General features: G+C 36.7%; 3 protein-coding genes across 5 annotated transcripts in view; 2 read left to right on the top strand and 1 right to left on the bottom strand.

Moving 5' to 3' along the window:
* The window catches only part of COL14A1 (collagen type XIV alpha 1 chain), a 229,571-nt gene extending 208,644 nt beyond the window's left edge, over window positions 1–20,927 (top strand). Inside the window, exons 46-48 of the mRNA XM_082601195.1 lie at window positions 16,523–16,600; window positions 18,286–18,441; window positions 20,066–20,927. Coding sequence (XP_082457321.1) covers window positions 16,523–16,600; window positions 18,286–18,441; window positions 20,066–20,145 — 314 coding nt within the window. The 3' untranslated portion in view covers window positions 20,146–20,927. The remainder of the gene's footprint in view (window positions 1–16,522; window positions 16,601–18,285; window positions 18,442–20,065) is intronic.
* Window positions 20,928–34,620: 13,693 nt separating this feature from the next.
* Window positions 34,621–73,546, bottom strand: MRPL13 (mitochondrial ribosomal protein L13). 2 transcript variants are annotated; one of them, XM_082601737.1, is made up of 7 exons: window positions 73,379–73,539; window positions 69,963–70,086; window positions 63,266–63,359; window positions 60,221–60,281; window positions 54,219–54,305; window positions 47,404–47,525; window positions 34,621–34,909 (listed from the first exon to the last, which is right to left on the bottom strand). In XM_082601737.1, exons 1-7 carry the CDS (start codon window positions 73,460–73,462, stop codon window positions 34,888–34,890), a joined length of 594 nt encoding a protein of 197 aa, XP_082457863.1. In that variant the 5' UTR covers window positions 73,463–73,539; the 3' UTR covers window positions 34,621–34,887. The 2 variants fall into 2 exon arrangements, with proteins under 2 accessions (XP_082457863.1, XP_082457864.1); XM_082601738.1 differs by lacking the exon at window positions 54,219–54,305 and having other exon boundaries at window positions 73,379–73,546.
* Window positions 73,547–73,728: 182 nt separating this feature from the next.
* Window positions 73,729–143,932, top strand: MTBP (MDM2 binding protein). 2 transcript variants are annotated; one of them, XM_082601734.1, is made up of 22 exons: window positions 73,729–73,895; window positions 74,902–74,982; window positions 78,130–78,203; window positions 78,299–78,450; window positions 80,096–80,154; window positions 81,732–81,876; window positions 82,915–83,032; window positions 84,898–85,032; window positions 87,081–87,175; window positions 88,002–88,074; window positions 92,406–92,523; window positions 107,707–107,880; window positions 109,071–109,178; window positions 117,814–117,969; window positions 122,385–122,523; window positions 126,275–126,430; window positions 129,193–129,288; window positions 135,727–135,993; window positions 137,902–138,151; window positions 138,869–138,982; window positions 142,044–142,109; window positions 143,219–143,932. In XM_082601734.1, the coding sequence occupies exons 1-22, from the start codon at window positions 73,778–73,780 to the stop codon at window positions 143,255–143,257; spliced, it is 2,733 nt and encodes a 910-aa protein (XP_082457860.1). In that variant the 5' UTR covers window positions 73,729–73,777; the 3' UTR covers window positions 143,258–143,932. The 2 variants fall into 2 exon arrangements, with proteins under 2 accessions (XP_082457860.1, XP_082457861.1); XM_082601735.1 differs by having other exon boundaries at window positions 122,406–122,523; window positions 143,219–143,931.
* The last annotated feature ends 247 nt before the right edge of the window (window positions 143,933–144,179 follow it).

Here is a 144,179-nt window from a genome sequence, read left to right as displayed (position 1 = left end):
ACTGTTAATTTATGTCAAAGAAAGGCGATTCCTCCATGGACTAGGCTACATTTTTGCTGCCTTTCCCCCATTAAACTCTGCACTATCTTCAGGTAAATGACACTAAAGCCTGGCTTCCAAAATTTAGAAAAATGGGTGGGATCAGCTCTGAGGTTCCTCTGTTGTTCCTCTGTTGTTCCCTGAACTGTGACAATTGAGTCCTAACTATTCTGACCTTAACTCACTCTCCAATTAGCCTTGTGTGATTCTAACTAGATCCTCTTGACAACTCAATTTCTAATTGGGATCTCTGCATGTCATTCCCAGATGACTAATCTGTTTATTTCCTTATTCCATTTATTTAAATGTTCATTATCCACCCTGATATCTTGAACCATTTATGAACCCAGACAACAGTAGCTTAGTTGGTCTAGAGTCCACAAAATTCCGTTTACTTATTTATCGGAAAAGAACTGGGAAATTTTCCTGATTTCAGTCTTCATGCAACTCCTTCAGTTTCTATGATTCTCCAAAATATACTGGATCAGAGGAACCATCCAACTAAAGATTTTCATGTTTAGATTGTATATCCATAACAGCTGGAATTCATAGCTGGTTTATTTTCTATAATAAATCAACAAATATTTATGAAATTCAAGGTTTATGTAAGGCTCTTGGCTGGGCAGTGTGTGAGATAATACTATGATTTATGGCTTTTGCTTGTTATGTTAGGCGCCAAATGCATCTGGCAATATTGTGCTCGGTCCCATATATACAATCTCATTTGGATGAAATAGAAGACATGGTTTGGATAAGGAAAGAATATGATATATTACTGAATGTACAAGTAGGGAGACGGCAACTGCTAAGCAAGTTATGTGAAAGTACATGCTGTCAGAATTTAGAGGAAGACAGCACTGTGGCCTTTGATAAGAAATGGTGCTATCATTTATTAAGAAATTACTTAATAAACCAGCAGTTGCTTAGTACATTATTAATGCTCATAAAACTTTTATGAGATCTGGATTAGCCCCATTTTTAGGTGAAGAAACTGAGGCTCAGCCGGATGGTCAATTGTCACAAAGACCACACAGCTGAACAGCAGGGGACCAGAATTCAAATCCAGATGGGTATGATTCCAGAATATCTGTGCTTGCTCACCTCTGCCCTGTTGTCACCTTTAAATTCATTGCTTGGCGGGGGTTCCACAGAGGAGGCCAGCACTGTGCAGGGTTTGGTGAACCCTGTTTCATTATGGCTCCTAATATCCACAGTTCATAGCATGTGAACTGCTAGACTAACCAGAGTGTTTTAGTGGGTTATAGTTGTACTATTTGCAAGCTTCTTAATGCACTCTGTTCTGCTGTGTTTGGATAGCCTTGGGGCATCCGTGACCTGGCAGATGACCAGCTCTGAGAAGTCAGGTGACCTGTTTTGGGTACCTGTGGACATGATAAAGACACTTTTTAAAAAATTTATTATTTTTGGCTGCATTGGGTCTTCGTTGCTGCGTGTGGGCTTTCTCTAGTTGCGGCGAGCAGGGGCTACTCTTCGTTGCGGTGCACAGGCTTCTCATTGCAGTGGCTTCTCTTGTTGCAGAACACGGGCTCTAGGTGCACAGACTTCAGTAGTTGTGGCACGTGGGCTCAGTAGTTATGGCTCATGGGCTTAGTTGCTCCACGGCATGTGGGATCTTCCCAGACCAGAGCTCAAACCTGTGTCCCCTGCATTGGCAGGTGGATTCTTAACCACTGGGACACGAGGGAAGTCCCTGATAAGAACATTTTTTATGGTTATATATTTTGGCACTTGACAATTCTTCTAGATTTTAGCATAGGCCCAGTAGGGCAGTAACCTATAGGGAAATTTGTCATGGATCTGGCAATTTGAGATGCATGTATAGAAGTTATACTTCTATTATAGTATCTCAGCCTGGGGGCAAATAGGGAGAAACCTGGAACAAAGTAATTTAATTTTGTTTCACTTCTGATATTTTAGAAGAGAAACCATTTTCACCTTACTATGTGTGATGCTGCTTTAGCTGGAAACAGCATGATGGGATGGAAAGAATGCAGTTTGGGGCATCAATCACATATGGGTTAGGATCCTAACTTTGCCACATACTAGCTATGTAATCTTGGCTGCTTAATCTTTCTGAATTTTCATTCATTCATTTAACCAGCACTTACTGAGCATCTACTACATGTCAAGCTTGGTGCTGGGTGTTAACAGCATAGTGGTAAACAGGGGATACAGCTCTTGCCTTTTATGTACTTAGCATAGAGACAGATATTAAACAAAAAAAATGCATGAATAGCTTAATTTCAGTTTTTATGTGTTATGAAAAAATGTAGATTGCTCTATGAACATGGAAGAGGGGACTCTGACTTACTCTGTTGAGTCAGTGCTGTTTTAAATGAGACCTGAAAGTTTAGGAGTTTGCCATATCAGTAAGAAAGAAAGTCAGAAGAGAGCATTCTAGGCAAAGACAGCAATAGCATGTGCAAAGGTCCTGAGGTGGGAAGGGACTTGAAACCTATAAAGCCATGATTCTCAGCCCTAGCAAACATATTGTCTCCTATTTATAACAAATAATTTGCAACATTTCTGTTACTGTTCTAAACTGAAACTTATAGATAATAAATATTACCTGCCTTCACACATAATTTAAAAAAAATAGTGTCCTACTGTGTAATATAAAGAAGTAAAAGGAGAGTAATTTATGGTCAAATACTTTATTCCAATATACAGATTTCCAGTACAACTACAATGGAAACATAATGAAGAACTCAAAATATACTTGTATTTAAGAATTATTAAAATGCAACAGCTCCAAATTCAGGATGATATAGTTGAGCTTTATCAGTTACTTATGTCTCTACATTTGTCTCTATTGTGTTCACAGTGAAGATCTATTAAGATAGCAAGTACATCATTGGCACTATGCAAATAAATGTAAATTACCTTCTCCTACTATTTCAGGCACATGTTTTTTGGTTAACACATCTCTTGATTTTTCATTATGTCTTTTTTCCTACTAGACGAGGTCATGTCTTTCCCTATGCCAGCACCTGAAAAAAGTTTACTGGAAATGACTGGAAGTTATCATTGCAAAGACTTTCCCTTTGCTGGACTTCATTGGTTTCTATAAATTTCATGAGCACTTTATGTCTACTCTGTGGGATCAGATCTTTTGGATGTAAGAGCTCTAGTCGCTCCAATGTTATTACTGAGTATTAAAAAATATTAATATTGGAATGTCATTTTAATCAAGAGAAAATATCACGTTTGTCTAAAAGCTTGATGCTAGGGCAGTTTCTAACCTCTGCTGGCTCTCAGGATTAATTTATTATTGTTCTTTGAGGATAAGATCCCTGAGTGACTTTTGAAGTTGGAAGATGTCTCTCCTTGAGCTTTCCCTGCTACCGAAGACCAAATTTCTAATGACTGAATGTAAAGAAAGACAATATTTAAAGATCAGTTTTTATCAGTCGGGTTCTGTGGTTAACTTGAAAAAGATGGTCTTTGTTTCAGAAAATGAGAAAAGGAGGATGGGAGAAGGATAAGATGAACCACAACTGAACTCCCCTAAGCAAACACAGATAGAAAAGGAATCGGCCATCTTCTGGTTGCCGTTAAGTCAGTGACACCACCTTTCAGAGACAGAGAAGTGGCTGTCAGGGCAGCAGATGACACACTAAAGCTAACACTGAGTCCCTTATGCTCGTGCCACAGTTTACTGTGAATCCACAGGGCTGAGAAGTCTAGAGAAAAAGCTAGGTCCCCACTGGATTCAAAGCTGGGAGAGAGAAGTAGGGTTCTTATGTTCAACTCCTGTGGCTGAAAAGAGCTGTTGGCATAGACGATACATTTGGCAGAAAACTTTGGTCACAAATTCAGAAATGAAGCATAGTAGTTGTGAGCCAGGAATGCCTCAATGGTAAGCATCTGTGAAACTTCTTAATGTCCCTTGTATCCTGGTTTATTCCTGGAAAAATTCTCTTTATGGGACAGATCAACTTGATGAAAGATAGAGGGCCAGTAGAGCTCTCATAATAAGTTACTGGTGGATGCTTAAATATTTACAAGTCTTCCCTTGTATTATGGTTGATACTCAGCTGCATGAGACATCGTCTTTTCATTGCTGATAAAAATTATGGTTGATACTCAGCTGCATGAGACATCGTCTTTTCATTGCTGATAAAAATTATGGTTGATACTCAGCTGCATGAGACATCATCTTTTCATTGCTGATAAAAATCTGCTGAAATACATGTTTGTCTTCTTCCTCTCTTACTTTCCTATCCCCTCCCTCTCATAACCTGAGAGATGAATTCCAGAGAAATAAAGAGTTTTCTCTTTTTACACCCATTAATTATTTGGTAAAGTCCAATTTGAATGGCCTTTGGAACAAGACCTTTCTCTGAAGGTTTGATGGATTGTGTTTTCCTAATGTATAGTGACCTTAAGGCATTGACAATGAATGCTCTTTCTCTCTTTATCTCTTTGTACCATCTTTTATTTTGTAGATTTTTTTTCCTGTTACAGAGTGACCCTTTGCACTTACCATGGCTGCAGAAAGAAGCCCTATGTATTGATCTATTACTATGAACAAATTACTCTAAAACTTAGAAGCTTAAAACACTAAACATATATAATCATGGATTATATGGGTCTGGGATTCAGGAGTAGTTTAGCTGGGTGCTTCTGGCTCAGGGTCTCTCATGAGGTTGCAGTTAAGATGTCAGTCAGGGCTACAGTTATCTGGAGGCTCAAATGGGGCTGGCAGATCTACTTCCAGGATGGCTGGCTCACTCACTATCAAGAATGATTAGCAGGGTCTCAGGCCCTCCCTGACTACTCTGCTTATATTTGCATGAGAAGGATGAGTCTCTCCATAGGGATGCTTGGATGTTCTCGCAGCATGGCAGCTGCTTTCCTCAGAGCCAGTAATCCCTGCAAGGGAGCAGGGATGAGTCCACAGTACCTTTTGTAACTAGTCCCAGAAGTCACAGCTTTGCTTTCATTATATTCTCTTTACTAAGAAGGAGTCACTAAGCCCTGCCCATACTCAAGTAGAGGGGGACTAAGCTGTACATTTGAAGGGAGGAGCATAGAATTTGTGAATATGTATTTAATCACATTGTTCTAAATTAAACCAAGGTTTTCTGCCCTTGCCATGTAACCAGGGTGATGCTTTCATCTGTTAGAACGATTTCCACGCAGTCTGACTTCTAGCACACTTGTGAAGGGTTGGCTCATGCTGTGTCTGCCTGTTTTTGCCATTTAAATGGGTGTCTTTCTCTCCCGCCTCCTTTAAATTATTCAAGTGCCAGAGGTAGCTTTTTAGAGGGAAATATAAGATGTAGATTTAAGCACCTTGAAAGAGTAGCACCTATTGGAAAAGGCTTTTTGTAGACTAACACTTTTCGTGTCCCTATTTCTGGAATTCATTGTAATCAGGATAAAATCATTTGCCAGTCAAACACAAATAATTATTTTAAAAAGTCATTGACAAATTAAAATTGTCATTAAATTGTGTCTCCACTCTTCGTACTACTGTAATATGACTATTACAGTAACAAAAAACTGTAACTGTTGTTTTGTTTTCTTTTTGCCATGAAAACTGATATAGTTGTTTCTGTAGCTTAAAATTTTTTTGAAATCCTTAACTGGAATGTCTGTGTAGTAGGTTGTAGCAGATTCTTTACATTGGATTTCAGTCCTTGTCTTAGTAATGGGTAATATGATGGAAATACTGCCCAATGTTAATGCCATCTCAGGAAGATATCTTTGTGTAGTCCCGGGTTATGTTTTCCAGTCAGCTTCACTTCAAGTCTGTATCCTTTGCTCTAGCCAAACTGAACTCCTCAGGGCTCTCAGTACGAGTCAGCTTTTGCTGCATAACAAACCACAAAAATCTCAGTAACATGCAACAATAGATATTATTTCTCACTACATGTCTGTGGGAGGCAAGGGCAGCTCTGCTCTGCTGGGGCCCTGGCTGGGGGGAGCAGTGGCTCCCTAGAGTATGTTCTCCTTATGGCATTGGCAGAAATAAACAGGGCAACCCACCCACCAGTCATATTTCAAACCTCTATTCACATCATTGCCCACTGATATCCCATTGGTTGAAGCAAGTCACACGGCCAAGTCAAAATCCAAGGGATAGGGAAATGCATGAGCCTGTTGCAAGAGAACAGATGCATAATTCTATTGCAGAATAGTGAAGAATTCAGACCACTATTTTGGTTTACCACATCTTCATACATGCCTTTTCCTTTCCATACTCAGTGCTGATTCCTGTTGTGCCCTGTTCTTATAGCCTTTCATGGATTTTCACATGCTATTCTGACTCCCCAGAACTCTCTTTTTTCCTCTGGCTCATTCAGACTCAAATTTTGAAACTCATCTCAAGAGTCAGCTCTGCCAGACCACTCATCCCTCACTGTGGTTCATTTGTTTGGCCAGTGTGTTTGTTGTTGCTACACTACATTATTCCAACTGGATGAACAGGTGGAAGATCTGAGTAACATCTCTCTCGTTTGTACTCCCTGGTCCCCAAACACATGCCTCCACCATAGCAGTTTCCCATTATATTGTAATTGTTGGTGTGCTTCTCCGTCTTCCCGCTGGACTGTGAGTTCCTTGAATGGGACTGTGCCTTTCATCTCTGCATCCTCCACAAAGGAGCCTGAACACATATTTGACAAATGAATGGATGGCTGATCCCTACCTCATTACTGTGTAAAACATGTCATTTAGCACCAAGGTAGAATATACTTTCTTGAATTGTCCTTTATTGGTTTCACCTCTGTTAATCCTGTTTCACCAATGAGACCACATGCTCCCCACAAACCAAATTTAATGTCTGTTTTCCTTTTATTCCTCATAATACCTGTTATCTGATAGTTATTTCATGACTCATAAGTGATTTATGGTGTTAATTACCACTTGGCTAGCTTTTTGGCTGCCATTTCTCATTCAACCCTAGAGCCATGATAAAAGCAGAAGCCCATGTGGTTTAGTTCATCAATCTAAAGACATCCTGTTAATAGCCAAGGACTGCCAAGTTGACAACGTCAGCATTTTCTTCAAACCATCATCATATAATTTTAGCCAGAAAAGCAGGGTGAAATTTTTAAATAGTAGTTTTGGTTATACTGGGTATATTTTATATGCATTTCCTAAATGCATAGAAAAAGCATTGGATTTTTCAGTGCCCAAATTTAAGTGTGTCTAATTTAGATGTCTGTGGTAAAAAGGTCAAAGGATCTTCTGCCTATATTGCCTCTGTGTGTGTGTGTGCGCGCGCGCGCATGTGCACACACAAATAATCTGGAAATAGAGAAAGAGACTCCCTTTACTTTATTTTTTATCATTTTTCTTCCAGTTTTATTGAGATATAATTAACATACACTGTATAAGCTTAAGGCATATAGCATAATGATTTGGCTTACGTACGCCATGAAATGGTTACCATAGTAAGTTTAGTGAACATCCATTATCTCGTATATATACAAAATTAAAGAAATTGGAAAAAAATGTTTTTTTCTTGTGAAAATATTTTTCTCTTAGGATTTACTCTCTTGACAATTTGCATATATAATGCACAGCAGTATTAATTATTTTTATCATGGCATACTTTCCATCCCTAGTACTTATTTATCTTATAAGTGGAAGTATGTACGTTTTGACGTCCTTCATCCAATTCTCTTTTCCACACTCCCTATCTTTTATTTATTTATTTATTTATTTTTTTGCTGTACGCGGGCCTCTCACTGTTGTGGCCTCTCCCGTTGCGGAGCACAGGCTCCGGACACACAGGCTCAGCGGCCATGGCTCACGGGCCCAGCCGCTCCGCGGCATATGGGATCCTCCCAGACCGGGGCACGAACCCGTATCCCCTGCATCGGCAGGCGGACTCTCAACCACTGCGCCACCAGGGAGGCCCCCCCTATCTTTTAAATGTAGAAATGTACTTTGTCATTTTCTAAATTTCTGGCCTTGAACATAAACAAGTGAAATGGAAGTATACCATGTACTAGTTTATAGGATAAAACTAAAGCTGTTTATATTAGCCATGATAAACCATTTTCAGTGAATTTTTTGACATGGCTTTTAAAGCAATAAATACATTATAATAAATAAGTATACCAAATGCATTTTTGTAGGTGGGTGAAAACATACTTAGAGAAGATATATTCATTAACCCTTTCCATTTTCATTGGTTCTAGATTTAACTTTGACATTAAATTATTATGTGAATATAGCAATGTAATTTGGCTTTTCTGGACTTTTTACTAGCTTGGAAAAACATGATGAGGATCCTAGATATAGGATGTATTTATCTTAATAGTGATTCTTCATGCTTATTATGAAGGGCTGTTGGCCGTAACACATTTTGTTTTAAACTCCATAGTCCCTGGCCTTGTCCTGATGCCCTGACAAAACTCCCTGCTTTTCCGAGAGTGGAGAGCATCACATCACTTTTCAGCTCTGTAAAGAATAAAGACCAGACCAAGCTCTAATTTAAATATCTATTTAAATACCATCAAATGGCTGAATATTCATGCTGAACCTACAACACTCATTTTTTAAGCTATAGCAACTGGCTCATTTTCCTGCTAACTTTGTATCATTTATCATTTTCCCAACAGTCAATGCTGGAAATGATATGGCATTTGAGGAAGAGCAATCAAAACTTTGGAGCTGAAAGTGATAGATTGGCATTTGGTCTGACATTCTTATTATGTACCTATGAGGTCATAATATCAATGGCAAAACCAGATGGACAAAACACCAGGATTCCTGGTGCCCTATTTAATCCCTGTTCTCTTTTGCTCCACCCCTGCAGCTGTGAACTGTCAACCTGCAAACAACGAGATAGGGTTAGTGTGTGAGGATGAGTTGGGTACCTCATCATCTTCTCTCCTCTCTCCTCCCTTCTCCCTCCTTCACTGCCTCCTCCCTCTGTGATTCCCCCTGCCCTCCACTGCCCAAATGTAAGTGGGTCTAATTTAGAGGTCTGTGGTCAAAAGACCTGAGGACTTCCTGCCTATATTGTCATGTCTCTGAGTGATAGAAAACATTGAGGTGCAAACTATCCTGTTGTCTTGCTCTTGATCTGGTTAGTGGGTTCCTTTGGCTACTGGGTAGCACTACTTAATGATTCAGTGCGTTTTCCTCAGCTTTTCAAGTGCGACTGGCACAGTGTTTGTTGGTGGGGTTGAGCTCTGTGGGATTCTGGTCCACCTCAGCCAGTTGTATTGCTTTGTAGCATCCAGCAGAGGCAGACCCAGGTTTTGTGGGTCCCGAAGCTTAAACAGTTTGAGTTCCTCTTTAAGAAAAATAGTATGACTTACTACAAAAAAAAAAAAAAAAAAAAGGAAAAAAAGGGTAGGTAGAAAGTATTGAAGGAGTTCTATGCACGTAAGGGCCCATATTCAATTTCAGTCCGATACACAAAATTTGTCCTGATGTGACCTAGACCACTCCCCAGCCAGCAGCTGCCAAAGCTATTCCAACCATTTCTAGCTCCCCAGGCACTCCCTGTTCTCTCTCATCAGCAAGCCTTTGCATGTGCGTTTCCATCCATCCCTTCTTTCCTTGGCTAATGCCTGCTCTTCAAGACTTAAGTCCAATGGTCAGCTCTATTGGAAAACATTCTGAGATTCCCCACAGATGCCTCAATTTGATGCCCTCATATTTTGTTGTTGCAATTCTCATACCGCATTATAGCTACTCCTTTGTTTTCTCTACTGCATGGTAACCTGTGACAGGCAGGAAAGAAGATTTTGACTCTGAATTCTCAGTATCTGCTATTAGGACTGGACTGGGAGTTTGCTTTCGGTTTGCTCCTCTCCCTCCTTTAGCTGTGCATCACTGTGTTTCCAGCCTTCTTTGCCCTCTGCTCCTGAGCAGGTTCAGCCAATGGGGGGCACTGCAGAGGATTAGAGGGTAAGAGGAGGAGAGAAGTCAGACTATTTCTCCTCCTAGCCCCACCCCTGCCTCCTCTGCCACTCCAGCTGTGGCTACAGCCCCTGTGTGGCTCCTGCTTCCACTGGAGCCTCTCTCACTCTCATTCTAGATCCTACCAGAAGGCTCCAGGCACACCATTTCCTCTCTTTGTCCCTGCACACCTAGGGGTGATAGTTGCTTCCTGCTGTTGCTAATGTTATGGGTTGCCTCATCATTTCTATTTGGTTTCTCAGTACTTCTGTCACCCATGTAACCAAATCCCTGTATTAAATTCCCTCTGCCTGAAAGATCTAGAGTGGTTTACCTTTCCCTGGCTGAGCCCTGAATTATAGAGGCATACTAGATGGCTAGTTGTTTTATGAAAAAGGCAATAGGGAGAGGGACCCTTAGCAATGGTTTGCAAAGATTCTTTTACATTTAAAACCAATATGTATTTTCCAGTCTTGGCCACCATAGCACAAAATGTGGAGCTCCACATGCTGGTACTAATCCTATGGGCCAAGCATGTAAAAATAGCAGAGCCTGGAAAAGGACATAAAATACTTGCTGGATTGAGTCCAATTAATCTGCCACCTTGTAGCTAGGTACTTGATCCAGTACCTTGTACCTAGCAGGCATTCAAGCATATACTGAATGAAAAACAGACTATACTTGGAATTTATCACCAGCCATTTCCGAGGCAACAGACAATATAATAACATAGCTGAAGCCTTGTCTCACATTTTCTGTGGCTTCTTGGTAGAATTACAATGAAAACATGACCCAGGTCTTGCATATCTGCCTGGGCATAAATTCTGAGAGTTGCTCAGAATGTCTGGAATAAAGAGGGAATGTCTCTGCTCCATGGAGTAGCATGAGACTCCAGCCTGAGTGCTTGGTGTGGTCATGGGACCATAGAAATGGGTAAAATCTTCCCACTCAGAGGCCAACAGGCCAAGGAAAATAGGAACCTGATAACCAAAGGCCAGAGCCTGGGCAAGTCATCAGTGTGAGCAGGATAAATCCTATTAAAATCAACCCCAAGTATTGCTCAGAGCAGAGGGCAAGTGTGTAAACCAAGGGAAGTAAGTTGAGGAAATATGATAACCACAAGACTGATTTCTGAGTGTGGGACCAGAGAAAATGTGCAGATTGATTGGACAGGCAGTTCAGGAAGCCATGACTACAGCAAACAAGACAAACTCAGCCTCTAGGTCCAGCTTGGGATGGAGAGGCTGGGAGTGTTTTGGTTAAGTGTATAGGCCTCAGAATCAACCTGCCTATGTTGAAATCTTGGCTCTGTTACTTACTAGCTAAGGACAAATGACTTAACCTTTCTGAATCACAGGCCTCTTTTAAGGTTAAGAGTAGTGCCTGCCATCTTGGTTCTTGTGAAGACTAAGTGAGTTTATACATGTAAAGCATCTAGCATTCAAAACCTGGTGAGGCCATTTATAGGAATAGCTGACACACCAACTGGTCACATTCTTGGTTTGTCAAAATCTGCAATCAGACCTTGTATTTCATTCATTCATCATATTTCTTGAGTGACTAATATGTGCCTGGTACTAGGAATATAATGATGAACTAGAACAAACATGTCTCTGCCTTAGTAGATCTGTAAAAGAAAATAGTGGAGGGTCAGTGTTAGATTAGTAGTAAGGGAGAATCAGGTAGCCCTGTTGTGGTTTCTAATGAGACTTTTAAAAAAGAAAGAATATGACAAATATACCACTCTACTGAGGGATGTTGATAATGGCGGAGGCCATGCAAGTGTAGGGGGTGGGGATATTCGGGAACTCTCTCTACTTTCTATTCAGTATTGTTGTGATCATAAGACTGCTCTAAAAAAGTAAAGTCTATTTTAAAAGTTTCAAAAAAGAAAGAAAGAAGAGAGTAAGATCTTAAAATTTTAATGAGAGTAAGATCTAAGAGAGTAGATCATAAAAATTCTCGTTAAAAAAGAAAAAAGAATGAACAAATTAATAGAAAAGATTTTATTCTATTCTAAATATTTTTGGTAACTTCACAGAAAACTAAGGATATTTTAATCTTAGCTAAATCATATTTTTAGTAAGTTAGATCTTCATTTATATCAGCTATGCTCAATTTTTAAAAAAATTTTATTTATTTATTTTTGGCTGCGTTGGGTCTTTGTTGCTGCATGCAGGCTTTCTCTAGTTGCAGTGAGCGGGGGCTACTCTTCATTGTGGTGCACGGGCTTCTCATTGCAGTGGCTTCTCTTGTTGTGAACACAGGTTCTGGGCACACGGGCTTCAGTAGTTGTAGCGTGTGGGCTCAGTAGTTGTGGCTCGCAGGCTTTAGAGCGCAGGCTCAGTAGTTGTGGAGCACAGGCTTAGTTGCTCCACAGCATGTGGGATCTTCCTGGACCAGAGCTCAAACCCGTGTCCCCTGCATTGGCAGGTGTACTCTCAACCACTTCACCACCAGGGAAGTCCCTATGCTCATTTTTTTTAAAATGACAGAAACTTAAATTTAATTGGAGTCCATGATACTCATCTCTAAATGATGTTAGTACTTAATATTGCCACATAAGGAACTTGTCAGAAAAAAACAGTTTTCACAAAAGCCAGGCATGTGAAAGTAAAAGCAGAGTTCCAGCCTAAGAAATTTCTTTTTTGATCCTTCAAAGGTCATGCTTGCCTTTTAACAGTCAGCTGCATTTTGGTGTAGACAGTCAGTCATTCAGTTAGCCTTCCAGTATTTACTGGACACCTACTATGTGTGAGATTGTGCTTGGATCTGACACTTGAGTAATAAATAAGGCATGGTCCCTGCAGTCATCAGGCTCATGGTGCCAGGCGAAATGAACATGAGAACAAGCAATGCAATGGGATAAGAGCCAAAGGAGGCACAGGTAATATGGAAGCAAATCACTCATTCATTCATTCATTTGTTCATTCAGTAAATATTTGTGGGTTAGGTACTATGTGGAAGGCACCATAGAAATGTGGGGGATGTAGCCATGATGGAGATAGATAATCCTTGAATTTGTTGTGCTTCTGCCTGTTGTGGTTGTAAAGAAGCTTTGAGTTGAGTCTTTAAGAATGAGGAGTATTTATAGAGACACCCAAGGTGGAAAGGGTATTTCAGGAGGGAATATCCTGTGAACTCAGGAGTTCGTCTTGTGGAAAGGATGATGGTACTTAGCTCTGGTGACCCCATCTCAGCACCAAATGGCCCCACCTTGGACCCTCACAAAAGAGATGTATGAGGGAGCCCTTATTATGGGCGATGACTGCATTTTGTCTGTAATGAATGACTATGCCCAGACTTTATTGTCATTTCATGGACAGTCACAGGCTGACATTTTAGAACATTTGATTTCCTTCCTTTTAATTACAGCCTACAAGGCTTATCAAAAGTATATCCAGTTCTATTCTTAGAGATCTGAGGTCTCTAAGCTTAGCCTTCAATTTCAGTCCTCATCTTAGGTACTTAAATAGTGGTTGTTTTTTTTTTTTTACTCAATTTATGTATGTATGTATGTATATATGTATTTATTTTTGGCTGCTTTGGGTCTTCGTTTTCACGCGGGCTTTCTCTAGTTGGGGCGAGCGGGGGCTACTCTTTGTTGCGGTGCGCAGGCTTCTCACTGTGGTGGCTTCTCTTGTTGCAGAGCACGGGCTCTAGGCTCGCAGGCTTCAGTAGTTGTGGCACACGGGCTCAGTAGTTGTGGCTCACAGGCTCTGGAGCACAGGCTCAGTAGTTGTGGCACACGGGCTTAGTTGCTCTGTGGCATATGGGATCTTCCCAGACCAGGGCTCGAACCCATGTCCCCTGCATTGGCAGGCGGATTCTCAACCACTGGGCCACCAGGGAAGTCCCTTAAATGGTGTTTTTTAACATGTTTTCTTCATTCCAAAAGATTTATCAGTTGTCATAGACCTGAGTATTCCTTCAGTCTGAGAAACATAAGTGAAGACATAGACAAATATTGATATATTGGCCTACATGTAGTTGGAACATTTCATAACTTCAAGGATAAGGAAATCTAAAATTCTCTGTTAATATATAACTACATCCTTAAAGGCTTTCTTTTTTTTCTTTTAAGGCATCTTGAGGGGCTGGAATATTCTTTTGAGGACCTTCCTCTCTTACTTTGACTTGTATTGCAGATAATAACAAATGCCACTTGCTTTTCTCTACATAAGTAGAAAATTAAAACAACCAGATGTTCTATTCCCCAGTCTTCCCCACCTTTTGCTTTCTTTGTGAATAAGCAAAGGATAGGTCAGGAAACTCTTATCAGGGGCTTATTCCCAAGGATACTGTCCTGGATGTCATCTTCAGCCTATGTCTTCCACTTGTGGAGAATCCCCGAGAAGCCATGTCCTTACCATTGATCCTTAGGTACTGTAAGGTCACGGGAGACCTCTGAGTCAACTGTGCATTTAATCATGCAGACTGCTGTTAGTCATCAGTGTATTTTCTTGTGTTCTAATTCTTTAAAAATCAGTGGTTCCCTGTGGGGAAAGCAACTGCAACTCCCACAGAAGAAGAGGCTATTTCTGCTAAATTTCCAGATGCACGTTAGGGCACAATTGTTCGCAAGTGAGGGAGCATGTACCTCCTATTAAAAACAGTACTCACAGGACTTCTCTGGTGGCACAGTAGTTAAGAATCTGCCTGCCAATGCAGGGGACACAGGTTTGAGCCCTGGTTCGGGAAGATCCCACATGCTGCGGAGCAACTAAGCCCATGCGCCACAACTACTGAGCCCACGTGCCACAACTACTGAAGCCCGCACGCCTAGAGCCCGTGCTCCGCAACGAGAAGCCACTACAATGAGAATCCCACGCACCACAATGAAGCGTAGCCTCCGCTCGCTGCAACTAGAGAAAGCCCACACGCAGCAATGAAGACCCAACACAGCCAAAAATAAAACAAATAAATAAAAAGCAAAAAAAGAAAAGTACCCACTCCAATTATTACCCGGTTAGCTAAACTAGTAGCTATTTGGGTAACACCCAGTAGACGTACTCATGGTGATTTTCTGTCTGAACAACTTGATTTAGCAATTGAGCATTAGATGTTGGCTTGTCTGAGTAAGTTATGTGATTTTTAAACTCAGATATGATTGTAGTTTTACTTTTGAGAAATAACTCTCTTCCTGTCAGTTCCTAGGAGAAGAGTGAGTCTCAGAACAGGAGGTCAGAGGCTCGGTGGTCAGTACTCTGCCCTCTTCCTGCAGTACTGGTCTTTTGTGAGCTCAGAAAACACCACCAAGGCCACATGCAATAGGCATGGATGTTAGGAAAGCATTGAGGTGGATGGAGCAGCCCTGAGGACCGCTAACAAGGAAGAAGGGCTTTTTGAAAGGTGATGGGTATACCTTGATCCAAGAGGTGGTCAACAAGGAACACAGCAGACATCAAAACTTCAAACGAAAGGACAATCAGTATGTGCAGTGTAGAAAAAAACTGCTATTCCCAGAGCAAATACTACATCAATACCTTTCTTTCTGGAACTTACAAACCAAGATGTTAAAAGTGATTATTTTCTAGGACTGGAGTCCTTGCTTTTTGTATCTTCTAATTTGCCTACAGTGAATATGTATTGCACTTAGAATGGAAAAAAAAAGTTATTTGTAAGTTTAAACACTTTAGATCACTTGCATGCCTGCTGCCTATCAAATTATTTTCCTTTATTTATGTTCCCTCCTAGGCTTTGCCAGTTCACACATAATTTCTTTGTAATTGCGAAGAGATGTAGTTCTGCATTCTATTATTTCAAAGTATTGTTGTACATGGAAAACAGATACTAGAGACTTTCTGTGATGCAAGCCAGGGTAACCCAGACCCAAGTCTGATTCTTCTCTCTGTCTGATGAATCGGGCCTCAATATAGCATGCTGTCACCTGTTCAGCAGTCTTGTGATACAACCCATTTGGAAGATGAGGTGTCAGAGCATGAATTTCTCTGTTTTTCTGCCTGTAAAAATGTATAGTTTGTTAACAACACCATAAATTATTTGGAATAAGAAGTTTGTTCAGTGGAAAAGAAACATGAATAGGTTTAGATTTTTATGGGGCTGAATCAGCCAAATCAAACACAGGCTGTCCTGAAGCTTCCAAGTTTTTAATGGAAACTCACGCTCTTTAGAAATTTGCTGCCTAATTATAATTCATGCCTTTTGCAGATACATTACAGGGTGGACCAAAAGGAAAATGTTAGATATGTCCACTTGTGATTTCTATTGTGTTACTCGTGGAGTGCCAACTGCATACGTCCAATGGCCTGGTGCGTGCAAAGTCACAGGCCAGATCCCTGCAGGCTGAGCCACTTCAGTGGGAGGGAGGCCGATAAACTTGCAGTATTACAAATACAGAGGACAAGCTCAGATACAGAGCCAGCCTTCTGTATGTGGTTGTGCAGAAGTCACCAGTGTCAGGATTTAATTTAAAAGTCCCATGATAACCATAACCCTAAATCAACCCTCATGATTGTCTTCATCAGCGATGTCCTTTCGAAACCCAGAAAAACAGAACCACCCAGATTTCCTTTTAAGGAGAACTTTTCTTTTCTTTTCTTTCTTTCTTTTTTCTTCTTTTTTTGAATAGGTTTAACTGGTGTGAAGGGAGATAAAGGAAATCCAGGCATTGGAACCCAAGGTCCAAGAGGCCCCCCTGGGCCAGCAGGTAACTCTTCCTACCTAATAGGAAACTGCAAGATGGAAATCCTAAATCTTTATATTCACTTGACATTGCAGGTGAGGCAAATGGCCATATTACATCCTTGTGTCCAACTGGAATGGCTATATTTCTCGTTCCTTTCATTGGAAGGCCAGTTTGTTGGTAACGAACCTCCCAATACACAAGCCCCCAAGGATACAGCATATTCTGGGATCTTATTGGTTGCATGAGTTAGGCTGGGCTAGGCTATGCTGTCGTAACAAATCAATCCCCAATGCTTAGTGGATTGATACTTATGCAAAGTTTGATGTGGGTAGGGTAACTTTCCCCCCATTTTGGAACAAAAGGTCTTGAGGAGAAAGATAAAGGAGGCATATCAACTTCTTGAATGCAGGATGAAAGATGTCATTTCCAGTCATATTTCACTGGCTGAAACTAGCCATAAAGGCCCAGCCGACCTGTAAGGGAGTCTCAAAATCTAGGGGAATGCATGGATATTTGATGAACACTCATAGTTTCTGCCACCATGGTCACCTTACTGAATGAGTTTTGTGTATTTTACTATGTGCTTTTAGAATGGCTTCCAGATGATCATACTCTGTTATTAAAGTTATAAGTTTACAATTCTACTGTATATTTACAATCCCCGTCTTAGCCATATTGAATCAAATGACTTACCGATTTTTCTTTCCAACCTAATGATGATTTTGGAAAATACCTTTTGTAGGAGAGATTCCTAATGCAATGGATTCACTTTGAGTATAAATACTCCTGTTATTAGAGATTGTATGAGGAACTGATCTAGCTCGTGCCTTACACAGAATGAGTGGTTGGTGAATGTTAATTGAACGAAACTGAATGCATCTGAGAGTCACAACGCTTTTCAAATGTAAGGTGGTACATGTTCCTAATTTTCATTTTGGTTCTAGTCGAAGAGTTTCATTTCTAGTTGAAAAAGGCCTTCTAAACACTGTTGGAATCCAGGCCTAAAGCAAAACAAAACAAACACATAAACCAGAAAAATTCCAGACTGACGTACTTCTTAAATTCACAAAAATTTTAATCCCCCTCTCACTTTCACTCAGTGTAAATTCTCAATTGATTCAAGCTAGCCTAAAGAAATTTTGGACTCGTATATTGGGTCCAATTTCAGAATTCTCATTTTTCTCCTCCAGTATAATTTCTTTCAAATTTAGACTAATTTATTCCAATTATCTGGGGCCATAAACCAGGATAAGTTATAAGGTTGAGATCAAGTTTGTTCATGTGTGTGTGCACATGTATGTGTGTGTGTGTGTGTGTGTGTGTGTGCATGGCCATACATTGAATTCATAAGGAACCTGCATTGGGAAACAGAAGCTCCAAAAATAAAACAAGATTGACAGTGGTATGCTCCTTTCCTTTTCATAACCAGGAGGTGATAAAAAAAAAAAAAGACTACATCTTGCTTTCTGGTTTCCTGAGCTGATTGAAAGCATTGACCTCCAGGAGAACATGTGATTGAAGTATGATCCTCTGTCCGGGAAATCCAGTTCAGGAATAGAACTCAATGAGTAGAGAGAGGCAGATCACCCTAGTTGTTAAGATGTGTAATATGCCTTCTTGTAAGAGTTAGTTTACTTCTTGGTAGTCTGAAAACTCACCCTGTGATGATAAAAGACCAACTCTTTTCATTGGTGGGTACTTCGTAGGACCTTCCGGGGAAAGTCGACCAGGAAGCCCTGGACCCCCTGGCTCTCCTGGACCAAGGGGTCCACCAGGTCACTTGGGGGTGCCTGGACCACAAGGTCCTTCTGGCCAGCCTGGATACTGCGACCCCTCTTCATGTTCTGCTTACAGCGTAGGAGGTAAGTGTCAGCCCTTGTGGGCTTTGAGCAATGTCTTACTATGCTTAGTATCATAATGGTGAGGGTGCTATAAAAGCAGACCTATTATGGGCAGGAAGCAGAGCTTGAATTGCTCACTACCTTTTAAATTATCCAGAGGCATCTTCTGTAAAGTACAAATTAATATAGAGGTTACCCCTGAAGAGGACATTTAAAATAATACCACATCTAAGTCTTCCTTGCTTCCAAACGGCGATCCACACAGATTTGGCCTCTGACCTCATATCTGATCATTGAGGGACATGTTTGAACATTCTTTGGGGCCTCTCATTCTGTGTTATTTCTATGGTGTGGCCATGAAGTCCTCTAATGTTTTTCTCTTGTTTTGGGGAAACCTCAAACTTAGAACTTTCCCCGTAATTAGGAGAGCCCTGGAGATACTGTTGGGTGACATCCTGCCCACCGCATGCATTTGAGGTCACCAAGGATTATTTTAAGAAACAAAAGTGGCCATGCTGTCCTTGCCTCTTACTAACTACTAGACTGAGATTCTGAAAAGATTATGCTTCCTGAAAACATCTGTGGTCTGCATGCTGGAGGGTTGTGTAATGGGACATTTTCTAACATAGTCACACTTGGAAGCATCAAGAGAGAGGTTCAAAGACTGCTTTGGGGCAATGAGCTTATTAGCCAATGAATTTAAAGTTTCTGCTTTAGAAGAAATTTAACTTTATTTGCCAGAGGGACTGGTCAAAGTTTTGCTGATGTGTTTTTCTCTGTTCATCTCTTCCCTCCCCGTTCTCTCAAATATCCCTGTCCCTTATTAAGAGCTGATCCCTTACAATGATTACCAGCACTGATGTGGAACTCCTCCACTGATTACATTGGCCTGGGCAATTGGCTGCAGATACAGAACTGTCCTGTTGACCACCACCCATCTCCTGCCCCTAACAATGGGCACTCTGTTTCCCTGCCTCACCTGCTTCCCCACCCGCCCACTGTCACATTTCTTGCCCTCCCTGCTCCAAACACATGCAATGATAAGACTGGAACTTAACCAAATCACATGTGTCAGTTGTTATAGAAACTGCTCCATATCAGCCTGAGCATAGGTATAAGATTGTCTACCAAGAATTATCCCAAGCTTCCCTAGGTGAAGGCCCAGGAATAGTTACTTAAATGTGTCTTCTCCTCTTTCCTGTACCCACACAAATTGCTGGGCATCTTTCTCCCTGACCACGCTACTATCCATTCTTCCTCTGATCACCACCCCTCCCTACTGCACCCTGGTGTTGGACTTCTAACACAAGATTGGTTTTTAAAATTTATTTTTCTTTCATCATTCTGCTGATATTTCAGGGTTTCTTTTGTAAATAAAACATGTAATATTTAAGCAGTTGGCTGTGATTCTAGTTTCCTAACAATTTCTGCAGTATATCTGTACCTTCCCTTCTTTCACTAACCATCTGAAACCTCCTGGGAAAGGTGCAAGCAGTGTGGTGGGTAAAGGTAGCTACTACTTTCTACCCAAGCAGGATATCTCTGTACTTTAGAGACCATGTCTCTATGGACCCATATAAGGGGAGGATATCAATTTATGGTTCCTGGGTTCTATCAAGTCCCCACCCCCGCTCTTCCTCTCTAGTTCCCCATCCTGATCAGCCAGAATTCACCCCTGTCCAAGATGAGCTGGAAGCCATGGAGCTGTGGGGCTCTGGGATCTGATAGTCTCAGGAGAACTTGGAGGACCAACCGCAAAAGCTCCTAAGGCAACTTAATCAAGAAGAATGTCATTATGTGGTTTGTATGCTACCTTTGGGGGGGCTCATTTCACCAGCCTACATCTCCTCCTTGGATATTGTTAATAATATTGTTTTATTAACAAAAAGTATGTTTTAAAAAATTCCCCTTAATCCATGACACCATAGGATTGATTTCTCTTTGTTGTTTTAATGGCATGCTCAAAGAAAAATTGGCCAAGAAGTTTGAACTCTGGAATCTTTTCTGTGTTAGATGACCTCAAGTCCTAAAATGCAACAAGACAGATATGACTGTCTTTGAGGAAAATGGGGTCCCAGCAGAGCAGAAATTCAAAGGGACTCGAAGATTATGCTGTCTATCCTTATCCCCTCTAGGAATGACCTTGCTGAAAAGAAAGAAGGGACATGATTGGAGAAACTACCTCTTGCTAAATTGATCTGTCCAACTCTGAGATCACTTGGTAACTAGCTCCACTGGTATCCAAGAATATGTGTTAGAATATAACCTTTCTGAATTTGGTGATTGTAAAAATAGATTTAATTTTTTTCAGTGGCTTTTGACACGTAAAATAATGACTTTCCACTGATTGTGATGGGAAAAGATCCAATTTTGATGAACAATTTATCCAACAGTATGTTCCAGAGCTTGCCCTCCTTAACCACATGGATTACCTTTGTACATGCAGATATATTTTTGCAAACCTATTTCCATTCTTTTTTTTAAGCAAATAAAAATTTTAAACAATGTATGTGGATTGTTTTTATTTTATTCCATTTCTATATGTCACCTTAAACTTTTGTAGTCTTGGCTTAGGTTTAACCAGAAAAATGACAGCTGCCTACCTTTAGACACTCATTCAAACATTCATTCATTCATTCATTCTGAGTGTGGTAGGACACTTAACAGAAAAAGGCAGTTGACTTGAGTCTAACAGACTGACAGAATTCTATTATTCATTTATAACCTACCAGACAGCAATGACTGTGAAAATGTAAGACTGATGCTAAATAAATGTTTGCCTAAAGAACTTATCTTTTGGTTTTAAGAAAAGCCTGAAAAACTCTAGAAGACAAAGAAGAAATGAGGTTGAATCTAATAGATTCTAACTTCTAAACTATAATTTTTCTTTTGCTCATAAAGGAAAACACTAGGTGTTTGAAAAAGATTTGGGTTCTATTAATTGTTTGTGGAAAATAGAAATGAAAGAGAACCATAAACTGAACGTATATTCCTTTTCCTCTGTAGCATCTCCCTAATAACAGGTAAATGTGAGAAGTAGAGATGGGGTCATTTATCACCAGAAGCTGGATTCTTCCTGGATCAGGAAAGTCTCTTGAGCTTCTTTGGGTCCCCTCACCACACAGATTGGTTTAAGACCTTCCCATCCAAAGTATTCAAACAAAAGGGTCTATGTGTGCCTTTGGGGATCCAGGTAAACATAAATATATTTTTTGCTGCCTTTGCAAGAAATGAAAGAAGACAGTGAGCGGATAACAACAGTGGTTCCCTTTTAGTTATGGCACATGCTTCCACATGTAGAAAGCAGGACTAATGAGGAGGAAAGCTTGCACAAGATTGAATGACCCAGAATCACCTGAGAGAACTCTTTAAATGACTGGGGTGTGTCACTAGTCATAGCATTCCCTTGTATCTCAGATTTCTTGGTCTTCAACAAGTGAGTAGAGAGGATATTCTGTATGCGTTAGTGTTTGGCCCTTGGAAATGCAAAGACTAGTTATGTCACTCAGAAGACCTTCAAAGTTTGATATAAATGGTGAAGTATAAACCACTAGAGGTTCTAGTCCATTCATATTCTTTTTTTAAAAATACATTTATTTATTTATTTATTTTTGGCTGTGTTGGGTCTTCATTGCTGCGCACTGGCTTTCTTTAGTTGCGGTGAGCGGGGGGCTAGCTTTGTTATGGTGCACGGGCTTCTCATTGTGGTGGCTTCTCTTGTTGCAGAGCACAGGCTTTACGCGTATGGGATTCAGTTGTTGTGGCACACGGGCTCAGTAGTTGTGGCTCATGGGCTCTAGAGTGCAGGGTCAGTAGTTGTGGCGCATGGGCTTAGTTGCTCTGTGGCATGTGGGATCTTCCCGGATCAGGGCTCAAACCCGTGTCCTCTGCATTGGCAGGCAGATTCTTAACCACTGCACCACCAGTGAAGTCCCCATATCATTCTTGAGTTGTGCAAATATACTTGGCTTTGATTTTACTTGGTGATCTAAATTTGTTTATTTAAGCTGTGGGAACATTTCATTAGTTTGGAATTTGTCATCACTTGGACCCAGTTCATGAGATTTTTATTGAGTGAAATGTTCATAATAAAAGGCGTAATTCAAATTCAAGATTTTTATGTTTACAGTACATTGCCTTGTAAAAAAAAGCTTATTTTGAAGTACATTTTTATTGACTTACCTATTTTGGCAGGAAGATACTTATATTTTAATTTATAGTTTATATCATTTCTGAAAGTAATAAAGTATCATTTCATAAAAGGACATTACTCCTCAGAATTTTCATCACTTTGGTTAGAAACTCTTGATTTCTAGAATTACAGACTCGGGGCAGAGTGGTTGAAAAATTTAGTTTAGGAGAAAACTGAGCATAAGTCGGAGTTTTGGAGAGTAACAAGGGCTAGAGATATAAATTTAGGAGTCAGGTGCATGTAGGTAGTATTTAAAGGCTATGGAAATGGATGAGATCACCTGGAACATTTCCTTACCTTCTACTATCCCTTTTTCATTTTTGTTTCCACAAGCTCTCCAACCTGGTTTTTCTTATTTTATTTTGAAATGTATCTCTCAGCTAAATATTCTCCAGACTACAGACATAGTGAACTAGTTGCAAAAACCCTTGATGCGTGCTCTCTTTTATTTCTCTATCTTTGGCATGCTTTTTCTTCCACTTGGGAAACCTTCATCTTTGTCCCACCCCAGTTTAAAGGACCTATTTATTTTTGTTTGTTTGTTTGTTTTCACTTTTATTATGAAAAATGTTAAATATATTGAAAAGTAGAGAGACTAGCAAATAAACATATACCATCACCTTTAAAAATAATTTTTACCATTTGGGCATGTTTGTTTCATAAATTTAAAGTATTTTGATACAAGTTATGGACATCATGACATGTCACCCTTAAACGCTTCAACATGCATCCCTGAAAAACTAGGATATTTTCCTCAAATCCACAATTTCATTATCACACCTTATGAAAGTAACAGTTATTCCATAATAACATTTAATTTCCAACTTCCCTCAGTTGTCCCAAAGAAGTAAAGGACCTACTTTTATTCATATTCACCATTTGAAACTAAGCCAGGTTCCTCTTCCTGTGTGAAGCCTTCTCTGAACCCAACCATCACCACCTGGACAACCTCCATAACCATGACACCATAGTTCCCTTTTCTAGTGAGTTCTTTAACCTCTTAGCTCCCATTTTACTTGTGTGCATACTTTAAGCGGTCTCAGACTGTCCACAGTGTGCTTAGCACTTAACAGCTGCTCAATTAATGTTTGTAGCGTCATCTCACCCTAGCACAGTTTGATTTATAATCCTAGTCAAATCATATACTCAGTCTACAGTGGGAAAAGTTTCCTCTAGCTATAAGCTAGAACATTTTGGAGACAGCAATAATGCCTAGGAATGAATGATCAGCTTCTTAGAAGCTTGCAAATTCAGATCTATTAAGTATTTCAGAATGTTAGGAAGAGATATTTAAATTTGTCTTCCTATACATGTATTCATTCATGTGTTCATGAATTCATCCATCTCTTTGTGCATGCATCCATCCATCTATCAAACTTTTAATTAGTATCTGCCATGGGTTCAGCCACGTATTAGGGTGTAGGGAAAGAAAAGGTGAATATGATGGTGTAGGAGCTTCCTAACTTCTTGCTCTAAGTTGAAGCAGGTAAGGTAATTTGGACAAGATTGTAGAAGATCTATCCCATGATAAAATGTTCAGATTTCTGCCTGAAAGCAATAGGAAGTCAGTAGGCGTCTTTAAGTAGGTAAGTGACCTGATTGGGCTTATTATTTGCAGACACAATTTTTTTTTTTCACCGTATGCGGGCCTCTCACCGCTGTGGCCTCTCCTGCTGTGGAGCACAGGCTCCGGATGCGCAAGCTCAGCAGCCATGGCTCACGGGCCCAGCCGCTCCACGGCACATGGGATCCTCCCAGACCGGGGCACGAACCCACGTCCCCTGCATCGGCAGGCGGACTCTCAACCACTGCACCACCAGGGAAGCCCCCTACAGACACAATTTTTATATAGTGTAAATTTAAGATAGACTGGTGTGGGGAAAGATCAAGAAAAGAAAAAGACATTTAATGAAGACCTCCCACGTATTAGCCTCTATTCTGGATTCCTTATATTAAGTTGATTTCCACAAGTTAGGTAAGTATTCCCTTTTTACAAACTATCAAACACGTAAGGTAAGTAACATGACACACATCCACAGAAGAGGCAAAGAGGGATTCTAACTCTAATTGGTTTGTTCTCGTAGCTCATGACCCCTTCCCTGTATGTACCATGCTGCCTGGTGCAGTAGTTCAGATGACGAGGGCCTGGACCACAGTGGTGCAGTGAGGAATAAGAGGAGGAGAGAGATTTGAGAGCTGATGAGGAGGTATGTACTATGGGCAGAACTCGACTGATGGGATAAGGTTGGGAAATGACAGGTAGAAGGTAAGAATGGCTTCAAGATTGCAAGTTTGGGAGCTTGAGTGAGTGGGAATTTCACTGAGTTAGAAACTTGAGGAGGAAGAGAATGATTTTAGAATGGCATGCTGGTTTTGAGCTTTTTCTACTTTTTTTCAGAGTAAGTACAATATTAACGGCAGATAACAACTCAAGAAGGTTGAGACGGTGAAGAATGATTTTGGATGACTAATTTAGTCTGTGACAACCATCAGGACTTATCCCTTTGGGCCTGTCCCCCAAGAGAAGGGCTGTTCAAATGCAGAATGGAGGTTTCCAAGGTATGAACCAAAATATTTGGTTTAAAAAAATCATAACTTTTTGTTCTGATTGGCTGTGGCATTGGAAACACTGATGTAAACGGTCCATTTGTGCTAGACAAGCTCAGAGTTTAGAGAATTCCTTTGCCACAAAGTCCTGGTTATTCTCTACTCTCTAGAATAACTCTATCCTTAACAAAAACTAACTACCTGAATATACTTGCAACAGTTTTACATTATTTATCAGACTGAATAATTTGACTAGAAATTTGGCTGACACGAGATGCTTAAATCTATTGATAAATGAAAAAAGCAAGTTGCAGAACAATATGTACAATATTTATCTATTATTCTGTTCATCTATCTGTATTGAAAAACTGGGATGAATAAACTCCAGACACTTAACCAGGCTTACTTCCTGGTTATGGGGTTGTGCAAAGTGTTCATTTCACTTAACTGTTCATGTTTAACATTTCTGTATTTGCAAAATATTTTGCAACAAGCGTGTGCTCTCAGAAACTTTACAGGAAAATCACAGGAGATTTCAGAGTAAAATTCTACTTTACAAAAATAATCTATTACCTTTTTAATAGTCTCATCCTAATGAGTGATGTGAATGAATGAAGAAATATGAGTCAATGATGTTTAGGAAAATGGAGGCAGAGATACATTTTTTTTTTTTTTTTTTTTTTTTTTTTTTTTTGCGGTACACGGGCCTCTCACTGTTGTGGCCTCTCCCGTTGCGGAGCACAGGCTCCGGACGCGCAGGCTCAGCGGCCATGGCTCACGGGCCCAGCCCCTCCGCGGCACGTGGGATCTTCCCAGACCGGGGCACGAACCTGCGTCCCCTGCATTGGCAGGCGGACTCTCATCCACTGCGCCACCAGGGAAGCCCAGGGATACTTTAAAAAGCAGAATAAAAGGGGCAGTAGGAGGGCTGGGATGATTTGCTTGTTTTGGTAGCATATCTAAATGAACAAATGTTAGTAATGATTTACTTTTTTCTCTGCATCTTGCTAAGTAATAAAAAACATACACTGGCATAGATAACCATATTTCATTGTTTGTTTGTTTTTAGAATGTTTAATTGCATTTTATCTTATTGATTAAAAACATTACCATGACCAATGTAGTGAAATTCAATTTTTCTAACCTAACTTAAAAGAAGTTTTATAATGGAATCCAAAGAAGTAAAAATATCTTTTCTTCAGCTCTAAAATGAATTTTGTATGGTAACAAAACAAAACTGAGTCAGATAGAAAAGATATGTATAATTACTGAAGACATTCATCTCCATTTTTCCCTGTCCTGTCATCTGGCCCACATTCAGTGACTCCTGATAAAACCGTATCCCTGTTATGCCCTAAAACTCATGTCACAAAATCGTTAACCAGCTGAGCTTTCACTCTGAGAAATCATTGTTATTTGAATTGCTAAGTTATTGAATAGATGTATTGAAGAGGATTTGGTTATTAGAAAATTCATGTGCTTTCACTTTACCTGTCCTTTCTCGTGTATATGGTTATATTATGCTTCTGAGCTGACAAATTTGCAGGTTGAAAGGATCGAACTTCACAGATAGAGTTCTTTTTACAAACATTCCAGTTATCAGATTTGGACACCACAAGTAGAAGCCTTGCTAACTAAATCTCCATTGTCACTGGCCACCTGCTCTTGTTCTTGGAGTGTTGCCAACAAGTTCTATCTCTGATTCCACTCTCAAGTGTGAGCATGTTTTATCAAATCAGGAGTGAGCCACAACTTGAAGGACCACAGGCCACAGAAAAGCTAGGAAAAATGGATACAATTCAAAAGCTGATTGGACAGGCAGCAATAACAGTCTGTCTAGAGCATTGGGAAAGTTTACTTTTCTGCTCCTGAAATATCTACAGTCCACATCTGGAGTGCTTTCTGAAGGAACTGGGTCTACACCTGCATGGCTAAAGATAGCTTTGAAGAATGGAGAGTAATTAAAAAGACCATGAACCCGGTCACGCATCTACCCAGCAGCTTGACAGTGAGCGAATAGCCTGATGGTTTATGCTGTCATATTTCTAGACAGCTGAACAATGACAGTTGTGGTCACCAGAAAGATTATGGCTTGGACACCACTTCTGAACCCTAACATTTACTTGTTTTTTCGTTTTTTTGAATTTTGCACCTATCAAAGCAGGCACTGACTGCAGCAATATCAGGTGTGTTTGGAATCCATCACTTGCTTTGTCACTCATTAGGGACCTATATTAGCTTGGAGTTGTTGACCATACATTCTTCCTTTAACTGATTAAAGACTGGCCTTCTCATCTCCCTAAATCTGGTATCACTAAAGAGACACTCTGTACGGTCAGGCAACTCAAGGTGACTGTTCTCTTGCTCTCTGTACGTCCCCTGATCGACCGGTGCCTGCTTCACCGACACCCCACTCACATGACTGACCTTCCTATATGCTTGCAACAGGCCCCAGCTAGTGATTGTTCTCATCCAAGGAGTGGTGAGGGGCGTGCTCATCTGCAAATTTCCCTGGTAACCGATGAGCCAACCTGAGGTCAATTCCCCCTGTAACTGGCAATCTCCGAATTCCCCCTGGGAGCGAAGACTGCACCCTGTCCTGCCCGTGGTCTGCTGCACGTGGTGGGGTGTTGCTCCAGGACCTTGTTTCAGAGAGGTAGGCTCCCCCATCCATTAAACCACTGATGTCTCTGTCGCTGACTCTGGGCTCTTCTGTCTTGAAGCTGGGTGAGTAGAGGCCTGCAGGCCTGCAGGGTGCAGCCCAACACCAGTGCCAGATAATTCATATTGGCTGCTGTGTTAGAGACAGGCTAGCTTCAGCTAAAATTATATTCTCTTCTTCTTGAGCACAAATTATTTTCTCATTTCCAGACTCCCTCAGTATGGCCACGTGACATGTTCTCAACCTATGAAATATGTTTGTGGCTTCCGAGGCAAGGGAGTTAAAGAAGTATGTGTGTGTTGTCTACCTGTTTCTTTCCCATTTGCCACCTGAATGCAGGGGACTCCAAGGTCTTCTAGGAGGCTGGAGTTATAAGATGGAGGGTGTTTGGGTTCCAGAATTGACTCTGTGGGAGGCCATGCTAACTCCTTGCTTGTTCCTGGAATATGCCAGGTAATGTCCTATCACATCTTGGCATTCCCACTTCCTGGAATGCTCTTCCTCCAGATATAACCTCGTGGATCACTCCCTCTCCATGGAAGCTGTCCAGGCGTCCCACAGGTTTAACTCAATTCTGACACTATCTAGCATCAGATGCCACAGGTTAAGGGCTCAGTCCCACAAGAAGGCCCTCATTTCAGATGCCAGTCACAGGGCCAAGTTATCACCTGGGCTTCTGACCGACTGCTGTAAATCAGAAGTTTGCACGATCCCCTCCTTGGGTTCGATTACTTTGCAAGAACGGCTCACAGAACTCAGTAAACTTCAGTTTACTTACTTGATTATTGCTTTATTACAAAGAATATGAAAGGATACGAATCAACAGCCAGATGAAGAGATACAGAGGGCGAGGCCTGAGCAAAAGAGCCTCTGTCCCCATGGAGTTGGGGGCTCAGCACGTTGACATGTGGGTGTGTTTTTTTTCCCCAGCCTGGAAGCTCTCAGAAGCCTGACCTTTGGGTTTTTATGGAGGCTTCATTACATAGGCATGACTGACTAAATCATTGACTGTCTTTGATTATTTCAAACTCCAGCTCCTCTCCCCACCCTGTCATCCTTAGATGTGGTCCAAAAGCACCTCATTAACATAACAAACGGCACCTTTATGGCTCTCATCACTTAGGAAATGTCGAGGTTTCTAAGAGCTCTGTGCCAGAAACAGGGAGGACGACCAAATATCTATCTATCTATATATATATATCAGGTATATATATATATATATACACACACACATCAAGTATATACATCAAGTATATATATATCAAGTATATATATCAAATATATGTATATATAGCAAGTATATGTATATATATATCAAGTATATGTATATATATCAAATATATATACATATCAAGTATATATATTAAGTATATGTATATATCAAGTATATATATCAAATATATAGAAAGTATATATATATCATATATATATTTTTTTATTATAAATCACAACGGGACACCATGATAGCAGGAAACTTTTATTCACGTATGCATCTCAAACACCTAGAACAATTTCTGGAGCATAAATATTGGTTGAAAGACTGTGCAACGGAGCAGCTGATTCCTTGTTAGTATAGACTAGAGAGCTGGTTAATTAATCACTGCTTCCACGGTTTAGACTTCCAGGTTAGATTTTCCGAAGGACACACTTATGCATATTTCTCCATGATTTATTGGCTCTGCATATCCACCGTGCCAGTAACAGTGCATAATAATAAAGTAACTGATAATATTTTTCTAACAACTTATAAAAATATTTTATTTGGACTTTGTGAATTTGCCAAAAAGTAAAAGAAGGATAGGCTTTATGCTCAGAATTTCCTCTAAATATTAAAAACCCTAATATGTATAAAATAGATAACTAATAGGAACCTGCCGTATAAAAAATAAATAAAATTCAAAAAAAGTAAAATAAAAACCCTTTTTAGTTTCACGATTGGTAAAGAAGATGCCAGATGGCATCATCATTTGATTTATTTATTTATTTATTTATTTTTGGCATCATCATTTTAAAGTGTTGATTCTCAATGGTTTAATACAGGTTGACAAGTTGGAGCTCCATAACCCCAACAGATAAAGCACAGGTGTGCCATGAGCAACAGATGCTCTTCTGGCAGCCACTGTTTGCAAGACTTTAATAGGTATTAACTTTGGAATTGAAAAGTGAAGGCAGTGAAAGCAAAGTCAACACTTGAAATAAAGACTTTGTTGAAAATCAAAGAGCTTCTCATGGACCAAATGGCACTGGCAAAAATGTGTGTCTCCTTCAGTGGTCCTGTTTATGCCATCTTCATGTAGAAAAGGTATCCTAAACCTTCCTGGCAGCCAGCCTAATAAAAGTTGGCCTCAGGTGGAGTGATTGGCTGTTTTATTGGTAGCTGATCTCAGGTTAACATTCATCTAAGGTGAAGCCCTGAGCAGTAGTGATGCTGCAAAACTACTCAAACCTCTTATTTTAAGCTTTTGGGGAGAGACAGAGGGGTAGGGGGAGGGAGAGAGGCTCTTTCTCTGCAAGAACCTATATTTAAGTTGATATGGAGTCTTAATGTCTGTCTTGGAAAGATCATACCTTCTTAAATAGGGTTCTGTCCAATTCAAACTTAGCATTGTAGAAATAGGCAGCAAAATCCCTCCTGGGGCTTTTAGGCTTTGCAGACTCAGAACTTGCTACCGGTCTATGGGAGAATTTTCAGCCAGGAGACACCTGGACATTTAATGTTGTTCTTGGCCGACTGTGGTACTAAACCCCTTTTCCAGGAGAAGGTAGGAAAACAAATCATGCAGCATAGAAAAAAGATGGGGCACTGGCAGAGTGACGGTGCCTGGGTCTGGCAACGAGGGAATTAGCAAGAAAGGAGAGGAAGGGACTCTAGTAAGAATCTGATAACTGCAATTTACATGCATTTTTTAAAAAAACTTCCTTCATTTAGGTTAAACCTGACAAGTAAAAGAAAATTCTGCTCTTCAGTCACTTTTAAAGATGGCAGCATTGCTTCATCGCTACGACCCTAGCCTCTGGGCCAGCTTGTGGCCCAGTTTATCTAAACAAAGACATTACTTATCAACCTCAGTGCCCAGAGTTCTTAGTATTTGCTTTGTAAATTTAGAGTAGGAAGTAGGATGAGAAAAGAAAATATTGCATTCTGGGTAAAGGATGGCTTTAAAGACCTGCTTTAGAACTTAGCTCTATCTTGGCCCACCTGCTAGGTCCTAATGGAACCCCGGGGATTCCCCAGGCCTGGAGATGAGGGCAGGCTGTGGCAATGACGTCACTAGTAGGTGGGCCCTACTCCAACCCAGGCATGATAAAGGGATGGCACCAGGCTCTTGTACAGTATATCCTAGGTGGTGACTTCTGCTGGGGTTGAGCGTGACCTCGTAGGACCGTGGATGAAGAGTCTGCCTGATGGAAGAATGAGCTAAACCAGGATTTACAGTGAGTACACTTGTCTGTCCTATAATGTGGCATATGCATTCCTAAAAAATAATCCCTGCGTGATGGATTATGGGTTTATGGGAAAAATGGAGTTGAGGCAGAAAAGCTCAAACCTTATACCGTCTTGTAAGTGATACAAGAAAACTATCACAGTTTTAAATATCACAAGTTCCTAATAAGGAAACATATTAAATATAGTATGATATTTTGACAAGACATGGAGTTTGCTCGGCAGAGGTGTTGATAGCAAAGAGTTGTGGTTTTCGAACCATGGAGAATAGCTGGGAGGAAGATTATATTTTTTCAAATCGAACAGGAAACCAGAGGTAGATGGCTGTGGCTTATTGTTGCTTTTCGTTCCTGTGAATGGGCTTAAGACAAAAAGGGGACCTGGAAAATGGCAATTCAGAAACTTGAGAGGGGGCTAAAGCGTCAGAGAAAGGCCAACCCTTCTCTACCCCAAACTCTGCGTATGGTGAGTTGGATCCAGGAAGCCCCAGGTGGCACCCTCCCCAGCTGAGCCTGTTTGGTTCCTCTTATTCCTCATTGGCCTGAATATGTCTTTTTTATCTCTCCTTCAGGAGAGAAAATATTGGGTTGCTGTTTTAAAGAAACAATAGTTCTTTTATTGTTTTGTTAATTGACCCCTCTCAAAAGGAAGCTATTTGTGGGAACCCAAATGGGATCAGGTGACACAAAATGCTCTCCTGCTGCAGGAGGTTTGCAGTTATCCTTACCGACTGCAAATGAGTGCTTTTCAGTTTTCAGTGCCCCAGAAAGCAGGTGATTATTGGGAGGTTAAGATTAAGCTCTTTTTTTTTTAAAGTGTTGTTTCTGTGTTCATTAATGTGATTACTTTATGCCCCACGCCCCCCCGCCGGCTACTGCAAAATCACATTTTCTATGTTTCAAAACTCCACAATAAAAAAAAAAAAAAAAAAAAAAAAAACTCCACAATACTTAAGGCTTTTCCTTTGCTATTAGAATCAGGACACTTATGTTTTACTGAGGAGACACAGCAGGCAATGCGTGTGGGTAAAATGGAGAGACAAGGTGTTGTGTATTATTCTTTCACAGGTCATTATGCTCAACTGGATGGTGTTTTTCACATTTACCTGGTGTTAATAGCATAACACATAGCACCTGGTGAAAAACTGAATATGGACAAATAATTTTGGTTTTAGTGACTTGATTCCTTATCTGCACTAATTTGCACATTACAGGCACACATCACAACAGTATATACATATATATATATACACACACACACACACACATATCAGCTTTCTTTTCCTTCCCATGTGATGTTGGAATAACTAGGGTTTCCTTCTTTTTCTGTAAATATTCGTATTTTTTAAAGTTCTCTTCTGTTTCTTCTGTTCATTCTACTTTAATTGGAGCTACAATTCTAGTGGTTCAGCTTGTCTTCCCTGACTCAAGTTCCTGGGTCCCATACAGCGAGTTTTAATTTTTATTTGGCTACCTGTGTTGTGTTCTCCTAGGAAACGCACCGGTCTGGCTGTTAAACTCTCAAGCAATGGCAAATGGGCAGGATTGGGAAGTCTGATAGCTTCTGCTTCTCAAGGCCACTTGGTGCAAAAGCCTCTTTGCTCTGGTTCTCTCCGAATGCAAAATGGAGTTAACTCCCAGCAGCAGGAGGGTCAGTTCAGTCCAACAATAGAGCCCGTTTAGGTCTTCGTGGGTCTGTAGCTCAGGCAACCCCTCCCCCTACAAAAGGACTCTCACACAGCAAGTGAGAATGAGGTTTATGGTGATCAGTCTCAATATTTTTCCTGAATATTCAATATAGTGTATGTATTGGGGAAATAGTTCCCAGGACTCCCTGCAGATACCAAAATCCAAGGATGCTCAAGTCCCATCCATACAACGGTGTGATACAATAGGCCCCCTGAATCCGTGGGTTCTGCATCCATGGATGTGGAGGGCTGACGGTATGATGACTGGGCTCAATATTATTATAAAGCATGTCGCTATGATCTCACTTTTTCAAATCCTGCAGCTGTGTTAGAAACAAGGGCTTCCTTCAGTGAGCCCTTCTCAGTCAAGAAATATGTGCCAGGCATTGTTCTAGGTGCTTGGGATATACCAGACAAAAATTCCTCCCTACTAAAGCTGCTGCACTGGGAGCTGGGGGCTTATTTCACACTGGCTCACACCCACCACATCAAAAGGGATGGAGCTTCTTTTTGGTCCAATAGTTTAAACTGTAACTGCCACTTCCTTGAATGGTAGCTGTTGACCTGTACCAGGTAATGCTTGCTTTAGTACAGAATTTGTGATACATAAATACTCACTTTTTCTCATCTAGTGGCGGCTAAGTCCATGGACTTCTGAGGCAGACTGCCTGGATCCAAACCTGATTTTGCCACTTAGCAGTTCTGTCTGTGACCTTGGCCAAGTTACTTATTGCTGCCTCAGCGTGCCCACTTTTAAATGGGGAGGTAACATTATGTACATTATAGGGTGATACAGGGATTAAATGAATTTTAATTTATATAAAGCAGTTGTGTTTGGCATATTAGCAGGTGCTTACTATCAATACTTTATATTTAATGTTTATACTGTTTTCCCCTAAATGTACTAATATCACAGCTCATACGTAGTTTTATCAGCGCCTCTGACACCAAGGTGCACTTACTTACAAATCTATCTACAGCTCCTTTCTGCCCTGCAATAGACACTCTGCTCTTTGGTGGGGCATGGAGGTGTTGGGGGAAGACATGTGTGATTTCTGTTTCCCCAACACCTGGCATATAGCAGGCACTTAGTACATGTTTGCTGCATGAACGGGAGAAGGGGTCAGAGACACTCCTTGATTGGCTAGGGCAAGAGAAGAAAACGACCATAAAAATGCCCAAATGCAGTGTCTCAGCATTTTAATTCCCAGGGAGGAGATTTTGCTGGACCCATTGATCCCAGTGGCCCAACCTCAGTGCCCAGCACAGAGGTGAACAGGAGCCAACAGGAGAGATATGGACACACAGTGCGGGGGTCTGCAAACAGCGTCACAGGTGGGGCAGTGAGATTTCTAGGGAGCAGATAGGCATTACTTTGTTATTTTGGTGTCATGGAAACCAAGAGGCTCTATGGGACATAGGAAAAAGTGAAGCAGTTTGAAAATACCTCAGGACAAACCTTACCCTACTGAGCTGGAGGGATGAACTCAGATGATGCGAGGTTAGATAAAACAGTCACTGAAAAGAAAAGTGAAGGTGGGCCTTGTTTTCCCGGGTGTCAAAAACAGGGAGCTGGAACGTGAGGAAATCTGCATGAATGGGCACTTGGCAATTTTAACTGCAGTGCTACCTAGGGTTTGATTTTTTTCATTAAGTGAGAAATTGAATAGTTAACCAATTAAGCAGTTTTATTCTTATCATTATAACATTCAAATCAGATTACATAATAAAACAATTCTATAAAATAATGTATTTTATTGCAATTTCCTACTGAAGGAATATCCCTTCCTGAACTTTCCCCACAAACTTTCAGCACCCATAACAGGTTTCTTGTCAAAAGGCAGCAATTGTTTCACCTTGCCCTGTAGGAAGGAGAAACTCATCAGGAAGAAGTTTCAGTCACCGCACTGTTATTTTCTGAAATTTTCTTTCTTCTACAGCCGATAATCTTCAGGTCTGAAAGACAAAAATAAACATTTATTTTTTCACAAATCAGTTTCATTTTCTCCCGCATGATGCAAGAAGATTATTTTCCAATTTAAAATGAAAGTAACTGTTCATCAAGAAATATCTACTGGGCTTCCCTGGTGGCGCAGTGGTTGAGAGTCCACCTGCCGATGCAAGGGACACACGTTTGTGCCCCAGTCCGGGAAGATCCCACATGCCGCGGAACGGGTGGGCCTGTGAGGCATGGCCGCTGAGCCTGCGTGTCCGGAGCCTGTGCTCCACAATGGGAGAGGCCACAACAGTGAGAGGCCCACATACCGCAAAAAAAACCCAAACAAAAACAAACAAACAAAAAAAGAAATATCTACAAATATTATATCTAAATTTTTGGTGAAAAACATTAAGGCCAAATCATCACAAAGTAGAACAGTTAAGTGACAGTTCCCAAGTTCTTTGCAGAGTATAAATATAGGCCCCCGTGTGCCTATGAATGAATGTATGTAGTGACTTAAAAGCTTGAATTCAATTTCCCAAAAGCCCTTTTAATAGAAAGGATTATATATAAAGATATGGATTTGTCTAATAATGGCAAATTCTGAATGAGCAGTTTCGCTATTTGTATTATTTTATCATATGCTAAATTTAATTTTCATTACAGTAGCATACAAAATACATGTATAAACACCAGCCCTTTGATATTTTAATTACACACACATTTATTATATACATATATGGTCTTTTAATTTACTATATACGTATAGTCTTTTCTTTGTTTATATATTTATAGGGTTAATCACACCTGAAAGTTCCTTCCAGTAGTAAATTAAAACAAAGAACATTTTCAGAGAAATGTTAAATTTTAACAATGGAGAAAATGAGGAATAGGAAATTATGAAATACGAAAACTGTTAGTGTCCTGTTATCTTTTACAGAGTAGTGTAATTGTAGGTATTGAGCTCCTACGGAATTTTCAGAAGGAATTTAGTGATTAGTAAACTAAATAGATATTTTTGAAACAGCTGTAAAAATATTCAACAGTTTGAATTCCTTTAAAAAAGGAAACAGGTGAACTCTGTTTGCCCTGAAACAACTTATCTCATCCCTTTCTACATTTAAATCTTAAAAAAAAAAAAAAAAAAGACAAAGAGACCAGATAGCCCAGATAGGAAGACCAACAGTCTGGTAACTAAGTAAATGAACTACATTACAATTTAAAATTATTATTTAACTCTGAGGAACACAGGCACTGATGTGGGAAACTAACCAAATACGCTTCACCATATAGTCATTCTGTAACAACAAGAAGAGAAACTGCAGCATTTTGTCTCAGTTTCTGAAATCTCTTTTCAAATGTAAAAACTGAATCCAAAGTCTGGGAAATGACAGTTTGATACAATAGCTGGAAGGGGCTCCAAAGTGCACCCTTTTAATCTTGGGTATGTGACTCAATACAATCAAAGTTCCTAGTCAAGAGACACCAGTGCATTTTAAGAAACAATTTATTCTCCCGTCCAGCTGGTTCATATAATTACAAAAGGGTGGCGGTGATGCCATTGGAAAGAAATCTTCTAAGATTTCTAACAAGTAGTCCTAACAAGAAGTCTCTGCAATTCCACTCAATAAAATTAAATGTGCTTAGTCACAGTCTGGTTGTTTCCAAACCAAAAGTTAATTTATTAACAATGAGACGACGAAAGTACCCTTTAGTGGAATTTACAAGTAAAATAGGAAACATGTATGAAGGGTGTAATCTGTCAGGTAAAACATGTTGACAGTGACCTGAAGGCAATCGGGGGCTAATAAAGCCCAATTTTGTTTCAAGACATTTTGGAGGAAGTGAGGAGGGTTAAGATGAGGGCTCTGTTAGGGCTGGGGCAGTGATGGGTAAGGAGAAAGGATGGGCTCAGGATTCAAGAAGCAGAAAATTAACTTGACCAGGGCAGGGAGGGGAAGAGGGAAGAGACCAGGGGCATGACAGAGGAAGGAGCTACTGGAAAATGACACTTCAAGGATGACTATTAATTTTCAGCTTGAAGAACTCAGGAAATGGCAATGCTATCTATTTGTTCTGGAGAGGGTATACAGGCAGGAGAACAGATTCTGAAGGGAAGGATTTTGTTTTGAATATGATGAAATCTGGCCATGGCAGGCAGCTAGAAAGTAGGATTTGGAGTTTAGGAGAACTGGGGCAAAGGGAAAGACATCTGAGAGTCTCTAACATAGATTCTTTCTTATCCCACTTCCACATAGCGGAAGAACTTTCACTAGCTCTCCACTGCTTTGTCAAATTCAAGCACAGAGTTCAACACATAACCCTCCAGGACATGGTCCCAGTTAACCTTTCTGAGGCATTCTTTCCACACCCTGTCCGTTCTGGTCCCATTATACTACTTGCTATTGCCCAGATAGAAACTTTCAGACCGCTGGACTTGGGTACTTGATATTTTCTGCACTTGGAGTATCTCCTATCTCTTTTCTGCCTGGTGGACTTGACTAATCCTTCAAAATCCACCCCCCAGATCACATGTTCTGGGAAACCCTACACAGCTCTTCCTTTTCTAACTTAGGCACGGCTCTTTTCCCTGAGATCACCAGAGAACTTCATGCATACTTCTATTACATTGTTTCTCAAATTACATTTGCCCTAAGTAAGTGAACAAATGTTGTTATGTATGTAAATAACAGTGCTGTGTGCTTATCAGATGCCATGAAATATACTAACTACCTCACAGGCACTATCTCATTTTACCCTCCTATCTATATAGTGAGAAAGACACTGTTATCAACCCCATTTTACAGTTGACAAAACTGATGCTCAGAGGGGCTGAGTAACTTGTCTAAGGATACACAGCTAGGAAGTGGATGGTAGTGATCTAGTGCAGACCTTCTGACTCCAGTGTTTGCAAGCACCATTTTATTCTACACAACTCCTATCCTTTGAAGGCACAGTCCCAATATAATTGATCTTAGACTACCAGCAATTAGCACAGTATCTTGCATGTAGTGGAGGCTTGTAAGATACTTGTAATTATAGTGACCACCTTGAAAATGCCACTTTGTTTGCAGACTCATCCTTTCTGCTTTTGGAATCTTTTGCAGATGGTTAATTTGCTTCTAAGTGGGGGGAAACAGTATCATAGCCAAGAGACTAGATTCACTAGATGTTCGCAGAGCTAGAAATATCAACTCATGTGCGAGACAATCAAACATATTACATGGCTACAGGAGGTACCCCTGTGGGGAAAAGTGAGGTTTTTACACTAAATATGGTTCTATTTCTCTCTCCACCTACACAAATGAAAGCAGGTACACATACAACACATTTGTATTGCTTACTCCCACTAAAAGAAGGCAATTCAAGATAATATAAGAAAGGGGAGGGGAGTGGAGGGCTATTTAGCTGAGTGGGTCTCAAACTTCAGTGGGCATACAAATTGCTTGGGCTCTTGTAAAAATGCAGATTTTGATTCAGTTAGTCTGTAGAGGGTCTCATGATTCTGCATTTCTAACAAACTCCCATGCGATGCAATGCTGGTCCATGGACCACACACTGACAAGCAAGGGTTCACCTCAGACCTCCGACAGAGCTGTTCATAAGACGGAGGGCGCGACTATTTGAAGATGCTGAAGAAGCAAAAGAAGCGCTTTCAGTAGGAAGTTTCTAAAGCTGTGCTGTGCCTAACAGAAGGTAACACACTTCCTCATTAGCTAGACATGATTCCAATAGATATATAGTATCCTTCTGGCTCTTTACCCACCAGAGGACTTTATTAACAGGCAGCTTTATGCTTTTCTGATACAACAGTAACTAATTGTAAATTATGATAACATCAACAGAGGCTGGGTACTAAAATTCCTTTAGCATCTATCATGAAAGAAAGATTAACTTGGACTTCCCTGGTGGTGCAGTGGATAAGACTCCGTGCTCCTAATGCAGGAGGCCCAGCTTCAATCCCTGGTCAGATAACTAGATCCCACATGCATACCGCAACCAAGAGTTTGCATGCCATAACTAAGGAGCCCGCCTGCCGCAACTAAGACCTGGAGCAACCAAATAAATAAATAAATATTTTTAAAAAAAAGATTAACTATCTTTAGTAACTAAGTAAATGTCATTGTATTTAGGTTCTTAAAAAGTTGCTAGTTTATGTACACCAACATTACATTAATCAGAATTGAATTCTCAGGGACTTCCCTGGCAGTCCAGTGGTTAAGACTCTGCACTTCCAAGGCAGGGAGCACGGGTTAAGTCCCTGGTTGGGGAACTAAGATCCCACACACGGCATGGCCAAAAAAAATTAAAAAATTAAAAAATTAAAAAATAGAAATAAAAAGTCCTGGGGATGTAATGTACAGCATGGCGACTATAGTTAACAACACTATACTGTATATCAAAAAAAAAAAAGAAAGAAATACAAAAGGTCAGTCTGATTGAGTTTTAAGTCACATCCACTATAAGAATGGAACTATTTAGAATAAACCATTCCAGGAAATCTGGTCACATCACATACTCCTTGAACTAAAGATGTTAGCTGTACAGGTAATAGAGCAATGGTGCTGCTACACTCATTTCCCCAGACACTGTACCACTAGCCTGATCAGAAGAAGTTCAACAGTGATTTTTTAAAAACTAAACTCACTTCTAGGTACAATGGAATATTACTCAGTCATAAAAAAGAATGAAGTAATGCCATTTGCAGCAACATGGATGGATCTAGAGATTATCATACTAAGTAAAGCAGACAGAGAAAGACAAATATCATACAATATCACTTATATGCGGAATCTAAAAAAATGATACAAATGAACTTATTTACAAAACAGAAATAGACTCACAGACATAGAAAACAAACTAATGGTTACCAAAGGGTAAAGGTGGCAGGGGGAGGGATAAATGAGGAGGTCAGGATTAACATATACACATTACTATATATAAAATAGATAATCAACAAGGACCTACTGTATATAGCATAGGGAACTCTATTAGTACTCTGTAATAACCAATATGGGAAAAGAATCTGAAAAGAATAGATACATGTATAACTGAATCACTTTGCTGTATACCTGAAACTAACACAACATTGAAATCAACTATACTCCAATATAAAATAAAAATTAAAAAATAAACTCATAAGATTGTTAAAATTGTTTAAATCGAAAACTTTTTCCAATTAAAATTAATAGGAATTATTGTTACATTCAATTACCACTTTTAAGTCATAAGCTCTATTGGCTAGGAAATGCAAATGATTTGATTTTGGTTGTTTATATAAAGATTGCTTTTTATTTTAACAACCAGTCCTAATGCGTTCATATCCAAAAGAACAGTATAGTTTAGAAGGCTTAATATGAGCAAAATTCAGGACTGGAAATACTGAGGTCTACGGTTTAAGCCAATGCTGTGCTGGTTGAAATGATGGAAAAGCTGGAACATAAGCTTTCTCCCCAAGTCCAGCTAATAACTTCTGACTGTGAAGAGTAGCAAATTAAGTTAAATCTTGTACGAAAATGCCGCATGACTAGACTAGCACACAATTATGGAAAAACTTGAAGATGTCCAGGTCCCAGATCTTTATGGGTTTTGAAAAGGTAAAAAATCCTTCTCCACCGTCTTTAACTAAGTCTCTGATCTGAAGCACATTTTATAAAGCCATAGGTAAAATTATTTTTCTCTGGGCATTCATTTAACTAAAGCCGAAAATCTGTACATTTTTGGGATGCGTAGCTTTTATATCGAAGGGCAAGCAGAAAGCTGAAATCCTTGCTGACTTCCAGAGCTATAGACTGGACAGGACGCTCACCAAGTCCCTTCTGCGGTGCTAACGTTCCTGGCACCCGTTTTCTTTTACAGAGCTGCACGGATTACCTATTGAACTCCCTAAATCTAATCCTACTTTCAGCAAAGACAATTCCAGGGCCAATCACGGTTGTCCTCAAGCCTTCTCACTTTCATCCTCATCCTCACTTTCTATCCTCTCTCTTTTACAGGCACACTTCTAACAGCACGCTCTGTAAAGAGAGTTAGACCAGGAACATAGGTTTGCATCATAAACATCTGTTTTCAAGCATTTACTGATGCTGAAACTTTCCACACTTAAGTTTCTCTACAAAGGTGAGGGTTATGCTTAAAATAAAGCATTACTGATTTAATGAGTGAGGAGTAAAAAACATATTTCTTTTTTGATTTTGTTTCATCACTCTGTGGATAATGTGAAGCAACTCAAGTTGGAATTTTCTACATACCTAATTTTTCCTAAGAAAAGCTCTCCTACAGAGTTTTGTAGAAACGAAAATTAAAAGTTTCAAGTGAACTGTTTTATTTTTACCCTACATAATGAAAAATTTCCATTACAGTGACAGCATTATAATCTCCATGATTATTGTGGTTTTGTAATGTGTCGGCAAAACTGCAATGAGCATGGAAATAATTATTGACAGAATTAAAATAAGTTGACCATTTGAAAGCTACAATCTCAGGCAACTGAACTGTGAAAAAGAGATAGTGCTATTGTTTTATCTTTGAGAAACAAATTCTAAGTGTGTACCCTACAATCACCACTTGCCCGTGGCAAATGCACATTTACTCTGTACCATCGAGAAACACAAGATAAAACCTTATAACATATTCTGACACAATTTACATATCCATGAGATGTAAAAACTACTAATACACCAAGTATACACACTAATTTAAGAAGTAAGGTGTATAGGCAATGTTTCTCATATGAGAAAGTGGCTTTTAGTTATAAAACAATATTTATAGTTTCCTCATAAATATCAGTTTCTTTCCTTTTGGTCTACCATTGTTTTAAAAATAAATAAACAACTAGCCTAACAAAATCTAGAGTATGCTGAAGTTAGCCCTGAGGGAATACAACTTTTTAAGTGATTGAAAATAACTTAAATGAAATCCCAACAATGGTAGCTGTTAACTGAGATTAAAATAATTTTGTTAATCACCTACTGGGTTCAAAGCTTAGTTTATCAATTGTTACTGTTGCTCAGAAGCTTTTTGTCTCTAACAGAAATGGTAAAGAACTTACGTTGAACCAAAAGCTAGTAATAGTTGCAATTTAAAAATGTACATTTTTATACTATAAACATATGTTAGGTTTTATTGCTAGGGAAACAAAAACCAAAGCAAGCTATTTTTGTGTGTATTTATTTATGGCACAATCCAGGTACATCTGTTTCAGTCAAGTCTCTGCAGGTTCACCATCAGATCTATCTTGAATAATTTCCAATGACTACATTCCAAAGGAAGGTTATATTCTTGGCTTAGATATTTTGAGTGGAACAAAAAGTATATTTTAAGTAGGTTCCTTCTCCAAAAGGAGAAAAAAATTTGTTTTCTCATAAAAGCGAATCTATCAGTAATGAGGAATCTCACTTTCAAGGGATTGCACTGCATGGTGTATCAAATATTTTAGTTGTAGTTCTAATGTATATACTATTTTACACTTGAACTTTATTAACACATAATATTAACACATATAAGTTAACTTAAGTTAACAGATATTGTGTGGCTACTAGTGAGGAAGGATCACAACTTTAATAAAGCATAAAGGAAAGCCTGTGTCTAATGTATATTCCTGCCAGAGGGAAATTTGGAATGAAAAGAAGGGGCAGGAAAATCCATTTCAAAACAGTAACTCAATAATGCATCAAGTGGCTCTAAGTTTCACTAAAAGTCTCCTTCAAAATAATTATAGAAAAGCCCTTTCTAATTCCATTAATATAATGAGGGCATTCAGTCACCTTCTAATTTGTTTTAAATGAACCAGTGATCCCTTAGTAAAAGGAACAGTTTGATCAGTACTCTTTGACTATAATAACATTAAATATAGTTTGTTGTGAATGGTTATTTCATTATCATACTGCCTGGATTAACTGATTTAGAATACGCTTTAGAATATTCATGATATATAACTCCACATGAATAATATGTGTTTGGTCATGTAACTAACCAAATACTACCTTTGGTATTTCCAGTTTAAAAAAAAAAAAAGTACCACATCCATCTTGGTTAGGAATATAACTTCAATTATGACAGAGTTTCTATAAGAAAATCAGATATGACATACTTAGATTTACAGAATAAAACTGATGTCATATCCTGCAGCCATTGAAGATCATGCTTGTGGGGAAAAAAATCTTGTAAATTGGGAAAATGTGCAGTGAGACCATATTTAGAGAAAAATCATAATTTCCCAAATTTGTAAAACACACAAACGTACATACAACATAAAAACTAACACAAAGAAACAGGAAGTTAGCACACCAAAATGTTAAGTATGGTGAAATTATTTACTTATGTATATATCTTATTCTTATTTTCTACAATGAACATTTAGTAGTTTTTAAAACTCCCCCAAATTAAAATATTTTTCAACTGAACGCCTGAGTTTACTTTCCAAAGAGTATTATGTTTCAAGTAAATGTTGTCTATTTTATGTGCAGTCAACATTATTGTGAATTTTTAGTAAAGAAAAGGTTCCAGGGTGGTAAACTTAAGCTAATAAATGATTTCTATAAGTTAGGGATTAATTTCAATTTCTGGCAAATTCCACATCTCTTTTAAGGAACTTTTAAAAATGTTAACATCTTCCTAGAAAAATGTTCTATGTTTATATGGACTGAGTTTTAAGGATAAATGTAAGTTCTATGTAGTTTAAGTAGGAAAAGGTACATTGGTTATGTCTTGACTAAATGACCATGTAAATCTCTAAGAATAAGTTAAATTAAAATTATTTTTCCTAAAGTTTAAACATCATCAAAGTAGTTCAGAAGCTTCATTTCTCAGATGCCAAAGGAGGGAATAATTGTAACTATCACAGCATGTGGAACAAATTTTAAAACCTTTTATTTACTGATTTATCTAAATAAACCACTATATGATCTGGAGGAAAAAAATGAATTTAAATAAAAAGAATTAAAAACAGAATCTTAGGTTTTGACAAGAAGGCAAACTATTAAACAGGTATCTAAAAAGTAGCCAAGGAAAAGAGAAAAGCACTCCACACTTAATTCAGTTGTTAGAATCAAATGAGGTCACATAATGTATAGTTTCTCGTCCACAAGTATGTCAATGTCAAGCAATCAAAACCAGAACATAAGGGAATAATAGAAAACGCACTTCCTTATTTTAGAGAGAAATACTTAACATGAGAATGTACCCTAATAACTAGCTGATAAAAATATCAGACATCATAAAGCCAATTTTTTCAATTTTTCACAAACAGTTTGTTAATCACTTGTTTGATATCAACTGAAAAGCAGCCAGATAATTCAGATGATACAGTGAACAGGAACAAAAACAATAAAACAAAGGGTTTTTTAAGTTGGTCAATTTCACTAATTCTGACATGAAGAATTAGTATTAAATTAGAGCATTTTACTACATATGTTCTAAAAATTATTTCTAACCTCATTTATAAAAGCTGATAAAAGGATACTCTATTTTTCATTTATTCATTCAATAAATATTTGCTGAGTGCCTACTTAATGAGCCAGTCACTGTGCTCAGTGCTAAGCAAGACAACATACACGTCCCTCATGGAGTCTCGTAAGGGAATGACATTAAACAGGTAATCATGCATATATTTAATTACATTAGAATAAATACAGTAAAAGAAGAGGAACATGTACAATGAGACCCTATAAAGGGGGCCTAACCCAGCTCAAGGATTATAGGAAGGACTTTTGGAGGAAGTTTTATTTAAACGCTTCATCATCTGCATTTCCTTGGCATCTGTCAAAAGGTATAGCACGTAGTATAAACTCAATAAAAGTTTGTAAAACGGAATTAAATAATTGCTTTAATGGTAATTTTTCAAATGTGTGTCCTAGTGCTTATTATAGTGTCTTGCACATAAGAGTGTCTTGCACATAATACATATTTGTTGAATAAATAAATAAATTAATGAAGCAGTTTACTTTTGTGGAAAGAACACAGGTTTTGGAATCAGCTACAACTAGTTTCAAATTCAGGCTATACTACAAACCAGCCAACCTTTGGCTTAGTCTTAAAAACAGGAATAATGTATTTTATCTTATTGGTAAGAGAATTAGGTACAATGTATGTAAACCACCTAGCACAGTGCGGGGCAACTGGAAAGTGTAAATGATCACTAATAATATTATTTTGCTCATTATATGCAGATTTAGTTAAAAGTGAACCTTATACAGGTCAGCAAAGTCAAAAAGATTTAAACAGAATACCCTAAAGACCTCTGTGTGCAAAGAGTGAAGTTATATACACATGCAATGAGAGTCAAAGATTAGATTCCTGGACATCCTGGTAATCCTGGGAAAACTTAGGTTTTCACAAACCTATCTGGCCAAACAGCCCATCAAGAGATATGGATTTTCAACCATAAACAAGACCAAAAGACAACCCTCAGAATGGGAGAAAATATTTGCAAATGAAGCAACTGACAAAGGATTAATCTCCAAAATTTATAAGCAGCTCAGGCAGCTCAATAACAAAAAAACAAACAACCCAATCCAAAAATGGGCAGAAGACCTAAATAGACATTTCTCCAAAGAAGATATACAGACTGCCAACAAACACATGAAAGGATGCTCAACATCTTTGCTCATTAGAGAAATGCAAATCAAAACTACAATGAGATATCATCTCACACCAGTCAGAATGGCCATCATCAAAAAATCTAGAAACAATAAATGCTGGAGAGGGTGTGGAAAAAAGGGAACACTCTTGCACTGCTGGTGGGAATGTGAATTGGTACAGCCGCTATGGAGAACGGTATGGAGGTTCCTTAAAAAACTACAAATAGAACTACCATATGACCCAGCAATCCCACTACTGGGCATATACCCTGAGAAAACCATAATTCAAAAAGAGACATGTACCAAAATGTTCATAGCAGCCCTATTTACAATAGCCCGGAGATGGAAACAACCTAAGTGCCCATCATCGGATGAATGGATAAAGAAGATGTGGCACATATATACAATGGAATATTACTCAGCCATAAAAAGAAATGAAATTGAGCTATTTGTAATGAGGTGGATAGACCTAGAGTCTGTCATACAGAGTGAAGTAAGTCAGAAAGAGAAAGACAAATACTGTATGCTAACACATATATATGGAATTTAATAAAAAAAAATGTCATGAAGAACATAGGGGTAAGACAGGAATAAAGACACAGACCTACTAGAGAATGGACTTGAGGATATGGGGAGGGGGAAGGGTAAGCTGTGACAAAGTGAAAGAGCGGCATGGACATATATACACTACCAAACGTAAGGTAGATAGCTAGTGGGAAGCAGCCGCATAGCACAGGGAGATCAGCTCGGTGCTTTGTGACCGCCTGGAGGGGTGGGATAGGGAGGGTGGGAGGGAGACGCAAAAGGGAGGGGATATGGAAACATATGTATATGTATAACTGATTAAATTTGTTAAAAAAAAAAAAAAGATATGGATTTTCAGAGTACAATGGATAAGTATCCTGTGGGAAGATTAGCTGTCTTTTGTAGATCAAGTCATGAGGATGCGTGGCTCTCTCTAAACCTACTGTGTAAATTCTGTAAACATTTCTGAGGCCCTATCAGGTGGGGTACGGTTCTATGCACTGGGGATGTAACAATGAACAAAATGCAGCCCTTGCTTCTGAGGAGGTAAATGTGGTAATAACAGAGCTACATACACGGCAGGTGCTACAGCAGGAGATGGTTGAGCACTTAGTCTGCTCTTGATGTTTAGGTGAGGCTTCTTAAAGGAGACTGACATCTGAACTAAGGCCTAAAGAATGAGTAAGAGTTATCCCAGAGGAGGAGGTGAGGGACGTGTTGTTTTAGGCAGAGGTAACAGCAGAACAAAGTCATGGAGAAGTTAAATTGCATAAAAAGGGTGCCAAGCTTACACAGTCTGCTATGCTAGACCAGCACAGTGGAGTGAGAAGAATTTAAGCTGATGAGGTTACAAAGAGCCTGGTAGGCCAGGCAAAACAGCCTGGAAACAATTAGATAGGACAGTATGTCAAATCTAAGCAGCTTTCTGGCTCATAGGTAGAGGAAATTGTAATAGAGGAGAGCAAAAGTGTTTTTTTATTTTGTTTTTCTATTTGGATTGACTCTAAGTATCCAGAATTAATGACTTTCATTAGATCATATTCTTGGCTTAGTGAAGCAATCTGAAAAAACAGAGAATCACTTTGTTTTAGGTAAGAACAATTCATTTATTATCCCAAGAGACTACAATCAATCCAAGTTATGTCATCCCAAACAAAATATCTGATAATTTATAGGCATCTATGAACATCCTTGCACTTACCTAGCAAGGTCTTAAGACTCCGAGACTTTTGGTTCTACCATCTACATCTAGAGTTTATTTGTAGGTAGAAGCTGCAAACAGTATCCAAGAGAGTGAAAAGATGTTCATTCTTCCTAGCCTCAAGGATCTTATCATTTGGATATGAAAACAGGAGATACTAAACTCAGGTTAAAAAACAAAAGTAGGAAGGAAAAGAAAGACTTACGGAGACCAAACTCTTGGGAAAGCCTCTATTTCTTCTTGTGTGTACTCATCTAGACGTCTGGGCACTTTTCGTGGTTGAGGAAGCTCTTCCACTAAATTCTTAAGAATATCTTCTGGTATATCCTAGAGTAAATAAAAATTTAGGCTTAATTTTCTTAAAATATATTCCCTAGTAATAAATTAGTAATTCTTAGTATTAAAAAATAATAAAAGAATGTTTATAAAATGAGAACACAATCTTCAAATTAAAACTCTGTAAAAATCCCTGAAAAATACATTAAATCAGTGATGTATGTAATCTCATTACAGTAATACATTCTATATTTTAATCTTGACAAACCTATTCCTAATGATACATTAGATGTCTTCAATTCTGACAAGTATCTGGTCAATAAATTCTACTTTTTCTGAATATTGTTAAATTTTTCCTCTCCTTTCAGCTGCAAAAAGGCACTGCTTTGGCTCATTCTCACAATGTTTCATCTGATGAGTGTATGCACAAGGTCTGTTGCTTCCAGTGCCACAACCTTTTTCAATTAATGCTCCATGTTGTTGCCAAAAAAAACTTTCGAAAATGAAAATCTGCTGGATCTGAGTCATTTAGCCAACAAGCATTTACTGAACTCCTTCTATGAACTAGAAATTGTGCTAGGTGCTGAGTATATAAAGGAAAATAAAAAGGTCATGGCTTCTAAAGGCTTGCAGTTTTAAAGAAGTCACTCCTTAGCTAAAAATCTCTCAGGATGAAGTTCTAACTCCTTAGCTAAACCAGGAAGCGCACCTCTCCAACTTCACCCCTCCACAAATGCCCGTGGCTTCTGAGTAAACAACCTCCTCACCTTTCAGGCGTTGGTCTACACTCAAATCCTGGTGCCTTTATTAATGGCACTTGCCCAGAACTACCTTCCCCTGGATATATATCCAAATGTTCAGAAAAATAAAAGGAAAGGTAAAATATAAGAAAGTCTGAACTTGGGTAACGAAAAGCAAGCTAAAGAGTAAAGCATACATTTGAGAGGTATCTTAAAAGAACAGGAATTGGACTAAATAAAGGGAATGATAAAATGAAGAGCATGAATAACCAAAATAATTAACATTTATATTGTGCTCATGGAACAAAAATAAGGGAAAGAGAATTATATTGTGGATCTGAATGATCAGTTAATTTTGGAGAGTCTATCAAAAAAATAGTAAGATATCAATATGGAAGTGTCCTATGGGCACTTCCCTAGGGATCGTAGATATAATTCCCTCTTTTCATTTTAGTGTGTTCCTAAACATTTTCAAAAAAGGAGGATGATTATACAGTAAATTACAGTTGTCTGCAGAGAGCAATAGTATAACTGGGAATCAAATACCTAGGCAAGGACATGGCATCAAATAGGTTATTCAAGATGTCAAGAATCAAAATACAATTTAAAAATAACTTTAGAGAATCACAGAGCTCTACTGCACTATAAACTCATTCCAAAACCTAATATGGCAAAAATTTAAAAATATTTTTTAAAATTTAAAATGACTTTAAAATTGTGGTTTGGATAGGCTGGGTCACTACCAACATATACAAAACACAGTAAATACTATTGAGAAGTGTTTCTTCACTGAAAAGTAGTTGAAAAATATTTAAATTCCCTTCCCCAGCATATTCAAATATGCAAGTGTAAGACAGAATCAGAACAAGCAGAGAAAGCCTGGACACATGAAATACTGTTAAGGTGTCCTTATTTTTTACTTACTAAAGAAGTCTATCTGCCAGTTTGGTATTCACGAAAATTTATGACTATTTCACACTTCTCTGGGAAGCCATTAAAAAAAATCCTTAGCTTGTATCTGCAAAGACAATTTTAAACGTTGCCAACTGCTCACTCAGCATAGAGAGTTTGGGACATAGTGGGTTCCTGGTAAATGTTTGCTGAATTGAATAGAATTTTGACTGAAATGGGCTTACCAAATTTCACCACTATTAAAGGAATCCACTGAAAGAATGGACAAAATCAATGCAAGGTTAGGAATTAAAGATGCTGATTAGGCATTACACATGAAACTGGAAAAACTTTCTTTTTATGCGTTTATGTCCTCTGCACAGAGCAGGTGGTGAACCTAAGAGGGAAATAAGGAAAAGAATAAAAGTAGAAAAAAGAAACACAGGGGTGAGGTGATCATTTACTTTTTTGAAATTTTTCCTCTTTATACTTTTTTTTTTTTGACCGTGCCACGCAGCTTGCAGGATCTTAGTTCCCTGACCAGAGATCAAACCCGGGCCCTAGGCAGTGGAAGCGTGGAGGCCTAACCACTGGACCGCCAGGTAACTCCCACTTTTTTGCAATTTTTAAAGGAATTTCAAATCTACCAAAAAGTTGCCAAAATACGTGAACACTCATCTAACCTTCACCTAAATTCACTGACTATTCAAATAGGACATGACTGCTTTCTCTCTTTTTATCTATTCATAAACACATACACCAAAAACATTCTTTTTGACTACACCATTTGAGAGTAGTCTGCAAATATTCCGTCCCTAAATATTTCAGCATATATATTTCCTAAATATAAGAATTGTCTCGGGGCTTCCCTGGTGGCGCAGTGGTTGAGAGTCCGCCTGCCGATGCAGGGGACACGGGTTCGTGCCCCTATCCCGGAAGATCCCACATGCCGCGCAGCGGCTGGGCCCGCGAGCCATGGCCGCGGAGCCTGTGTGTCCGGAGCCTGTGCTCCGCAACGGGAGAGGCCACAGCAGTGAGAGGCCCGCGTACAGAAAAAAAAAGAAAAAAAAAAAAAAAAAAAAAAAAAAGAATTGTCTCGGATGTAACCACATTACAAATTCATGTTCAGGAAAACTAACATTGATGAAACACCTTTTACTCTAATATACAGTGTATATTCAAATTTCCCAAATTGAATTTTTCCAATCCAAGGTCAAGGGTCACATGCTACCGCTATCATGTTATGTTGGTTAACATACATAATATATTTAGTCTAGTTTCCTTTAATCTGAAGAGTTTCCTTGTTTTATCTCTTTTATGAAATTAACATTTTTGAAGAGGTCAGGCCAATTATGTTGCAGAATGTCCTTTGTTTGGATTTGTAGGACTCTCTCCTCATCATTAGATTTAGGTTAAACATTTCTGACAGGACACTATATAGTTTATGCTGGGTCTTCAGTGCTTCATTCATAGCAGGAGGCACATGATGTCAGTTTTTCCCATATTGATGATATATTTAATATCTTGGTTATGAGTGGTGGTTCACCAGATGGCTTTAACATAAAAGTATCTTTTCCCTTTTTAAATAGTAAGTACTCGGTGACACGATGTTTTGAAACTGTGTGAATATCCTGTTCTATAATGCTTTACTCAATAGATACAGAATATGCTGATAATGGTGGCTTTTCTAATTCAGTATTATTTCTACATTTTTTAGATGACATTCTTCTCTAAAGAAGAGCTTTTCCTTCTCCAGAAAGAAGGGAAATTATAATCAGTTAAAAATAATTTTTGGACTATCATTGTGGGCTCATAGATTTTTGTTTTCTATTCAAGGTAATCCATCATTATGATCATTCAAGGCTCAAACAGTCCATATTTGGTCAGTGGGCACCACTTCAAGCTGCCTCCTGTGTTCTCTCGATATTTCTCCATCGGGTTTTGATCACTGTCTTACTTTCTGTTACTTATTATTTTACTATTATAAACAATGCAGAAATAATAATCTTGTGCATGTGTGCACTCCAAAATAACCTTCTTCTTTGTTCCAGACCTAGAAACAACATTTCTAAGAAGAACCACATTCCTTTTAATAGGGAATAGCACTTAGAAAACACAATCTGTGCACTAGTTCTGCTTACTTCTATTGGTATTGTCCTCTTATTTTTTGAATATATAAAATCTCAACATGATAAAAAAGTTAAAGTAAAAAAAAATAATAATCTAAAAGGTATTCTCCAAAAATCTCATCCTCTTCCCTACTCCTTTCATCTTGTTGTGCCCATGATCTAGTAAATAACCAACTTCATTTTCTCATTTATTCTTCCTGTGTTTCTTTATGCAAAAAGAAGACAGATAAATATATATGTGTGTATGTAAACATACATATGTATAAATGCATATAAAAGGTAGTATGCTAGCTATATTCTTTTCCACTTTGCTTTTTTAAACTTAGCAATACATCCTGGAAAGCATTACTTACCATCACAATGATATTTGTCATTCCTTTTTTATAATTGCATAGTACTCAACTGAATAGATATAGCATAGTTTAGCCAATTTCCTATGAATAAGCATTTATTTATTTCTATTACTTTACTATTGTAGATAATGTGGAAACAATAATCTTGTGTATGTGTATCTTCAGGGTAAATTGCTATAAATAAGATAGCCAGATCAAGCATGAATCTCCTTATGTATGTATTTTTATTAAATGTTAGCTAATTCCCCGGATTCCTTGTGGGTTGCACCATTTTGTACTGCTACCAGCAATGTCTGAGTGCCTGTTTCCCCATGGTCATGACAATAAAAAAATCTAGCAATCCATTTTTGGAGAAATGGGCTCATTTATTTTATAGCCTGAAATTATTTAAGTAATTTATGCTGAAACATATCTACCTTATAACTGGTAAAAATAACATTACTATTTTTTTGTTCCTTGTAGAAATTATGGTTCCTAAAAGCATGTGAAAGTACAATCAGAAACAGGAGTTTTAAAATTCTTGTGATTTCATGCCCAAGGTCATTTATCCTTATATGATGATACTGCTCCCATACTTGTTACCTCAGAGGTAAAGTGAATAGTGGGAAATTATTCTACTCATTCGTGCAAAGTAAAGGTAATAAATTAGCCACTTTGATAAAAGCCTGAATAATTTACTCATGCATTATTTAAACTAACAACAGAACATACAGGTGTCTTGAACAGTTGTGTAACTTTATATTCTGGAATGAATTCTACCTTATTCCTCTAGTAGGAACTATAAGGACAACAATTATAACCCATAATATTGATAGCAACTAGAACTTACTGTTCCAGGGCCTGGTCTAAGTACTCTACAAATGTTATCTCATCTAACCCTTACAGCAATCTTATGAAGTAGGTACTATTATTATGCCCATTTCACAGATGAGAAAACAGAGATAACGGCCATGAAGTCAGTAGATGGTGGGGGCATGTATTCAAACTCAGGCAGTCTGATTCCATGGCCTGGACTCAACTATTTTATTATAGAACCTCTAGTGTTTCATTATATTATACCAGAGAGAAAAACCAAGTACTTATACCAGTACAATAGTTATGGATAAAAATGTCTATTTTTTTTTTTCAAGTACTTTTTAGCTGAACAAACTCTGAGTAGGAATAAGTATTCTCAAGTTAAATTATGGGAAATAATTAGCAACCAAAGCCGAGCTATTAATCTATGATTCATAGAAGCTACAGGTCACAAAAAAAGTAAACTAAATTCATACTTTTTTGTAGTTCATGAAATTATCTATAAGTAACCTCAATTTAACAGGGGCTCTAATTATAGTTTCTTGTTCCAAACAAAGCAGACTATAGTTCCTTTTTCCAAAGAAAGCAGTTATTAAAGTGAAAATATAGAACTTACAGACTTTTGGTTTTTAGTCCAATGATGGCTCACTTTATGATTTAAAATAGAAGCAATGGTTATTATAGTGCATTCACTATAAAATGCAAAAAATATTTCAGAAGTTGACATAAAATTACTGAAAATACAACAATTTTTAAAATGAGAAAACATTTAATTAAAAATTTAAGAAAGCAGCTCAATATCAAAAAAACAAACAACCCAATCCAAAAATGGGCAGAAGACCTAAATAGACATTTCTCCAAAGAAGATATACAGACTGCCAACAAACACATGAAAGAATGCTCAACATCATTAATCAGTAGAGAAACGAAAATCAAAACTACAATGAGATATCATCTCACACCGGTCAGAATGGCCATCATCAAAGAATCAACAAACAATAAATGCTGGAGAGGGTGTGGAGAAAACGGAACCCTCTTGCACTGTTGGTGGGAATGTAAATTGATACCGCCACTATGGAGAACAGTATGCAGGTTCCTTAAAAAACTAAAAATAGAACTACCATACGACTCAGCAATCCCACTACTGGGCATATTCCCTGAGAAAACCATAATTCAAAAAGAGTCATGTACCACAATGTTCACTGCAGCTCTATTTACAATAGCCAGGACATGGAAGCAACCTAAGTGTCCATCCACAGATGAATGGATAAAGAAGATGTGGTGCATATATACAATGGAATATTACTCAGACATAAAAAGAAATGAAATTGAGTTATTTGTAGTGAGGTGGATGGAACTAGAGTCTGTCATACAGAGTGAAGTAAGTCAGAAAGAGAAAAACAAATACCGTATGCTAACACATATATACAGAATCTAAAAAAAAAAAAAAGTCATGAAGAACCTAGGGGCAAGACGGGAATAAAGACGCAGACCTACTAGAGAATGCACTTGAGGACACAGGGAGGGGGAAGGGTAAGCTGGGACGAAGTGAGAGAGTGGCATGGACATATATACACTACCAAATGTAAAACAGATAGCTAGTGGGAAGCAGCTGCATAGCACAGGGAGATCAGCTCAGTGCTTTGTGACCACCTAGAGGGGTGGGATAGGGAGGGTAGGAGGGAGGGAGATGCAAGAGGGAAGAGATATGGGGATATATGTATATGTATAACTGACTCACTTTTTTATAAAGCAGAAACTAACACACTATTGTAAAGCAATTATACTCCAATAAAGATGTTAAAAAAAATTAAGAAAGTATCATCAGTGACTTACTTCATCTGGGAAAAGATGCAACCTCTGCATCAGAGTTCTTCGGTGAAGGTTTTTTGGCAGCATGCCATAAATAGCTAGTTTAACAATCTGAAAAACAGATACACGGGGGACTCAATAAGAAAAATGTAACTGGAGATATAAACACAGTAAGAGATAGTGATGAAAACGAGTGGGCTAAGATTCAATGTGAATGTGAAAGAAATGAAACTGAGACCTAAGCAGATATGTGGCAGTAACAGAAAAGTAACTTTTATTATTTTGTACATTACTATTTTCTTTCGAATCTGTTTTTTCATTTAGAAAAGGGACAAAAGGAAGAGATAACAGATAACTTGTGTATGTGTCGATTTTAGATAGAATAAGAAAAAATTCTTTAAGCTTATACAAGAACCTGTGGCTCAAATAATCTATTATAGGGCTTCCCTGGTGGCGCAGTGGTTAAGAATCCCCCTGCCAATGCAGGGGACACGGGTTCCATCCCTGGTCCAGGAAGGTCCCACATGTTGTGGGACTAAGCCCGTGTGCCACAACTACTGAGCCTGCTCTCTAGAACCTGCGAGCCACAACTACTGAAGCCCACGTGCCTCAACTACTGAAGCCTGCGTGCCTAGAGCCCGTGCTCCGCAACAAGAGAAGTCACCGCAGTGAGAAGCCTGCACACTGCAACGAAGACCCAATGCAGCCAAAAATAAATAAATAATTTAAAAAATTCATTAAAAAATAATAAGCTATTACATACAGGTTACAGCAGATCCTAGGGAGGCTTAATCTCATTTCTTCCAGGTGGGAGATCAGGAGGTTTCCAATTCATAAACTGTGCCTGACCATACAGTCATGAGACTGACTCTGTAAGTCACCAATCTATAACAATGGTAATGGCTAGCATTCACTGAAAACTTACTGTGTGTACAGCGGTCACTGCATTACATTTGTTATCTTTTTACGATACTAAGTCCCACTTCACAGATGAGGAAACAAATTTAGTGAGGTTACAGAACCGACCCCCCAATTTCATGTATCTCTTAAGCAGTGGTGCTGGATTCAATCCAGGTAGGTTTATTCCCAGAACAGACATACAGGACATGCAAACACACCTATAATGTGTTTCTCTCTGTAACTTTTCAAGAAGACAAAGTCCCTTCTCCCCGTCATACCCACTCCCAAGACGGGAAACTAACCTTTTCCTGATTTACTTTTCCCCTTGTTAAGGTTATTGTCATTGTTGGTCTGAATGTGATTTTATGTATGTTTTGTCAAGAGAAAGGCACACACTGTCACCTTGTGCTCCATAATTTCCTGGGGACCTCCTGGTAAACAGTGTATACAAATATATTGCAGAAGCTTCATAAAACTAAGAGACATTTGGAGAGTCAAATTGATTTTTTTCATCTGTACTCATATTTCAAGGATATCATTTGGCATGTATGAAACTAAACCCATTAAAACAATACACGTTGGAATAGAATTGCACTATAAGAGGATTTCCTGATCCTTTTATTTTCTCATCACATCACACCACCTCACTATGTACTAAAGCTAATGGCGTCCCATATATATTTTCCATCCATTTTCTGTGTTAGTGCTGTTGAGACTTTATGTTCTGGAGACTATTTAAATACAGACTTACATTGTTAAAATTAAAAGCAATTAGAAATTCAGTTCCTGAATCACATAAGCCACATTTCAAGTGGTCAGACAAAGAACATGTCCATCATAGCAGAAATTTCTCTTGGGCAGCACTGTCAGTAGTCTTTAAAATTTTTAATGTTTTAAAAGTCTTTAGTAGAAAGTGACAATGTTAAGACTGCTCAGGGCTTCCCTGGTGGCGCAGTGGTTGGGAGTCCGCCTGCCGATGCAGGGGACACGGGTTCGTGCCCCGGTCCGGGAGGATCCCGCGTGCCGTGGAGCAGCTGGGCCTGTGAGCCATGGCTGCTGGGCCTGCGCGTCCGGAGCCTGTGCTCCGCAATGGGAGAGGCCACAACAGTGAGAGGCCCGCGTACCACACACACACAAAAGAACCAAAAATCCAAAAAACAAACAAAAAAACAAACAAAAAAGACTACTCAGCATCTTGTCTGGATAAGCAAATCATTATATCTTCTGTCATTATATCATCCTAACAGCAATTTTGTTGCATTAGTAGGGTTACTTGGCATATGGTCTTCATGTTCTTAAAAACATTTAGTTGTATTTACTTGAATTAACAAGTTGGTATTTTTAAAATATGCCCTATTAAAAAATGCAAACGTAACACTCAAATTAGAGAAAGCTGGAAAGTATGAAAGGGGTACAAGCTGCCAGGTGAGAGAAAAAGGGGATGACAGACATACAGATGTACATACCCCAAAAATAAATGTGACACAACCTGCATACGCAGTGAAGTAATTCTAGCTGTATAGACTTAAGCATAAACTCTAAGGGATTCAGAAAGTGAGAAAGATAGAACAAGGTAAAGGTAATAAGTATTAAATACTTTCCTCATCTAACCTGTAACCCAGGGCACATGACATTTGTTTTACATAAAGTATCTTTATAAACTATAGGAGAGGGAATAAACATAAGAAAGGAACCATATTAGAAGAAAAATACAAGAACAGAGACTCTTAAGGAAACTAAAATGTATGACAGAGGGAGAAAGGATATAAGGAAAGGGCTGAATCAATATATTTATTTGAGTTTAGAATTAGTGATCTTCTATGTAATTATAAAAATGTATTGAAATATTTAAAAGCCTACTATTTAAATATGTTAATCAATGTACTTTACAAGTAATATTCCAAGATCGTACTAATAATCAGAAAGATGCTTCATGAAACAAATTCTCCTAAAAGCCACATATACCAAGTACTGATAAGCAAATTATGTCTGCTGGAAGAAGACCTACTGTTCCAGAAAAACACTGAGTGTTTCAATTGGAAGTAAAATAACTGACCTCTTCCTTAACATGTCATTGTTTTTAGAAACACAATCAAAATTAAGACTTAAAAAAAATTAAGATCTTTTAATGAGGTAAAAATTCAAATGGATTTAACTCTAAATATTTTCCAAGCCGTCATCAAACACTTTGCAATGCATTTCAATCTTTGTTCATAAGAAATAATTTGAAACAATTTCTACAAATGTTATCCAAAGCCAAATTCTTAACATCAAAAATTGGACTATATTGCCTCCTAGTGTATAGTTAGCATACCTGAATAAACTAGAAACTAATTTTAAAAACATTGAAACATATTTATAAGTATTAAAACTATAATTTGTTGTAAAAGTTGTGGTATATATTACCAGTAGCCCTAACAACTTTTTACTACTATTATATGCAATCCATATTAATAGTCAAAATAGGATATTTTATTTTGACCCATGATAATCTAAAGACACATGAATTATAAAGCAGAACCTTAAATATTTCTTAAGAAGCAATTTCTGAGCATGTTTTTATAATTATAAAAAGTAAAAATAAACAGTAAAGTATGGAACATCTAAATGTCATGTCAGACCTTATAATAATAAACATGCCCTTCCCCCCCCACCTTTGCCAAGAAAATTATAGGCAGTACAACACCAAACAAATGGTTGCAACCTGACAATAGACATTTATTTTTATTCACCATTTTAGGGAAGTAAAAAGGAGTGTCTTCACAGTCTAACACTTTGCTCATTTAAGTAAAAAGCTAAAACAGGTCCCAATGGGGAAAATGCTACCAAATCTAGGAGTACAGTTTAAAGACTAGGTTATCAAGAGTTAAGGAAGAAAAAATAAAACTGTGAAATGGCAAAAGGAGGATCTGTTTTTAGCAATACTGAGGACAAGCATTTGGATTAGAGATTTCTCCCAGTATATAACTCTAATGATAACATAATAAACATTAGTGAAGTTAACAGTATTGCTTTTTAAATCTTTTTAAAAGCATGGAACTGACTAGAGGCCAAAAGTAAAAGAAAGAACAAAAGAGTCCTAGGGCTGGCATTAGCCTTGAGGGCATCAGTTTAGTGCAGGGCTTGGGTTTTAGAGGATTATGACTTTGGGGTTAGGAGGTAGGATCAAGATGACCTCATAAACCTAGCTTCTCAACAGAAACGCAATACTCAGGGTGTTGTGTAAGGAAATGAAAAAACAAAAGTCTTTCCTGACAGACAACTGCTAAACTATGAACCTGACTGCTAAACTATGAACCTGACCTTATAAGGCCCCAAATTCACCCTTTTTATGGGGATCAAAATGCAGAGGTCGAAAGTATAGCTTAAAGAGGTCTTAGGATGCCATATATATATATATATATATATATATATATATATATATATATATATATATGGCCCCATGTACCTGCCAGAAGCTAAGTAAATCTTTTTTGAAGAAATTCATTTTGAACATAGGTCTCAAAAATTCCCAGAGATGAAGTTCCAAGGTACATATACTTTCCAAGTATCCTGAACAGAAACAATAAATTGCAAACCCACAAAGACCACAAATATCAGAATCAGACATAAATGCTAAGAATTACGTTTAACATGTTTAAAGAAATATAAGAGGGAACCAAAGTATGACAAAGGGAACAGAAGACTGTCAAAACCGACCAGCAAATGTGAAAAAGAAAAAAAACAGTAAAAGCTTCAAGAAAAGGAAAAAAATATAGTAATTGAAATTATTTGTATATGTATGTATAATCTGATTTCCAAAGGGAAAGGACAGAGAATAAAGGGAGCCGATATTAGAAGATACACAGAAGAGCTGACGAATTTTCAGAAGACACCAATCCTCAAGCAAAATAAATAACAAAGCTCACAAAGAAACATATAAAAACCAAAGCCAAAGAAAAGATCTTAAAAGTATTCAGAAAGAAAAGACAGAATACACACAAAGAAACAATTAAAGTGACATCTGATATCAACAGTAATAACGGACACTAAAATCTGTGTGAATAATATTTCAAAATCTGAGAGAAAAAAATCGGTTATCCTAGAATTGCATATAAAAGCAAAAAAAACACCCTATCTTTCAAAAATGAAGGCAAAAATATAGCTTCAGACAGAAAAGGAGAGTTCACTATTCAGAATGTTATGACAGGAATGTCAACAAGAAGTTCTTCGAGGAGAAGGACATTGATCCCGGTTACAAGAATCAATCATAAGCAAAGAAGACCATAAAGAATCAGTAACAGTATAAGACAATAACAAGAATGCTGAATTTTAAGAGTTTTTAAAAATCTTGAACAGAGAAAACATACAGGTTGAAAGGGAGAATAGGTATTAATAATCTTCTAGGGGCCTTGATTTGATTTTGAGGAAAGTAAAGATATTGATTAATCCTAGACTTCTAATAAGCAAACTCAGTCAATCCAAAAGAAGGCAAGAAAGAAGGGGATAAAAAAGAAAATAAAATCTAGCTCAGTAAAGTTTAAAATTAAACAGTAAAATGATATATGAGGCAAACAAAATTAAAAAATTGGTTGATATAGCTATATTAATATATAAAAAGAACAGACCTCAAGTTGAAAAGCATTATTGGAGATAAAGAGAGTCAGTATATACCTTGATCAATTCCTTATAAAGATTATAATCCCAAACTTAAATTAATTCATCTAACGCTAAATCTTCAAAACATACAGAGCAAAAACCTGACAGAACTACAAGGAAAAATGAATAAATCCACAACTGAGATTTTAACATAACTCTCTCAGGTAATCAGTAAATCAAGTGAACAACAACAACAAAAAAGTCAGTGAGAATATAAGATTGGAACAACATACTTAGCATATTTGATATAATGGAAATATAAACATATATATGCACGTACATACATACATCTGTCTCCCCCAAACATTTTCAGCAATCATATCATATTCTAGGTGATCATGCAGATGTTAAGAAATTAAAAAGAAAAACATCAAAATTCTTTGACTAAATGCAAAACATACTAGTTAGAAAACATATAGAATTGAATGATAATGAAATAATACCTATCAAAACTTGTGTGATATAATAAAAAAATACTATAAACTTACTGCCACTGGATCCTTCTGGTGAAGCTGAGCAGCTGTTACTTGTCTAAATCCACCTGGGTAGCTATTAAAAGAAACAAAGACATTAAAATTGGGAGTAGGCTATGGTACAGTATTCTTGAAATGAACATTCTTTTATAATATGAAAACTATTTTTATTATGAAATTATACTTGTTTCTTGAAACTATGCTGTTCATCAATGTCTTAAAAATTAAGCAGTAACCTATGCTATTTGAAATGCTATTCTCTTAAGTGGTCAAATTAGCAATCATTATTTCATAAAAAGTTCCACATCTTAGAAAATTTCTTGGCTAACTATTTATGTTTCTACTGGAATTTAAAGTTATTCATCATTCATTCATTCACTCATTCAGTCAAACATTTTTATCACTGCTTAGTTTATCACTGCTTGAATTTAAAAAAAAAAAGCAAAGTGCCAGAATGTTTCACATTCCCTGACAAATCAGACCAAGTGAATAAGCTAGGGGTCAGGTTTGGAGAAAAGAGTGGTAGACTACTTGGTTCTGAAGGCAAGTTAATACTCTAAACAAGGGCTTCCCTGGTGGCACAGTGCTTAAGAATCTGCCTGCCAATGCAGGGGACATGGGATCGAGCCCTGGTCCAGGAAGATCCCACATGCCACAGAGCAACAAGCCCGCAACTACTGAAGTCCGTGCGCCTAGAGCCCATGCTCCACAACAAGAGAAACCACCAGAATGAGAAGCCCGCGCACCACAACAAAAAGTAGCTCCCGCTCTCCGCAACTAGAGAAAAGCCCGCACGCAGCAACGAAGACCCAGTGCATCCAAAAATAAATAAAAATTAAAAAAAATACTCTAAACAAGTCGTGCTCCTGTCTCCTATTAACAGGAAGTCATATGTTGGTTCTAAGTAATAAAATATTTCATTGTGTTCAGATCAAAATTATATATAAAATGTAGATTAAAAAAAATATTGGGGATAGTACTGGAGGCATCTTGGTAACTTGAATACCCCAGATCCAGGTCTGGAATCTAGGTTTTGCCAGTGGCTACCAGTATAATATTAGGCAGCTCATTTCACCTCTTTATATATGAGTTTGCTTATATAAGAAAAATGATAATATCTGCCCCATCTACCTCTCAAGATTTTTATGAGAGTCAAGTGACAGTGCTTAAGAAATTTAAAACAAAAACAACATACAGATGCAAGGTTTTATTACACTGAATGGATGAATAAAGCCTTAATGATTTTTGAGGAAGGGAAAAATAAAACGTAAAGGCAGTAGACTCTGCAAGAAAAATGTAAGCTTACCTAAAAATGATTCCTTTTATAAGTTTCTTTCAACAAGACTTGAAAACATTTTAAAGATGATTTAGAGAACCACATTTTAGGAATAAAACTTAAGAAACCAAATATAGAAATTTGCTGAGAAAGATGGATAATTTTCAAACTGATGCTCTTTTATTTGCTTCATGGAATTTCAGCCTCAGAAAAAGAAATACCTGTCTAGACTTCTATTCCTGTATTCTTTCTCTCCGGGAAAAAAATACTTTATGTTTTATCACATTGTTATCTTGTATTTTCATATTTCTTTCCCAATTACCTGTAAATTTTATAAAACTTGGTTTGTATATAGAGATTTACCAACAGTAAAAATTACTAAAGATGGATGTGAATTCATTTCTGTTACATTAAATGAAGAGTTCACGAAAGTGTTTAAGTGTAGGAATGGGCAAAGGCTGGCTAATGGAAGCAAAAAAGTTATTCCAAGCATTTAAGACCTCCTTGGGAAAGAGAGGAAAAGAAACAGATGGGAATATCAAAGTCTGCCTAAGATGAAGGGGCACTTGGAAATAAAAAAAAATAATTTCGATCAAGAATGAAAAGCCAACATTTTTAATCATATCTTGCATGATACTGAAGAAGGTATGCTTAATTAAATTTGTACATGACCTGAAACTGAGGGGTTAACTAACACATTACATGACATAATCAACATCTCAAAAGCTCTTAGAAGGCCAGAGATACAATTTACATGGAGTAAACTTAAGGTACTGCAGTTGATTAGAATGCAACTAAAATACACAGGAAGGAGGATACATGGTTGAACAGCAGCATGTTTGAAAAAGACTTATAAGTTTTAGCTGATGGTGAACTCAATGTAGCACATAGTGATATGGCCTTGAAGAAGAGTTCTACTACAACAGAAGATTGCATAACTGAAAGATGGTGGAGTCACATTTTATCAGAAAACTATCAAAACACAGCCAGGTGAGTGTATTTAGCTAAGAAAGATACTGGTAAGCAGTAATTGCACCCAGAGAACAGTGACCAAGGTATAATGGAGATAAGACATCTGAACGGAAGCCATAAAAAGAACTTTGAAGGAACTACAGGTGTTCAGTCTAGAGAAAAGACAGGTCAGTGGGTACTTGCTGATCATTGCCTCAAAACTATCTGCAGGATGTCATGTGGAAGATATAATTTTACACTGTCCAAAAAGGGACTAAGACCATTCTGAAAGCTAGAGGAAAACAGATGATGACTCAATAGCACTGAGATCTTTCTACCATTTAGACCACATAAAAGGCAGAATGAATGGGCTGCCTCATGAGCTAGGAGACCGCTATTATTCAGATAGGCAGACCTATAACTTGAAAGGCATGTTGTGGAGATTTTAGGTATCTTCCAAACTTGGGATTTCACTCACCATTCTTTCAACATCTCATGTACTTTTAGAAGTCCAAGCTGGTTCTGGAAACAGCAGTAAGATGAATTATAGGAAACAGAAAGAAAGAAGTGAGAAGACTGACTAAAAAATGAGAAGAATCTAGATCAGAGAGGTTATGTGAAAAGCTTCCAGGAAAAACAAATATTCTCAGGTAATCATGAGTATTTGGTACAGTACTGCAGTTTTTTTGATTGAGTAAATTATACATGTGGCATGAACAAAACTCGTATTTTCTTAAATTTCGAAAAAACCTTTTTCTTTTAAATAAGACCAATAATATTCTTAAAGTAATATATTCAACTGCCTATCTTCCCTGACAAAAGCATTATCTTACCCAGTATGTGAGGAGTATACTTTTTGTTCCCATTTGTTTCCAGAAAATGCAATGTGCCTTGTGTTCATTATGACAACATGATCTCCACAGTCACCTAGATTTAAAAAGAACAAAGGAAAAAAAAAGATTTTATATGAAAATTCTTGACTTTAAGAAAAAGTGAGCTTGTTTTTTTATAAAGCTTATCAAAGTCCAAAAAACACATCAAGGCTTCCCTGGTGGGGCAGTGGTTGAGAGTCCACATGCAGATGCAGGAGACACGGGTTCGTGCCCCGGTCTGGGAGGATCCCACATGCCACGGAGCGGCTAGGCCTGTGAGCCATGGCCGCTGAGCCCGCGCATCCGGAGCCTGTGCTCCGCAATGGGAGAGGCCACAACAGTGAGAGGTCTGCGTACCGCAAAACAAACAAACAAACAAACAAAAACACATCAAACAATATAAAGCAAGTCACAGTGCATCATCAAAATCATTGAATAGGTTTATGTTTCTCTTTCACATAACATCTAAGCATAGAAAGAATTGGCTAGACAGTTGGAAAATCTCAACACTGGACGTAAAAGAGAATTCAATAAAGATGCCAATAACAATGACACATCTTTTAAAGGCAAACTACTGTTACTCCTATTTTCTCTGCCAATTAATAATTACACTTCATTAAAATGTACTATTAATAATTACACTTCACCACTTTTAAATATCTCATACAAATTTTCCCTTAAAAATAAAAGAGAAAATGAAAACAATATGCATATAGATGAAAAATGGTTTGTTTTACCAACAGGTAAATTGGAAACAAATGTAAAACATCACAATTGATTATTCTTTTCAAATTCAGAGAAAAGAATACTAGGATCTTATGCTTAACTACTAACCCAAGGTTTTTTCCCAAACACATTTAACTAGTTAAATTTAAACCGCCACTAGCAACTATGAGTACACATATACTTGATGCAACAGATGATCTGAAAATCAAAACATATGTTTTGGATTAATTTTCCAGTGAAAAGTACCCCCTAGGCCTGACTGTTCATCTAAAAAAAAACCCTAAAAGGTCAACATGTAAGTTTTCACAAGTCACTGTACATGACAAAATCAAGTAGTCAGAAACATTTATTGAGTGCCTATTCTACTAATAGAAAAACAAACTTCAAAAGATTCTTGAAGGTTATTTATTTGAAAAAAAAATCACCATTGAGGGCTTCCCTGGCGGCGCAGTGGTTGAGAGTCCGCCTACTGATGCAGGGGATGTGGGTTCGTGCCCCAGTCCGGGAAGATCCCACATGCCGCGGAGCTGCTAGGCCCGTGAGCCATGGCCGCTGAGCCTGTGCATCCAGAGCCTGTGCTCCGCAACGGGAGAGGCCACAACAGTGAGAGGCCCACGTACCACAAAAAACAAAAACAAAGACAAACAAACAAAATCACCACTGAAAAAATAAGTATGAATAAGTACAGTATCTCAAAACTGAAGATTACATTATAAGAGTCTATGCAGAGCTTGAATTTGAATGACATCAGTGAGAAGTTTGTAGTTTATAGAAGACAAGGGTAAAGGAAAGAGGATAAAGCAGGTGAGTAGTCTTCATTAGAGTGTAAGGGAATCCAGGGTGTGAGGGAAAGATCTGGGAATGGGAAGCTTGCTGTTAGCTGCTTGAAAAGGAAAGTTTGACTATTTGGCAAATTAGGTGACTAAAGTTCCCAAAAGTGACCCATGGTGGGCTACTAAGGCAGTTGGGCAAATGAACCTGAAGAACAAATGAAGAGGGTGAGAAGATACCTACACAGTCCCAAATAATGCTGAAATTACATTAGCTTTCAACCGGACACTTAACAGTTGAAGAAGCTAAGGCTTGTTAAGATTAAGTGATTTGTCAAAGCTCACACCAAGGTATTTAACTCTCTGTTCAGGCTCTTTCTGTGACACCTATTTAGAGGAAAAATGGGATCTTTAACTTTCTAATAAACCTGAATTTATTTTGTAAATGTTGTTTAAGCTTTAAATATGCAAAAAGCATTTTGCGCCATTCAAAACACATTTTTACTTCAAAGGGGATCTTTCAAGGGACATTAGAAAGAATACCACAAATCAGGTGAAAATCGTGTTCTTTCAGCTCTAAGGTATGAACACCTAATCTGGGAAAAGTTATTCTCCCTTAATAACTTATGCCAAATCTCTACTGTATTTAATAATTCTTAGAAGCACTTCTCCACTGTCTCTAATTAAAACCAACCAGCAATCAAATCTTTTTTAACTGCACTACGTATTAAAACAAAAGCCAATATTATGATTGAAGCCTAAAATCCTGGATACAGTGCAATCATTTCTATCTAAATTTCTGTTAATCCAAATAAATGGATATATGTCATTTAAAAATTTTAATTGAAGCATTTTACAATATGCACCAAATACATATAAATTGGAACTCTACTGCCTGATCAAGAGATGGTGGAAGTTAATTAATATCTTTCAAACTTAAAAACTTTTTTTTAAAAGTTAAAGTTTAGTAATAAGCAATTTTTAGAAAAAGGAATTGAGTTTATTTACAAAAATTTATCAACTTAGATTTCTGACCTTATTTGATTTCTTTTTACAATATTAGGTGCTAAATTAAATGGCCAAATAAAATTCAAACTAATTCAATCAAAGGGAAAACTCAAAGGTGTATGTCAGGGAATCTAAGGTCTCCTTCATCCAGTGCAACACTGCTTTTACATATTGGGTCTCCTTACAAGATTTGGTTTGAGAAACGTTTGAAAAATAGCTGTTCCAATTTAGTGATAAGCAACAAAGGTTGGCTTTGACCTTTATGTTTGTTTCCAGCCTTGAAGGACAAATGTCCAAATGCCTACTTCAACGTTTTTTTTAGCATCCCTGAAGTTCTGCAGGGCTAATGTGACAGATGATCACGTAAGTTACCACAAAATCTACTGAGTGTAAAGACGTTGTGAGAGGAACAAGGTGTGTTGTTCAAATTTATGATAATATGTAAATATTCCTTCTAAAAGAGGCATGAGTTCTAGATATTACCTGGAGCAAAAAGCTTCAGTGCTTTGTACAATGATATTCTAGGAGTGAGATGAAGAATAAATTTGTGATTAAGACTGTAAACTTTAAACGACGCAGAGTTAACATTTGAAATAGACTGACACAACTGAATAGTAAGAGGGAAAAATACATTAGCTGCGTAACTTTAAGAAGAGCATTCTAAACTTTTTTTTCTAACAAATCCTTAAAAGATTTAAATAAATAATGCAAGGCAGAATACTAGAGATTAGACTAGTGAATTGTTAGAATTGTTTGGTGTGCTAACATTCATAACATTAACCTTTAAGAACTGTGTGAAACTTTCGTTTGATTTCATTCCATGTGCACCAGAAGTATTTTAAGATGATCTAATAACTTTAGATAATGCTTAAGAAAGGTTTCCCTTTGCTTCTTTTAAATGCTCTTATGGTTCTCCTCAACTGATTAATTTGTAGGCAGTGAGAAGAATGGAGTCCTCAAGAAGAATAAGGCACAATCCAAAAATCACCAAGTGGCCTTCCTTTTCCTGTATCAGTGAAAAGCAAACATGTTCAAAGAGCTCCCAAGTCTCCCATTCAGGAGGGCAGCTCTAATCAGAAGGAGAAGGGAGTGCCTATAAAATGGTTCAAATAGTGTATACATTATGTATCTGAACATACATACAGGTCCATGGACTTTGTGAGATGCTGTGGCAAACCAACGTTCCACTTATAAGGTTATTTTTTTATGGAAACTGTGGTCTGGGTCAAGATCGAGATGATCTGGAGTTAGGAGAAGAATGCCCTCCTTTCACAAAATTTGGGAGAAGGTGGAATCAGTAGTAGCCACCTAATTCTTCTTAAAGTGTAGCACTTATCTGTCCACTGAATTAAAGTTCTGCTTCCTTACAAGCACGTCTTTACTGCAAAAGGATTCCTTAAGTACTGATGAATAAGTGTGCTGCTAGAACACCAGAGGAGCTTTTGCGGCTGCCTGTCGGGCCATCCTTCCCTGGTAATGGAGAATAGCTTTTCTATGAAATTCGAAATTTACCTCTTAAAGACTGAATTGCATTTTTGTTTCACTATATTTAATATTTGGCTTTTATCAGCAAAACTTTGGACTTTTCATGTCAAGATGTCACTAAAATCAAAACAAACTGCACACAATTTTCAATTTATAAATATGTTGTTTTAAGTATTTTCTAACATATACTGGTTTAATCAGCATTTATTAAGTATGTTTCATGTGTTCGTAATCACTGTAAACATGTTTATTTGAAAACTGACATACAATTTCCCAGAAAAACAATGACAAACGATGGCCATATATACAGGAAGGGCTATAAAAGTTAATATTTAGGTGTGATAATGGCATTTGGGTTACATAGGAGAATATCTTTGTTCTTGGGTGACATATGCTGAAATATTTAGGGGGAGGTATAATGATATCTGTAATTTATTTTCAAGTCATTGAGTAAAAAATATGATAAAATATTAATAATTGTGTAATCTAGGTGGCTGGTATAGAGAAATTCACTGCACTACTCTTTGAACTTTTCTGAAAATGTGAAAATTTTTATAATAAAAGTTAGAAAGAAGTAGACAAACAACTCAGTGGAAAAATGGGAAAAAGAAATGCACAGACCTTTCACAAAACGGGAAATGATAAAAGGCCAATAAACAAATGAAAAGATTCTCAGTTCCATGTGCAATCAGGAAAATGCAAATTAAAACCACAAAGAAAGAGCATATCCCATTTACCAGAGTAGTCAAAACGAAAAAGAACGACAATGTCAATGTTACTGAGATGAGGAATAATGAAAACACCTGCATATAGACTAACTAGGTTCCCATTTTAAACCCAGTAGTTCCTGTCCTACAGACAGACCTCAGAGAAACTCTTCCACATGTGCCCTGGGGAAAAGGTACAAGAATACTGATAGCAATGTTTTTTTTTTTTTGCGGTACACGGGCCTCTCACTGTTGTGGCCTCTCCCGTTGCGGAGCACAGGCTCCAGACGCGCAGGCTCAGCGGCCGTGGCTCATGGGACCAGCCGCTCCGCGGCACGTGGGATCTTCCTGGACCGGGGCACGAACCCGTGTACCCTGCATCGGCAGGGGAATCTCAACCACTGCGCCACCGGGGAAGCCCCAGCAATGTTGTTTGTAACGGCAAAAAAACCCCGAAAACAACCCAAATGCTGAGTGTATGGGTATTCATTTCACCACCATTATTATTAATTTTCTTTAAAATATTATCTATATTTATATATAGGTAGAGGAATACATCTCTATCTATCTAAATATATCTTTGTATATTTCATGTTTCAAAATAAAGTTTAAACTATGATCAACTACAAAAAGTGCTGTTGACAGGTCAAGCAAGATGAAGAGTAAGAACTGATACTTGGATCTTAACAGGGTGGACAGGAAGTGCCTAGGAAAGTGAAGTCAGTCAAAAACTACCTGTGATAAGCAGAAGGCTTTTAGTATGAAAGTAACTGTTTTGTTTTGTTTTGGAAAAAGGACACAGAAGATCAAATCTATTAATTCAAAACAGTGAAAAGTAACTTTCCATGCGTAGCTAGCCCTACATATCTTTCTGGAGGAAAGGGTTTCTTAGAAGAGAGGGCAAGCTTATTTGCTCATTTTCAGAAACTATTGAAATGCATGCTGCCACATGAAGAAACATGTTTAAGAGTGAACATTTAATTTAAAGTCCAAATCAGGATATTATGAGAGGGAAAGGAGGGGCTACTGATCCTTTTGCTGGGGCAATGGCATAAAATGGGGTTGCCTTAGACAAAGTGGTCAATACGGTTTTCCTATGAAGAAGCCAAATTCATTTTAGTGTCCCAACAGGTTTTTTTGTTTGTTTTCAAAATTTATTTATTTATTTTGGGCTGCATTGGGTCTTCGTTGCTGTGCATTGGCTTTCTCTAGATGCGGCGAGCAGGGGCTGCTCTCCGTTGCAGTGCACCGGCTTCTCATTGCAGTGGCTTCTCTTGTTGCGGAGCACGGGCTCTAGGTGCGCGGGCTCCATAGTTGTGGCTCGCGGGCTGTACAGCACAGGCTCAGTAGTTGCGGTGCACGGGCTTAGTTGCTCCCCGGCATGTGGGATCTTCCCAGACTAGGGCTCGAACTCATGTCCCCTGCATTGGCAGGCGGATTCTTAACCACTGCTTCACCAGGGAAGTCCCGCCCACAACAGGTTTTTAGCAAGAATGGAATACGGGATCCTCAGGAAAAAAGAGATCCTTAAAACAGCCCAGGGCTTCCCTGGTGGCGCAGTGGTTTAGAATCTGCCTGCCAATGCAGGGGACACGGGTTCGAGCCCTGGTCCCGGAAGACCCCACATGCCGTGGAGCAACTAAGCCTGTGCGCCACAGCTACTGAGCCTGCGCTCTAGAGCCCGTAAGCCACAACTACTGAGCCCACGTGTCACAACTACTGAAGCCCACGTGCCTAGGGCCCGTGCTCCGCAACAAGAGAAGCCACCGCAATGAGAAGCCCATGCACCGCAAGGAAGAAGTAGCCCCCGTTCGCCACAGCTAGAGAAAGCCCGCGCGCAGCAACAAAGATCCAACACAGCCAAAAATAAAAAAAATAAAAAAACCCAGCCCAAACATCTTCAAAATTCTATCCTGACATGAAAACTGTGATTACCAATAATAGGTCTAAAATGATACTCACTCAGTTGATGGTACACAGGTTTATGCAATCCTTGAAGTTTAACTGATGCCAGGGCAGCAAGTTTGCCAGGGGGCTGCATTTTCCCATCTAAGAGATACCAAACTCGAGCAAAAGTGGCCCATTGCTTGAAAAGACAGAAGAGGAAACAAAGAAAATTCTAATTAAATGGAAACAACTGAGTTTGCTATTATATACCATCACACGTAATCTACAGTTAACATCAATAATTATTATGAAAAAAGATCCTATCACTAAATAATATTTTTGTTTTGTTCTCATTTCTATTTCTGGAAAAGGGGGATCTGTTCTCATTACTCTGCAAAGATTAACACAGTAATCTTTCCTGCCTGCTTTTCTATTAGCAATATGGATTATGCTCTTTTAAAAACATTCCAAAGATATTATTTCCCTTTACATTATGACTTATATTTTTTGTACCATATAGAATAGTATCTGGAGGGGTCATGAAAAGCTCTTATGAAAGTAGAAGTTATTTATGAAGGTCTTCAAAAATATTTTGAGATTGGAAGGTACATTAACTTTGTAAGATGAGTGGCCAATTACGAACTGAAGACTATTCAGGAGTTTAATTCCAAGGGAGAGTTAAATAGCAGAATGTAGCTGGAAAAGCATAGATGGATGATGTTGAATAAACTTAAATTTTAAAATACTGCCTTAGATAGACATCTTAGGCTGCCTCAGGACTAAACCGCTGTCTTTGCAGTGTCCATCACTGCCTTCAAACTCTAAGAAAAGCACAGGCCAGAAAGATCTTGATCAGATGCTTTCTCTATGGATATACACAAGCAGCCAAACAATGCTGGAAAAAGTACAACTAGGCTCTCTGGTTTTATCTTAAATTTAATTATCACAATCTCAAATCAGCTTATAAAACTGCTTACCAATCTGCTGTTTTCCTGTTCTCATTCTTCTAGTCTCTACCCCATTCCCCTTTTACATCTTTTGTCAAGTTTATTTCATATATTTTGATGCCATTGTAAATGGTATTGTATTTTTAATTTAAATTTCTGATTGTTGCTAGTATACAGAAATGCACTACATTTTTGTATTTTGGTCTTGGATCCTGCAACCTTGCTAAACTCATTTATCAGTTCTGGTAATTTTTGTAAATTCCATTTTTTACATAGATGATCATGTCCTTTGCAAATAAAGAGCTTCTAGCCCATATACTTTGCATACTTCTCTCAGCTTATGAACTAAAAAAAAAAAAAATTCAATTCAATGGTCTACAGGACAATCTTGTTTCTTCAATAAACTGTAAGAAAAAAAGACAGGAAAAGGAACCTATTATTAAGAGAGACATAAAAAAATAGCAACTTATTGCTACTTTGGATCCTAATCCAAAGGAAGAAACTGTAAAAATATTACATATTTATATAATATACATGATATGTGTGAGAAAATTGGAAACTTGAACACATACTGGATATTTGATGATACTAAGGAATTGCTGTTAAATTTCCATTTAGCTTTGATAAATGGTAATGGGATTAAAAAAAAATTCTTATCTTGTAAAGAACATGTTGAAATATTTACTGATGAAATAATGAGTCTGAGATTTACCTCAAATTCATAAGTAAGAGAAAGAAATGAATGGGAGTACAGATTAAATGATATTGGCTGTGAGATTTTTGAAATTGGGTGATATCTACTTTTATGTATTATTAAAATTATCCATAAAAAACCCCAAAAAACTCCTGACCTCCCTTCCCTACCAGCGACTGCCTCATTTCTTTCCTCTTCTTTGTAGCAAACTCTTGCAAAGAGTTGTCTTTACTTTAATTTGTCTCTCCTCATTCTCTCTTCAACCTACTCCACCCTGGCTTTTATCTTCCCACACCATCACCAGCACACTACTGCCTGTCAAGTTTACCATGACCTTCACATTACTAAATCCACTGGTCAATTCTAAGTCTTTGATACAGTTGATCATTCCCCTCTCCCTGGTATTCTTTCTTCACTTGATTTCCAGGACACCACCCTCTATTGCTTTGTTTGTTTTGTTTTCCTATCATGCTAGTTCTTTCTCCTGCCTCTGAAATGTTGAAATGCTCCAGAACTGTTCTTGGCCCTCCTCTCTTCTCTTTACATATTTCCACACAGACTTCATCCAGACCCATAACTTTAAAAGCCATTTGTATGTTTATGATTCCCTAATTTACATCTCCAGCCTGGACCTCTTTCCTGAACTCTACACTTGATTTCAATTGCCCACCTGGCATATACACTACAGTGCTTCTTAAACCATATGCAGCAAAAGACTAGTTTTTCCCCAATCCATTGCAGACCAATACCTGATAGAAAAACAAAAAACAAAAAACAAAACCTTTGATAAAACAATTAAAATACTGCCACAATGTCAAATTGCTATAGTTTGTTTTTTTTTTTTTTTTTTTTTTCTCGGTATGCGGGCCTCTCACTGTAGTGGCCTCTCCCGTTGCGGAGCACAGGCTCCGGACGCGCAGGCTCAGCGGCCATGGCTCACGGGCCCAGCCGCTCCGCGGCATGTGGGATCTTCCCGGACTGGGGCACAAACCCGTGTTGCCTGCATCGGCAGGCGGACTCTCAACCACTGCGCCACCAGGGAAGCCCTGCTACAGTTTTTAATGTTTAATTTTACTTCCTGTATTTACCTCATTAGGGACAGGTAACAAACAGTCCAAGGAAGGAATCACACTTGGAGCAGGACTAGACTAAGAGGCAGCTTAGACCAACTCCTGCTCTTCCTCCTGAAACCTGCTTCAATCTCAGCCTTGCCTATCTCAGTTGATGGAACGTTCTTCCGGTTGTTGAAACAAAAAACCCTGGAATGATCCTTGTTTTTTCTTTTGCTGTCGGCGCACATACAGTCCTTCAGGAAATCCTGTTGGCTCCACCTTCAAACGGAACGTGACCACTTTTCAACACTACACAGTTACTAAGTCTGGTTTGTGCCACCATCATGTCTAGCCTGGATTATTTCAATAGCCTCCAAACAGATTCTTTGCTTCTCTTCTCCACCAATCTCCATCTCTGCACAGTCTATTCTCGACTCAGCAGTCGGAGTGCTCCTTTTAACACTTAAGCGAGATCATGTTACTCTCCTTATTTTGCTCAGTAAATCAAACTCTTACAATAGTCTACAATGCCCTATATGATCCAGCTTATTACCTCTCTGACCTTCCCTCCTTCCTCCCGGGGGGGGGGAAGAAACACGAGAGGGGTTGACTGAAAAGGGGAGGGTAGGAGTACCAAGAAAACGACAGCAAGTGGTGGTCAGAATCACCACCCTTTGTGCTTCACCGAAGCATCTCCTGGCCCAAGGACCCGGCTTCCCATCCTACTCAGCTTCACTAAATCCGACCTCCTTTTGTCAGCGTAATGAATGCCATCGAGCTACAAGAGTCCTTTCTCACCTGGGGCGCCCTAGAAAAACTCGACATGTTTCCCCAGTAGCAGAACAGTCCTTTTTCCAGGATCCAAGACCTGTCCCTAAGCATCAAGGGCCCGGCGGGAAACGCATGTAGCCGAACATGATAGATCCTAGACAAGCCAGCACTCGTCTACTTCTCTGCTTTTCCTGCATCTCCTCCAATCTTCCCACCGTAGCAGTTTCGTCATGAAGCGAGGAAATGATCTAGTTGTTGAGAGAATAACCCCCGAAAAGAATTCGCTTGCTGGAAAAGCTGCGGAAAACCAATGGAGAGCACACAGTTTCCAGCCGACCTAAGTAGAAGGAACCGGAAGTGCGTCAGTAGCGCGGGGCTGTTTGGATGTGGAAGCAGAGGCCTGAAACGGGGGCTCAGCCCTGAGAGATGGACCGGTACCTACTCCTAGTGAACTGGGAGGAAGAAAAAGTCCCGTCGGCGGCGGGTGCGGTGGCGGAGCATGGGCCAGGGGCTTCGTCCGCTGAGGGTACCGAGAAACAGCCAGGTAAGCGCTGGGCTGAGAAAGAGCGGGAACGGCTTGCAGGGAGGAGAAAAAAATTATGATCAAGTTCTGCTGGAGTGACCTGTATGGAGTTGTCCCAGGAAGCTGTGACTCTATCTGGGATCAATCGACCTGGTAAGGGCTGAAAAAATATTTTCTCCGTAGAAAAAATAGGGACAAAATTGTGGATGCAAGATTCCAGCGCTCAGAAGTTTCCGACACAGTAAATATTTAACCGAATAAATTCCCTACGCCTTGGAAATGGAATTTCTGTTCTTTGGACATATATGCATTCAATAGGTAGTTCTGCCTCCTGTGTTCCAAATGCAGGTAATACAGAAAGGAACAAGATGGAAAAGGATCTTACTCTCCTAGAGTTTAGATCCTAACGGGAGGAGACATTCCACACATAAACTAAGTTTTTTAACTAAGTTAAAAAACAAATTATAAATTTAAGACAATTACGATCGTTTGCGAATGGACTGCTTTTTGGTGCTCCTGTCTAGAATCTGTATTGCATTTTATTTAGCTTGTTTTGATAGAGCGGCACTTTGAGGAGGAAGTGTATGGGGTTGTGTACGGAGTATTGTAACAGGATTTTCCTTCTCCGTTTAAAATTATTCTTTTGGGGGAATTTTGTATTTGTGTTAACTGGCAGGCATGTGCAAACCGGGAGCTTTACCTATTTTCTCTGCTTGCTTTAGATTTATTGTATCAAAACTTGAACAGAGTGTAGTTCTTACCGCCGCGGCCTCTCCCGCTGCGGAGCACAGGCCCCGGACGCACAGGCCTAGCGGCCACGGCCCACGGGCCCAGCCGCTCCGCGGCACGCACCCGCGTCCCCCGCATCGGCAGGCGGACTCCCAACCACTGCGCCACCAGAGAAGCCCCAGAGTGTAGTTCTTTTATGTACAATATAGTGTACTTGAGAATCTCTGATGGTGAAACAGGAATAGGTCTACATTATGTAACTCTTGAACCCAATTGAGTTTGTTTTTTTCTTTTTCAGACTTAAGAGCAGCAAATGTTTATCACCTCCTGAAAAGAAGCATTAATTCTTCAATTAATCCAGAAGATAGTACCTTCCCTGGTAAGTAAAACATAAACCCCTCTTTTCGCTGGCACAGCATTTGTATTGGAAATAAATTTAATTAATCTGGTCACATGGGAGTCCAAGAAACACTTGTTGACTGTGTACAAGTCACTGGGATAGGGAAGCAATGAAAGAAATACAAAACGCAAAAGATGCTATCCTTCTCTTCCTGATGCTTGGATGTCATAAAGTTGTTATGTAAATTATTTTAGGGTCTCAGCTTGAGTTTTGTTCCCTTCATGAGATTTTCTTGCCCATCTTCAGCTCCATATAAGTTAGAGTAATGTGGCATTATAAGGAGGATTTGTGATTTTGTCGTGAGTACAAATACATTATTTAATCTTATACCCATTTCCTTACCTTTTATTTTTCCATCCTTACCTCTTACTGATTCTTTTAAAAGCACTTTATAATCGTTAAACTCAGTAATCTTTTCTCCATTCTTATCGGCTTTAACTTTTTCAAACTATTTGACTTTTTTGAACACTCTTTACTTTGTAAAAATCTTTTCTCCTTTGGTTTTTATTGGCATTATACAGATCCATGTGTTTACATCTTTGTTAGTTATCCTCTTTTTTTCTTCCTTTTTTTTTTTTTTTTTTTTTTTTTTTTTTTTTGTGGTATGCGGGCCTCTCACTGTTGTGGCCTCCCCCGTTGCGGAGCACAGGCTCCGGATGCGCAGGCTCCGCGGCCATGGCTCACGGGCCCAGCCGCTCCGCGGCATATGGGATCCTCCAAGACCGGGGCACGAACCCGTATCCCCTGCATCGGCAGGCGGACTCTCAACCACTGCGCCACCAGGGAGGCCCTCTTCCTTTTCTTGGCCTCTATCTGAGAGTGTCTTTCAGAGGCTCAGAAAAAAGGAGATATCAAAACAGGTCTAAAAGCTGAAGGAAGTTCCTGGAGATGTCAGGGAGAGTGTGCTTGTTTTGATACCTGTATAGTTCTCATGACTGTACAATCTGTTCCTTTCTCTTTCATCAGAGAACCTGTCTCTTGGGTTTCAACTGTCACCTTTGGGAAATGATTTCTAATATCTATATGCTACCTTAGCCAGTTTGCCAAGTGCTGGTAATACTCCTTAATTTTTCAAGTTGGTATAATTTAAGTCAGTACTACCAGTATTGCAAGAAAGATTTTGATGGACTGTGACACGTTCAATTAAGAACGTGTGATTAGTTGCCTGTAAGATTGCAAAGTGAAAATATTTTGTAAAAGTTGGATACATGCGTCCGGAACTCCAAAGGAGAGTGAAGCTGGAGAAACAGATTATAGAATCCTCAACATCTAGATGTCAGTTCAAGCCATGAGAAAGGATGAGATTGTTTTGGATAGTGAGAATAGCAGAAAATCTTGAAATGAATCCCAGTATTTAAAGGAGCTGAACACCAGTTTTTAAAGGAATGAGAAGGAGCAGCGGGAAAGATAGGTTCCACAGAAAGCAAGTGTTTTCCGGAGAAAGTAGTCAGATGTGTCATTTTCGATTCCTTTCTTAGTCTTACGTTGAGAGGTCAAGTACCAACAGGACTAAAAACTGTTAGATTTAGAAACACATTAGTCATTGGTGACTTTGGTGAGTGTAGTTTCAGTGGCATGTTGGAGACGAAAGAACAGATTAAATTGGATTAGGAGGGGGAATAGAAAAGGTAAACAGGAAATAGAGACAGTCAAGTGTAGATAGTGCTCTTAGAAAGTTTATCTTCCTGAAGAGTAAAGAAAGATATATACTAGTAACTGGAAAAGGGAGGTGAGTTTAAAAAAATAATTTGAAAAATACTTGTGCATATTTAAATGCTAATGGGAAGGAAATGACAGAGAAGGAGAGACTGAAGATGCAGGAAAGTCAGTGGCCTGGGGTCCCGGCAGAAGTCTGAGGGATAACCTTGATCGGAAGGGTAGTGCCTCTTACATGTAACAGGGGAAAATGAGGAAGGACCTAATGGGAATGCAGGAAGGGCAATATGTTTGCTGACAGGGTGTTATGGGAGTTATAATGGCTTCTATTTTCTTTCTTTTTTTATTTTTAACTTTTAAAATAAATTTATTTATTTATTTTTGGCTATCTTGGGTCTTCGTTGCTGTGCATGCGCTTTCTCTAGTTGCGGTGAGCAGGGGCTCCTCTTTGTTGTGGTGCGCGGGCTTCTCATTGCCATGGCTTCTCTTGTTGCAGAGCACGGGCTCTAGGCCCGTAGGCTTCAGTAGTTGCAGCACGTGGGCTCAGTAGTTGCAGCACAGGGGCCCTAGAGTTCGTGGGCTTCATTCAGTGGTTGTGGCATGTGTGCTCAGTAGCTGTGGCTTGTGGGCTCTAGAGTGCAGGCTCCATAGTTGTGGCACATGGGCTTAGTTGCTCTGCGGCATGTAGGATCTTCCCGGACCAGGGCTCGAACCCGTGTCCCCTGCATTGACAGGCGTATTCTTAACCACTGCACCAGCAGGGAAGCCCGGCTTCTATTTTCTTAAGGAAGTAGGAGGTAAAGTCTTCTGAGATTTTGGCAGAAATTGGTAATAGGCACTTAGCATCATTCTTAGCTTCCATGAGTTCAGCTCAGTTATCACATTTCTCCTTCTCCCTCCTTTGAATACAGTTTCTGTACGTAGCTCTAAATTCTTCATTGCTCTTTTGATTCGCACCCTGGGGTGACCCTTAATTTTGTATCTTCATGGAATATTCCAGTCTCCAAGAAGAGCATCTTCTTTATCTCTAGGCTGAAGTTACTCTTTAACTCCTCTCTCTTTGGCAAGGCTGAACCAAACCTTCATGGTCTTTGACGAGGGAACCATTTTCCTTAAAATGACTTGCACGGTTTTGTACTACTCAAGAGTAATCGAGTGGGTGTATTTTTCAACATCTTTATAGTAGGTTTTAGTGTTTGACATGATGATTAATATAATGATGTAGATTTTGAATTGTGATGAACTAAAGCAGAGTATTCATAACGAGTGAATAATTTTGCTCTTTAGGCAGATTCTCCTGTTTGAATTTTTAGCAGAGATTTTTAAAGATCCATATTTTATATATATATATATATATATATATATATATATATATATATTAAAATTACAGAACCCTCTAAGTATATATGCTATAACATCTGCTTCTTTGTGGTATGCCTTTCTTCTAATAAGTATGATTTTGTTTTCAAGGCTGTTTGGTAGGCGGTATACCAGGTTCCAGGAAGTGGTTCTTTGCAGTGCAGGCAATATGTGGATTTTATCAGGTAATATAAATAAGAAAATAGTCACTAGTGAATGTCTTTGTTAATATAAATAATTCCATGAACCCATTATTTAATGCAATCTTTTGATATATTAGTTTTGTAGTTCTGACTGGGAAGAGATACATTTTGGTGTGGAAAAAGATGAAATTGAAGATGTTCTTCAAAGAAATATCGAAGAATGTTTGAGTGCTGTTGAGTGTTTTGAGGAAGAAGATAGTAATAGCAGAGAATCATTATCCTTGGCTGAGTATGCTTATGTACTTTCTATCATGTCTTTAAAATATTTGACATTAGATAGTATTTTAGCCGTGAGAGTGAAGATTTGATATGTTAACAGCTATAGTGAAGGAATTTTACATAATTCAAATTTTCAACTCTTTGTTTTGGAAGACAGGCAATTTGGGCCTTTTATTTGAATAACATTCTTTAAAATGCACAAATTGGTATCTGAAAATGTTTAGCTTCTTAAGCTTGCAAAATTGCAGGAAGCATAAAAAGTGATATTTTTATTAATATGTCACTTCCTTGAAGCAAACTTCTGCCTGATGTTATATTTCAAGAGCTTGAATAGAAACTTTATTTAAGGTTAATAACTGGCATTCAAACCACAGTATCATTTTCATTTTGCTGTTTGAGACTGAAATATGTGATTTCTTCAATTTATATGTATCTTCAGCGTTTCAGGCACCTTTAAAATCCATAGTTTCTGAGGTGTATGTAGATGATTGAATTCACTTTTAGGTTTTTTGAATCGTGGTACAGTATATAAGATGATCCAGGTGATGTGAGTTTTGATAATTTTTTTTCTTCATGAAATATACCATCTCTGAACCATAATTCATTCTTGTCATTTCAGTCTTCTGTAATACTTCATTACAAAAAACTCCTTTGTTTATTTTAATATTCAAATATTATACTTCTATAAATTGCTGCAGATTTTCAAATTGTGTTTTCCTGTTTTCAAATCATATTTGTTTATACTGATTAATGAGGGGAGACATTGTAGAACCATAGAAAGGGCATTGTAACAGAGGCTAATAGAAGTTGTCTCTAATTATATAATCTTGGGCCAGTCACTTCACTTCTCTGGTGCTTTATTTTCTCATCTGTAAAGTGTTGAGATCCTTTTAGATGATTTCTAAGATGCCTTCTAGCCTTAGGGCTCTTACCATTCTATACGTTTTCTCACCACTGTTAGAAGATGGCAAGTATAAAAGTGATTATTTCTAGTAAGTGACCTAATAATTATTTCCACAAGAGGGAGCTTGAAAACTATACTTTACCATAAGGCGCCTTAAGTTTTTTAGACAATGGTGAGTTTATAATAAAGGATTTAAATACCTTTATGTTATATAATAAACTATCTTGAGAAAAAAAAGATTCATCATATGGGTAAAATGAATAGATTTTAAAGAATTGGAGGAGAGTATCATATTTTCCTGTCAGGGCTGTTATGTGTCATTCAGAGAAAAGCAGTAGCCTTCTTTATTAAATACTTAGTAATACCTTACTTTTAAGGTTCATAAAAATGGTCTATTAGTTATGATTTATATTTAATATACTAGATATAATTTAAGGAGGGCTTTTTTCCCCTTTTTTGTTAATGTTGTTTGTTTGTTTTGGGGGTGTGGCTAAGAACTTGGACTCAGGGTTTGAATCCTAGCTTCCACACCTACAGCTTATGTGGACTTTAGGTGAATTATTTAAAGTGAGGATAAAAATAGTATTATAGTAGTGCCTCATAGGATTGTCATGAGGATCAAATGAAATAATGCTGAATGCTAAGTATTTAATAGTGTCTGGCACATAGATGCATTTAATTAATATTACCTATTAGGATTATATGTAATGTGTGTATATATATTTTTTCCTATCCTACTGTTTTATTTTAGCCTATATGAAGAATCTGCGGAAAATTTGCATCAGTTATCAGACAAACTTCCTGCTCCTGGTAATATTTTATGACTACTTTCAATAATTTGTACCTTATCTTACACTTGCTGTGAATGAGTGATAAATTCATTCTTTATGCTCGTGTTCTCACTTCTAACTTCGAAATGAAAAAAATTTTCTATATGAAGTTGTTAAAAAACATACTCTACTACTTTAATAAAGTGCCTTGTTGAGACGTCACAATTTTCTTAATTGTTTTCATTTACTTAGACAAAAATTAGAACTTAGGAAATTACTCATTTGTTTCCTTCTTCAGTTATTACTGAAGAAGCAGCTTTGCACTGTATATACCATTGTTTTCCACAATGTTCTATAGAACTCTACTTCCATGAGCAACTCCTGGAAAAAGAAGTTCTTTAACCTAGATCATTTGGATAACATACTTTTATGGTGTGAAGTCACTATACATATTATCAAATAGAAAGTGATGCAGTAAAAGAAGCCCTTGACTCAGCATTTTTTTACACAATCCATTTTTTTTCCTATAATAGAAAGCATATTTTATGAAATACTGCATCATACTATTCTTAAAACTGTATTTTGTCTTAAATTAATCTTTCTTTGTGTGACTCAAGTAGCTGATTCATCTAAAGCTTGGTACGCTTTGGCATCCACAAATACTTTTGAATACTTTTCTGAATATTTTCATTATTGGAGGTCATTTATTAGGCAGATAGTTGTTGTGTCTATTATATGTCAGGCGTTGTACTAGGAGCTGAGTATACAATGATGAGTAAAGCATATGTGATTATCATAAAGGACTTTATAGCTCACAGTCTAATCCTTATATTCAAGATTATATTTTAGTATAAAAGATCCTATATGGAAGATAACTGAATACATTGATAAACATGTCAGATTTTTATATGAAGTGCAAAATATGGAATGTACAGTTGCTATTTTGGCAAATTGGAATACTTTAATTATCAAACTTTTATTTGGTTTCTGTTTCATTTTGATTTTTCTGGTCCTTCAGTAAAATTTATCATTTTATAAAATTAAAAGTTTCATGAAGTTAACCTTCTTTCTCAGGAACCAATGATGTTGTCAGTATAATTGAGTTTTCTGAGTGTTTTATTGTTCTTTAAAAAGAGAAATAATTTATTTGAACATTACAGTTTTATACTAATTCATTCCCTTTTGTATAACAAAATTAAGTATAGAAGAACATAATGAATTGCACAGGTTTTTTTCCCTCTGTTCAGTACAATAGCATTGATGATCTCAAGAGCAATGTATAATTAACCACTGGCACATAATTGGCAAGTAATTATGATATAGTTCATTGTTTTTCTGGCATATGCTAGCTATTTCAAGGTAACATGGCTTTAAATCAAATGTGAACATTTAAAAATTTTGAACTCCTGAAGATGTATATTGTTCTGAAGAATTTCAGAAATTAAAGTTAAAATCCTTCTTCATCTTCTAAATAAACATAAAATTCGGTTGTTCAGGGTACTGTTTTGAGACATTTCAGATCTAACATCTTTAAAAAATTATAGTTAATCAACTACGCTCCAATATAAAATAAAAATGTTTTTAAAAAATTACAGAAATGCCTTTATCTCTTCCTAGGTAGAGCAATGATAGATATAATACTGTTGCCTTCTGACAAAGATCCGCCTAAATTGAGAGATTGTTTGCCTACTATAGGAGCATTAAAACATTTGAAGGAATGGTATTCAGCAAAAATTACCATAGCAGGAAATCATTGTGAAACGTAAGCTTCTTTGTTCATATTTGACTACTTTCTGTGTTGTCTGCTTTTACAATTAACTTGCTACCCTGTTTTTAATAGACCCAGCCTTTGAAGATTTTTTTAAATGTGACAAGATAGTTTTATGTCATACTGTGATTAGAGATTTATCTGTTGAGAAGAACCTACACTTTTTTTAATTTCATACTTGATATTTCTGAGAAGTTTTAAGTTTTTAGTAAATGTTATTGATGCTTTCTTACAACTATTATTGAGCATTAATTCTCCAAACACATTGTGTGTTTTTAAATAGGTTTGTATTATCCAGTGAACACTGTGATAAATACCATGGATACATGGATACACCGGATTTATAATGATTTATATTATAATTTATATTTGTTTTTTGTTTTATGTGCAATGTAGAAGTAAATATATATTGTTGTGTTTTATGGCATTTTAGGAAGGATCAACTGTGTATTACAGTTTTGATCCTTAAATGAGTATTGGATTTGTTAACTTCATGATTTTCTTCACTCAGCAATCGTTTATTGAGCACTATCTTTATGCCAAGCACAGCAATATATACTGATAATAAGAAAGTGAGATTTGATCTTTTTCATTGAAATACAGGGAGGAACAGGAATGCAAATAGTCATGATAGTCTGTGATAAGCGCTATTATGAAATTCCATACAAAACTGTGTGGGAACAATTTAGGAGAGCAGTTCTCCTTTTGAAGATAAGAATTCATTCAGTCTGTGAATATGTGTGTACGTATGTGTATATCTGACGTTAAAACTAATAAATAATAATAGGAAAATTTGTTCATCTGTAGTATTAAGGGTAATTACTCATAATTCAAGAGGATGTTGAGATTAAATGAACACATGATAGCAACTTCTTCAGAGACTGACTTAATGAATGTTCTATAATATTAGTAGATAAAAGCAGCAATATAAACTTTGCATTTTTGCCTGTTTGGCTTGTAGCTAACTATTACCATTAAATCTAAGTCAAATTTAAAACCCTCTATTTAATTATCATAAACTTTTATTTATAGAAGTTGTCAGAAAATTGCCGAAATCCTTTCTGCTAATATTGTATCTTTACAAGATCTCAGAGATGCTATTGATTCAAAGGAGTTATGGAGGGGAAAGATTCAGATATGGGAAAGGAAGGTAAGTGGATTTCTGTTATCACAGTTTGCAAAGCAGGCCTTTCGACCTTATTTACAACACAGATAGTTTAAATGAATCCTAATGAAAAGGTACCATATAAAGATGTTTGAGAAAAGCACTATCTAAATAGAACTTTCTTCATTAATGGAAATGTTCCGAATTTATCCTTATACAACAGTCCACTGGCTTCATGTTGCTACTAGCACTTTATACTTGACTACTTCAAACACAGAACTGAATCTTTTACTATATTTTACTTTAATTAATTTAAATTTAAATAGTGACTGTGATTGTTTTGGGCACTGCAGTTCTAGAATGTAACATTCTTTTAAAGCAGAATTTAACCTTAGTTGAGTTCATGTTTATCCAAGGTGCTTTAGTTCATCGCATATGTAAACTCCTGGAAAACTGCTTAGAACATGTTTTCTTACCTATGATACCACCTTAAGTGATCAGTGCTTTCTGCTAACCAGCTGATTTTGAACAATTTTTTGTTTAACCTTACTAGACCCCAGGTTTCTCAACTATAAGATGAGAATATTAGATTAGTGGAACCCCGCTAATGTTAAATTTCTATGAGGCTCCAATTCTATTTTGCGATCCCTTACTGTGAATGAATATGTTTGGTGGTTTTTATAAGCTGTGTCCATGTTGAAATCAGTGTTCCTGGTATTTTATGTGTTTCTGTCTATAGGCAAAACTAAAAGAAAGTTTCTTAATGTTTGTTTAGTATGGGAGCACGAGTAGATCGTTGTGTTCCTGTAAAGATTTATTGTACTAATTACTAGACTTTTTTTTTCCTTTTCAATTCACTCTTAATTATAGTTTAATAAAACTTCTAATAAGACAACAGGAATTAATGTGGCTGGGCCCTTCTTGTTGATTTGCACGCCAACTCTTCTTTATGTCGGGGAACTTAAATATGCAGATAAATCTTCTTTGCAAGTGGTTTTAGGGTAAACAAGTCATATAGCCTACTAGAAGAATGCAGGATACAATTAGCTAGGAGAATTACTTTTGTATACATTTTTTGAAACTGCATGTCTACATACAGACAGATAATGGCAGGGTTCTGTGATCCTTTTATTCTTTTATGGATAAGAAATTAAATGTCCATATCTCCCCAGGCTGCATTTAAAACTTGAAATCCCTTTTCTGGTGGAGAATAGCTTTTAGCCTAGGGGCATTATAGTGATTAAGGACATCGATTCTAGAGTTAGATTGCCTGCATTCAAATCCTAGCTCTGTTTCTTGCTAGCTTTGTGTGAAATGTTAGGTAATATTTAGCCTCTTGGTGCCACCGTTATCTTTCTCTGTAAGACAGGTGTAATAGTACTTCCTAACTCAGATTTTTATGAGGTTTAAATTATTTAAAGCACAAAGTAACCATTCAGTAAGTGTTACCTATCATTGTCATTACCATTACTGTTAGTACCCCTATTATTACTACTTCTGCAGGAATTGATCTTTTTATCAACAACTTATATTGAAAGCAAACTCTGTGTGAGGCACTACGGATCTAGGGGAATGGCAAGTTCTATTTTTGCAGAACTTAAGACTAGTAGGAAGCAGGTACTGAACAACTCTATGTAAAGGGGGTTGCTTTTTTCTCTGGTTGCGGAGAATGGGCTTAGTATCCTCTTATGGGCTAGTGAAAGGCCAAGGAGAGCTTTTCATGAAAAATTCATGTGAAAGTTGAAATACGAATGATATGTACATAAATGGAACAACTGCATTTTGAACTGAAGATCAAAAATAAATTTACATATGGTTTTCCTCTCAACTTTTACATTGCAATAAGATGTATTAATCTTTGTAACTTAACTCATGATGCCTGTAACTGTGTTCTCTTCGTTTCTTTTCAGTTTGGATGTGAAATTAGTTTTCCTGAATTTTGTTTAAAGGGAGTCACACCTAAGAATTTTAGTACATCTAATTTAAAAACTTGCTTTCTTGACAAAAAGATAATACCATCAAAGGATAAGAGTATTTTGCCAAAGGTAATCTATGTTTAATTGTTTTTGCAATCATCTATTCATGAATATTTTATTTTTATAAGATATGTTTGAATCTTCAATTAACATTACTAATATATGTGCTTAAGTGTGCTCACTTGCATAACTTATACTATAATTATAATTAAGTGCTTAAATTATACTGTATTATCAGTATTGAATGTTGGCAAAACTATCATTGTTTTAAATTGTTTTCAGAATGGAACGATCGTAACTTTAGATCAGTATAGGCCTGAAACCACTTTTGATTTGAACTTTACCATGTGACCTTTCTAAGACTCAGTTTGAAGGGAGTATGATACAGTGGAAAGAGAACAGGCTTTGATGTTAGGTAGACCTGGGTTTGAAACCTGACTTTGTCACCTATGAGGTATTGTCACCTTGGGTAGATTGATTAATTCATTTATGAAATGGAGATAGTAATAAACACTTATCTTACAAAGTTATGAGGGTTAATGAAGTAAGAGATTAGCATCTGACATAGTACCTGACATTTGCTTCATTTACAGTTTAAGAGGTATTGATTCTTGTCCCATGTCTCCATAGATTTATTCTTAAAATGCAAGTAATTATAAAGTATAATAATTAAAAGGGGTTTGGTTGGCTTTTTTTTTCACATTGGAAAAATAGTATACGAAGAAGTATATAGAAGCACTTTAGAAATTCACTTTGAAGGATGCATTTCAAGAATGTGCAAAACATAGTGGTCATGAGGTTACAAGGATGTCAGATTGATGGGTAATATTTTCTGATCAAAGGGTGGTACAAAAGACATACTTCTGATGTTGACACATTTCCTAATAGTTCAGAATTACTTACTTTAAGTAACTTACCATGATCATCTTTCACAGGAATATTAAATTCTTTTCTAAAGATTATAATCATAAGATTGATGACCTTAACTTTTCTTCTTTGGTAGTACACCATTCAAGTATGAATAATGTGTCTGATCTTTGCTGCTATTGAGAGAAGTTTAGGGTTCAACGTCTTAAATAAATGTAAGCCTCTCTCTCTATGCATAAACAAATACATGCATACATACATATATATAAATACACACTAGGTGTGTTGTGTATTTATGTGTACATACACATACATACACATAATCATATATGATGAAATTGCTCAGCTTTCTGCAAGTTTAAAACTTTGTGTGTTTGAAGATGTGTTTGCTTTTCTTTGCCCTTCTTGTGAAGCACTCTAGCCCCAACTCTTGAATTACCTTCTTCACTAGCTCAGTCTTAGTTTAGTTTTAGAGTATCCAAAGAAATACTGAATTTTATTTCTCTGAGTGGAGCTTTCTTTGTTAATTAGTATTCTTGTTTTACTAGTTCTCTTTTTAATTACTTTAGTATTTCCTCCAAGGACTTTGTTTTGTTTTTTGTCTTTTTTTATCTCAGCATGCCAAAGTTCATCCTGGAGTGTCTTTTTTTTTTTTTTTTTTTTTTTTTTTGCGGTACGCGGGCCTCTCACTGTTGTGGCCTCTCCCGTTGCGGAGCACAGGCTCCAGACGCGCAGGCTCAGCGGCCATGGCTCACGGGCCCAGCTGCTCCGCGGCATGTGGGATCTTCCCAGACCGGGGCACGAACCCGTGTCCCCTGCATCGGCAGGCGGACTCTCAACCACTGCGCCACCAGGGAAGCCCCTGGAGTGTCTTTTCTTTCTCTTTCTCAGTTTCGCAGACTCTCTTCGACATCCTAGCCTCCTGGCTTATCTGTCTGTCTTTCTAGAGATAAACAGGAGAAGTTGAGAACTCTTGTCCTCTGTTGCTTCCCTCTTTCTATACTCATTTTCCTCCTCTTAAAACTCTTTCCAGTTAGTAAGAAATCTCCATATCTCTCCACCTGGAAAAGTAGAATTGATATGGAAGAAATTCTTATCTGCGATAGAGAATTAAGTGTTTGCCTTGCATAATATGTAAATACATGCTTTTTAAGGCCCATTTTAAAGATTTAAACCCTGATCACTAATTTGTTCACTTTCATTTTATTTATAGTATTTAAAGTCTTACATAATTTTAATTTCTTTTTTAGGTTTTTCATTATTATGGCCCTGCTTTAGAATTTGTGCAGATGATAAAATTATCAGACCTACCTTCCTGCTATATGTCAGACATTGAATTTGAGTTGTATCCTTTTCATTTACATGTTCATTATAGATCACAATTTATCTGTGTCAAGTAAGACTGTTTCCTGGTACCACCACATTTAAATATTTGCCCATACTTTTGTTGTTGTTTTTCTTTTTTATAATATCAGTATACTTTTCATTGCCATTGCTTTAAGAGAAATTCTACAACTTGCAAAAAAAGAATGCTCCTTCAGGCACGATATTTATGCCTCTAGAATAGGCAGAAGCCTTCCTGAAATTATTACTCATTGCTTATAGGGTAGGTAAGAGGGAGAAATGTTAGGAATCTCTGAAGAAAAAAAAAATTTATATACTATTGGAATGTTCAGATGTTTCTCTTGCCATTGGCAGGATAGATACAAGTGCCAGTCCACGGTATCTTTTTAAATACTTAAGTAAATAAGAATGCTTATCACATATATCTGTAAATATTCAACATATTTTAGACTCTTTTTAAAGAAAATATATCTAAGAAGTTTTAGGAACAGACCTAAGAACAATGTTTTATATAAAAAGAATTTGTTGTTGGCCAGAAATGAAACACTAGTACAGTGTTCTTGAATTTTTATTCAGAAGCTCCAGTTTGTACAAATCTCTGGTTCTAATAGTTTAGAGTAATGCTATTTATAGTATCACTATTTCTTGATGTATTTTCAGAATCAGAAAAATAATTGTCCTTGGAAAAGAGTAATTGTGAGTTCCCACAGTTAAAATTTTTGATCAGTGAATTTAAGCACCTTGTGAATTGGAGAATCAAACTTATTTTAGGGAGTTGAATGATTTGACAATTACCATTTCATCATTTCTTTAACTCCTAAGTGCAGAGGACTGACAAAAAACAATACCAAACAGAATTCCAAGTTGCTGTTGGAGCAGATTTCTTCCCTGTGTGGCAAGGTATAGAGGGTGTTTTTTGTTTTTGTTTTTGTTGTGTTTTTAACTTAACATTTACAGATGTATGAGAAAAGGGAATGTATTTTTTAAAATCTGTTTCTGTGTGATGATTTGGTTTCTTTAACTTAACATAAGGTTTTGGTCCTAATTCATGTTAAGATACTTTGGACTTTTCATAATAACCCCAAAGTCTTCTGCAGACATGAAGGGATGGTTTTTTTTTTTAGAAGAGATTTTCAAAAATAAGCTTCATGACTGCTAATTGCTTTTAGAACACATTAGATTATTGTTAACCTACCCCTTTCACATCTGATTTCAGTTCTGTGGCAAGATATGTATATGCTTGCATTATCTTTTTCATGGTAGGATGGGTAGGTGGAGGTGAGAAAAATGTCTAAAGCTTCACTAAATTATCATTTGTAAGTTTTCAGTTCCTCTTTTTAAATTTTGGTGATGTTTAGAAGATATTCAGCTATTTCATTAGTTTATATATAAAACATACAAAGATATGGTAGAATTGGTATATTTAAAAAAATTTTAAACTACAACATAAAGAATTTTAAGTGGAATCATATAAAGTCAAGTACAGTTTTCAATAGGAAAAATTAAAATTTTTTTTCTGGTTATTTGCTCAACTACCTTGTTTCTATGAAAACAATTTTTAATGCACAAAATGTTCATTGGCAATATTTACATAACATTTTCTTATTATTTTAACAACAAGTACTCTATTATCAAATAGTCCTGCAGGGAGAAAAATGATTGTTATAATTATGGTTTCCCCATGGCACTATTAATCAAATCTTGGTTATAGTTCCCTTAGAAAATTGATGTAGTAAAGGAAATATGATTTTGGCCTTAAGATGCTTGGCTATATAATAACTTAAAATTTTGACTTCCAGCCTCATTTTTCCATGAAATTAATAGTTTTTAAACAGTGTATCAGAGTATTTATTTGATGAAATGGCCTTTAAAGGAACAGTCTGAAGATAATGTTAGCCTGTTTTTTCACCTCTGAAGAACCCAATGTGCTACATTTTGAAATTTAAAATTTCCTTTTTTGTTTATTCAACATTAGTTCTACTTTATGCAGTGTATTAGATATTAGGGCTCCAATGATGGATTGTACAGATGAAGACTCTGCCCTCATGGAACTTACATTTTGGTAGGAAAAATAGAAAATAAGAGCTATGAAGAAAATGAGCAGGCTGAGATAGGGTAGTAGGGTGGAGGGCGTACTTTAAACAGGTTAATAAGATCATACATCTCTACAGAAATTTGCACACAGAAGTCTTGTGAAGTGGTATAGTTTAAAAAAAATAAAGCACTAAGAATAAAAACAAACAAACAAACAACTCTGTTCATATTTTAACCCAAGTAGCTAAATAGTTCACTATGTAACCCTATCCAGGAAATGAGAATGTCATTTATCATTAATCATCTCACCTATATTAGCAAATAAGGGAGGGAGGGAACATGATATAGTAGAAAGTCTCAAGTAAAAGAACATGTACTTTAGAAAACTTTGATTTAAGTCCTAGCTCTGCCACTCACTGGTTTATAGCTTTTTAAATTGTGAACTGGAAATAATCATTCCTGTTTTGCCTATTTCAAAAAGTTGCAATGAAAACCAAATTGGAACATATTTTATAAACTGTACAGTATGATATAAATGATGGTTTCTATCTAATTCTTGTCTTTGAAGTTTATGTGGCCCAAATGATAGACACACTTAAGTGAAACATTTTCCTGAAATTTATAAAGCACTAGATATCCTCTAGATATTTTGAAGTCATGATGAAATTTTTAGGAATTAGTTTTATAGGTAATGTTTCAAGTCAAAATCAGACATATGCCTATAATTTAACTCGGGTATAAAATAATTCTTAATCCATCTCGATATTGAAGATAGGCAACTCTAATCCTAGAAGAAAGCTAAACTATTGATATCTATTAATATAGTATTTTCAATTGTTTTATTTTAAATTTGTTGTATTAGATTGTCATTTTTATTGCTTCTTGGACAATGACTATGAAATATTGGACTACACTTTATCAGTCGGGGACAAATAAATGGAACTTTAAATATATGTTCCTACTTTAATTCAGCAAAGGGATAACTTTTAGAAACATACATTATGTAATTTGGCTAAATCTAAATGTGAAGCAGTTCACTGCCCTATTACACTGTGTCATAGTTAGTCTTTTACATTTTTGAAAAAAAAATTGAATTCCATGGTCATTCCTTGAAATAATCCCAGTGCTTTATAACATGGTTTTCATTTATTTATTCAACTTTTTTTTTTTGGACTGCCTGCCAGTTGCTTGTTGCAGGTACTGGAGAGAATAAAGTGGACAAGGTCCCTCCTTGGGAAGCTGTCAAAGTGCTTAAATTCTAGTGCTTTATGTGATCCTAAGTCAACTTTTGAGCTTAAAAAAGATGTTTGATTAGCCTCAGAATAAAAATAAATGCCTTTTAGAGGAAAACTTATTTTATTAGATTAGAAAAGGCAAGATAAGCTGTTAGGGAATCATGATGTCTATTAATCATATAGACAGGGGATATTTTTATTAAAGAGGAGAATTTATAAGGCTAAAAACATGATTGCCATAGTGCCTGCTTGTTTGGGGGTTTGCCTACTGAAAAGATTGAATCAAAGTTTTGAAACTTGGGTTTGAAATGTTATTTGGCTGTTACATTTTGGAATAGAATGTTAATATGAAAGGATCATCCTCAAGCCTCTCAAAGTATATCTAATGATTAGTGTATGAGTGAGAACAAGTTATCAGAATCCAAGTTTGTTGTGAATGTAGTGTAAACTACTGACATAAATTTATTTTGTAGGGAATTATAGCTTATGGGATTTAGAAAAGTTTATTTTCATATTTATAGCAAATGTTTAATCAAAAATAAGCTGTCTCAGAAATGTGGTCACTTCCTTTGCTGATGGGTCAGGACACATTTATGTCAGGCTATAAATTATGCAATGAACTGCATTTAGTATCTTTACATTGTTAAGCTGTAACTATAATTGTAACAGTTTTATAATTGTTAAGCTATAATTGGGCCCTGATCTGGCATACTCACATTACAGCTTTGTCACCCTTTGGGCCAGACAGTTTTGTTATGCATTCTGGTCTAAGAAGTCTTACTTATGCAAGAAGGAAGAACTAAGACTTAGTGTTTAGGAAATTAAATATATATCTTTTATAGTTAATGATTATTTTCCATTCCTAAATATTTTTATTTTTAATGTCTAATGCTTGACTATGTAAAATACATTTGACTTAAAATAAAAAGGTTATGGCTATAATAATCAAGAAAAATAAGCATATTTAATTTTACCTTCCTTGTTTTACCTCCCGATAGACTTATTTTCATATTCGTTAGTTAAGAATACGTAAGTAAAAATAATAAATAGCAACTAAAAGTATTAATTAACTTTGTGTCACATATCTCATGTAACCCTTCTATCTACATAGGACAGTTAAAAGTGATTTTGCATTAGATTTGAGATTGATAGTAAATGCCTTGCCTAAATTTCCCCAAAAGTAAAAAAAGAAATGTATTTATTGGGATGTGCTGATTTTGTAGCTTACATTTCTAAAATAACAGGCAAAATTCAGCTTTCAAGGTTGCAGTTTGTTTTATTCAGTGCTTAATCAAACTGACAATTTACCTAAATATATTATGGTGGGTTTTGGGGGACAAATATTTAATAAACATCTGTGTGCCCAGCACTGGGAATACAAAGTTGAATAAGTTGAGCTTGCTCATAAATCAGTTAGAAGCTGCTGTATGTTTTCTGACATATGATTCATGGTTTCTCTAAATTTTATACCTATTAGCATTAAATTTCTGATATCTAGCAACAAAAGTTTTGAAATTGCCTTTAGATTCTAATTTTGAAGCCAGACCAATAATCTGTCCAGTCAAAAGTTTATAAAATTATGGCTTGGTATGACAAAATCTTTTGAGGATAGAGTTCGTGACCTCTCATTGATTTGCAGATATACGAAGAAATTATACCCACAACCTAAACTTAAACACTGTGAATAAGGTCTTCAGAGATATATGACTCAGTGGAAGGAAAACGGATACCTGTAACTTTGAATCCTTTCTCTGTTTTCTGGCTTTTTTTTTTTTTTTTTGGTGGAGGTAGGGCAGTGTTCTTGTTTTTTTCTTTTTTTAGTTTTTATAGTGGAATTCTTGGGAAAGAATGTGACTAAATACATGTTACGTAGGTGAAATATGAGTGGAAAATTGTCAGATGACGCTATTTTAGAGTTGATTTCATTGTGCAGTCACTAAAAATATGTTCTGTTTTATCCAGGTTGGTGCTCTTTTTGTATTGCCATGTACCATTAGTAGCATACTTATTCCTCCTCCCAGCCAGCTCAGTTCAAGAAAATGGAAGGAATATATAGCTAGAAAGCCTAAGACAATCAGTGGTAAGTAGTACATTTTTAAGTTTTAATGGTGCAACATAAATAATGTATTTATCAACTTTGAAATGGAGATAACATTTCTTTATGAGAAAATATATTATTACTGATTAAGAGGACCCATATCATTTTAAGATGTTTTTTCTATCTAACAACCTACTGCAACAGAAAGTATATACAACGTTATTCATTCATAAAATATCAGTGTTCTAAAGGCAGAAATTTTGGTTAATTAGATAGTTAATTATATTAAGCATGGGTTTCTTAGAGACATTTCTGGAATAAAATTTATGGAAATAGGTTAATTTATTATATGGTATATTAAAAAAACAAACTCGTGATTACAATTTTCTGTAGAATTTGTTTAACAGCTTTTTATATGCTATGCAGGATTTTAAGTACTTTAGAAATCTTGATTCACTTAATTTTTATAATAACCTTATAAACTTAAAATAACCTTATAAACATTTAACAGATGAGGAAATTGGGACTTGGAGAAGTTACAGAGCTATTAACTGGCAGAAACAGGATGTGAACCAAGATTCTGCCAAGTAATAGCTCTAACATCTCCAAGGATTTGAACCCAGGCACTCTGCTCTTAACCCCTGCACTGTGTTGCCTCTCTAATAATCTATTACATTCACGATGTCATTAATTTCTATTATAAAATCAGATTATTTAAATCCAATCTCTCATACTTCATTAAGTAATTGCAGGTCAAAATGTTAGTTACTTGTCCAAAGTCACATAGCTAAAGTGTGTTCCTTCGTATTTTGTTTCAGTGTTTTCTCTTTTAATTGGACAATGATTTGTTTAGTTTAATTCTGAGCTTATACTTAGTTTTTGTGACCCGTGATGTGATGGGACTAAGAGCTGGAATTGAAACATATCTACCCAGATTGTAATCTCTAGAAATACTCTAGAACCTTAGAATCCTGAGGAATACAATTTTAAAATCAGCGGTTTACACAGTACTTTATAGGAAATAGGTGAGATACTAAAATTCATTTTAGCAAGTGTTGAATTTGAAATGTAGATAATATCTATGTGGAAATTTAAAGTTAGTGTTTGAAGTTTAGATGTATATCTCTAGAGAGTGCTCAGGGCAGGAGATTTAGATTTTTAGTTTACCGGCTCTTTTGTTTATCTATTTTACAACAAATCACCCTAAAACTAAGTGGCTTAAAAGAACAAACACTTTATTTGCTCATACTTCTGTGTTTGAGCTAGATTCAGCTGGGCAGTTCTTCTGCCAGTCTTACCAGTGGTCACTGATATGTGGCTGTGCTGAACTTGTGGATTGTTTGGAGGATGGGCTCAGATGGGATGCAGGCACAGCTGTCTTTCTCTCTCCATGGAGTCTCAACGCCTTTTCCTTGCCGCATGCTTTTTTCTTGTAATCTCTGGAGCAGGTTAGCTGGAATTTTTTACATGGCTACTCAAGATTCCAAAATGTAGAAAAATTGAGGTGACAAGGACTTTTTAAGGCTTATTCCCAAAACTGGCCAAGGGTCACTTCTGCTGTATTCTTATTTAAAGCTACTCACAAGAATGGGCCAGATTCAAGAGGGAGGTGACTATACAAGGGTCTGAATACTGGGAAGCCCCCAGTGTAAAAGTCCACCGCGGGTGTATAAAGGTGATAGTGGAAACAGGAGTGGTTGGGAAAAAAACACATAGACAACATGGCTAAAGAAGAGAGCCAAGGATAGGACCTTTAGAAATACCTGAATTTAAGGTAAAGTGGAGGAAGAGTTAGAAAATGGTTTAGTAAATGGTAGTTGGAAGACCCTAAGGAGTTATAATCATTAACATCAATATCAAAATACCATTTATTGCATAATATAGAGTATAGTACAAAGTGTGGTAAATAAAGGGAAGTCAAACTGGGTTCTTACACTTGAGGAATTAGAGGCATGCTCCTTTTCTTTGTAAAGTTTATAGTCAAGTGAAGAAGGCACTTTGAAAAATCATTATAAATCTCTTTAGCCAGCAGGGTGAAAGTGAAGTGGAGGATACTTTCGGAGTGTACGACCTAACATTGCCTTAAGAATTCAGGAAGGCTTCTTGGAGGAAGAGACATAGTTAATGTAGTTTATTGCACCCTACTAATTTGTGAAGAAATGTAGCTTTAACCCTTCTCAGCTCACAGGGAATAAGTGTATACCTGGTGATTTTGGCAGATGCTAAAACAAAATCAGAAGTAGACTTACTGGGTGGCAGTAGAGTCAGTTTCACTATACTACGTGAAATCACGTAGTATAATATCCATTTCTCAATATTACACAGGTTTACAACTTATTAACATCTCTTAACTAAACTTGAGTGTATTCTGGACAACCCTTTATTTTTCCTCTTGTAACTTTTTCTAAGATAATTTATTGATTTAGAATTTACTCTTAGTTTTTTTTTTCATGACTTTCATTGCAACTTTAAGAAAATACCTTATCATGAGGCTTGATTCGATTTTTTTAAATTATCACCTCTTAAAATTTGGGGATTAGTATTAGTAACTTCTGAATAATAATTAGACATATATCACATGACCATCTAAGAAGCCAAGTTGTTGATTAGGCTATATCATTAAGGGCTGATTAAGCTGACACTTTACAATCTTTTTTTTTTTTTTATCTCAGAAGTAGAAACAATCAAATTGAACCGTTGATTATTAAGTTCTGTTTTACCCATAACCTTTTCTGTAGGGGAAATTATTTATCCCATTGACAGAACTTCTTTTGTAAAGAGTAGCCAAGTTTTAGCTGGTGTAAGTTTTGATGCCTCTTACATAGGAAAACGTCATATCCCATTCATAGTGCCACTACTAATAGCCTCTGTCACTACAAAATAAGGTATTAACTATCAGCCTCCTAAATCAAAACTCTGTTTCCCCATAACCTACTGAATCATGCCCAACTGTTCTTTTCTGTTGCCTTCCTTGTCCCCTATCCTCCAGACTAAACTTTGTACTGTTTCCTAAAACTATTCCCTGGTTTTACACCTTTATGATGTTGTTATTCATGCATTCAGTCGGTCACGTTTCTATTCATGCTTTGTAGATACTATGAATCAGGTATGGTACTGCAATCTGGGGGTTGCTGCTGAGCAAGACAGACTTGGCTCCTCCTCTTCTAGAATTTATACTGTAACGTAGAAGAGAGGCACTGAGGAGGAGCTGAAACAATCCCTAAGAGATATTACATAAGTAAAACAAGGTGTGCAAATGTTATTATGCCACCATTTGTGGTACAAATAACAGCTCAGATGTGTGAAGTAAGCATTTATAAGTATTTGTTTGTATATGCATGAAATACTCAGTTTTTCAACAGATATTTTTATTGAGCACCTACAGTATACTAGGCACTGTTTTACCTGCTGGACCAGCAGTAAACTGAACAAAGAACTTGCTCTTGGGGAGCTTACGTGGTAGTGGAGGTAACAGGTTTAGTTCTTACCCCAGATAGACATATGGCTGGGTCTCTCAGTTTTGGAAAACCTTTACTCCAAAGTCATTTTCTCATTCAGGACCTAATTTTTGCCATCCCATCTAAAATTGCAAATGGACTCTCTTCCTGACATCATCTCCATCTTCCCAGCTCAATTTTTTCTCCTTAGTGCTTATTACCATCTAATATACTAAATGTGTGTCCGTTTCTCTCACTAGAAGTGAGAAGAGGCAAAGTGAAGTTTTTTTACTTTTATTCATTGCTTTATTCTCAGTGCCTGGAACAATGCCTGACGCTTAATAGGTACTCAAAAACATTTGTAAAATAATAAGTGAAATATATAGTGTATTTCCAGTTAGTAATAACCGCTGTCTGGAAAAGTAAAGAAAGACTTTGAATGGACTGCAATGTGAACCAAAATTTGTGCTCCAGTTTTTATCAGTTGCTTAGGTTTAATGTATCATCCCTTGATGAAATAAAGGGATGTATCGATATATTATACATAGGACATACGTATTAGTTTGAACCATATGGTATTACTCTCTTTGTGTATCAGAAATTGTTAAAATATCAGCAATTCTTACGGTTTGACCTAAAATAGAAGAACAATGCCCAATTTGAAATATGCTTAAATTAAGAGTAGCAAAAGAATGATTTTTAAAAGTATTTTTCAGTGAAATACCCAGAAAGTATTATGGTACTGGGAAAAACGTAAAAGAACTATATGAACAAATGCAATTAACTAAACCTTATTACATTTCTGAAGAAAGGCTTCTATATTTAAAACTATATTGAAAAGCCAGTTGTATAATGAAAAGAGCCTGGCTCACCATATGTTCACAGAGATGTTTTATGAAATTGTCAAAAAATTGGATGTTGATCATTGCCTAATTTTATATAATAAATGAAAAAGCTAAGGTACAGAGAAATCGACAAATTTCTCTAAGGTCACAGGGTGAAATCAGAATTTCCACTCAAGTCTTTCTACCGGTCATCCATGATCATTTCATAATCCTGAGTTCTATTGTTGCCTCATTCTTTTAAAAATTGGAATTCTTTTGAAAGGAAACATTTTAAAGGTACTCGGCAAAAAAAAAAATTATTAGCAAGGACTAATGAAGCGTTTTGAATTGAGGAAGCATGTGCCTTCTTCATACTCAAGTCAGTGTGATCGAAGCGTTTCAAAATAGTGAGCTGAAGCTCAGGTTAAAATGACTCAGTGTAACTGATTTATAAATAATTTTGATCTTGAGAAAAGGTAAAGGACTTAAAGATTTTGAAAGAGATTTCAGTGGCAGAGTCAAAGTATTCTTTCAGTCAGCAAATATTTATATTTATCGTGTGCCCGTTGTGTTCAGGGCATTATTCTAGGTGCTAGGAATTCAGTAGTGAAAACAATCAGCCAACTTTACTGTATTAACTTTTATTAAACACACCACTCAACAACATACTGGTTCTCTTCAAGCACATATGGAACATTCTTCAGGATAGACCATATATCTGTCGGGCCATTAAACGAGGCTCAATAAATTTAAAAGAATAGATACAATACACAGTATGTTCTCCAGTTACAGTGGAATTAAATTAGAAACAAACAACAGAAAGAAATCTGAGAACTACTTTAAATACTTGGAAACTAAATTTTAAACACACTTCTAAATAGCACATAGGTGAAATTAAAAACATAGTTTTAACTGAATGAAAATAGAAACATATCAAATTTGTGGAAAGCAGCTAATACAGTACTAAGAGTATTCTAAATGCTTATCTTAGAATGGAAGAAAGATCTAAAATCAGTAATTTAAACATCAACCTCAAGAAGCTAGAAGACTAAATCCGAGTGAAGTAGAAGGAAGGAAATTAGACCAGAAACCAATGAATAAAATACTGAAGACTATATCTAACAAGAAGTGCAAAACCTGTACACTGAAAACTACAAAACATTACTGAGAGTAGTTAAAGAAGATATAAGTAAATGGAGAAATATACCATGTTCATAGATTAGAAAACTCAGTATTATTAAGATGGTCCTTCTCTCCAAACTGACCTATAGATTCAATCTAATCTCTAACAAAATTCAGGAGGACTTTTCATAGAAATTGACAAACGGATACTAGATTTACATGAAATTGCAAAGGATCTAGAATGGCCAAAACAATTTTGAAAAGGAAGAACAACTTTTGAGAACTTACACTGCCTGATTCACAACTTGCTATGAAGCCATAGTAGTCAAGGCAGTGTGGTGTTGGAGAATACACATATATCAGTGGAACAGAATAGAGACAAAGAGGCCAATGGGAAAAGGATAGTCCTTTTAACACAGTACTGGAATAATTGGATGTCCGTATGTAAAAACTCAAAAATTACATATATATGTATATAAAATATGTAATTTTTAAACTTTTATCTTACATAAAAATTAACTCAAAATGAGTCATATACCCAAATGTAAGCACTAAAACTACAAAACCTCTATAAAAAAACATATATACCAAAAGGATGATCTGTAAAAAGAAAAAAAAAACTATAAATTCACCAAAATTGAAAAATACCTCCATTTTGAAATCTAAAGAAAAAAATGGTTTTGATGAACCTGGGGGCAGGGCAGGAATAAAGACTCAGACGTAGAGAATGGACTTGAGGACATGGGGAGGGGGAAGGGTAAGCTGGGACGAAGTGAGAGAGTAGCACTGACATATATACACTACCAACTGTAAAACAGATAGCTAGTGGGAAGCAGCTGCATAGCACAGGGAGATCAGCTAGGTGCTTTGTGACCACCTAGAGGGGTGGGATAGGGAGGGTGGGAGGGAGGGAGATGCAAGAGGGAAGAGATATGGGGATATATGTATACGTATAGCTGATTCACTTTGTTATACAGCAGAAACTAACACACCATTGTAAAGCAATTATACTCCAATAAAGATGTTAAAAAAAAATCTCCTTTTTGAAGAACTCTGTTAAGAAAAAATTTTTAAAGGCTACTAAGAGAAAATAGTTTCAATCATATGTCTTACAATGGACAGGAATATAAAAAAAAATTCTTACAACTCAGTAGTAAGGAGAAATTGCAATTAATAAGTGGGTAAGAGACTTGAATACACATTTCTCTAAAGATACATGAAGAGCTAAAAAAGCACATGAAAGATACTCAACATCATTAATCTTTTGGGAAATGAAAATTAAAACCACAATGTGATTCTATAATAACTGTCTAGAATGGATATTATTAAAAACAGTGACTATCATATTTTGATGAGGATGCGGAGAAACTGCAAGTCTCACACGTTGGTGGGGATGTAAAACGGTACAGCCACTGTGGAAAACAGTCGGGCCGTTAAACTTAACTGCAGCTCAGTTCTTCCATTCCTAGGTATTTATCCAGGAGAAATGAGAGCATATGTTCACACATGCTTGCAAGCAGCTGTTTATAAAAGCAATATTCATAATAACTAAGAATTGGAAACTATGCAGATATCCATCAACTGGTGAACAGATGAACATGGTTTGTTTTTTCCATATAATGGAATCCTTCTCAGCAGTAAAAAGACATGAAACGTTTTGAGTATACCTAAATATTACTAAGTTTATAAAGTCAGGCTTAAAAGACTGGTACGTAATTTTACTTATATGAGATTTCTAAAAAAGTCAGAAGGACCAGAAAGCAGATCAATAGATGCCTGAGGCCATGAGCAGGAAAGGAGATTGACTACAAAGAGATAATGGAAGCTTTCGAGACTGAATTATAATCATGGATAAACAATTGTATAATTTCCTTAAACTAATCAAACTTAGACTCTGACATGTGTATGTAAATTATACCTCATTAAAACTTTTTATGTTTTTTATTTTTGTTTTTGGCAAGAATCACCTGAAGGCTCTTAGATCTAAATGCAGAGTTTTGTTTCTACCCTAGTTCGGTAATTCTTAATACCAGCTCACATTAGAATAACCTTGGCAGTTATCAAAAAAGAAAAAGTCAAGCTGGGCCCTACCTGAAAACAATTAAATGCAAATCTCTGGGGAGGATCAGGGCATCAGTAGTTTGTAAAAACACCCAAGTGTTTCAAATGTGCATCCAGTATTGAGACCCTCTGCACTAGGCATGCTCTCTTCAACTCTAGGCTAGAGCCACTGTTTCTGAAAGTCCTTCAGATGCTTTGAGGCAGAAAAAGGTTTAAGAATAACTACTTTAGACCTTTAATTCCTTGGCTAGAAAATGAGGATAATATACTTGTTTAGTATATCTTGCAAACTTGTTAGACACTATTGGTAATGAAGGTAAACACTTTGTAAACTCTGCAATAGCTTTTTGTTATTCTTTCCTATCTTAAATCCTTTCTATGTCTGTGGAACAATAAAGGATCATTCTTGTTCATGATGGTGAGTAAAATCTTGAAATATCTTCTGAATAACTTCTTTATTCACTGTAGCTTTCATATTGTGTATTTTACTGTGTTACAACTAAGGAAATGTATACAGTTTATGATCCTAATGTTATTTAATTGGTTGAAATAGTCATAGTGGAGTCTATAAATCCTTCTATATTTTTGGAATCGTCTCAGTAGGAGGCTTCCAACACCTATTCCACAATACTATTATTTCTTAAACCATGTTAGATTCTTTCTAAAATTGAGCCCCAGGGCATTTTCTTGGAGAGTCTCAGTGGCAGTTTACGATTTATTTTTAAATTTATGATAAATTGTTCAAAGCTTAGTCTGATGAATAAGGTGGGGGATCAAGCTAGGCAATACATTTTTTGGAATTGCTTTATCAATGTAAAGTAATTAACATTTTTTTCTTGTGATTCCCTAGCTGACCTAAGGACCATTTCAAAAGTTGAGTCTAGAATTTACAGTGATGTAACTGTTGGAAAGTGTATAGCTTCCTAAAATGCCTACATTGAAGGCTAGATTTTATTTTATTGTTTAATTTTTGGCATAATTGTCAAAATAATTGGGTATATTATTTAGTCGCTTCATAAGAAATATATATATAATACTCATCAATAATTTAGACTATTCACTTAACCAGAATATCCTGTTCCCCTAATCATCCTGGGATATTTTTCATTTTATAATATGGAATATTATTTCCTCTGTACATTAATATGATTTTGTTTTTATATTGTTGAACTGTTTATTTTTTTATTTTATTTTTTAACATCTTTATTGGTGTATAATTGCTTTACAATGTTGTGTTAGTTTCTGCTTTATAACAAAGTGTATCAGCTGTACATATACATATATCCCTGTATCCCCTCCCTCTTGAGCCTCCCTCCCACCCTCCCTATCTCACCCCTCTAGGTGGTCACAAAGCACCTAGCTGATATCCCTATGCTATGCGGCTGCTTCCCACTAGCTATCTATTTTACATTTGGTAGTGTATATAAGTCCATGCCACTCTCTCACTTTGTCCCAGCTTACCCCTCTTCCTCCCCATGTCCTCACATCCATTCTCTGCATCTGCGTCTTTATTCCTGTCCTGCCCCTAGGTTCATCAGAACCATTTTTTTTTAATTCCATATATATGCATTAGCATATGGTATTTGTTTTTCTCTTTCTGACTTACTTCATTCTGTATGACAGACTCTTTGTCCATCCACCTCACTACAAATAACTCAATTTCGTTTCTTTTTATGGCTGAGTAATATTCCGTTGTATATATGTGGCCTGTGCCACATATATACAACGGAATATTCTTTATCCATTCATCTGTTGGTGGACACTTAGGTTGCTTCCATGTCCTGGCTATTGTAAATAGTGCTGCAATGAACATTGTGGTACATGACTCTTTTTGAATTATGGTTTTCTCAGGGTATATGCCCAGTAGTGGTATTTTCTAGGTGGCATGGTAGTTCTATTTTTAGTTTTTTAAGGAACCTTCATACTGTTCTCCATAGTGGCTGCATCAATTTACATTCCCACCAACAGTGCAAGAAAAGAAAGGGTGCTACTAGCTTTTAAGAACCACTGAGAAACTTATTGATATAAAATATGACTTGATTTTTATTATACTAGAATTTTGTTTGCTAATGAAACTAACAGTGGTACATCTCTTCATTATAGTTTATGTTATTCATAAAATTTGATACAACTAAAGGACACTTAGAATTTCTGCTTCTCCCATTTTACCTATATAGTAGATCCAAAATGGATGTTTTTTAGTGGGAGAGGGGGCATGCAAGCCAATCAATCTCTTATAAGTTGATAGTGTAAAAATAACAGATGAAAATAGAAATGTTTTGTTGTAATCATTTTCCCTTATTTAGGAAGAGCTATGGGAATTGAATAACTATGCTAGTTGTAAATCTGTTAGTCTCTGTGGTATTTACGTAAAAGTTATCTGATGAGTCTTCAGTTAACACCTGCCAAATCTGGAACAAAGTTTTTTAAATGACTGCATGGTCATTATGGTTAGGGGATTTTTTAAAATAAACATTTTTCTCTTGAGGAAAATAACATTGTTATAACTACAGGCTTCAGTGATTAAAGTGCTTTACAGTACCTTCATTGGGTGACAGGATTTGAAATAAATGTGGAAAGAATGTCATGGATTGAAGAGGCATATAACTTGAATTGGCAAGGTGCTAAATTGGTAAATGAATTAAGGTCACTATAACTCTTGACAAACCTTAGTTTCAAATACAACTGGTAACAGTGTTGTTCCTTTCTGATAACTTTTATTTAAATTCCTTTTCTAAGACTGATGTTTAAGAACAGGATTACTGTCTCTATTGCTAGCTAACTGCAAAAATTTTTTTGTACTTCATGGTTTTTTGGGAGGATAGTCTTTAACCCACAGTATGTTCATATCTGTGAAAGAAACTTGTAATAAAGTTACAGTAGATTTTTTCTTAGCATATATATGTATATATATATATATATGTACACACACACTATATATATACTGTATATAAACACACACATATATATTATGTATATATCTCAAAACGCTAAGAACTTTTTTTGTGAGCAGAACCTTACATTCCTAAAATCATTATACATTTAAAAACCTCAGCTTTATTGAGTTATAATTCACACACCATACAATTGAACCATTTAAAATACAATTGCATGGTTTTTAGTCTATTATAGGATGGATTACGAGTGTGCAACCATCACCACAATCAATTTGAGGACATTTTCTTCTCCCCAAAAAGCAGCCCCACGCCCATTAGCAGTTACTCCTGATTCCCATCACCTGCTCCTCTTCCCAGCCCATAGACAACACTAATCTATTTCTGTCTGTGTAGATTGCCTGGACACTTCATCTAAGCGTAGTCGTACAGTGTGTCGTCTTTAATGACTGCCTTCTTTCAAGGATAAGATAATATTTTCAGGGTTCATCCACGTTGTATAGTAGTTCATGCCTATCTGTTGCTGAATAATATTTGAGTCATTTGGATATATCACATTTTATTTATTCACACATCAGTTGAAGTGTTTGACAGTTTTGTGCTATTATAAATAATGCTCCTCTAAATACTTGTGTATATATTTTTGTGTGAACATATGCTTAAAATTATTTTGGATATAAACCTAGGAATGGGATTTTGGGGTTGTATATTAACTATATGTTAAACTTCTTGAAGAATTGCTTAAATGTTTTCTAAAGTGGCAGTACCATTTTATATTCCCAGCAGCAATTTACAAGGGTTCCAGTTTCTGTACATCCTCACCAACACCTGTTATTGTCTGTATTTTTGATTATAGTCATCCAAGGGATGTGAAGTGGTATCTCTTTGTGGTCTGAATGTACGTGACCATATCGGCCAATGATGTTAAGAATCTTTCCACTCTTTCCACATACTTATTGGCCATTTGTATATTCTATGAAGGAATGTCTATTCAGATTCTTTACCCACTTTTTGAGTTATTTGTCTCTTTGTTATGAGTTGTAGGAGTTATTTATATATTCTAGATACAAATCCCTTATAAAATACGTGATTTACAAAAACTTTCCCTTCTTTCATGGGTTGACTTTTTTTTAATTGCTACTATTGAGCAATTAGAATACTTTAGGCAGTGATCTAAGCACTTTCCATGCAGCGTCTCACATTTAATCCTAACAGCAGCCTTGTCATATGGATACTTTTTTTTAAATTAATAAACTTAATTTTTTAGAGCAGTTTTAGGTGCACAGCAAAACTGAGTGGAGAGTACAGAGAATTTCCATATAGACCATGTCCCCACACACATATAACCTCCCCCCTTATCAACCTCACACATCAGAGTGGTACATTTGTTACAATTGATGAGCCTACATTGACACACTTATCACCCAAAGTCCATAGTGGATTGACTTTTCATTCTCTTGATGATGTGCTTTGAAGCACAAAGATGCTTAATTTTCATGAAATCCAATTTTCTATTTCTTTTTTTTGTTGTTGTTGCTTGTACTTCGGGTCTCATTTTTAATAGATGATTGCCTAATCTAGGGTCATGAAGACTTATGCCTTTGTCTGTTTTCTTCCAAGAATTTTAAAGTTTTACCTCTTACATTTACATCTATGATCCATTTTGAATGATTTTTTTAATATATTGGGAGGTAGGGGGTAAGGGTCCAACTTCATTCTTTTGCATATGGATGTCCAGTTATTCCAAGACCAGTTTTGAAAAGACTGTTCTTTCTCCATCAAATTGTCTTGGCACCTTTATTGAAAACCATTTGACTGTAAATGTGAGGACATATTTCTGGACTCTCAGTTCTATTCTATTAATCTGTATGTCTGTCCTTATACCAGTGCCTCCCTGTCTTGATTACTGTAGCTTCATAGTAAGTTCCCACACTGAGAAGTATGAATCCTTTTTCACTCTTTGCCCTTACTACACACTGACATTCTTTTCATTTCCTTTACATTCTTCCTCATTTCTCATTTTCTTCTCAGTCCTCCCAGAATGATCATATAGTAATTTTAGATTAATGCTCATTGTTTTAATTATTATGATGATGTAATCACTATTCACAGTTGAGCCATGTACTATATTTTATTTTTCTTTCCTGTACAATATTTTGTTTTACCTAGAGTTAATGATTTTTTAAAAAAATTCAATCACAAAGCCTTCCTCTAGTTGTGAAACTCCTTTCAGTACATTAAAGCATATTAACTATCCTATCAATCATGTATATGTAAGAAATCTCTTCTGGATCTTTATGACCTGCCTAATCTAGACTGGTTGGTTTTACTTTCCAGATTTGTTCCATAGCTTTTGGATCTAAGACTCTTTTCATCATAGAAATTTTGTTTGCCTTTCTTTGTTGGTTCCTGGGATCCTTTAATCTTCCTGTTTTTTTCATTTTCCCATTTTGGTGGAGCACATTCTCTAAAATCATCCTGAGAAAAGGTGCATAGGAGGGAAGGTGCATAGGAGGGGAATTTTTGAGACCCTCTATGCCTAGAAAAGTTTTTATTCTACCATCTCATTTTAATATAGCATTCTAGGTTGGAGAATATTTTTCCAGTGGAATTTTGAAGGCATTGTTCCCATTGTTCCCAATTGTCCCATTGTTTTCTAGCTTTTAGTGTGGTTACCTAGAAGTCTTGTGCTGTTCTCATTTTTCATTTTTTAAATAAGAAACCTAAGTTTTCTCTGGTATTTGGTAGAATATACTTGTTGTACTTAGTCTTCTGAATTTTCATGGTGATGCACCTTGGTGGGTCTATTTTTATTTTTGGTATGTCTATTTTATTCTAGCATGCCTGGAAGCTTGTCTTTTTATTGGGAAAAAAATTATTATTATTATTTTTGGCTGTGCTGCACAGCTTGCAGAATCTTAGTTCCCCAACCAGGGATTGAACCCTGGCCCCCAGCAGTGAAAGTGCCGAGTCCTAACCCCTGGACTGCCAGGGTATTCCCAGGAAAAATGTTCTTATAATTATTTTATTGATAATTTCCTTCCCTCCATTTTTTTATGTTCTCTCTTCTAATATTCCTGTTTGAATGTTGTTCCTCCTGGTTTGTGTGGGTCTCTCTTCCTATTTTCCATTTCTTTGACTTTTTACTCTACTTTCTGATAGATTCACTCAACTTTATGTGCTAACCTTTTAGTTGAAATATATATTTCTGCTTTCTTAATTTCCATGAGCTCTTTCTTATTTAATGTTCTTTTCTTACAATTTCCTGTTCTTATTTAATGGATGCAATATAGTCTCTTCTCTGAGGATTTTAGTGCCTGATTTGTTTGTTGTTTGCTTTTGTTTTATGATTTCTTTTTACTGTATATTCTTTGCTTCCCTACAAGTCACTTTGTTTCTGTTTGCTTGCTTTGTCATATGGTTTTCATACTAGAGACTTTCCCTGATGTCCCATAATGTTTGGCTGCCTGTTCATATTTAAGAGGGAGTATGAGAAAGCTGATTGGAAAATTTGAGTGCATGTTTGGAGCTTGTTGACTTTGATCTTCATTTTAGGGTGATCTCACTGAGACATTAGGCAATCCCAAGGTTGGAATTCTTTGGTCCTTCCCCTAGTACTGACCGTATTTCTAAAAGAAGGCTCAATTCTGCTATCTGGCTTCCAAAATGGTGGAAGTTATGTAGGTGAAGAAAGGTAAAGGGCCTCAATATTCACTGTACAAACATTCACTTAATGCAGTGATATTCAACTCCAACCCTAAGCTCTGTCTTATATCTCCCAGGCCAGAGGCATTTTGTTTTACTTTCTCCAGAGAATAACCACTAGTCTTCTGGGCTGTGGAGAGGACAGTCATTTACCTGAAAAGAATAAGAAGGGGTCAGGAGCCAAACTGCTTCTCAGATAGACTTTCAACCTATTTTCCTATTTCACCTTCATTTTGTTTGCAGTGCCATCCCAGAGTCTTTCGTCAGGGGTTATATTATAAATTTTGTTGCTTCCAAGCTTTCCCTGTTGTTTTTCTCAGCTTCCTTAACAATTGAGAGTCTGAGGTCTGTTACCAATTGTTCATCTGCTTTCCTGCTTTCAAGGTTTAGTTGCTATTGTCTCTTCTCTCAGATATTGGTTCTTGTAGTTTTATGCTATTTTTAAACTTATTCTCATTTCATGGAATTTCAGGAGATAATGAAAATAAATGCTTAATGTCCAATTCACCATCTTCAACAAAAGGGATTCTACTTCTATTTTTAGTCTCAAAGGCTTCACAGTTTTTCCTCAACCTTCACTATAACCCTCACTTGATTTGTTTTTAAAATGCACTAGACTGTCTTAACTGACCTTCACATTACTGTCAAGCCAGATTAATGAATGCTCCCCAATCCTCCTGTAAAATACATTACGGATGCACACTGCAGGGACCAAAAAGCTACCCTTGAGTATATCTGTACACTTCTGCTCCCACCAGTTGAGCTGTGTGTGCTTGCAGGCGTCAGTTTATTCCACTTTAAAGAAAGAGAAGCTGGAAATAGTAGTTGATACATTACGGGTGTGGATATATAGGAAAGACATAATGGAATGCTAATGAGCCACATCAAAAGTTAATGAATGAGTACATATAGTTTTAACTTAAAGTAAAATATATATGTAAATTTTACTTTACATTAATTTAAAGTAAAATGTATATGCTTTGTGAGTATCATTTTTGTTATGATTCTCTGCTTTAACAGGTTCCTCAGTTAAATGAACAACTACTGCCCCAAATGTATTGGGTAACACCTTGTTTTGAAATAGCATAGACGTGTCATTATATCCTATGAATCAAATGTATGATTCTGCCATGTTGCCTGCTGAATTTTCACATACTTAACAAAATAATTGTTTTTGTTTAGTTCCGGACGTTGAAGTGAAAGGAGAGAGTTCTAGCTATTATCTCTTGTTACAAGGTAATGGCAACAGAAAGTGTAAAGCCACATTGATTCACTCAGCCAACCAAATCAATGGCTCATTTGCACTCAGTTTAATCCATGGAAAGATGAAAGCAAAGACAGAAGAAACCAAACTGAGTAAGTGTTAACTTTAGGTGGAAAACAAAACATTTTTACATTTCTTTGTGTACATACTTAACTTTTAATGAACTTATTGTCTCCAAACTCCATTTCACTTTCAGTAAATTTACTTTTATTTTAAATATTTTATAACATATTTGGACAGTTTAGAGGGCAGAGAATTAATCCCTTATACATTTTACTTAGTAAAATTTAGTAGGTCAGCCTTCAATTCCAAATAGGAAAATTTTTAGTGTTTTCCACTTTAAACACGTATTATTTTTCTAGAATTTATTTCTTATTTTCACTTACTTTCTCTCAAGCATCTCGTTCTATTTTATTGCCCATCTTTTTATTTTTCTCTCCAAGCTCCACGCTTTGGTTACCTATCACTGTATGACAAACTACCCCAAATGTAGCTTAATAATGATGATTTACTATAATGTCTCATAGTCCTGTAGGTTGACTGGGCTCAGCTGGATGTTTCTGTTTTGAAGATCCACATATGACTGCAGTCACACACAGCTGGGGCTTCAGTCATTTTGAAGACTTAACAGGGCTTGGTGTGTAAGATGGCTCTTTACCCACATGTGTGGTGCCTGGGTTAGGATGGCTGGAACAGATGCAAGCTGACTTCCTCTTCACGTGTCCTGTCCTCCTGGCCAACATGGGCTTCCTCACAACATGGTCTCTGGGGAGTCTGATTCCGTCTATGGTTGCTAATTGCTCTTAGAGCAGTTGTTCTAAGAAGCTATAAGGCTTCCTGTGACCTAGCCATTCATTGTCACTTTTTCCACACCTTATTAGTTACGTGAGGCCAACCTAGATTCACTGTGGAAGGACTGTGTGGCGAATGAGTGGCAGGAAGTGTGATTCACTGGGAGGCCATCTTTGGAGACCAGCTCCCATACTCTGTCTGTGTTTTGTGTAAGAGTTTCAATAGCCAAGCAGGTAGAAGAAAAGGTGGTGGAAGGAATTCTATTCTGCTACCTAAATTCTCTCAATTTAAGAAGCAAGTCAAAGTTTAAAATGCAGAATAATTTAGTACACTTATTTTCTGCTGCTCAGTTATTATTATTTACTTTGAAATATGCAAGGTCAAGAAAGATGAGTAATTGACTTTTAATTATGTTATAACATTTCTTGAGGACTGAATATTAATTTTTGTTACAAATCATCTTTAATACTGACTTTTTTCTGTTTTTCAGGCTTTCCTCTTGACCTCTTGTCACTTCCAAATTTCTCTGGGGAGCAACTTATACAGAGAGAGAAACAGTTAGCTAATGTTCAGGCTTTGGCTTTGAAAGAATGTCTGAGTAAGTAATGATTGGTGCATTTGATTCTGGTGTAGGAGTTTTGACTTGTTCAGACCTAAGGCATTGTTATTTTGTCACTTTTTCTTATACACTTTGTCTTTTAGATATGATATTCATTTGTAGAACTATTTATTTATTTTGGTTACACTGAGTCTTAGTTGCGGCTTTCCGGCTCCTTAGTTGTGGCATGTGGGTTCCTTAGTTGCAGCACGCAGGCTCCTTAGTTGCAGCATGCAGTCTCCTTAGTTGTGGCATGTGGACTCTTAGTTGCAGCATGCATGCGGGAATCTAGTTGCCCCACCAGGGATTGAACCTGGGCCCCCTGCATTGGGAGTGTGGAGTCTTAACCACTGCACCACCAGGGAAGTCCCTGTAGAGCTATTCTTGATAGAGGTGATGTAGGATAGAAAAGGTCTGTAACTTCTTTCCCACCAGATTCAGTATATTGCTATTGTACATTGCTTTTAACATTTATAATAATATTTATCCAGGAAAATTTTGTTTCTCATTATTTTTAACTGTATGCTAGAAAAGATACCTAAGTTTTATTATTCTGGTTAATGTAGTAATTTTTACAAAATTTCTCTTTATATCTTTTTGGCTATACAGGATGATAGAGACTGCAAATAGAAGAAAATACAAATCTAGAGAAATTAATATGTTAACGTGAGCATTGATTCTTAGACTTTAATCATAACTAAGCACATTTCACATACTGAGTGAAGTTGGCATTATGGATTTTTCTTTATTCAAGAAATTGACACTTTTTTAAGGGTCATTATTTAAGGTTTTTCCTGTATTACTAAATGTTAACTTGGTTATCAGTCTTAATATTGTTTTTATAAATAATCATTCATTAGTACCTGATCTGGACTTATTTTAAGCTAATTGATATAGAATTTCTAGGAAAGTAATTCAAATTGTGAGGCCTCATTAGTTGCATATAGAAAAAATGATTATTAAGTGGATATATTATAAAATGAAAAATATCACTCTTTTCTTTTCTTTTTTTTTTTTTTTTGTGGTATGCGGGCCTCTCGCTATTGTGGTCTCTCCTGTTGCAGAGCGCAGGCTCTGGACATGCAGGCCTAGCGGCCATGGCTCACGGGCCCAGCCGCTCCACGGCATGTAGGATCTTCCCGGACCGGGGCACGAACCCACGTCCCCTGCGTTGGCAGGCGGACTCTCAACCACTGCGCCACCAGGGAAGCCCCACTCTTTTCTTTAAAAGCATTTTAAAAATACCTTGGATTCAGTATTTTGTTTTATTCAATGGAAAATAATTTTAGAATACTTGGTCTTGATTATTCATATAAGAATTATCTACTTTTTCAATTGTACAAAGGTAATTGTGTAGTCTTAAACTCCTTGAACCACTTTTTTTTAACTATGAAAATGATATTAGCTCAAGGAAAATATAATTAGGAAAGGCAAATTAGTTTTAATAAAAGGTACTACATACTAACCCAAGGGAAAAAAAGTAAAAATAAAGTTACCATATGATCCGGCAATCTGACTCTTGAGCATATATCTGGAAAAGGTGGAAACTGAAGGGGGAGAGGGAGGGGATATAGGTACACATAGAGCTGATTCACTGCATTGTACAGCAGAAACTAGCACAACACGGTAAAGCTGTTTTACTAGAATCAGAAAAAAAAAAAAGATACGTGTACCCCAACGTTCATAGCAGCACTATTTACAATAGCTAAGACATGGAAGCAACCTAAATGTCCATCAGCAGATGAATGGATAAAGAGGATGTGGAATATTACTCAACAATAAAAAAGAATTAAATAACACCATTTGCAGTAACACGGATGGACCTAGAGATTGTCACACTAAGTGAAGTAAGTCAGACAGGGAAAGATAAATACCATATCACTTACATGTGGAATCTAAAAGAATGATACAAGTGAACTTATTTCCAAAACAGAAAGACTCACCGACATAGAAAACAAACTTACGGTTATCAAAGAAGACCGTGGGGTGGGAGGTGGGGGTAGTGGGGGGTGGATAAGTTAGGAGTGTGGGTTAGCAAATATAGACTACGCTACATAAAACAGGTAAACAACAAGGCCCTGCTGTAGAGCACAGGGAGCTATATTCAGTACCTTGTAATAACCTGTAATGGAAAAGAATCTGAAAAAGAATATATATATATATATATATATTTATATGTATATATCTGAATCACTTTGCTGTACACCTGAAACTAACACAACAGTGTAAATCAACTATACTTCAATTAAAAAGAAAAAAAGGAAAAAAATGCTGAAATACTAGTATTTTTGTGGATAAAACTCCTTTATTTCTAACATCTGCTAGCTTAGTGTTATTCACTTCTTGACATTGTGCTAGCCCTGCTAAACACCTCTTTAGGCTTTGATTCTTTGCCATAAGCCTCTGGCAGCTCTTTAAACTAAGTTCCTTCAACATCTCCCCTCTCTTTCATCTTCACCTCTCTTCCTTACCCTTCCAACCAGAAAAACTGTGAGAGTGGAAGAATGGGCAGCTATCTGAAGCTGGTGTATCTCTCCTTTGGGTAAGAAGAGTTAAGCCCAGTAAGGCCATCCCTCCTGCTTGGTTGGGAAGGGAAATATAATTATAATTAGGTTGTTGCCTAGTAGCTGCCTACAGGTGTGATTGGAAGCTCTGCTGGGGGGGGGGGTGGGCGGGGAAGAAAGTGCTAAATAAATGCTGAAAATGTAGAAGTTACCAGCATCTGAGCTGTAACACAGGCAGAAGCTGTAAGGATGCCACAGCACTGGGCAAGGGCAAGTAGGGGGCCTGAAGTTGAAGGAAGCCTCAGAGCTAATAATAGCTGCTGGAGACATCAGCTCTGGGGGTATCCATGCACTGGCCAGTTTGTAATCTAGAGCATTAGATCTTGATTAAGATTAATGATCCAGTTAATCTATTTACTGTGGAATTATTTGTTTAACCAATCTCTCCTCTACCCAGAGAGTTAATAATGAATTGAAAATCTGGGGACAAAGATGCATCTGTTCAGATTTCAAGTATCTCTAAAGACAGAGGAGAATGACAACAAAATGAAGTTTCCAGTGTAAGACTATCTTAGTGTCTATGTCAGTGATTTTCAAAGAAATGAATATAAATATAAAAGTATTTAAATCAATACAGTTAATTTATACATGATGAAAACTGATACAATAGGAAGAGTTTTCTTTGGGAAAAAAATTAACATTTCAATATCAATACAGATTGTAGTCTTTGCTGGAAAACAAAAAGTTGTTCAAATTTTTTTTCAAAATTATCAATAAGATATGGAGTAAACTTATTTTTATCTCCCCCACTATTTATCTGAGTATACTGCATCAGAACAAGCAACTGGAAAAATCTGCATGAAAATTTACTCACATTAATGAGGTACTCTGTTTTTTAAAATCACACAAAAATCAAATAAAATTTGTTAGCGTTTTATTTTTTAGAATAATTTATTTTTATTCTATTCTTAAAATTTATATTTAATTTTTATTTGTTTATATGTTTTATTGTAGTATAGTTGCTTTACAATGTTGTGTTAGTTTATACTGTACAGCAAAGTGAATCAGCTATATGTATACATATATACCCTCTTTTTTGGATTTCTTTCTCATTTAGGTCACGACAGAACACTGAGTAGAGTTCCCTGTGCTGTACAGTAGGTTCTCATTAGTTATCTGTTTTATACATAGTATCAATAGTGTATATATGTCAATCCCAATCTCCCAATTCATCCCCCCACACTTCCCCCTTGGTATCCATATGTTTGTTCTCCTCTTCTGTGTCACTGTTTCTGCTTTGTAAATAAGATCGTCTATACCAATTTTATCAGATTCCACATGTATGGATTAATATACGATATTTGTTTTTCTCTTTCTGACTTCACTCTGTATGACAGTCTCTAGGTCCATCCATGTCTCTACAGATAACCCAGTTTCATTCCTTTTTATGACTGAGTAATATTCCATTGTATATGTACCACATCTTCTTTATCCATTCCTCTGTTGATGGACATTGAGGTTGCTTCCATGTCCTGGCTATTGTAATAGTGCTGTAATGAACATTGGGGTCCATGTGTCTTTTCAAATTGTTTTTCTCTGGATATATGCTGAGGAGTGGGATTGCTAGATCATATGATATCTCTATTTTTAGTTTTCTAAGGAACCTCCATACTATAGCTAGATATAGATGTATAGATATTTAGATATAAACATTTAGAATGATATATAAATTCTATAATTTATGTTTTACCTGATCTTTATAATTTATAAATTTTGTGTTTAGAAATATTCAGTATCTTGTTTCACTGATTTTTAAAGAAAAGGTTTAAGAATGCTGAACAATTTTTAAATAAAAAACTGTTCAGTGTGATACAAAACAAATACCAAAATAGCAGTATTGTCATTTTGCTCCAGGATTGTGGTCTCTACTCTGAGTTCCCCACATCTTTTTTAAATTTATAGAACCCAGTGCAGCCCTGATTGGTGGTCAATCTGCTGATACTTTTAGATATTTACACTCTATTTTTGTTGTCCTGAGTTATTACTAGCTTTCTTAGGAATAGCATTCTTTTGCTAATTCATTTTTAGACTTTAGCCCAGTACTTTTCTCCCAAATCTTTATCTGCCACTTGTGTTGCAGACTCACTTGTGTAGAGATTATTTTTCACCTAGGTAAATTATCCTGCTCATAACCCTATTAAACCTTATCTGTTTTCTCTCTCTATTGCCCAGTCATCCAGGTCAATAGGAAGTCATATCCTGCTCTTCAGATTGCCTGTTACTGTAATATAATTGACAGTTTTAATAAGCATAGATCAGGTTCATTATTTAAGTATATTTTTAGCATTAATAAAAATGTGGGGCTAATTTCTGTAGCACATTATTTAGTGTGCATCTTTCAGATGAAAGCAAATCATTGACAACTTTTCATTTTAGACGGCTCCCAGAAGATGGTAAGAAAATAAAAAGCTTCAATTGAAGCTTCATCTTCACTAAGAAAATGTAATAAAAACAGCATATATTACAACTCTTACTTTACCATTACTAATGTTCTTGACTGCAGAAATCATGTGTTACTTATTTTGGATCAGAACTGGATTGAGCCTGGCAATATCCAGGTTGGTGAGGTGGGATTTTACAGAGGTGTCCAGCTATTCCCTTGTATTATTTATGTGCCAGCCTCACACAGTGTTGATGGAATATGCTTTAATCCTCTGTATCTAAGGGCACAGCACAGTGCTTTGCAGACAGTACATACTCAATAAATACTTGTTGAATTGAATTCTGTACAAATTTATAGTTCACTATTTTATTATAGAAGAAAACATTATTAGTTCAGAAGTGTTTTAAAAATGAAATATTTTTATCAAAGAAGTACATGGGTATAGTTAAAAGTTTCAAATGCTATTGAAAAACCTAAAATGGAAAACAGCAGTGCCCTACCTTCTCCCCATCTTTCTGTCTCTGTCCACAGGCAGCTGCCCTCAGCTCTTCCGGCTGGTTTTCCTTGACCTTTCCTCCAGATTTATGAATAACATATGTATGCTGTTATTTCTTGATTTACCAGTTTTAGACATTATCTTAATGCCTAACTATGGAACTGAATACTTAGCTTTCCCACATCAACTTCCCTTTGCCTTTCCATCCTTTACAGTGAAATCATGAATTGGGGTTAAACTAATGGTTAGTTTTAACATTTCTCCCTCCCTCTTCCTTCCTTCCCTCCCTCTTCCTTGCTTCCCTCCCTCTTCCTTCCTTCCTTCCCTCCTTCCTCCCTCCCTCCCTCCCTTCCTTCCTCCCTTCCTGTCTAACTATCCATCTACCTACCTCCCTATGTACCTATCTATAAGTTTACTGCTGAGTCATGTAGTATATGATGATGGTCACCTCTACTTTCTTGTATAATCTTTTCTTTTTATGGTTGATAATCACCTGATTTTTAATTTGCCCATTCTTCTGTACAGGCAAAATACTGTTATGTTTTCCCAGAGCCGCCAACATTTCTGCCACACATCTATCAGTAAATTTATTGCATGTTCAAACTCAGTAGTTCCTTTTTATTTCTCATAGTTTTTTTTTCTGGAGTGTTTCATATTTTACTGTATTTTAGACAGAATGCTTCCTTAGACCTACTGACATCTTAAGAGACTTCTCTTTCCTCTTCTCTTCTTTTGGAATCTCCTATTTTCTAGACCCCTTGTCCTCCCTTTTTCTCTGAATTCCTCTCTTGTTTGGTTGGAGCATATCTTGCAGTAGCTTCCTGAGTAAAAGTTCATTCATGGGGTATACATTTTTCAAGCTCTTGCATGTCTGAAAATACCTTCACTAGATTGATAATCCATATAGACTTCCAGGTTAAAAATTGTTTACCCTTAGAATTTTGAAGACATTGTCCCATTGTCTTTTTTTTTTTTTTCCTTTGGCCACGTGGCACAGCATGCGGGAGCCCTGACCAAGGATCACACCTGTGTCCCCTGCAGTGGAAAAGCGGAGTCTTAACCACTTGACCACCAGGGAAGTCCCTATCCCATTGTGTTTTATGTTGCTGTGTTCCTGTTGACAAATCTCATACTAGTCTTATCCTTTGAAGTGGCCTATTTTTGGTTTGTTTTTACGCCTTCTAGAACTTTTACCTCCAGAAGCTTTGTCTCTGGAAGCTTTACTCTGAATCATAATGTGTGTATTCCCCTTTCCCCCCTCTCCAATGTATTGAGCTGTGTACGTGATGAGCCATACCAACAGAAGATTCACGTTCTTAAGTCTGAAAATTTTTATCTCTGTCATAATTTTTTCTCCCATTTTCTTTTTTCTTTCTAGAACTCTAATTAGTTATATGTCAGCTTTTTTTGGACAGAATGCCTGCTTTTCCTTCCTGTTTCCATATTATTATCTCTTTGTTCTAGTTTCTGGGGGATGTCTTGCAGCTTTTAAAAATTTGAGCTCTCATGTGCTTAATTTTAAAAAATATTTTCTTGTTCATTGACTTCCTTTATCAGAGCATCCTGTACTTGTTTCATGAGTATAGTATCTTCTCTTATTTTGACGAGAGTATTAATTATGGCAAGTTTTCTTTTGTTCCCTGGAATGTTTTTATTTCTGCTGGGCTCCTTTTTCCTTTTTGCTTGCTTTAGCCTCTCCTTTTCATCCTGGACTTTTTTTTTTAGCTTGGAGGGGCCTAGTAAATAATACCTGTTTCCTCTCCCAAATTTGGAACCAACTGAGAAATAAACTTAAGAAACACACTGATGGAGATAAATTATAGATAAATTACTGAATTGAAGGATATGACTTTTTAGATCTATGGTGGGTTTTCTTCTACATATACCCAGAATTGAATTTAGCCCCTGAATGACAGCCAGAGCAGGACACCTGCAGATCAACCCTGACTGGGCAGGGCCCTCACTGCATTGCAGAGAGTGTGTATCCTAAGAACTTGCTAGCTCAGATGAAAGTTGGAGAGGAAAGGTTTAATCAGAACGTGCCTAGTTTCTTCTCCAGACTAGCTCAGTGAGTGATGGGAGGGAAAGGGGAGCCAGAAGCATTACTGAATCAAAGTCCTTACATGTCTAAACATAAGACCATGTAAATGCAGAGTCCCTTCTCCCCTCAGTACCTTTCTTTAGATGTCTAGTGATTTTTTTTTGTCTGTCCTAAGTGGGAAATTTTATGTCTCACTCTAATGTAATATCTGGCAAACTTCAAGAGTGGTGGAGTAGCTATTCAACATTTTGGTTGTGAGCTCCTATCCTTAATTCCACTGTAATGTCAGTATCAAGCTCTTTTCTCTGGGGGCATTCAGTTTTTGAAAAGGAGAATCCTTTAATCTTTTCAGTGGGGCAGTTGTAGCTGCTAGCTTTCTGGCCCTAGGGTTGGAGTCTGACCTTTCAGGACGTAGACTCTTATTTAATCTCTTAGGTGTAACTCCAGCATCAGTACCACCTTTTAATGTTCCTGACATTCTGCAGTCTGAGACTCCTTTTCTATTCCTACCCCAAAAATGAGAGCAGAGTCATCTGGCTTGAGGGCTGGAGGCTAGATACATCCATGTGTGTCTAGTCTTGTTTTAGCTCAGGACCTTCCTGATACCTCTGCAGGCACCCAACTTAACCCTTCCTCTGCTCTGCAAACTCTCAGTTACCACTCCAGCATTATCTTATCTTCCAAAATTTGTTGAAAACTGTCACTATTTATTGTTTCTTCTTTTGTTGTCCTCTTTTATTCCTCTGTTGTGATTTTAAGTTTTGGGTGGGAGAAGAAATAGATGGAAATGACCAAACCACCACATTTAACTGAAAGCCTTATGGGTTTTATTTTCACATAAACACCAACATAAGGCTGTTCTTCATGCTCTGCAGTGTATTCCTGAAAACTTCCGTAAACCTGCCTTTACCGTTGATCACCTTTTAGTGTTAACAAGTTACTGTATTTCTGTTTATCTCACATAACTGGAAATTCTACCGTTACCTTCAAATGGGACTAAATTGAAAACAGGCCTACCCAGGAATGTTGATTTGCTGGAGAGATTCATTTGTTTGACTTTAGAAAATATTTCCCATAAAAGACTAGTAGATGAGCTCGCAAGGCTTTAAAATGACAATTATTTTTAATCATATTGATTTGTTGTTTTACAGAAAGGAGAAAGTTAGCAAAGCAGCCAGAAGTACTTTCTGTGGATGAACTCAAAAATCTATTAATACTAACAAGGGAATGCTTTTTTGATCATTTTGATGCTATTGTCCCTAAAACAAGTCTAATAGAGACAGACAATACCTCCAATATGTTAAATGGTAAGTTTTCTGTTACTTTAAACATTAGTTCTTTTTTGTGTGTGGCATTTATGATGGTTATTTATTATTAAAACTAATAAAATATATCAGTCAAATAAAAATCTATCATAAATTTTAATAGTGATATATATTTGTATATACAAGTATGTATGTATATATAATAAGCTGTATTTTTCATCATTTAAGCAGTAGAAATTCTCTGATAATTTCTTTCTTTAAGCATGTTCAGTATAATTGTTTCTGAGCAGAGGGAGAAACACTTTAAGGTGATTCCCTTTACAACTGTTACTATGCTACTAGAATGAATGGATTTCTATTAAGCTATGTTTTCATAAGATTAAAAAAAGAAACTACTCAGTAAATTTAATATAGTTAAAACTACCTATAATAAGATGCTCCACATTTGCCATTTATTATAGCAGGAACAGTACCAAACTTCTACTGAGGGAGCAGGCAATAATTTCTATATTAACTTGCATTTCTTTCTATTTTCCTGGTTTCCATTCTTGTGATGAATTTGAATAGAGTGAAGCTTTTCAAGATCTAACAAAGAAGCATTTGAAGATTGCCTGGCATTTTAAAAGTACAGGATAATTTTTTTGTTTTTATTCTGTGAGAATCATTTTTATTCGTACATTAATAAGAAAATGACCAAAGAATCAAGTTAATAATAATGTTTGTTGAGTGCCTTTTCTCTGTTTGATGCCATGAAGGCACACAAAGAAGTAAAAATTTGGGTCCTTGGCTTTCTACAGGCTTATGATCTGTTTGGAAAACAAAATATAAATACAGCATCTAGTGCCATGTTTAAGGGCCCAGGCTTCTGGAGATAGACTGCCAGGGTTTAAATCTCAGCTTTGTCACTTGTTAGCTGTATGCCTTTGGGCAGGTTATTTAACCTCTCCATATCTCTGTTTCCTCATGTTTCAAATGGGGATGATAGTATTACCCAGTTACCAGGGTTATTAGGATTAACTGAGTTGATACATGTAAAACACTTAGAACACAATCAGTGCCAAAAAGTTGTTACCTGTTGTTTGTATTTTCATTATCACTATTTTTAATATCAGTACCAAAGTTAAATAGTGTGTAGTAACCTGAAAGATGTTGGAGACCGTATAAGGTTACTTGTAAGTGCAAGATATGCTCAGTGAGTGAGAGAGCATGGCTTCTTGGTTACAGCATGGGCTCTGGAGCAATACTAACAAGGCTGAATCCCAGCTCTGTACCTTACTCCTGTCTTTTAAATCATCTCTAGATTACTTATAATACCTAATACAATGTAAATAGTTATAAATACAATGTAAATACCAAGTAAATAGTTGCCAGCACACACCAAATTCAAGTTTTGCTTTTTGGAACATTCTGGAATTTTTTTCGCCCAAATATTTTTTATCCATGGTTGCTTGAATCTGTGGATGCGGAACTCATGGATGCAGAGGGTCAACTGTACACCTACATGCAAATTACAGCAAAAGAAGCAGCAAGGGCAATTATATTTCATATTCTGACCCATTATTCGCAACCATGCACAGTAGGAGTTATTAGCAATTGTTAGGGTTATTGGTCTGTTTTTTTTTTTCTTTTTCTTTTTTGTGAAAACTCTAGCATGTGTAACAAATGAGAGTCAGTAAATACCATTTTATTTACTCTTTGCCATAACTTGCTAAAGACTTTCATAATGCCAAATGTGACATCTGAACTCAAAAAACAGTGTCCTTTACCTGGGACTGTTGGGGAACATAAACACTGCATAAATGACTTTTCTGGATAATGCTATAAGATCACAATTTTCTGATTTCAAATACTTTAATAAGAATCTTCTAGTGTATGTTTATAATTCTTGCCCTATTAATAAGCACAATCTACCAATTATAACCTTTTTTGGTGATTCTTTCATATTTTGAAATGTAAGACTATCGTGGCCTGTATTCATTAGCCACATATTGTTATCTGAAATATTACTTTCCTTTTTGTTTGCTGTGATTTGTGATTTTGTAGGGCAGTTTTTTTTTTTTTTTTTTTTTTTTTTTTGCAGTATGCAGGCCTCTCACTGTTGTGGCCTCTCCCATTGCAGAGCACAGATTCCGGATGCGCAAGCTCAGCGGCCATGGCTCATGGGCCCAGCCGCTCGGTGGCATGTGGGATCTTCCCGGACCAGGGCACGAACCTGTGTCCCCTGCGTCGGCAGGCGGACTCTCAACCACTGCGCCACCAGGGAAGCCCTGTAGGGCAGTTTTGAGTCCTTACTTCCCTTTTGTATCACTTCCATTTCTTTGTTTCTCCTGTAAAGTAAAACACTGTTTTAAAATGAAGTGGTAGGGCTTCTCCAGTGGTCCAGTGGCTAAGACTCTGTGCTCCCAATGCAGGGGGCCTGGGTTCGATCCCAGGTCAGGGAACTAGATCCCACATGCCACAATTAAGAGTTAGCATGCTGCAACTAAGACCCAGTGCAGCCAAATGAATAAATATTTTTTTTAAATAAATAAAAATAAATAAATAAAATGAAGCAGTGTATTTGGTTTCTCAGAGGCTCCTTTTGTGCTTTTTGGTTGTCAGCATGGCTTAGTGTCCTGCTTGCCACATAAATAAAATATTGTATTTCATTTTATTGTAAGAATTATATTAAGTTATTCCCCAAAAGACATAATACATATGAATGTTTGCCTCTCCATTGCTTAATGTTTAGCCTGTGTCGCTTATATTTATGTAGATTGTATAGTCAAAGTTAGTAATTAATTATATTGTAATATTTAGGAATAATGTTAACTTTTATTTAAAATGGCTTGTATTCTTTTGTGAACACAGCCTGTAACTGTTCAGAACTGCTAATGATTTTTTTCTTTATACTTTTTTGAAAAGCCATGCCAACATTATAAAGTAGATTATTTCATCATAAAGCTCATTATTCTATAAAATTGTATTTCACCACCCTTATTAAGAAATGGGAAGTGCTATATTTGGATGGTGTTTGGTTGGGGCAGTCCAGTATAGGCATTAAAAATATTTTAAGCTATTTGACTAAATAGTTTAATAAGTAAAGGAAAAATAGTATGCAGTTGGCTTCTGTTTTCATTTATGATTAATTTTTTTCTTTTTTGTTCAAAAATTTCTTACCAAATCATTATCACTTTGTAAGACCCCAAAGTATAAAATGGGTATTTTTGTCAGGGTTGATGGTTAGTCAAATAGCTAATGTCTAGTAATTTTCAGTCAATTTATTAGTGTGTAATAGTTCAAACAATTTAAAACACTAGATAGTTTTTGAATCCAAAATGTAGTACAGTTAGTAATTTTGCCAGTGTTAAAACAGCTGGGATGTACTCGTAATTTATAATGAGACTGAAAGGTGTCCCTGTATGTTTTTGATGAGAATTGCAGTGTTATCAACAATCTCAGTGTTAGTTCATTGCAGCATACTGGCTGGAAAGATAAGCACACCCTTACATATAATATTTTATTAGTGGTAAAATAACATTTAACGTTAGCGATTTACTTGAAAATGTGTATGTTAAGGCATCTTACACTAATACATAGTGAGAATTATTTCTAAAGTAACCTTTACCTGCAAACATCATAAGTTATTTATGGTATTACTGTACTTTTGAGAATGAGGTAATCTCTCTCTCTTTTTTTTTTAATATAAATTTATTTATTTAATTATTTTTTTTTTGGCTGCATTGGGTCTTCGTTGCTGCGTGCAGGCATTCTCTAGTTGCAGCGAGTGGGGGCTACTCTTCGTTGAGGTGTGTGGGCTTCTCATTGCAGTGGCTTCTCTTGTTGCGGAGCACAGCCTATAGGCACACGGGCTTCAGTAGTTGTGGCACGCGGGCTCAGTAGTTGTGGCGCATGGGCTTAGTTGCTCTGCAGCATGTGGGATCTTCCTGGACCAGGGCTCGAACCTGTGTTCCCTGCATTGGCAGGCAGATTCTTAACCACTGCGCCACAAGAGAAGTCCGGTAATCTCTTCTAAAGATATGAATTTCTCAGGATACTGGTGATAATTCCTCTTTGTAGTATGGAAATCACATAATATATCCAGTATATTCTCCACAGAGTTGTCTCCTTTCCATTTAGAACTAATTTCACAAAAATAACAAAGTTATGCTTTCATTCCATATGAGTTTTTACAGGGCTAATTCATCTTCTGAATTCTAGCTCATAACTTTTATTATGAGGAGATAGTAAAATAAAGCTTAATACTGATTTTTTTTTTCATTTCCAAAAAACTTTTCTATGGTATTTTGCACAGTTCAGGCCATCAGAGATATCCTTAATAAATGCCTGAGGTAAGTACTATACAATTAATCCAATTTGCCTTTATACACATGCACATGTGCACACACACACACGATGTATGTATGTATCTACATACATTTTTATATAACAAAATTCAGTATGTTAATACCTTTCAGTACTTACATATTTCTCTTCAGATTCCAATCCAGTGGAACCTATTTCTTCAAGTCTAGTGGAAACCAACCCTCTGGAGTGGCCAGAAAGGCATGTTCTTCAAAATTTGGAAACTTTTGAAAAAGCTAAACAAAAAATGAGGTAATATTTAAGTAGTTCAGTATTTTTTAATGACTTTTTAAATCTTAATCCTTGTATTTATGAGATATTAGTAGTTTATGGTTTTATTATAAAAGAAATATATGCTTACTATAAATCCATAGATAGATAGATAGAACACTACAGAGTAGTGTGTCCACGAAATGCTCTTTTTCTTCTACCTTCTACTTGTACTTTCTAGGTGTACATAATCACAGTTAACATTTTAGTGGATGGCTTTCCAGACCATCTTCCATAGATATACACAGGTATATGAATATGTAAGAAAAATTTAAACAATACAGGAACATGTAAAATGAAGTAAAAGTACTCTTCTTCTTTGAGCTATTTTAAACTCTTCCTGTTTTACATTTTTTATGTTTGTATAGTATCTATTAACTATCTCTAAGAGGCAGAGTTTATTTTTGTTTTGTTTTTGGTTCAATACATAGTCGACACTCAGTACATAATTGTTGAGTGGTAGAATAATGGAATAAAGAGAAGGAATTTGGCTCTCTTGCATTGCCCTCCTCCAACCCACTTCCCCCAAATCACATTTTTATCTTTAGATCCTCTGCTGATAACATTTGTGACTTGCTATAACATTTGTGACTTGCTCTAACAACATTTTGTTCATAGATGTCAACAAATTTATTGAGTACCAACTACGTGTCAGGCTCTCCTCTTAGAGGAGTAACCAGACAAGTAAATATAATACTTATAAATTACTCTATGTGTAATGAATGAAACAAAGGGACTGAAGGAGAGTAATTTTACTTGCTGTGGGCATGGAGAGATGAGGTGGATGGTCAGGGATGGCTCCCTGAGGAGGTACATTGGAGCTGAGACTTAATGGATAAATGGGTGAAGCACATTCAGTCACACAGGACCTTATAGGTTTTCATACAGACTCTGGAGTATATTGTAAGTGCATTGGTAAGCTTTTGATGGATTTTAGACCAAAGAGTGACGTGATCTGATTTTGCAAAATAACTTTTACTCTTTCGTGGCGAATAGATTGTAGGAGGAGGATACTAGGAACAGACAGATCAGTTGGATGGCTTTTTCTGTAGGCTGAGAGATAACTTTGATTTCTAACTAGAGTAGTAGTGGAGAACAAGTTTGGGATATATTTTGGTGCTTAGCTGGGAAAAAAACCTTCCTGTGATGGACTGGATGTGGAGGACAGGGAAAGAGAGGCATCCAAGACAGTTTAGATTTCTGGCTTGAACAGCATGTGAGTGGTGTTCTCACTTACGGTTTGGAGAAGATTGGTGAGAAGTTGGATTAAGGACAGATTTGGGGAGAAAAATCGAGAGTTCTGCTTTAAGGATGCTAAGTTTGCTCTATGGCTTATGCAAGTGGACATGTTAGGTGGATCGGAGGAGAAATCTGGAAGTCAGTTTTGAGTTATCATTAAAAGGGTTTTTCTAAATACATGCTATTGGATGAGATCACTTGGTGAGACCATGTAGGAAAAGGAAAGAGGGCTTAAGACCATTCCTTGAAGGTCTCTAATGTTTATAGGTCAGGAGAAAAATGACAATCTAGAAAGAAGATTGAGAAAAGGACAGGTTACCCATAAAAGAACTTGCATTTCTTGCCCGTGATTATTTATTTTTTTCTAAATGTCTATTTATTTGTTTTTGTTTTTGGTTGTATTGGGTCTTTGTTGCTGTGTGCGGGCTTTCTCTAGTAGTGGTGAGCGGGGGCTGCTCTTCACTGCGGTGCACGGGCTTCTCATTGTCGTGGCTTCTCTTGATGCAGAGCACACGCTCTGGGCGCAGGGGCTTCCGTAGTCGCGGCACATGGGTTCTAGAGCACAGGCTCAGTAGCTGTAGTACACAGGCTCAGTAGTTGTGGCTCGTGGGCTCCAGAGCGCAGGCTCAGTAGTTGTGGCGCACGGGCTTAGTTGCTCCGTGGCATGTGGGCTCTTCCAGGACCAGGGCTCGAACCCATGTCCCCTGCATTGGCAGGCAGGTTCTTAACCACTGCGCCACCAGGAAAACCCACCCGTGAACTTTAGATTGTATATTTTAACTTCCCATTATGAAAGGGGAGGAAATTAACATCTCTACTTCTCTTCACCTTTTATCCTTCTTCTTCCTCTGGCACCTTATGTTATTTGCAATAGACAATTTTTTTTTCTTGAAGTCATTTTTCTTGCACCTCTTTAACTTGCTACTCTGATTTGGACTGACCCTTTCTACCTGCACAACTGTTATCCTGGTATTTCTTTTGAATACATTTCTAGATTAGAACTGCATTTTCTTGGATCTCGTATCTTAATGAGAAGTCTGATGCGACATGGATTTTTGTTCCTTAATAGGTATTTTACCCTGTCTGGAACTTTTAGAATTTTCTATTTTCCATAATGTTCTGAAATTACATGAGGCCATCATGCTGTGAACTATTCTGGTCTCAAGCCTTTTGTCTTTTTTTCAGCTCTGGGAGAAGTGAGAATTCTACCATTGAACCACCAATGCCTTACGACTATGGGAAATATTCTTCTATTATTTCTTTAATAGTATTCTTCCTTCTGTTTTCTTTTTTATTCTTTCTTCTCTGTAATATCTGTTTTAACTAATTTTAGATGTCCTGGATTGATCTTTCATTCAAATTTGATTCTTCTCTCAGTAATCCATCTCTTCATCTTTTCTGCTCTACATCCTAGGATATTTCCTTGACCTTTACTTTCATCTTTTCTATTAAATTTTTGGCAGCCATTTAAAAAATTCCTAATAATTCTTTTTTGTTATCTACCCTATTTTTTTTCATAGCTACCTGTTCTTTTAATAATGAGAATTGAGAAGATACTATAAGGATATTAATTGGAATTTTCTTTTACCTTGTTTTATCTGTTCCTTAAATGATCCTTTCAATCTGTTTTATTTGCTCCTCTGGTGTTTTTCTCTTAGGTGTAGTTCTTTAGTGTCTGGTGGCCCTTGATTTTTCATAGCTAAGAATTTAGTACTAGGCTATATTATATTGGTAGTTGCATACATTTTCTCTCTATGTGTAGTCCTGTTCCCTACCTGCTCACACCTGAATTAATGCTGGGGGAGGGGAGATATAGGGCACCCGGGGGTATCAAAAGGCAGGTAGCCTTGGTCCTTTACCCATAACTAAAATAAGGGGGCTTTATTCTGGGGGCTCCACCACTAACAGTAGGACAGGCACATAGTTCTGGATTTCATAGTTTCGGTTTTTGACTTGGAGGTAAAAGCGTCTGGATAAGATGTGGTGTGGGAGGGTCGTACTAGAACAAGAGTTCTGGTAGAGTTCTGAAAATATGTCACCTGATTTCTGCCCATTGCCATTCCAAGCTCAAGTTTAGAGTCCCTCTGTGGCTTTGTGGGATGGAAAAAAGAAGACATGTTCTACCTTTTTTGTAGGTTTCTCTCTAATTCTTGTTGAGGCTCTTGTTCTAGTTTATTCCTAGGCCCGTGAGCCATGGCCACTGAGCCTGCGCGTCCAGAGCCTGTGCTCCTCAACGGGAGAGGCCACAACAGTTTATTTTAGTTAAGTAGTAGCATTGTTGACATGGTAACTGCAAGTTTTACTGTGACCTACAGATTTTTAAAAATATACTTTGATACTAAGTGATTTGCAGTGACTTTATTTTCTTTCTTAAATGTGTAGATCTTCAATTTTTTTGTGTGTATTTTTCTGGTTTCTGCTCATAGCAGCTTTTCCTGACCATGGTGAATTCTAATCCACTTTTAATAAATCTACATAACATTTTTTTTCTCAGAACTGGTTCATTACCTCGTTCATCTGAACAGTTACTGGGACACAAAGAGGGTCCACGGGATTCAGTCACATTATTGGATGCTAAAGAATTGCTGAAATTCTTTACCTCAGATGGATTACCAATTGGAGATCTTCAACCTTTACAGATTCAAAAAGGGTAAATTATAAACTTACAATTTCAACTAATTTTTAAGGAATCATTTAAAAAACACATTGCATCTCATTTCTCCAGTTAATTGATGCTCTGTGACACTTTGACAAATTCTACAAGTTTGAGCCCAGCATTTATCAATTGGCCTTAATCCTCACATTTTACCTTCGCCAAATGTCCTGCTGTTTTGTAGTATTGAATATAAGGGAAACAGGAATAATAAAAGCAACCTCAGCATATTTCTCTTAGAAATCAGCTTTTACTTTGTATACAGATGGCAATACTTTTTAAGAAAAAATTGTAATTTGACTTGCAAATATTTTTTAAAATTCTCTTTTCTGTATCATTCTCTAGTTTTGGTTTTGCCACTACTTACCGTGACACTGTCAGTTATGTCTAATAGCAAAAAGGACAGCCTTTCAACTGAAGAGAATGGGGAAGTGTAATAAAAATGCTTTCAAAACTATACCATTACCAAGGAAGAACTCAGTGTCTACATGAATAATTTACAACTAATTTGACTTCCAAGACAACTTCCACTAAGTTACTAATTAATTCTGGATGTTACTGAAGTTTACTTAATTACAGATAAAATTATGGCATCATATACTTGTGAGATTTGAATAATTTGTTCACTACCCCAATTTCTTTTTTCTAATCCGTTATTCTGAGAACCTTCCAAAGGACTTTAAAAATTTTAGAACATTTTGATTACTTTTTCAAAGCTTGTTTTGGCAAATATTGAATTTAAGGGTTAATTTTGGAAAGGATTTATTTGAAGATAGTTATCTCTCAAAACTAATGTTAGAGCATATTGCCTTCATGTGTGTGTTCACTAAAGAGAGAGAGATGGGGAGCAACTTTGAAAACATGAGGATCTTAATAATTTGGAGTCTTAATGACTTAATGATCTTAATGACAAAAATAGTGTGATTTTAGAGTAATTTTCTTTTTCTCATAGCTTTGAGAGATTGATAATCTTTTTTTGTGGGAGTCAAGAAAGGGAAGAACTATGTACACATTTTCATCTGTTTAGTTATTGGATTACTGTCCTTCCAAATCATTAAGCGTGAACTGGCAGAGTCAGATGGGTTTGCCAAAACTGATTATGTAGGTTGTACTCTTTTTGACCAGAATGTCTTTCTAGCTGCAATGTCTAGGGGAGATGCTATTAATTCTTTCTGTAGTTTACCAGTGATTTATTTAGGGAAGTTTGCTATAATTCCTTGATGTTAGTAAAGAACTGTGTCATTATCAAATATATCTTCTATTAAAATGAAAGTTGAAGGATGAGCTTTCATGGTAATGAATCAAGGACCTGCAGACTTTTATTAAATGTCTACCCATGCAAGGAACCACCCGAAATGCAATATTAAGTTAAACAAAGTACAGGGGTGACTCCTATATATACACTAGAGGAATATTAAACATTGACAAAATGCATATGTATTACAGTGTTTCCTTTAGAAAGAACAAGGTGTGAGTAAAATTAAACAAAGATAGATAGAGCTGCTGAGAGAGATTAAAATAAGAAATGGAAGACAACATGGCAAAGGAAAGAAGTAAAATGCTAGGTACCTAAATAGTTCTATATTACAAAATTATTCACTTTAATAATTAGTCATCAAAATACTGGGATCAGTGCAATTTATTCATGTTACTTTATTCAGAACTGTTTAAATGGATGCATTGAATATAAATTCTGGTTTTTGGGATTCATTAACTTGCATATGTCTTAGATTTTAATGTAATAATTTCAAGTGCTTATCTTAGTACTCGAGATAATTTTTAATTTTTGGTGGCATATGGGCAGTTTTCATTACTAAAGCCAAGGGGGGAAAATGTGATGGCCAATTTATTCATGGTACTCTACTATCTACTTGTTTTTATGTATACCATTTCGAAGTCTTCTGAATTCAAGCCCCTGGTATTTCATTCTGCCTATTAACTGTGTAAAGACCACTTGTATAATTCTCCCATTCCCATCTAACCTGTTCTGAGCTCTAGGAACATGATTCAGTTCATTAGAACAGTACCTCCCAACTCAGGCAGAGAAGGAGAGCACTTATTAGAACAACCAGGAGAGCTTAACCTAATTGTAGCAGCCTTCTTCCTGAGATTTTGATGTAGCCCTGCAGGTCTGGGTGTAGAGGGGTAGAGCATGAATATTTTATATAAGCTCACCACATGATTAGTTCCAACATACCTGCTGATTGGAAACTTACTTCCGAAGAAGAACTGAAATCAGCAGTTAGTCTTTTTATCCTCTGATATTTAAAAGGTCACTGATTCTTAAAGTTTGTGTCAAAATGACTACATTCCCAGGCAAAGAAAAATCTGGATTCCCCATGTGGTTATAGGAGGAAGTAAATACTTCTTTTGTCACTAAAGATTGGAGTTTGACTTTATTCCCCTGGAAAAAAGAATTTAGCTAAATTCATAAACATTTTCCTATACCAAGAAAAAAATATTCTTCAGGAATAATGCTGTTTCTTGAACTTCCACTAGAAATCATTTTCTATTCTTGATTTAACCATTTCTCAGAATAGTTTTGTGAAGTAAGTAGTATGGTAACTTCCGAAACTTGGGACACAGAAAATGTAAGTGACAAAACCCATAGGCTCAACCTCACTTCATTTCCTTCTTTGTCCCATATGAGATCCAGTTATAGAGAAGGAAGATCAGATTTCCTTCTTTAGACAGTTTCTTGGACTTTCTCTTTGTTACTAAATAAACTTTAAATACAAATGAAAAACTTTTTGTTTCAGGGAAAAGACTTTTGTCCTGACACCAGAACTTAGTCCTCGGAAACTTCAGGGTTTACCTTTTGAAAAAGCCTCAGTATGTCATTATCATGGAATTGAGTGAGTTTTTTATTTTCACTTTACTCTTTTGTGTGTTGTTGATGTAGCTTATCTTAGGTGAGTGTGAAGAGTGACTGTAATAAAATGATATAAATTGGGGTAGAGAAGCAAAGAGAAAGTATGTCAAAAAACTAAGCAGTACATACACAAATAATTTGTCTTCTGTTGGATAAAAGTTATTTGATGATTAATCAGTTTTACATTTAAACATCCTATTATTAGTTACTCGATATTTTAGTCAAAATCATTTTAGTCCCTACATTGCAAATGTGTATTTATACTACTGGTCACATTAATATTCCCTGGTCATTGTAATTGCTCAGAAACTATTAGATAAAATGCATTCTCATTTGCAACATGTTAATTATGTGTACATTTTTACGGAATTTTAATTGACCAGATGAATGAAATTTCAAAGGATTCTCTTGCTTAGAGGTATTAGGAGTTCCGGAGGTCATGTGCACATCTACCATTTTCACCAGGACAAGAAATGGAATGATGGAGATGATGTATTTTAGGTTAAATTTGCAAGGCCTTAGTGACAACAGGTCATTCTAGGAATGTTTAGTTTCTTGTTATGCTTAAATAAGATTTATTTTATTTAAAGAATATGTAAAGTTATGTCAAATTTGATACTAGAAGCAAAAATTTTTGGTTACTTTATTTTTGAGCATCAAAATTAAACTCCCCGTTAAAGTCAGGTGCAAGAAAAAGATACCTGCTCTGACCAATTTTTTCTTTTTAATCATTTTTCTGTATGTTCTAGCCAATCAGTTAAAATAAGGAAAACTAAAGAGTTTAAAAGAGTTACATGTAGTAAAACGGATACCAAAAGGTTTTTTTGTGTTTGTTTTTTGTTTGGCAGAGAAGAGACCTGAAAGACTTAGAAGTAGTAGAATTTGTAAGGTGGCCAGTTATAAATTACATATAAAAGACACAAGTTTTCCTTTAAACTAGCCATGTCCAGTTTTTAACAGGATGAAAATGATCCCATTCAAAATAGCAGATAAAATCATAAATATCAGAAGTATTCTTGTAAGAAATGTAGAATGGGAAAATTTACAAATAATATGTATTAGGGGACATAAAAGCAATGTTGATTACTTAGGGGAAACATGCCTTTTTTCTCTGTGGGAAGATCCTGTGTTATAAAGGTGTTAATTCTCCTGAAATCAGTGTAAACATTTAATACAGTTCTTGTCAACTTTGAACCTTTTGATGAAATAATTCTATAATTTATCTGGTAAGAAGTCTCCTCTCTTTTGTTTAAAGAATGAGATAAATTGTATCATATTACTGGAAAATTTTTTTATAAAGCTATTGTAATTACAATGTGGGGCTGGACCTAAGTAGAAATTCCAAGGAAAAAGCAAGAATACATGATAATTTGATCTGATAGAAAAATAATTTCAAATCAGAGGGCAAAAGAAAAATATTCCATAGATAGTAGTGAGAATGTTGATTAAGTATTCAAATAAAAATAAATCCGTTTGAAATGATTCTTTGTTCACGCCAAATATCAAAATAAATCGCAGATATATTAAGAATTAAAAGTGGGAAAACTGTGAAAGTAAAGAACTAGCATAAAATGTAGGGGAAAATCTGTTCTAGCAGAGGAAGAAATCAAAAAAGAGTGATAGATTTGTCCTAATTTTTAAAACAGCCATGTCAGTTATCAACAGAAACAAGATTAAAAGTATGGATTAAGCTGAGGAAAATATTTTTTGAACATAAATGAGAAGGTAAATTTTCTTTATAATTAAAGAATGCTTACAAATCAATAAGAAAATGAGATAAATGCCCCTATGGAAGAGTTTGCAACATCTTAAACCATTTGGTTTTTTTTTTTTTTTATATAACTTTATTTATTTTATTTTTGGGTGTGTTGGGTCTTCGTTTCTGTGTGAGGGCTTTCTAGTTGCGGCGAGCAGGGGCCACTCTTCATCGCGGTGCGTGGGCTTCTCACTGTCGCAGCCTCTCTCGTTGCGGAGCAAGGCTCCAGACAGGCTCAGTATTTGTGGCTCACAGGCCCAGTCGCTCCTCGGCACGTGGGATCCTCCCAGACCAGGGCTCAAACCCATGTCCTCTGCATCGGCAAGCAGACTCTCAACCACTGCGCCACCAGGGAAGCCCCAAACCATTTGTGTTTGAAACAGGAAATAAATATGGCCAATACACATGAAGAGTTGTTTTCTTCACCAGTCAGCTTTTTAAATTTACATTAAGAATGTAAATTGAAACAACAGTGAGAATCCTTTTCACCCATAAAATCATGGTGGAGGTAAAGGGACATGAATAAGCCAGCTTGGAATATAAATTGTTACAACCTGTCTGGGGGGCTGCTCGGTAATCTACCAAAAGCCATGCAGGTTTATAATATCAGATTGATTAACTTCACTTAATGATAAAATTAGCGTTTACACTGAAAGTTATTAGGCAAGGGTATTTTTCACAGTGTTATTTAAAATAAGAAACATTGGAAATAATGTCTAACTGTAGGAGGTTGGTTAAATAAATTATAGTGCATCCATAAAATAAAATTCTGTGCAGCCACCAGAATGGTTAAAATAAAAGACCGATAAGTGTTGACAAGGGTATGGAACAATCAGAACCCTTGAACATTTTTGGTGGAAGTACAACATGATTTATCTACTTCAGAAAAGGATCTGGCAGGTTCTTATAAAACTGAACATACTCAGACCCCCTGACTCAGCATTTCTAATAGTCACTTTCCTAAGAGAAATGAAAACCTTACACCACAAAAAGACTGGTAAAAGAACCCACAGAACAGTTTTATTCATAATACCCACAACCTGGAAATAGCCTTAGGTGTACATCAATGGGAGAGTAGATAAATTAACTGGTATGTATATACAAAGCAGTACTACTCAATAATAATAATAAGGAACAACGTATGTATACATGCAACAACATTGAACTTCTGTCTGTCTGAGTGTGAAAAAAACAGTTGAAATAAGAATTTGAGGACTTTAAAAAGTGAAATTGGGGGCTTCCCTGGTGGCGCAGTGGTTGAGAGTCCGCCTGCCGATGCAGGGGACACAGGTTCATGTCCCGGTCCAGGAAGATCCCACATGCCTCAGAGCGGCTAGGCCCATGAGCCATGGCCGCTGAGCCTGCGCGTCTGGAGCCTGTGCTCTGCAACGGGAGAGGCCGCAACAGTGAGAGGCCCGCGTACCGCAAAAAAAAAAAAAAAAAGTGAAATTGCCTGCCCTTATAAGCAAATAAACAAATTTAGCCGTGACTCCATTTTCCTTACTGTAAATTTAATCTGGGGCCATTGAGTTCAAACTAAGAAAGTTGCAGGAGGTGAGCACAGTGAATCCAGAAACATGCTTTTTTTCAGGATTTGGGTTTATAGTGTGAGGGCCTATTCACATTAAATGTAGATTATGTTTCTACTCGAAGCAAAGTTCTAGTGAAATTTCAAAGTAAATATGACACTGCAAAAAAGTTCTCTCTTCTAACATTGCCGTGAGCCTTTGGAATCCTTGAGCTTTTCCTCTACTCAAACATAAGGAATATTTGGAAGAAATATATAAACTGCTCAAGTACAGATCAATGTTTACTTAAGGCAAAATGAAATCTATCCACAGTTGACTTGTTTTTCACTTCTCTCTCCTGTCCTGGAGTGTAAGATACCATTGATTGTAAGATGCACCATTTTCTTTAACAACAAATTGAATTCCACTGTCAAACTGTGAGAGTCAGTTGGCCACACCAGCCTCCTGTTGCTCTGAACTTTCTTTCATGTATTCCAAGAGATTTGGCAGTTTTTCTGGCTTTCGTCGGCATTGCTTGGTGTGTGCCTGGCAGTATCTTGCCTATTTTGTAGTTATAGGACAATGATAGCTTCATCTTCTGATAGGTATTTTTCTTTCTTTGGACACATAAAGCATTTGGTTATTGTTTTGCAAGAAAATGTGGAAGTGTACTCATTCATCCAACAGTAAATATTTACTTCACTGTTACCAAATACACATCCTCCTACTCTGTTTCTGTTCCTTTCTTATTTACAAAGTCACTTTTTGTTTTGATGCCAAATCATAGTAAAATCACTTTGAAGACATTTTAAATGACAATTGAAGTCAATATGCACAGTGCACATAATTCAGTTGGAGGCATGCCATTATGAACAGCTGTGATTAAGAGATGTTAAAACTGGAAGGAAAAAATCTTCATCTTAGAGTCAAAATCTTAGAGTAGAAAAAAATACGCATGTGGAGTCAAACTATGCATTATTTTTCTCTGAAAAATTTCTTGTAAGCCAATCAGTAATTACATTTCCTCTCTCCTAGAACTTTTCCTTAACATTTATGGTTCTTAGTGGTATTCTAGATTGTGTCAGTCGCCCAGGATAGAAACAGGACTCATCAGTAATCCTTAGGGTTGGGGCTGATTTTTAATGAAATGTGTTTTATTAAACAACAGACTAGAGAAAGAATGTTAGAGAATTGAGAGACCTAGGTTCTAGTCACTCTTCTGCCACCAGTTAACAGTATAACTTAGGAGCTCATTTTTCCCTCCTGTTAAATTAAACTGTTGGTTTATATCAGAGATTTTTCAGTCCTAGCTGCACTTTAGAATCACCTAGGTAGCTTTTAAAAAAAAATGTCCAAGACTGATTCCAACCCCAGACCAATTAAATCAGAAACTCTGGGCATCAGTATTTCATAAAAACTCTTCAAATGATTCTAATGTTCAGCCGTGGGTTGACCCCTGAGTAAGATGACCCTTACACTTTACCTGAGAGACAGCATACTAGATTGGTTCAAGTCAGACTCTGAAGTCACCAACCTGGGTCTGAATCCTGGCTGAGCTACATATCATCAGCATACCATAAGATTTGCTGTGGTAGAAAATAAAACCACTGATGATGATGATGGTGATGATAATAGCAGCAACATACATTTATTGACTGCTTTACTTGCATGTTCCAGGCACTGTTTCTGAGTGCTTTCGTGTACCCATTCATGATCCTCACCATAGCTCTTTGAGATAACTGCTATGAATCTCACCTTGCAGAAAAGGCAGCAGTAGCATAGATAAAATTAAGTAGTTTGGCCATGTTCACACAGTGGTAGAGCTAGATTTAAATCCAGGGAGTCTGGCTCTCTAGTCTATACTCTTAGAAATCAAATATGTGTCACAAGAGAAAGAGAAAACCTCCGTCAGGCAATCAGGTTGGGGTAATGATACACTCCTTGAGGTTGAACTAAAAGCTTATAGACCCAAAGTTCTGACTCTAAGGAACTTCTTAGAATTTTACAAGTAAAGAGGACAGGTGACAGAAAAAGGTTTTAATGTTTAAAGTCCTATCATCGTATATGTGAAACTGTTTCCTTGATGTAGAAGGGGAGAATGTGAAGGGTATTCCAGGGTCACACATCTCATTGGTGATTTTCTTGATATGCTTATTTGTTGTAATTAACAACATGGGATTTCTTTTTTTTTTTAAGCCTTATCAAAGCATTTATTTATTTATTATTTTAATTTATTTTTTGGCTGCATTAGGTCTTAGTTTTGGCTCGCGGGATCTTTCGTTGCAGCGCAGGCTCTTTGTTGCGGCGCACGGGCTTCTCCCTAGTTGTTGCGTGCAGGCTCTAGGGTGCGTGGGCTCTGTAGTTTGCCACATGTGGGCTCTCTAGTTGAGGTGCGAGCTCAATAGTTGTGGCTCGCGGGTTTAGTTGCCCTGCAGCATGTGGGATCTTAGTTCCCTTACCAGGGATAGAACCCGCATCCTCTGCATTGTAAGGCGGATTCTTTACCACTGGACCACCAGGGAAGTCCCTAAGATGGGATTTCTTTAAGTCCAGAAGCATTCACTGAGCAAACATCTCATTGATGTCTTAAATCAGATTTAGCTAGAAAGCAAACGCACACATAGCCAAAGTGTTTGAAGGAAAATTTGTCAATCAGTCAGTAAGGTGGAAATGAGTTTCAAAGGGAAATTTCAAAGTGTTCTGAGCTGTGTTTGGTGAGCCAGTTTAGAATGCCTTTATACCCTGTTAATCTTTGTGTTGAAAATAAACTTGTTTTTTCTAACAGAAGTTAGCGTTTCATGTCATTACATATCAGCCATGCTGAGGAATCAGAGGTTGGTAGAGATTTAAAAAGTATCAAAACAGCACCTGTATTATTTTGAAAATAAGCCAGAGGATTAACTTAATCTGTTGCCCAGAAACAGTCAAAGAGGAATCAGATTGTACTTCAAATTTTTTAAATCTTTTGCCATGTTGTGTAGCAGGCTGGAAAAAACTGAACTTGTGAGGGAAGTTGGCCGTTCACTCAACCTTCCAACGATTATTAGGAAGTTTAGTAAGAGCTTTTTAAGTACATGTTTTGCTTTTCCCTAATTGGCAGGGAAAAGCCCATGGCTGCCATGGAGTCTTTGATTTTAAAGATCTTTCTCTTGTTTAGATATTGCTTGGATGACCGAAAAGCATTAGAAAGAGACGGGGGATTTTCAGAACTTCAGTCTCGTCTTATTCGTTATGAAACTCAAACTACATGCACCAGAGAAAGTTTTCCAGTACCTACCGTACTGAGCCCTCTTCCGTCTCCAGCAGTTTTGTCAGAGCCCGGAAGTGTCCCTGATGGAGAAGCTTTACAAAATGAACTCCGGACTGAAGTCTCCCGAGTAAAAAGGAGATCAAAAGATCTGAACTGCCTTTATCCCCCCAAAAGGTGGTATATTAAGTACATAAAGATAGTATCTTGACAGAAAGTATTTTAGTCCGAGGGTAATTGAATTAATCTTTCAGATTTTTAAGTTGCTTTCTGTGCAGATTTTAATGTAATTCGTTCATACCAGGAATTGTGTTTGTATTGTGAGCAGTTGATGATTATGCTTATAAGTTATACAAAGAAATGACTTGGAAAAAACACATTGTTTCTTGCTTTATATGCTAATATACAGCCCATCAGCACAATGGGTTGTAACGCTTTTAAGCCATGGAACACTGGCGATTTTATCCAATAGATTAAGCAGCTGAGCTGCTCTTTTGAAGAGGATGTTTAGGGATGCATTTTTTCTGTTAGCTCTCTTCTCACTGTTTCCTACCTACATTGGCCCCTTAAACAAGGGGTTTCATGAGGTATCATTTTTGATTGAACCTGGGCTATGGCAGTGAAAGCAAGGAGTCCTAACCACTGGACCACCAGGAAATTCCCATGAAGTACCGGTTTTTTTTGTTTGTTTGTTTTGTTTTAAACTTTTAAAAAAAATTTTTTTTAATTAATTAATTTATTTATTTTTGGCTGTGTTGGGTCTTCGTTTCTGTGCGAGGGCTTTCTCTAGTTGCGGCAAGTGGGGGCCACTCTTCATCGCTGTGCGCGGGACTCTCACTGTTGCGGCCTCTCTTATTGCGGAGCACAGGCTCCAGACGCACAGGCTCAGTAGTTGTGGCTCACGGGCCTAGCCGCTCCGTGGCATGTGGGTCCTCCCAGACCAGGGCTCGAACCCGTGTCCCCTGCATTGGCAGGCGGACTCCCAACCACTGCGCCACCAGGAAAGCCCTGAGGTACCTTTTTAAAACAACTTGTTTCATATAAAATATAGCTTTAAAGCCTACATAATAATATATTAAAAATGAGATCTTTCTAGCTACTTTATTTGCTGGCTAAATAAAATATCCAAATACCTGAACAGAAATTAGAAGCTTATGAGATAAACACTCTAATTTCTGTTGAATTTATATATCTTTAGAACCTTTGTCAAATTTAGGTCTTTGACACCTAAAACAAACCGTAAATTCTTATTATATGTAAATCTTTCAAAAAGTATCAAATATCTTAAAGTGAAACTTTCAAATCATCTTTTAAAGAGTGAAAATTATTAGAATACTTTTTCCCTAATGGGGAATAACTAAATTATTTTCATGAGGACTTTACAGGATCATGGTACTTTTTACACGCGATAAAGCTAAAAAGCAAATCCATTAACATTTAGGATACTGTATTTTGTAATAATATTTTTTATTTCTGACTGTGACTGATAGATATGTGTTCCAGACAAGAAAGTACACTGTGGCCTCTAGGTTAACAGAATTGAAAAATATGAGACCCTATCTTGTAACAGGAAATTTAAACATTTTAGAAAGATTGAAACAAGAACTACTTTTATAGTTTTATTTCTGTTTGTTTTGCATAGGTAGTTGCATAGCTACAAGCATGATTATTATGGTTTCTTCATCAAAATTATCTTAATAGAAAAGTATAAGTACTTGACAGATGAGTACTGGATCTATAAATAGCATTGCCTGGAGTGCCATCCCTGATTTATGTGAGAAATTGTAAATTAACGGGGAGGGTGACAGAAATGTTGCTAGTTGCTTTTCCTATTAGCTTTTAATATTAGCTGAAATCCTAGAATGTTATTCATTGCCTTCCGTGTTCTAGTCACTCATTTGAAGAACTAAGGGAGCAACTGTATAATATGATGTTGACTGCTTACTTTAGGCAGTAGTAGCAAGAAATTGTGTTTGCTTTTCTTGGGTTTATATGTCAATGGTTATGGTTGTAACATTTAAGACGGAAAATGGACTTCGTTGTTGATTCACTTAATCTGCATTTTTATATTTTCCCCCCCATTAGACTTGTGAAATCTGAAAGTTCAGATTCTCTTCTTTCTCAGAGAAGTGGCATTACTAATCATCATCATCATGCAGTGACATCCATAAAGCCACGGGCAGAGAGATTATTATCTGTGACTTGTCCATCTCTTCCAGTTCTTAGCAATGAAACTCCCAAAGTCACTACAAATGCCAGTTCAGGTCAAAAAAGTGTGCATGAATCAAAAACATCAAGGCCCACTAAGGAATCAAGATCACAGAAACACACACGGGTAAAGATTTATTTCCTGACTCTCTTAGTTCTGCACGGGAAGAAATTTCTTCATTTGATTCGTTTTAAACGTTTGTCTAAAAATTTTATGAATGAAATGAAATGGTATCTGTAATTTACTTTAAAATAATTCAGGGGAGTTCCCTGGTGGCCTAGTGGTTAGGATTCTGGGCTTTCACTTCCTTGCCTGGATTCAATCCCTGGTCCGGGAACTGAGATCCTGCAAGCTGTGCGCTGTGGCCAAAAAAAATGGAGGAAAAAAAAATTCAGTGCAAGAAGGATAATGGAGGCATATAAGTGAAACAGAAAGAGCCACAAATTGATCCTTCTTGAAACTGGTAGTAGATATATCGAGATGAGGATTTGTTACAAATATTCTCTTTACAATATTTGAAATTTTCCATAATAAAAAATAAGTACACACCTGTATATCCCTGCTGTGTGTACCTTTTACACTCAGATTTTGATTCAGAACTCAGGATGTGAATTCCTCTCTTCAGATACTGTAGTCCTCTCTTCCTGACAGATAGCCTGCGACACGTGTGATTGTGTCACTGTTTCAGATCTCCTTTCTTCTCGATGCTTTTGTCTTAATGAGCTTATCTATCTTTAGCATAGCTACATGGTTCTGTGATTCACAGAACTCAACTCTAAAGCTGAAATAATATGTTTGTACCTTTTCCAAGACAAATTAGTTGTGTACTATGTTCTGTTCAAGATATTGAAAGAAGTAGTTACTGAAACTCTGAAGAAACACAGGATTACTGAGGCTCACGAATGTTTCACGGCTTGCAGCCAACGTCTCTTTGAGATCTCCAAGTTCTATCTAAAGGTACAGTGTCTTCTCTACTGATTGCAAAATCGAGGTCAAGTTCTAATGTTCCTATTTGACACAAGATAATATTGACTGAGTATTTTTAAGTATTAATAAGCTATCACTGATTGCTTATTACCAAATTTTTTTAATGGAGGTAGAAAAATTGGAGTCAAAAATTTTATATTTGATTTATTTTAGTTCTCAGATATAGAAAACTACACTTTAACTGGTATCCTCAGTGTTTCCCTAACAAGCCTTTGACTTAAGTTGATAATAAGCTTCCACTTACTTTATTCAACTTATTCAAGTAATTTTAGTACATAGTGAAACTACTGGAGGGCGTATCGAAGCACCCAGCTTCTAATTTTGGATCCATTATCAGCTTGTTGTAAGACATTGGACAGATCGGCCATTCAGATGACAATTTTGTAAAACTTAGATGGTGTTAGATTAGTTCCAGTTTTCAGAGTTTCTGACTTGAATCACAATTTTATATGGGTTCCTGATTAAAACTGCAGATGGACCGCATGCATTCGATTCCCTTCCCTTCTAAAATCTCTCAAGAAAGACAGTATTGAAAGTACAAAAACTAAGAAAAGAGGAAAGGAGAAATGTAGAAGTGTTTTCATACATTGTTGAACCAAAAAAAAAAACACATGGAAGCGTGATATAACAGAGTAGAAGAAGTGACAGCCTAAATGTCTGCCTGGGGATACCTGTGAGAGCCAAGCCAGTTCAACAGACACGGTCTCTGACCTGCTCAGGTCTTGGAGACACCAAGTATCATGGAAAGCAGGGGCAAGGTGCTGGGTGAAAAAAAAGAGGAGTTAAATAAAGATCTACAGAGTGAACTGGGGAGCCTTCAGTTTGCTCTGCATGCTTTTCCCCCACAATGTTAACTACAGATAAGTATATTATACATAGTTTTATCCTCACCCCCCTGCCCCACCCCTGCGACAATGCAGGAAATAGTCTCTGGAGAAAAAAGAATTGGAGGCCACGGTAAAAAGTCCAACTGGCCCCTTATCCCCCTACCTTGTAAAGATACCAATGAACAAGCTCTGTACAGACAGAGCTTCCAGTAAGATTTTTATTATCTCATTTTAAGATATGACTGGACAGTCAAGAGTTAGCATACTTTTGAGGAAAGCTTCTAATACAGCAGATGCCAAAACATGAAGGAACAAAGTGAACTATGAAGGAGCAGAAAGCTGAAGAAAACTTCATAAAAAACTATACTGTCTCAGAGAGAAGATAATTGGGTGCACAAAACTGGAATGGGATGCTGTTTCCAAAAACTGTAGAACATGAAAGCTCTTTAAGTTTAGAAATAAGATCAAATCAGTAGAATAGAAAGGCTTAACAGTTGAGATTAAGAAATTTACCAGAAATTAGAATTAATGACAAAATTAAGGATAAAAACATTAAACACAGGATAAGAAAATGGGGGAATTAATCCAAAAGATCCAATATGCTAATAATAGGAGTTTCAAAAATAGAGACTAGAGGAGGGAAAACTCAAAAATATAACAAAATTTTCTAGACCTGAAGGACGCACTCCTCCTGCTGGAAAGGGCACACAGCTTGTCCAGCCTAGTGGATGACAGTTCTACAAGCCACATCACTGTGGAATGTCACATCTCCTGGGACAGAGAGAATATTTCCTAAAAGCTTCCCAGGAGAGAAAGTAGTTTACATATAAAGAATCAATAAGAGTGGCATTGGATTTTTCTACAGTAACATTGTGTGCCAGAAGACAGTAGAAGAGTATCTTCAAATTCTGAAGGAAAGTGATTTACCTAGTATTTTATACCTGGTCTAGAAGTCAGTCAGGTATGAAGATTCAGTACAGATACTTTCAGTCATGGAAGGTCTGAAAAATTCTGTCATTTGTGTACCCTTTTGACGAATCTGTGAGAAGATGAAATTCAGTAGAACAAGGGACTGAATCAAGAAATAAAAGAAAAACTAACCTAGACTGGGGAAGATAAGTCCCAATGGGACCAGGCTGAGGGAGCAATTGGACCAAATTGGAGCAGGCTATGGGAGAAGGATCTCCAGTTAAAAAAAATACAATTAAGAAAACAAAAGCAAAAATGAAAAGCTGAAGTGAGAGATTATCCAGTATCCCTGAGTGTTTGAAGAACTTTGCTGTACATTTAATCAGTCTTTCACAGCATTGTGGGGTGGGGGTGGGATTACACACATGGAAAACTAAGCAAACGTAGTTCAACTACAGGATAAACAAAACAGATGAAAGAGAAATTATAACCATTATACATTACTTAGCTCAGGATTGAACTATATTTGCTTAGGTATAAAATGCAAACACTGACTATTTACTAATCAAAAAATTGTGGTGCAGCTGTTACTGAGAGGAAGAGAAGGGAGGTGGGAGGATTCAGAGACCTGAATCCAGGATAACAGCAATCACTGTCTAGAACTGTTAAATCACGAAATAACAGTATAAGCTTATTATTTAGAAACATGAAGGTATAAATAAGAGAAAGAGCTGAAAGAATTCAAAGTGACTACTTCAATGGAACATAGCTTGGAAGTGCAGCGGAGGATTCCTTTTTTATTTTAATACAATTGGATTTTAAAATTTTTATAATATAATTTGATATAGTCATTACATTTTTACAAGTCAGAGATTTCAGTTTTATTTCCTATGTCATTCCCTCTTTGTGGTAGAATGAAATAGCCAAAAAGAAGAGAGAGAAAAAAAGTTATTTTATCTGAAAAATAAATATAAACTGTATATTCATTTCCTGAGTAATGAAGTTAATGTGGCCACTCATAGTTGAGGATGGGGCTTAGGTTTGGTCAGTGCCATTGAGTATTTGAGATTAGAGTGGCATGGATTTATGTATGGATGGATGTATTTTGGCTAGAGTACTTTGACCTTTCAGGATGGAACTAAATTATAATCTGTTACTTTGATTTTTTTGTAGTATCTCCCTCTTCACGTTGATACTTACAGAATGATTTAGGATCATCTCAAGTTTATTTAATAATGACTTGTTCTCTGTAATTTAGTGTGCAGATTTAAACTGCTGTATTTTGTTATGTTTAGGATCTTAAAACTTCAAGGGGTCTATTTGAAGAAATGAAGAAAACAGCAAGCAACAATGTTGTACAGGTACGTAAATTATTCCCAAGAAACTACATTCAATTAAATTGCTATTTTATTGCAGGTTAGTAGCTATGATGCTGTAATATATGCAGTAAGAATTAGTGAGTGGTCTTTTCAACTTTGTCCCTATGACCACTCTTTAAAATAGTTAATAATAGACTTATGCAAGCAGAATCTTTAGTAGTATTTAAGAGATTTCTCTGTTAACAAAAGAGCTTCTAAACTGATGTTAAGAAAGAAACAGGAAAAAAAAAAGAGCTGGAAAAATTAATCCATTTCGATTAGCTATTTTCAAAGTTTAGTTTAATTTCTTTTTAGTGATGCTTTGAAAGTACATTTTCAAATAAAGGTGAGAAAATAGAGTAGACCCTTCATTTTGTCCAGTGAGAACACTATTGTATTCTGCAGCAGAAGTTCAGCAAAAAGTGTTCTTGAGCAAGAAAATAAAATGTGGGTTTTTTTTCCATTTACAAATTCATGATCTAACATGTAATATGTATACACAAATGCAAAGAAACACATACAATTTAAAAAAATAATTTTAAAAGAGAATATCCTTGGGCTCACTCACTGTTCAACCTGGGAAATAAAATATTGTGGGGACCTTGGAAACCCCCAAAGAATCCCTTCCCCACCATATCCCACTGCATCACCTCTGGAGGTAACCGCTCTACTGATTTTTTGTGTGTGTGTGATAATCATTTCCTTAGTTTTTTTTTTTTTAATTGAAGCATAGTTGATGTATAGTATTATGTAAGTTACAGGTGTACAATATAGTGATTCACAATTTTTAAAGGTTATACTCCATTTTTAATTATTATAAAATCTTGGCTCTATTCCCTGTGTTGTACAATATATCCTTGTAGCTTATTTTATACATAAGAGTTTGTACTTCTTAATCTCATATTCCTATATTGCCCCTTCCCCTTTCCCTGTCCCCACTGGTAACTGCTAGTAAAATGTATTTTCAAGATAATATATATTTTAAGATTTTGACAGGTTATTTTTTGCTTTACATTTTGTACCATACTCTTTTGAAGTTTTAACAATATCTTTTTCTATCACTTGTGTTTCCAATAGAAATGTACCATAATCATATTTTTTTCACTCCCTAGGTGATTGAATGGGTATTAGAAAAGACAAGCAAGAAATAACACAGAATCATTCTCTTTGGATAATTATAAATTGGACAGAGCTATTATTTACTTTTTCCTTCCATAGTTTGAAAATTACAAACAAATTTAAAACTTTATTCAAAGAATTGATATTACATCTCTAAAGAATGTCATAAATATCCTATATTTATATAGTTTTGAGGTTGCTCATTTAATGTATTTTTAACTATATACTTATAGTTTTACTATATTTTAATTTTTTAAGTTAATATTTTTATATATGTTTACAAATTTTACTCTTGGTTATTTAATTATTCCAATAAATAGAAAAAGATATTTCTTTACTTCTTGGTAAACGTCTTTGTTGTTAGGCCTATTTAAATTAATGAGTCTTAAGTAAGACACTGCCAGTGGTTTTTCTCTTGTGTTCCAATAAGCATGATTTATTGGACGGCCCCTGATTTAGAAAATATTGGCAAGAAAATTCACACAGTTAGCCATGTTCCCTTACCCCTGCCCTAGAGCCACCACTGTTGAGCTATTCATGTTTACTTGGGATCAAAAATGAAGAAAGAGCAAAACTTATGAAAATAAGACACAGTGAAAATGACTAAGTACAGACTCCCAGAAAAGAAATATCTTTTCCCATGGCAGAAAATCTGGAAAATGTGGAAAATACAAAAAAGAGTGGAAAAAAATTCTAACAACATTGTTTTTGTCTATAGGTAACCACTGTTAATATTTTTAAACATTATGCTTAAAATATTTTCAAAATTGGTGTCATACATGTGTGTGTTTGTTTGTGTACGTGTGTTTATATGTGTGATGTGTGTGTATATGTATATTAACTTATAGCCTGCTTTTCACTTAACAGTGTGATATAACTTAATGATATCTCCCTCGTCCTTGCATCTGGGCTGGCAGTGTGACTTGCTTTGACTGGTAGCATATGGTATAAATG

This window comes from Mesoplodon mirus (genome assembly GCF_964341445.2).
Source record: "Mesoplodon mirus genome assembly, chromosome: 16".
Classification (NCBI taxonomy): Eukaryota; Metazoa; Chordata; class Mammalia; order Artiodactyla; family Ziphiidae; genus Mesoplodon; species Mesoplodon mirus.
The sequence above is the reverse complement of the archived record's forward strand: the minus strand, read 5'-3'. Positions and strand labels throughout refer to the sequence as shown.

Coding starts and splice junctions, on each gene's coding strand:
- MRPL13 (XM_082601737.1), bottom strand. CDS start 73,462: ATGCTTAGGGACAGGTCTTGGATCCTGGAAAAAGGACTGTTCTGCTAC. Junction 60,282..63,265: donor GTATACTCCTCACATACTGG/GTAAGATAATGC, acceptor TTCTTTTAATAG/CTACCCAGGTGGATTTAGAC. Junction 47,526..54,218: donor TGCATCTTTTCCCAGATGAA/GTAAGTCACTGA, acceptor TATTTACTCTAG/GATATACCAGAAGATATTCT.
- MTBP (XM_082601734.1), top strand. CDS start 73,778: ATGGACCGGTACCTACTCCTAGTGAACTGGGAGGAAGAAAAAGTCCCG. Junction 87,176..88,001: donor TCAGACATTGAATTTGAGTT/GTATCCTTTTCA, acceptor TCCTAAGTGCAG/AGGACTGACAAAAAACAATA. Junction 135,994..137,901: donor TGCCTTTATCCCCCCAAAAG/GTGGTATATTAA, acceptor CCCCCCCATTAG/ACTTGTGAAATCTGAAAGTT.